The sequence below is a fragment of the Lontra canadensis genome, unplaced genomic scaffold (assembly GCF_010015895.1).
Source record: "Lontra canadensis isolate GAN:19392208 unplaced genomic scaffold, GSC_riverotter_1.0 scaffold71, whole genome shotgun sequence".
NCBI classification, from domain to species: Eukaryota; Metazoa; Chordata; class Mammalia; order Carnivora; family Mustelidae; genus Lontra; species Lontra canadensis.
In genome coordinates, this window is record NW_022631065.1 from 9,914,326 (window position 1) to 10,058,504 (window position 144,179).

Genomic DNA, 144,179 nt, shown 5'->3' on the forward strand with positions numbered 1-144,179 from the left:
CAGAGATCTCAAGTAGGCAGAGAGGCAGGCAGAGAGAGAGAGGAAGGGAAGCAGGCTCCCTGCTGAGCAGAGAGCCCGATGTGGGGCTCAATCCCAGGACCCTGAGATCATGATCTGAGCCAAAGGCAGAGGCTTTAACCCACTGAACCACCCAGGTGCCCCTCAAGTAAGTATTTTTAAACCAAGTGTTCCTTATGATGGACGTCAATGATGTCATGTGATTCTTGCGGGGGGGCTGCTAAATAAGATGCTGTATCACTTTTCAAAATTAAAGTTGTGGAAAAAAGTGGTTGCTTGATCTGTGTAGAATCCTTGAGGGGAAACTACTGTATTTGTATATCTTGATATTATTAGCAAAGATGCACATGTGGTGTTTAAAATGTAACAGAAAATGAATTGAGCAGAAAGTATACAAGAAAACATCCATATCTCTCTGGATAATCTTACAAAGGAAGAAAATATTCAGATTGAATCACTAAATAAATAAACCAAGACAGGATCTGAGAAGAAGACCACGACTTGGGTTGTGTTGTTTCCCTCTCACTTTCCCAAGGAAGAGAGTGGCCACTCACGGACAGCTCAGGCCAGCCCAGCTGTCTCAGTGTCTCCTCTCAGTCCTGGTACCCTGGGAGCTGGAGACCCAGAAATAGCAGTAGCACACATTATAAATAATTGCTCATGGGGTGGTCACGTCACTGTCCCCGACCTGGGTCACCTACTCTCCTAGCACACACTAACACTTTGAAACAAGATTTTTTTGTGTGTGTTTTTGTTTTCAAGAAAAAACTTCTTGGACTCTGTTGATTAGTATTTCTTTTTTCTTTTTTCTTTTTTTTTTTTTAAGATTTTATTTATTTATTTGACAGAGAGAGATCACAAGCAGGCAGAGAGGCAGGCAGAGAGAGAGGAGGAAGCAGGCTCCCTGTTGTGCAGAGAGCCCCATGCGGGGCTCGATCCCAGGACTCTGAGATCATGACCTGAGCCGAAGGCAGCGGCTTAACCCACTGAGCCACTCAGGCGCCCCTGATTAGTATTTCTTAATGAAAATTTTAATCTCCTAGTTCCTCATTAGCAAAATCCCATTTCATAGTCAATTACAAGCCATTAGGTTTAGCCTACAGCACTAATATTCCTTCGATTAATTTATCAAAAAAGACATGAAGCGCTTTTGTAGTGAATACCTCCATCTTTAAATGGGCAGAAATCTTATTAAATAGTAATTAATTAATGCCACTCCCAGCCCTTTCCTCTGATGGGCCTCAACATCAGTCAACCAAGGGAATGCCCTCAGGTCATGACCATACTTGCAAAAGCTGTGTGTTAGGGGTGACTGCTCCCTGTACAGGCAACGAACGCTGAGTTTAATGACTTGTTCAAATTCCCTGTTGCTCAGCAAAATGAGTGTAGGATTCAAGCCAGACTGTCAAATCCCCAAATCTGTGCTTGTTGGGACTGCAAGGAGAGAAAGTTTGCTGGACGTGTGAGAATCTGAGGGTGAACGCCAGCACTTACCCCTTCCCAACTCCAGGCATGGCCCCAACCAGTGATCCAGTCTACTGCATGTCTCGAGTATCTGACTGAGATTATATTCAAAGAAATGCATCTGTTGGTTAAAAAGAAAGAAAAGAAAAGAAAAACACCAGGCATTGCACTATTCAGAAAATTTTGAGGCTGAGTTAAATAAGACTGGATGATTTTTTATCAAAACTCTCAGCCTATAGCCATGGTTTTCAAGTCTGGGTATGTAAGCAGCAGCATAAGTGTTCATTCAGCCTGGAGATTTGTAAGTCCCAGCCTCAGAGATATGATTGAATGGTTTGGGGAGAAACACAGAAATTTGTGGTTTTAATGGGTGCTCCAGGAGAATTTGATGCAGGTGCCGAGAGAGATGCATTTTGAAAAACTAAGCAAAGATATTTTAAAATAAATACAAACTGTGAATGCAAGAAATTGTCCAATCTTCCCCATTTGATGGACATGCCACTCCCTTGGGAAATCCCTCTTTGAATTGAAGGTCCAGCAAAGACCTGTCTTACATCCTGGATGTCCAGTCTGATTTGAGGTTGGGGAGAGAATAGTAATGACAACGGGAGAGAGAAGATGGGTCTTAGAATCCAGTATCAACTCCTTCATGTAAGACTGGGAGGCTAATGAACAAGGGACAGGTAGAGGGAAACATCAGGGTGTTCAAAGCCAGCAGAAAGGAGACACCCCCCCATCAGAAGAACAAGTGAAAGAAACAAAGGAAATGAACAAAGAAATTATCCTCCTGAATACTGCTGAGTAGATTTCTTAGGAACTCAGAGTCGGACGTGTTTCTAATCTCAGCTCATGGCCATGACAGCTGGCTACAGGCCAGTCCTTCTCTGCTGGGAGCAACGTTCTGAGAAGGCTTTCTCCTTGGACTCGGCATTGCAGACACATCCCCGGAAGGATGAAGAACGAGAATGGGAGGTCGGCAAGCAGCTGTGATGGGATTAGTGGCAGCCCAGGGTTCAGTGGCAGGAGGAGTTCCATGCAGCCATGGGTAGGCTGGGGGAGCATGAAGCTGGGTTTGCTGAGGACTTTATGAGACATTGACAAAAACTGTAATCTGCATCATACGTATCTCCCAGGTAGAGATAAGTGAGAAGGGTTTGTATTTAAATGCCTCCCCCCAGCCACCCAACCACATGGGATATAACTTGATGATTAGTTGATTTTATTATCTTTCTTCCCCTTGCTGTTTTCTCCAGGAGAGACGGCACTATGAAGGTTCTAGAGTTATTAAACTTGCACTTGCCAAGGCTTGGTCCAGCTCACATCAGGAAGGGCGTGCTGTTTCTGGGGCAGCCCGGACTATCAGCCACAGACCATCCATCCAGTGGATCCACAAGGCCATACGCAAGCTTCAGTGGGGGAGGCATGACTGACCTAGAATGATCAGTGGTCCGTGTGTGCTGATGGGTTGTTACCCACAGATGCTACTAGTCCGTGAGTGCTACTAGTCCCTAAAGCTGGCTGTTCCCATTCAGTCTCTCGTGTGGGATTTTTCTCCATATGTTTCATACATGTCCAGAGACTCATGGCTGGCTGGGTGTCCCCATACAATCTCCCACAGGGACCTCAAATTCACCATGTTCCAAACTGAACTGATCATCTCCTACCTACCCAGATCCGCTTCTCTATTCTTATCTTGACAGATGAAATATTCAGCCACTCAGTGGCCCGAACTATAGTGTTTGGAATCCTCATTGCCTCCTCCCTCTTGCCTATCCTGGGTCAGCCAACCAAGACCTTGTCTTGCTGGTCTTACTTCATAGATATTCCTCATACCCACCCCCTCCTCTGGATCCTTAGCCGCTTCTCTGGCTTAGGTCTTCATCATTTCTTCAGTAGATGTGCATTTGCTTCCTTACTGAACACTCTTCAAAGGGTTTTCAAGGCAGGAGAGGCTATTGGCATTTGGGGGAAGGACAGCTGTGCATTTGTGAAAAGTGGTTCCAGCACTCTATGACTTTCAGCTTGTGACATGTCAGTGCCCCCTCGTTGTAAGAACCAATCTCTTCTCCCACACATGGCGCTAGAAAGGAATTTAATGCTGCCCAGAGACCCAGGGATAGCGAGGGGGAAAGTGGAACTGTAGGAACCAGCAGGGGTGACCTGAAAGAAATCTGGAGGTGAGATCCTGTGCCCTGATGAGGCTTTTAAGCTCTCCTAGGGTAGGAATATGGCTCCTCGGAGGGCCTTAGATGCAGCAGACATCACATCTCTGCCTGTCCTCCTTCAACTGTGTCTTCAGTGCCCTTCTTGACCTCTTGTGATTCTATATATTACCCTCCTGGAGACTGATTTTACTTGCAAGCCCCAGATGTCATGTAAATGTCGATCTCTCCCGCCTTTGCGTCTCTAGCCAAGCTATCTCTTTTGACTTCGGAATTGAGTACATGAAAAAGATGGCTATTCAAATCAACTTGAAAAGGTATGAACTACTCCACAATGAATTGTGTCTATTCATATGGGAAAAGGTTGAAATAGGTCCGTAACCAATCATGGACGTATGCTCCTGAGGTTAAAGAAATTAATAGAAAAATTACGAAGTCATAGAAGAAAATAGAAAAGGCATGCACCTTTTTTTTTTTCAGTATAACAGTATTCATTGTTTTTGCACCACACCCAGTGCTCCATGCAATCGGTGCCCTCTCTAATACCCACCACCTGGTTCCCCCAACCTCCCAACCCCCGCCGCTTCAAACCCCTCAGATTGTTTTTCAGAGTCCATAGTCTCTCATGGTTCACCTCCCCTTCCAATTTCCCCCAACTCCCTTCTCCTCTCCATCTCCCCTTGTCCTCCATGCTATTTGTTATGCTCCACAAATAAGTGAAACCATATGATAATTGACTCTCTCTGCTTGACTTACTTTACTCAGCATAATCTCTTCCAGTCCTGTCCATGTTGCTACAAAAGTTGGGTATTCATCCTTTCTGATGGAGGCATAATACTCCATAGTGTATACGGACCACATCTTCCTTATCCACTCGTCTGTTGAAGGGCATCTTGGTTCTTTCCACAGTTTTGCGACCATGGCCATTGCTGCTATAAACATTGGGGTACAGATGGCCCTTTTTTTCACTACATCTGTATCTTTGGGGTAAATACCCAGTAGAGGCACGCACCTTTTGATGGTTCAAGATGGCAACATAGGAAGATCCTGACTTCGCTTCCTCCCACAGACGTACCAAGTCCACGGCTGCGTTGGAAAAGAAACTCCTCTGAAAATAACCAGAAGGCTAACTGAACATGACTGTGCATTGGGCAAATGAGAAGAAAATCACCTCAAAGAGGGGAAGGGAGGGGGGACACAATCTTGACATAAACCTTACCCCCAGGGCAGCGACCAGCCACCGGCAGGGAACTCGAAATCTGGAGCTTCTCCTTGAGGAGAGAAGGGTTCCAACCCCACGTCAGCACCCTAAGTTTTAAGGCCTGCATCTGAGAGATGAGCCCCCAAACATCTAGCTTTGAAAACCAACGGAGTTTGCGCAGATTAGCAATCTGACACTGGGCTCTTAAAGGGCCTGTAGGCGGAGACTGACCACCTGTGCGCCCAAGGCAAAGCAGCGGTACGGCCCAGACTGTAAGCCAAAGAGGCCCGTTTGCTCATATTAAAGTGTCAGGTGGAGTACAGGCATTTAATCCAGCACACAGTAGAGCCTGTTGGAACACTCTCCCAGGCCAGAGGCTGGAAGGTGCCATCCTCCCGCTCTCCCTCTGACTTGCTCTAACCGAGTGGGGTGGCACAAATGGGTGAAGGGGGTCAGGAGGTTCAGATTTCCAGCGATATATGTATACATACATGCATATATATGGCATTTAAGGTATTAAGATATTATATATAAAAGTTATTTAAAATGCTCTTATAACAAAAATGAAAAAAGCATGAACGAGATGGAGAAACCTGATTATATCAATATTGATAACTTCTGGGGGGCCTGGGTGGCTCAGTCATTGGGCGTCTGCCTTGGGCTCAGGTCATGGTCCCAGGGTCCTGGGATTGAGCTCTGAAATGGGCTGCCTGCTCGGCGGGAAGCCTGCTTTCCCTCCTCCCACTCCCCCTGCTTGTGTTCCTTCTCTTGCTCTCTCTCTCTCTCTCTCTGTCAAATAAATAAATAAAATCTTAAAAAAAAAAACCTTCTGAAGAACCCAAGATGCCATAAACAAAATTAAAGATTGAGTAGGACTAATACCCAGAATATATAGAGAACTCCTAAATATGAAAAAGAAAAAACATACAATTGAATATTGAACTATATGAAGAACATTGATAGGCATTCATGGGAGAAAATAACATGAATGACTGTGAAACATGAAACCAATTTTCATCTAGTTGGTAATCGGGGAATTAAAATGAGAGCAATAGTAGGATTCTTTTCCTCTCTCGGGTTGCCCGGCTGGCTCAGTTGGTAGAGCTGGTGACTCTTGATCTCAGGAAAGTGAGTTCAAGCCTACACTGGGTGTGGAGCTTACTTGAAAATGAAAAACAAACAAACAAACAAAAAATCCCCATTATTTCCTCTCTAGATTGAAAGAGAGGGAGAAGATGAGTGAAGAAAAGATATTAACCCACACACTGCTAATGTTATACAATTTCAGTCTGAAATTGAAAGGAAATTTGGCAATATCTCAGAACTTAAAGTATATGTATTCTTTAACTCAGTAATTTCACTTCTTATTTACTCCCCGCAAAAAGTCACAGATAGACACAACACACAAGAATGTTCATTGCAGTGCAAATGAACTGCAAAGAACTGAAAGAAACCTCATGGCCAGATGTAATATGGCATATCAATGGTTAAATGTACTATGGTTCATTCTATCTTAGGATACTATCCATAGATTAAAAAATAATTACATAAATATGTACTCATGTGGACATTCAGTGAGAACATATAGATTCACAAACAAAACTATATCTATATCTTGTTATATAAAAATAAGCAGAAAAGCAGTGCCTTGCCTGATAAAGCAAATTTTTGGTATAGCATGAGTAGTTGTAAAGGAGTTAAGCCTTTAATTTACAGTTTTGAGAATTTTGCTACAAAAACACCCTTAGTGTTGCCACAAGAAAATTGGAATAAAAGAACCTACCAGATACTACGTTTTTCCTTTATTGAAAAGGGAAAGGAAGAAACCAAGAGAATGAAGAGCAAAAGGCAAAAAGTTCCATCAGGAAGGAATTCCATCAGCTTGGGTTCCCGCCCTCATCCCTCCTGAAGCTGGAAAAGAACAACCAGCAACAGTAAGCCCTAGCTCCACCAGGGGGCACCACTGGGCGGCTGCACACTCAAGACAGCAAGCATTGCAGCCCATTCTTGGGGTTTCGGATGCCCCACACTGTTCAGACACACATCTCTGATAACGTACTACATACATGGTGCCTGAACATGTAGTTCTGAGCATCTGCCACGTGCCTCTGTTGGGACTAGAAAGTCTATTCCTATGTTGTTGCTGGGGAGATTTTTTCCACTCCCTATCCCCAACGCCCCTTAGAAAAATATGTTTATTACAATTGCATTCTGCAAAAATTTTAAAAGATTTTATTTATTTATTTGACACAGAAGAGAGAGAGAGAGCACACAAGCAGGGGGAGCAGGAAAGGGAGAATCAGGCTCCCCATCAAGCAGGGAGCCTGACATGGGACTCAGTCCCAGGACCCAGAGACCATGACTTGAGCCAAAGGCAGATGCTTAACTGACTGAGCCACCCAGGCATCCTGCGTTCTGCAAATTTAACAAAGCACTTCGGACTCTATTATTTCTTAAAGAAACTTTAAGTCATAAAGTACCTAATTAGCATACTACTACCCAAGTACCAATCAGAAGCCATTATCATCCAACTGCTACCAGAACGCTAGCTCTGCAGCTCCTCCCCACACCAGAACCGGCTGCCCAGCTGCTGAGGGGCCTCCTCTCTGTGGTGAGGGGATACTAGAAAGTCCATGTTACCTCCACCAGACAAAATGAGGTATGGCTTATGTGTGGATTTGAGGTTATTTCTAACCCTCCTTTGTGGCAGGAGTTCAGTGTCAGTGGAGATTCTTAATGCTCAGAACAGCACAAAGTCCACAGTCTCATTGTGTGTCCTGGACATTCAAGGGGAGGTGGTGAGTTGGGGGTTGATAGGAGTCTCAGCTACAGTGAAATGATCTGAACTAAAGATAAGGTCCACTTCTGAGGAAATACAAATAAACATAAGTACTAGAATAATATTTTGAGATTTTTTTTTCCCTGCTTGCATATTTCCTTTTTAAATTGTCTGAAATTGTACCCCCAACCACCTTGGTCCAAGAAGTTGGGCCAGTTTCAGTTGATTGTTTCAGGGGCGAGAGCATTAGCGGAAAACAGCATGCCAGGCTCTATGAAGCCCAGACTCACTAAGGAGATTAAGTGAGATGCCTCTGAGTGTAAATATCACAACAGAGTCTGAAAGCGGAATGAAGAGTTCCCTTGGGTGGCAGGGGGAGCTAGGAAGAGGTCTGGTATTGGAGTCTGATGAGTGAAGAAGTTTCCAGAAAGGAATGGCCACAGTCTCCAAGTTGTTCCCGAGACTCAGGGGCTCAGAAGATCGGGTGGGTCCTGAAGAGAGTGCCTGTGCATGATGTTATCTGGGCGGAGTGCTTGGGTGTGTTGGGGGGAGTAAAGCGCGTTAGGACTCCAGAGAGATCTAAGGGGACTTGCGTGGCCAGTGAGCAGGCAGTGATCCCACAGCAGGGGAAATCTATGATGAATTCTCTCAACTGCCACAAGGAGGCAGACACGTGTAAGGAGGGGTGGGGAGGGACTGTAATATATTGGGGTTAAATTTCTGCTCTTCCTATGGAACAGCAGTGCTACTGGTGTTTCGGGGGCTCCAAAGAGAAACTGAGTTAAAGCTGGATGAAGCTTTATCTGTTTCACATGAATCCGAAGACTGGCACTCCTCCCTCACAGCTCTTGTTTTCTTACCAATGCTTCACCGTCATGCTGACTTCCCGGGAGACTCCTGGAAACATTCATGCTTATTCCATCACGAGATGGCCACATGGCTCCACTGTTTTCTGCATGAGGTCTGGAAGAAGAATTCTAGTTGTGGAAGGAAACAACACACTCGGTTTAAAACTATAGGTAGTAGGGGGGCAACACGGCATGGGGGCTGGCTGCAAGTAGAGAATGTAGGAGACTTCAATGAAGGGATCACACATCCACGCACTCTTTCTGCTTCAGTACCGTCCAGAGAACCCCCCAGCGCCCCCCAGAAGCCTTTCTCTTGCTTCTCTACAAGGATTTCCTGACCATGCTTCTAGACTAAATTCAAATCTCACTTGCCCTATGAAACCCTGCCCAGCAGCTCTAGGGAAAAAAAAAAAAAAGACTTTTTTTTTTCCTCTTTGTTTCTAGAGCATTCTTTTAAATTTATGTTATTTTTTTGGGCTTTATCACTATGATTTGCTTCTATATTTGTCTTCCTCTGCAGAGTGTGTATAAGAGAAATGCTTAGTGTTGTTTAGATTGGACTCCGTTAGATTCATGATGTTAATTAAACTGTGCACGTTGACTCCATGGGTAGGGTTTGAAAACAGTAGATTGTAAGTAGTATATTTTAAAAATGGAGAAGAAAACAGAAACCATCAAAGTGATCCAGCTATTATAAGGATGAATAATGCTTCATGTAATTTGTTTCTATTATCTATTTGGATGTTCTGAGTCGCAGTAAAATGTTCTTCTTATTGTGGATAATTTTTTAAAAAATCAAACATTGAAGGCTCAGGTATTTGGGGGTAGACTGAGGAAGAAAGCGATGGTCAGAGAGTCTGAATCTTTCAAACTATGAGGGGATCTACATCATACAGAAAACAATGGATCAATTGATACAAGTTCATAGCTTCAATGGGCAAATAAAATAGCTATGGGTCACGTTATGGAGGTCAACGAGCTATGTCTGTGAAGACAGTCAATATTTTAGGTTTTGTGGGCTATGAGGTGTCTGTCATAACTACTCCACTCTGCCATGTAGGACAAAAAACCAGCCACAGATCATATGTAAGTGAGTGTGGCTGGATTCCAATAAAATTTAAATTTCATATATATTCAGGTGTCATGAAATCTTCTTCTTCTTCTTCTGATTTCTTCAACTGTTTAGAATGTAAAAGCCATTCTTAGCTAATGGTGTTTTAAAAATATATCTTATTAATATAAAATTTGAGGTCTCGTAAGGCCTATACATCAGATGATTGCCATTAACAAGATAGTTTGTTACTCACAGTTCCCAAGAGGCAAGGGCCCACCATGCCATGGGCTGGGAGGGACACACAGGGAAGCATTACGATCACTCTGGAGGAATGCGGGAAATTGTAGGTAAAAGCATTTACTGTGGTTTCTGTGGGAAAGAATGAGTGAGTCAGAGTAAGCAGGCTTAGGACTCGCTAGTGTGAATAATTTCAGCAGGCTCGGGGGTATAGGGTCTGTCCTGGTTATTGAGTACTTGGTCCTGGGGTGATGAGGTCAGGTGGACTGTGGCCGGGAGTGTGAGAGCCCAGTAAAGGGGGTGGTTGGGGCTGTAGGCTCTGGACTGGTTGGTTTATATTTGAAAAGTATGCTCATTTGTTTACTGTCTCTAAGAATTAATATATAATTTTTATATATTATAATTCTTATAATACTAACTCAGGGAAGGCCAGGCCGCCAGGGTCAGAACATCAGAATACAGAACACAGAATATCGCAAATAAAAGCAAGAAATATAAATACAGCAAATAAAAGACATGGTTAATACCTATGGGCTGTGGAAAAACAGGGGTCAGGCCAGATTTGGCCCATGGGCTATGGACTGCCATCCCATGGGCTAAGAGCCCAAAGATAATGTCGAATGTCAAACATGCAGGTGTTATGAAAAATAAATACTTCATGACAAATTAACAAATGTAGGAAATCATGAAGCTTCTTGATTCTTGCCGGCGAACTTGAGAGAAAGAAATGATAATTTATGATAAGAAGCACCTGTATCCACTCACACTGAAGGAAGACCTTCTCCTCGTTGGCCCATGTACTCTGTTCATTCTGCTTCTGTCGTTGCCAGAACAGGAATATTCCCTGACCTGCTCTTTCTATCTTTACTGAGGAGAGCCACCGCCAGAGAATGGAACTCAGAATTCCCAAAGCAGTTGTCAACACGGTTGTATCTGCACAAGCCCTCCAGCAAAATATTAGTGAGATCTCTGTCATCTCATCATTCTCCCCAGACTGAATTAAAGTTTTTGAAGTTCATGATCTAATTACACCATTGCGAATTCCTTGAGGGCAAGGACGCTGTGTTCCTTCCCATTACTATCTTGCTCACGTCCTTTTGCTGGCTGCTCAGCGCAGTTGGGAGAAAATCCCAAGACCAGCCCGGAGCCAAACCTGTCCCCCTATCCCCCATCGATTGGACGGGAGCCTGCCCCAGCCCTTGCTGCCAGAAACATCTCTTGGCAAGTGTGCCCTAGTCAGTAGCCGGGAAGGTGGGGGCCCAAACCCCAAAGGTGTCCTGCCTTTTCTGCGCTCTTCCTTTTGTCTATGGTCCCTCCTCCCCTCTCCCCGGCTCATGCCCCATTCCAGAGGTCTCACCCTTCTCATCTCCATCGGGTGCTCTGGAGGGCGGAGGGCCTGGGACCCAGGAGCTACACCATAAACATTCACAGAGTGGATGCATGAAGGATGGAGCAAAAGCAAATCCATGGCAGCTTGAGGAAAAGGGAGAAGTTCTGAGTGCAGTGTTAGGAGTGACCACCGTGTTCCCCATATGGGCCCAGAGGGTTCCTTCCTAGTGGCTTTGTAAATCTTCGTTCACACTTGACAGCCTTGGGCAGCAGCTGCCTCTCAGCTAGAAGTGAGCCTCATGCAGAGACTGCGAGAGAATTCTCAGCATGCCCAGGGAGAGAGGGAATTAGAGGGAACTTTAGGACTTTTAAAGGATGATCATAAGCATGCCTGTGGGGGCAGCTGGGACCTCTCAGTGATGCTCCTACAGGGTGGAGGGGGGAGACACACAGCCCTTAGTGTAGTCTGGCTAGATTTTTACTACCCACTGGGGACATTTTCTTCAACAATAACCTTTTGCCCTATTTCCTTTGCTACCACAAGTTACACCAATGCATGGCTTTACTGGTATATGTAATTGTTCTATTACCTACCGGGTGTTATAAATAAATGAGAGTATTCACACTGGTTGGTGGATCTAGAATTCCTCCCCCCTCTCCTTTATTTTCCATGTGTTCTATAATATGTACATGTTCATTTCGTAATGGAAGAAGAAACGAAGGCCCAGTCCATACCCAGCTCTTCTCTCCACACATAAGGCATGTGGGTTCCAGAGCCACAGTCCTAGGGTTTATATGTTGTGCTGTGTGACTTTGGGCACCTCACTTAACCTCTCTGGGTCTCAGTTTCCTCCTATGGAAAATGGGGATAACGATAGCACTCATCTCCTATAATTGTTATGAAGATTCAATAAGCAAACGTAGGTACAATATTCAGAATGGTGTCTGCAACACATTAAGGCCAAAGTCAATATTAACTATCAAAATAGTGAGCCTAACAAAATGGGTATAAATATCTGTTTAGAGGGGCGCCTGGGTGGCTCAGTCGGTTGCGCGTGTGACTCTTGATTTTGGCTCAGGTCATGATCTCAACGTTGTGGGTCATCAAGCCCCGAGTTGGGCTCCATGATCAGTGGGGAGTCTGCTGGTCCCTCTTCCTCTGCCCCTCCCCCCAGTTTCTCTCTCAAATGAATACACAACTAAAATCTTAGAAAAGAAAGTCTGTTACAGTGTTATGTTGACTTACGGCACAGGTTAGAAGACTTTCCATTCAAAATCACGAAAATTAAATAGTTGTGTTGCTCTAAAACCCGAGGCTAGCTATGGGAACCCAGTTCTACAAATCGGGTCCTTCCAGGCTCTGGAAGGCCAAATTTGGCTCTGTTTAGACTGCCCTCTGGTGGAGACCTTGCAGAAGGGCTGAAAGCTAAAGGACCCTTACATTCTCAACACACGCGCACCTTCCCCTCCACGGCTTGGACAAAATGACTTTTGAATGGAACTCTCTGTCTCATTAGCCAACAGCCTACAGCGTGGGCTGGAAGCAGCTATGTTGTGGTGTGGACTCTGGGTTCTGGTTGTCCAATACGCTCTCCTTGTGCAGTCCCCTGATCTCTACCGTGCTCTTCGGTGCACAAAGTATTGGTTCAATCCTTACAGCAACTCTTGGGATGGACACAGTGATCCTCATTTTAATGATGAGGACACAGAGATTTATAGAAAAGCCATGACGTGCCCAACATCACACAATCAGTGCCCTGGGTCCTCCGTTATTTAATCCACCAGGAGCTGAATAATACCCTCACAAGGGCTCTGAGCGTGCTATGAGAAAACCATTAGGTATAGTGGTTGCTGGGGTGTAAGAGGGTGGCCCAGGGGACTGGGCCATGGACTGGGCCATAAATGCTCAAAAATGGCATTTATACAGAGTTAGGCAGGAAGAGTCCTCAGAAGTGGAGCAGTTGAGCTCAGTCTTAAAACAGGAGTGGCACCTTTCCAGGGGACAAAAGTTGGGGAATGTCAGCCTCCCAACCTTGTAAAATCTCCCCTGTAATACAATACCTTGTAATATACATACGACCCAGCATAAACTAACTTGAATCTATATTTAATCTTTTTTGCTTCAATTGTGAAGTTTAAATTTTTAAAATTATCACTTTTCCACAAGCCGTTTGACTTCATTATTACAATTCTGAACATTACAGAAACAAAAAAATAATAAATACTTTGTTTTTCAGATTTCAGATCTTTCTTTCTTTCTTTCTTTCTTTCTTTCTTTCTTTCTTTCTTTCTTTCTCCATAAAGAACCATGTATGCAGCAACCTGACAAGATGTCAGGAACACTCTCCTGGTCAACAAACATGGGCGTTCAACACAGTTTGAATGTTTGCAGAGTGTTAAGCCCTGTGGTTGCCCCACCATGTACTTGGCCAATAACCTGCTGGTGGACATCAGGGCCATTTACCCAACAACTCTGAAACTAAGCGGAGCTGAGCTGGAGAACGGGACCGAGCTACAAGCAGCTGGGGACAAACCAGGTAATAATTACTCAGCGACCCACCCTTGTCTTTCTTGAAAGTTATTTGCCTTAGACGGAGCTGCAATTTTGAAAGCTAATCTGGGTGTTTTGCAAGAAAAGCAAATAAGCAGAAGTACCCTTTGGAGCCTTAAAAGTTGACGTGGGTTGTGCGCAGTGAAATCTCAGAGCCAGGCTGAAGTGGCCTCTGGGAGCAGATGGACGTGGGAAAGCCACAGACTTTTTATCTTCCTGAGGATGTGTTGGTTATGGGCATAGCTCCTGAAATGCAGTAAAAACCTGTTTAAAAAAAAAAAAAGCATAGAAGATTCCCTTGTCACCTTATCTTGTTTTGAAAATGAAATTCATGTCCACAGAAGTGGGGTGTGTGCTTCTATCCTAATGAAACCTTACAAGATTCTCTGAGTTCCAACAGGCATGAGTATTTTAAATAATCCCCAGGGTGTGACCTTGAAATCGACATACCTTGGCTACTTCTTCCCTCTCTTCCCCTTTTCTTCACCCTCTCCTAGTTTTTCGAATACCAGCTTTGTGCCAGGTGTGTTGCAGGCACTGGGGATACATACAGGCGGTGGCCAGAGCTGACCTGTTAGGACCTTATTCACAGTCCCTGGGGCAGTCGACAAATCCACACATGCACATGTGAAGGCAACATGTGTGGGTCCAGGGAAGGATGGATGTGTGTGTCCATGAAGGTCAAATAGGTCCCCAGAGCAGCTGACATTTGAGCTGCATTTTGCTAGGAAACAAGGGGGAAATGCTGGTGCAAAGGCACCAAGGGTGAAATCATTAGTCCTCCTTGTGCAGAGAGAAGTGCAAGGCGCTGGGAGTGCTGGGAGCCCACTAGAGGCCGGAGAGGGATCAGGGCTTTCTACAGCGTGGAGGCGGACAGGGTTTCTGCCACACACTGTGAGGGGGCATCAAAGTCACCTAAAGTCTTAGTGAAGAAATTAGGGTAGGTGACTGAGCATGATCTTTCTTGGTTCCTTGCCTTCAAGCAGCCTCCACGCAGAAATGGCCTTCCCAATCCCATCTTCCTTTTATCTGGCTAACCCTGATCATCCTACACATTTTAGCTCAAATGTCCCAAAGACGTCCCTTCTAGTTCTGACACTGCTACTCAGTCTCCCCATCATGACCTGTCACGATGGGCCTCCGTCACCTGTAAAATGAGGATCAGAACACGGTCCCACTTCTAGCAGGGGCAGGATATAAGGAGGGAGGAGAGAGGGACTGCAGATGAGGGTCACTGCTGATTAATCTGTCTCTGGAAGCGGGAGAGGAGCAGGGAGGTGACTGTGGAGCCAGGTCAGGGTCCTGAGAAGACTGCATCCTGGATGGGGGATGGGACACTCATGGGCAGAGGCGGGGTGGGAACGGTAGGGGAGAGGCACTGGTACCATACAGATGGTCGGGGATGGCAGTGGGCAGGGATTGCTGAGAACAGCTGCCCAGAACTGCCACTTCCGCCTCCCCTCCTGAAAAGCATTACCAGGCTCAGGACAGCCCCCGGAGGGTGGTGTCCTCCCAGAGCTGGGAAGAGCTTCACAGGGCAGGCCATCACCATGGAGTCCTCAGTGAAGAGAGGAGGAGAGAGAGAGCGAGGGAGCCTCAAGGACCTCTGAACTCAAGGGCACCCAGGCTGTGGAGATGCCCACGCACTGGACGACTTCCTGTTCCTGTTCAGTGTCTCAGGGGAGGCACCAGACTCCCTCTAACAGGACGGGGTGGGGGGGGAGGGATGGCTCTCGAGGATAGAGGCTCTAGCTCCCCAGCAGGGCGTGGTGCAGAGAGAGGGCCCGGTAAAGATTTGCTGCATATCTTACAACCTCTATGTTGCACAAACCCAAGAGGACCATCATCAAAACACATTTTTTATTTTTGTTCTACCATCCTTTTAAAATGTGCCTAGGACCCTTGGCTTTTTTGTTCTCATTTAGGCAGTAACTGTCTTGCAGTCACTTGGGTTGTGAACATTCTTACTCAAACAGTTAGAAAGGTTAATTTGCGTAATAATAATAAAAAAATCAGACTGGAACTCGGCATTCAGTCTTATCCCCTCCTCCTAGTTGTAGCAGAAAGTTGGTGAAAACCTGCTGTGTCAGCCTCTCACTTTCTCAGCTCCTGTCCCCACAACTTGCAAGTGAAAGGTGGCAACTGGTTGGGGGTGAGATAATTAGGGGTCAAGACAGGGTCTCCTGTCATGGGACTGTGGCTGAGGGAAACTTGTCAGATATCCAAAGCTAAGGCTTTCACTCATCCTGCTTTCATGGACTCTGCAGAGACCCTCCCCCGCACCACCCCGGGACTCCCTATCACCACAGCCCCTGTGATGTGGGCAGTGTGTTCTCTTTGGATGTCTTTCCCCTGAGCCCCTGGTTCACTGGTGGCCCACTGTGCACAGAATCTCACTAACAGTGAGGGTCCCGTTAGGGTCCCCTCCGCCTCTGAGGCTCTGCTTTCCCGCAGAGTTAAACACCCCTCTGGCCAGGCTCTTTGGGTCCTCGGAAACACTTGCAGGTCCTCACAGACTAGTCCTAGGAAAGCAGCCCTGTCCTGTGCAGCGTCTCCTGTCCTGTCCTGCTGCCCAGGCTGCCTCAGCTCTCAGAGCACTTCCTGTGCCCCCCAGTCTGTGGGGACACAGTGGGGATGGCCTGTTGCAACCATGGAAGGCCCCTGGTCAGGCTTGAGTGGAGGAAGCTGTCCCCTCCAACACTCCTTGAAAAGGAAATGGGCACTTGGCCACAGTGCTCTGCAAAGAAATCTTTTCACAGCTCCCCACCGCCCCCCTCTCCTGACACGGCACAGACCCTTCTGTATTCTGAATTAGGGGACAGGGCTCAGGGATCAGAGAACCTGCTGGAGGAGATTTCCTCTGTGAATTCTAGATACAGAGAGCTGGCTCACACCCAACTCTGTGGGGCCCGGTGAGACAAGGTGACAAAAAGTCCCATCGGCGTGGTCTGTTACATTGCATCTGAAAGCACTGGCAGGTGGAATGTCAAGTTCAGACACTCTTGAGTTCTCTGCTCTTTTGCTCGGGCCCTCCTCCCTCAGTCAATGTCTGTTCTGAGAGTCAGAAACCTGCAGCCATGGGGAAACCGGACAGCCCTAACGTCTAAGCAGTCTTGATTCCCTTCAATTTGGATCACCTTTAAGTCATCAATTTTTAGGTGAGGCTATTGGCTGGGGCTAAAGCCAGTCGAGAATGGCAGTGGGTAAGACTGCGCCACAAACTTGCTGTGTAAATGTGGGCTTATCTCTCTCGTATTTCCACCGAATGGCAAGTAACCTGCACCTACTTAGCAGAAAATCAGCATCTCCTTGAGGTTCCCGGTCTCACCCGTCCCAGATGGCCAGAGAAGGTCGGTCTGGGTGAGCGCGGGACCGCCCTGGGATCCGCCGCGGCCGCCGCTGTCGCTGCCCGGCGCTGCCACACGGTGGCGCCGTCGAGGGACTCTCAGCCTCCACAAAGCGGCTTTTGTCCGCGTCCCGGTGCCGCCGCTCAGGTTCTCCCTGGAAGGATGACCCCATTCCCTTAGCCGTAACCTCAGCCAGGGGTGACCCCCGCTTGAGCTCACGCGGTTGCAGCTCAGCTGAGCTCTGCCTCCAGTGTTTTTTCACAGCCGCCGTCCAGGTGCCAGCTGGTCCCAGGAGCCCCAGGGCCGCACGGACTCCCGAGAATCCTAGCGAGCCTTTGTTTTCCATTCCCAGCACAAAGCGAGCTGTTATCACCTCCCCGTCTGGACAGGGGGCTACTGGCATCCATCTAGACTTCGGAGAAAAGTGCCCTCGGTGACTCGTTAGGGGAGTTCAGGATGCCCCAGCTCTCCCCGCCCCTCCCCTCCACCTGTGCTTAACAGCCCGTGAAGGCCGAGTGGGTTTTCCGTCTCAGTCTGTAGGCCAAAAAGAGAAGTTGGCGCTTTTCGCAGGAAAGCAAGGGACTACAAGTGTAATCTTTTAATCTTTCGCCGGCAGCCCTCTTGTAAGTCACTCTGCCTCAAAGTAAAACTGTGTCTAACATGCTTTAAGATCTAGAACAATCTGCAGCCCTGACCTTCAGAGCAAACCTTTGGATCTCATTTGAAATTGGTGCAGCAGTCCAACTTCTTGCCCTTAAGGAAGTGACTTGAAATTCCAAGGGCTTGCTCATGCAGGGCAATTCATGTTTAAAGCTTCCAAGAGCAAAGGGTAGACTCTGTGGAGATGCGGAGTGGGGAACCCGGTGTTGCAGAGATGGAAGTCCCAGAGTGCTGATGTCCCACCAGTGACTAAGCCACCTCTCAACTTTTCTGAGTAGGAGCTGGCACTCACGGGAGCAGGATGGGATGATACACCCCATAATCCAGGATAACAGCGGCTGCCATCTTTGAACATGGGCATAACTCAGAGCGCCTGTGGTGGCGGAAGAGGGGGAGGTGTTCTGCATATGTTATTTCTATCCTCATGACCAGTTTATTTGGTTAGTATTTATTAGCCCCCCCCAACAGATGAGGAAAGTGTGGCTCAGAGAAGTTAAGTAACCAATCCAGTGTCACACAGCTAGTAATTGGTGGAGTTGGGATTCAAACTCAGATCTTAGGACTCTACAGTTTATTTTCTCGTCCTAGCACACCATGCTGCCTCTCCAGAATGGTGTCTACCTTGGAAGAGGATGGCAAGGAGAAGATAGCTGGGAATGGATCTTGCCATGTTTCAGGTTCCTTGTGAAATTCCAAGTTTAGACAAATAATGGCTTGGCCTATGAGTCAGCCATGAAGATCATTCTGACTTACAGTCCCTGGCAGAAAGAGTGGGAGGGAACAAAGGGCACAGAATGAACGTGACCATTGCTTTTTCTTGGTAGCACTTGGGCTTCTCATTAATGTGCATCCCCTTTCGCATACCGGTCTTTGCCCCCGCTGCTCCTTTGCTTGGAGCTACTTGCACCCTCTACCCTGCTTCCCTGGGGGAAAGTCTGTCTCCTCTGCTGAAGAAGGCTTTCTTTCCCTGTGGTTCCCCTAACATCCAGGTGGAGTTAGGCACTCCCTCATCTATGTTCCCGTTGTTCTCGCCCAGGCCCCAGTGCCGAGGACATTATTCAAGATTGCTATGGTGGGAGGAGAATTCTCTTTTACGCAAGACAAAAGCAGATAGGGGGAATGAGCCCCAAACATTGAAGAATAAGGAGTCCATGGTCAAGGAGGGAGGGAACTGGGCCAGGAACCAGCACCTAGAGAGGGTGGTGGGAGCGAGCCCAAGTCAGGTCCCAAGGTGCACGTGGCACGGTGCCCGCACTCAGATGGCCTGTCCTCCGTCAGCTTGACGAACGTAGGGAAGGCTGAAGTGATGAGCAGCATTACTAAGCCAAACCTGAGGCCGTGTTGGTCATGGGCAGTGACCGCAGTCTGGCAGTCTGGGCCAAACTCGTCATGCTCCTGGAACTTCCCCCGGTGTTTCCCAACTGGCTTCTCCACTGGTGTGACCAAAGACCTGGACTGCTTGACTTGGTAAAACACCAACCATCCCAGCCGGCTGCATTCCGAGCCCTGCTTTCCTCTGCAGGCGCCTGTTTCCAGTCCTCCACGGAGGGCTCAACCCCCTCACTGGGGGTCCAGCCCCTACTCCTGGCTGTGAATCTAACTGTGCCCCACACCCCCTTGTTTTTCCAATTGGGTGTTGGGAATTTCCTCCGTTAAGCCTCCAGGTCTTCCTTCCTTCTGGATTTAATGAGCTCATTTATTTTTCTTTTTCACTTAGCAGGTTTTAGGGCTGGTTAATGAGTGGTGAGGTTCTCTTTAAGAGCCAAGTTGGGCCAAGCTCAGGGCACTTTTCTTGCCATTTCCAGTCCTCAAATCCCCAGTGTCTCTTGCAGTCTCTCCCTGGCTCTGGCGGTCACTCTCCACAGTGCAGTTCCCAACTGTGGAAATTTCTGGAATATAGTGACACATCAGCCTCAGAGTTTTATTTTGTTTTGTTTCTTCATATACCTTAGCTAGGGCAGTTGTTTCAAGATGATCTTGTGCTTTCTGAAAGGAAGAAGCTGTTGAAGCGCCAGGGAAAGAGATCCATTTTTAAATGCAGAGTTTCCTCGTTAGGTTTTGTCTGAAGCTTTTGGTAGATTTTTGGGGTGGGGGGGTGGCGGCTGTGAATTCCAGGGAGACTTGCCAGAGGCTATTTAAACCTCCTTTCTGTGAAGGGTTGTAAAGAGCTGTCAGGAGGGAGCGCTAATAGAAGGGAACTTGGAAGCCTTGCTGTGGTGATTGGCACTTGGGAGACTTTCAGCCCAGAGAGAATGAGAAAGAATGCAGGGTCCGTGTGGCAAGAACAGGGATCCGCAGGGACTCGATGGCTTACTCGGTTCCCAGAAGCAACTTGAGGTAATGACTTCACAGCTGCTTTGGTGAATCATGTACCACAGAAGATTTAGCCCAAGGGATCCCCTTGCCTGTTTTGTCCATTCATTTGTCCATCCATCTGTCCATCTGTCCATCTGTCCATCCATCTGTCCATCTGTCCATCCATCCATCCATCCATGCAATAAACAGAGATTAAGGATTTGCTGTGAGGCAGGGACTGGGTTAGGCCCTGGGATGGCAGGAGGAATAATTGGACACAGCCCTATCCCACAGGTCATCTCCACACATGTCAGAGAGTGAGGATCCTGTGCAGGAGAGTCAGAGAGACAGTGGGAAGGTTCCAGAGGATAAGCCCTGGAAGCCCCCGCATGCTGGGCTTAGGCAGTTTGCAGAACTGTTGTTAACTCCTAGTTTCCGGCTCCCGAAGCTTAGGCACCACGCTTCCCTCCTGAGCTCCACTGCTCCCCACCGCCCAAGGAGGTCACAGCCCTCATCCTGCCTCTGAGAAGGGTCTAGGCTGAGGGTGGCCATGGGCGGTCTGAGGGGCTTCCCTCACAGCTGAGAGCGAGGCTCTGGGGCCAGTGTCACTGTGGTACAAAACACATTTTTGAAGCTTGTTGGGATCGACCCCAGCAAAGATGGAGAGAGGGGAGGCAGGCTGCTGTCGGCTGTGTCTCTTGGGGGTATTAGTTTGCTAGGGCGGCTGTAACAAAGTCCCACAGAATAGGTAGCCTGAGGAACAGGAGTTTATTTTCTCACAGTTCTGAAAGCTAGAAATCCAAGATGGAGGTGTCGGCAGGGGGATTCCTTCTGAGGGCTGTGAGGGAGATTCCGGTCCCAGCTTCTCTCCTTGCTTCCGGTGCTTGCTGGCAGTCTCTGGCACGCCTTGGTTTTGAGCAAGACCACCCCAATCTCTGCCTTCATCCTCATAAGGTGTTCTCCCCGTGCTGTGCCTCTGAGCCTCAAATTTCCCCTTTTATAAGGATACCGGTCCTGTTGGATGAGGGCCCACTCTAATGACTTAACTAATTACATCTGCAATCACCCTATTTCCAAATCAGGTTACATTCCAAGGCCCTAGGGGTTAGACTTTAAGGTAGGAACTTTTGGGGAACATAGTTCCAACCATAACACATGTTCCTGACTTTATTGCCCTCCTGCTACCATCAGCAGTGCCTATGAGGAGGGGCCCAGCGTGACTGTACCTCAGGAAGGGTCAGGAGTGGTGCCCCAGGGAGAAATCAAAGGGAGGTCTGGAAGTAGGGAAACATCTGCTGGAAGGAGAGCGTTTGTGCTGAAAGCAGCATGGCCTGTGGAAACTTCCTGGGCAGCTGGGGGAGGGGCAGCTAGCTGTGCAGGGATTTGGTCCTCTGTGTCTGGAACTGGCAGGAATCTGAATGGAAGGAAAGCCCCCAGCAGGCAGCCCTTTGGCCTGGGACAGAGTTGCAAAGGGGAGCAGAGACAGGCTGCCCCTAGGATCTGGGTGAAGTGATTCCTGGAACCCGAGGAAAAGGGGAGAAAGGCAAGCAAGGTCCCGAGTTCTGAGGTACTCTCAGGTAGTCTGCTGGCAAGAGCTGGCCTGTGGGGCTGATCTCAAGGGTGTCTGCTGTGACTGAGGCTGCGTGAGTGACTGCGTGTTCCTTCGTGCAACCAGCCAGGATTTGCTGGGACTCTGTCAACCACATCCTCTTTGAAACACAGAGGAATTTAATTAAAAAGGCTAATTATGGCGTGTTATTGTAATAGAGCACTTGTGGACTTTGACAAGTAATTTTGAAAATTGGAAACATTTACCTCACCAAATAATAAAATTTGAGATAAAGTAATTGTCATTGAAAAGATCTATTTTGGCACATGAATAAATAGCTCAGGGAATGAGCTAGATGTCAGGAATGGACATAGGATGTGGACATATAGAAAATTTGATAAAGGAAACATTTCAATTCAGTGGGGAAAAAATGATGGATTCAAGAAATGGTGTTGACCTAATTGGGTCTCCATCTGGAGAAAAAACCAAGGTAGACACCACCTCCTATCTCTTGCTCCTATATATCGTAATAAATCTCAGATGGGTTTGGTTTAAAGATCTAACTGTAAGTAAACAAAGAAACATGTAACGTATTTGAGGAAAATCTAGTGGAAAATTCACTTTCCAAATTTCCAAACTGGTATAACTTTGGAGTGGAGGGGACATTTTTTTTTTTTTAAAGATTTTATTTATTTATTTGACAGAGAGAGATCACAAGTAGACAGAGAGGCAGGCAGAGAGAGAGAGAGGGAAGCAGGCTCCCCGCTGAGCAGAGAGCCCGATGCGGGACTCGATCCCAGGACCCTGAGATCATGACCTGAGCCGAAGGCAGCGGCTTAACCCACTGAGCCACCCAGGCGCCCTGGAGGGGACATTTTTAATAATTGTGGAAATCCACAAAACTGAAAGGGGAAAAAGAAGGGTGCGTGTCTATATGTTTTTTTTTTTTTCAAATTTTAAGAAGAGAACACCATAAGAAAGGTCAAATGGCAAACTGTAGTTTCAGCTACATGTGGGTAGAATATATGAAAAGATGTTATACTTATTTTACCCAAGGCTCATATAAACTGGTAATAAAATGGCAAAAGACAATAGGCACGTAAGGAAAAAACATGAACAGGCAATTCACAGAAGAGAAAATAAAGATTTAAGTGGATCCAGAAAGGATTGGTCAGAGAAAGTCAAAGGTGATGATTTATTGGTCAGATTGGCAAAAATTAAAAACACCAATAACATCTTGTGCCTGAGAGCACGTGGGAGGATGAACACTTTTAGACCTTGCTGATCATATGAACAGCTGAAACCTCCAGGAAAAAGAATCTGGCAATGCTTATCAAACTTCAAAATGCCACCATTGCTTCAGCAACCCCATTTTGGGCAGTTATTGCGGTAGATATAAAGACACTGGTACCCAAGAGCAGACGGACATGGAGGTTTACGGACCACTGTCTGGTGCGGCAGAGTATCAGGAGAGGCATGTCATCCATCAGCAACAAAGTAACGGAACAAAGACGGCGCCCGCGTGCTGCGGGACCGTATGTCCTGCCACAAAGAGATCTGTCAACATATTCATCTGGAGAGATGCTAATACATTGAGAGCAAAAGCAAGTTGTGAAAAGTGTGTACAGTATGATTGCTTTTTTGTAAAACAATTGACTGAAAGCGCATTAAACCTAGCACCCATGCTGGTGTGTTGCATGTATTTATTCCAGGGTCGAGAAGCGTGTTCACTGCGTGTGTTACCTCCAGGCCGGAATGTTTTTTAATTTCTTGTTTCTGTATCTTTGGCTGTTAAGCTAATTACAAGAATCATGTTTTTGCTTTTTTAATTAAAAGCAATTGGGTAAAGGCAATTTTAAAGGGGAGGGGGGGAAAGGGCAAAGTGTTTAAAACACGTCTATGACTCATGGGCCCTCAGGGTGAGTCGGCTCTCTTTAATGGACTTATGAGGCCCCTGGGATCTGGTGTCCATAGGCAGCCCCATCCTTTTTTCCCTCTGTTGTGCCTTTCCCCCTCTGTTTTCCGGCTGTGCAGACCCAGAAACATTCTTGACAGCACTCTGCTCTCACCACACACCTTGGACCTCCTTCCATGGGCTCAGCAAAATACCCACCTACCGATTCCTATAGCTCCTTGTACCCCTGTCCCTGGTGGTGTTGTGGGCTTTCCCCTTAGTCAACTGTTAACTTAGTTTTATCCCCAGTGGACGGTAATTCCTCAGAAGGCAGGAGTAGCATTTGTCATGGTGTCCCCAGGACCTTGTCTAGCTCATTGGAGGTACTAAATACAAGAGGAAAGCAGGATGGAACAAATGAACGGACACCAGGCATTAGAGACACAAAGGACAAAACATAGTCTGCGCCCTCAAGATTGCGCGGTGCCGAGACAGGCATGCAAACAGCCCAGTTATAATAGAAGAAGATAATTATCATCATACGACCGAGGGAACATAAGCTACCCAAAATTGCCCCAGGGGAAGTCTCAAAGGTTGCAGAAGTGAGAAAACATTTAATCAAAGATTTGAAGAACGAACATTCACCAGGAAATAAGGGGATGGGGTGAGGCTTCTGGCACAAGAACAAGCCCCTGCAAGGGCACGGAGGCATCAAAGAACACGAGAACCTGAAAACCTCAGCATGCATGAAGTTCAAGGTTGGGGAAGGGAGTAAATGAAAGAAGATAAATGGAGGCAGTTGTCCTGGAACAGATCATTCCCAAAGGTCCCCGCAGGCCAAGCCTGGGAGTTGAGGGTTCAGAGGGGGCAGTTCGGAGCAAGGCTGAAGCAGGGGTGTGACATGAGGGGGCTTAGATCACACCGGCAGGATGTGGAGCGGGGGCACAGGTGATGTCAGATGAAGGGCCACTGGCCCAGGGTGCACAGCAGGAGGGCGGTCACCGCAGTCTTCCCCTGGGGAAGGCTCCAGCTGAGCCAGCACGGGGACTGGTGCAGAAAAGGGGGTCGAGCTGACATGATGGGGCGCTTGATGGGCTGGCGTGAGGACGGGGAGGGAGTCAAATTTCTGACTTGGTAGCTTGTTTTCTTTATGAGGACACAGATGACCCAGAAGAGAAGCAAGCCTGAGAAAGGCAGGAAGCGGAGAACTGGGTGCGGGCCACGTTGAGAGGATTCCTTTCCTAGGGCCGCTGAGTGCCCTGAACTGTGTGGCTTCAAACAACAGACATGGCATTCTCTCAGGGCTCTAGGTGGCGGAAGCCCAGCCTTGAGGCATCGGCAGGACCGGCTCCCTCTGAGACTCTGGGGGGGCGTCCTTCCCTCCCTCTCCTCAGCTTTTGGCTGTGGCCCGCGATCCTTGGTGTCCTTGGCTTGCGGTGGTGTGGCTCTGGTCTCTGCGTCTGTCCTCACTTGGTCTTCTCCCTGTGTATCTTCCTGGGGCATTTTCCTCTTCTTTTGAGGACACCAGTCATAATGGATTAGGGCCCACTGCCATGACCTCATCTTAACCTGATTACATCAGCAAAGACCGATTCCCCTAGAAGGTCACATCCACAGGTACTGGGGTTAGGACTTCAACACAGTCTTCTGTGGTGGTGGTGTGGAGAGACTCGATTCAACACAGAGCACCGTGTTTGAAGGGCCATGGGACCTTGGGTGGAGACGTCCAGGAGGCCTCTGGAAACATGGGAGCAGGGGCTCTGGGGAGAAGCCTGGGCTGCATCTTTATTTAGGCTCTGCCGGCAAAGAGACAACAGCATGAGGTCATCACAGCAAGCAGGTGAGGGACCTGAGGAGAGACACCTCGAGGAAGCTCAAGGTCAAGGAAGTGTGCAGGGCAGAGACTCCCACAGGCGGGAGTGTGTTGTGTGTGTGCATGTGTGTGTGTGTGCGTGCATGTGTGAGGGACTCCGTGGGCATGGCCAACCCCGAGCTGGCCTGGGTCCTTCCTTTGCTGGGCGCTGGTCATCACGCACCAGTGTGCCAGTTCTTTCATGCTTGAATCTCCGCACCACATCTGACACAGCTTTTTCCCTTACTCAGGAAGCACTGGAGCCCTGCAGCCATCCCCCGTAGGAGTCCGCGGGGACGTTCCGAGATGCTGCTGGGGCAGCCGCCTCTCTAAGCTCAGCACACAGTGCAGCATTGATAAAGCAAACAAGGCCGGCTTGTTTGTGTTTTGTGTTTCTCCAGAAGTGAGCTGGCAGTTTTGTAATAACACTGAGGAATAACACTTTACTGCATCACCAAAATATTCCCATATGTCCATAAAAGTGTTGTCTAGAGCCTATGCAGTCTTGCCCCTCCCCTCGCGCACACCCACTCAGCCGTCGGAGAGGCTGCAAAGCCGCCTCTGGGGTGTCAGAGAAAGCTGCAGATTCTCGACTGTGAGACTGAAAGTCAGAGCAAGACCAGAGCGACTGAGCCCAGGGTCCGGAAGGTGTCCTTGCTTGTCCCTGCATTGGATAGGCCTATGGTAGACACCCAACAAACATCTCCAGGCTTGGGTGGCCCAGGACGTGAGGTGTGTGTGTCCACACTGGCATCAGTAAATGAGCAGGAGTGAGACGCTTGTGTGTCCCCTTATCTTTTTCCCTATGGGACTCAGGCCATCAGTGGCCAGGCCTACTGCAGATCGGTGGTCCTGGGCTAACACTGCTCATTCCAGCAAGACCTATGTCCTCTGGTTCTGCAAAATGCATGACAAATGATGGCCACAGTGACTATTTGCATTATGACTTCATAAAAACAATGGCTAATGTTTACCAAGTGCCCGCTATGGATGGGGTTCTGTGCTAAGGGTTTAATATGCATTATTTCAAGTAACTCTTGCAATAACTCTGCGAGACAGGTGCTATCTGTATCATTGCACTTTAAAACAAATATGGAATTTAAAATGATGACGTCACGTTCCCCAAGTCCTCGCAGCTAGAATGCGGCTTTGGGGGTGTTTGAACCCAGACCGCCTGGGACTAGAGCCCATCTACTGTTGTGCGTGTGAGCTTTGCCTCGATCCCGTTGAGATTCCTTGTTCAGTTCCTGCATGTTTAACTTAGGGATTATTGCCCAAGAGATGGGGCAAGAATGGTGTGCACAGTCAGGACGTCCTCAGGGCAGCTGCTGTCAGGTTTCAGGAATTAGGACACAAGTTTGGCTCTGGGAAGGAAAGCAGCAGTGGGTTTAGCGGGAAATGCAGAGGAGACTGAGTGCCCAGGGTCATGGGTGCCCTGGGAGCCTTGCCTGTCTGTCAGGCTCTGTTCAGCTGTCCCTGCGCGACAGTTTTCAAAGGGCACGGACTTGAAGCCTAGGCTTCTTTGTCTGTCAGTAAATTATGCATCAGGTCCAGTGACTCATAGCCTTTAGGGATTAGCAAGGCCCTCAAAGATAATCCGGTTTGACTATCTGATTTCACAGGTGAGAAGTCTGAGCCCAAAAGACAGTGCAAGGACAATGTCAGATTAAAGATGGCTGCAAATCCTTTGACACTTCTCCCACTGAGAGGAGGACTGTATCCCTGCCCTCGAATCTGGGCAGGCTCTGTGACCGCTTAGCTTATAGAAAGCTGCCCAGGTGACACCGTACCAGTTTCTGGACTCTGGCATTAAGAGACTGGAAGGTTCTACTTCCTGCTCTGTGAACATGGACTCTGGGGACCCAGATGCCATGCTGTGAGGAAGCCCAAGTAGCACCTTACAGGCACACATGGAGAGGAGCTGGGTCCCCAGTCAACAGCCCCTGCTGACACTCAACATTCTGGGCCCAACTTCAGGTCCAGCCAAGCACTCCTTCCTGGAAGCACATGGAACAGAAACAGCCATCTCTGCAGAACCCTGCCCAGATGTAGATTTTGAGCAGACGAAATGCTTGTTGCAATTTTAAGTCACTAAGTTTGGGACTGGCTTGCTATGCAGCAACAGAAAAAAAGAACGAGGACCAAGTAGTGGGTGTCATTCTGACCCTCTGCTGACCTTCCGCTCTATTGCTGTGCTGCTCACGGCTCTCTTTGGGTTGCCCTGGTCGCTCACCAGCCTGAATGGTCTGTGAGGTTGTGTTACCTTGCATGAGGACTGATGGATTTGAACGCCTTCAACAAAAGTTACCAAATCTAATGATCCTGAGAATCCTGGGGCCTGGGGTTAATGTATATAGATTCTTGGGGCACATTCCAGGATCTATTAAATTAGACTCCTTGGGTGTGAGACCCAGACATTGCCATTTTTATTTGTTTGTTTGTTACCAGGTGATTCTGAAGATCAGCCAGCTTTGGGGGTCACTGATCATGAATTGTTTGCAATTAGGAGAAATGTCCCAGCATCACCTACGTGCACAGATTATCCTAAACTAGATATTAGTGAAATGTTTCCATTTATGTTAAAATTCCTGGGTGCGATGAGTTATTTCTATTCTCCGGTTAAATGAACACGGGGATTCCAAATTCTTAAAATACTTACCCTTCATTTAACTTGGTGTTGGCCTGGATGTCTCTGATGCTGCTGGAGCGGGCTAATGTGTGCAAATAAAAGGAAGGAATCCATTAATCATTAATGTTGTTCACTAAATATTTATGACTTTCTGCTCTTGTAATATAGTAAGATTGCATTTCCTGGATCCCTGTGATGGAGTGGGACCATGTAAATAACTCTGGTTAATGAGCAGAAGTGATATGTGTCACTTCTGGGCCAGAGCATCTTATTACAAGTACAAAACCCTCCAGAATTCTCTTGCTTAACCTGTACTGTGAATGACAATGTCCTCGATGGTGGTTGTTATAGCAGCATCGTCCCCCGAGTGACAATGAATGTTTGGGGACTCCTTGCTGACCTACAATGGACATTTGATATCAGCAAGAAAAAATTTTTATTGTTTGAAGCTCCTGAAATTTGGGGAAAGACTAGTGTAAGATAATCTAGCTAGCCAAATGATAGAGCCAGAGATGGTAGGCGTATCATTCCGAAGCCTCTTCCCTTTGTGTCTACTGGGAAGATTCATGCCCCATAGCCAATTTGAATTTTCTCCTTTTTCTTCGTTAAAGACTTACTAATCCCAAAGATCTATTCCCATTCTTGTGTAAATGAACACTTTGCCCGCCAGTAAACTTGTCAGAGACCTGTCAGTATTCAGAACAGTGAGTAAGTGTTGAGAACAGGACAGTTGAAAGGTAATGGATTTTGTTTGCCTATCACATGGGACTCTGATAAGGATGAATCCTGGGGCATAAACCAATTTAATGAAAAATCTACTTAAATGTATAAAATACACTATATAATAGTATCTTTTCAAAGGGCTGTCTTACAAAAATAAAAAATTAAAAAAACAAAGGGCAGGGCACCTGGGTGGCTGAGCCCGTCGGGGTCGACTCTTGATTTTAGCTCAGGTCGGGGTCTCAGGGTGGTGAGACCAAGCCCCGGGTGGGGCTCGGTGCTGGGCGTGGAGCCTGCTTGGGATTCGGCCTTCCTCTTCCTCTGCCCCTCCCCCTGCCTCCTTCTCCAAAAAAAAAAAAGTAATTAAAGGCTGTCTTACCAGGCACGTTTCTTGACTTTTCTGAAAAGCCACTGGTGTGAGATATTTTTTTGTCAGTGAGATGAGTGTGGGTCTCCTACACTCAGTAAAGTTGTGCTCGAGGATAAGACTTTATTTTCAGAGATGATTTTTCTCTTACTTGTAGTAGAGAAGCTGAGAACGCCAGCATTCCAAGAGAGGCAGTGCTGCGTTGTCTCCTGAGCCTCCACACAGTCCCTCATGCAGCCTCAACGGGCCACCGATCCATATTCCTTCCCTTAGGAGGAGAACAGGAACCTGGGAGGAGCTTTCTTCTGTCTTATTGGCAGAGTCTCCAATGCTTCCTGGTATCCTGGGTAGTGGATTTATTTTACCGTTTAACAAATAATGAAGTATCTTCTTATTTGACCTATGTTTGAATTTGGTTTCTGAAGTTAGAAGCTTTAATGTTTTATTCAAGTCATATGCATATATATTGTTAATAGGTAATTCCATTATTGCAAATAATGCCGAAATCCCTCCTTGCTAACTCCCATTTCCCATTCTGCTTTCCAGGGTGGGTTGCTGCTATCAAAATTGTGATATGTGATATGTGTATCCCTTCAAGTTTTTATACACATGTTTACATCCATATATGTTTCTGTAACATTATATAGTATTTGAGGATTTTATTTTTTACATACATGGAATCTACCTACTGTCTGCAAATTCCTTTCTTCACTTAATAACATACTTAGAAAGTTTTCCATGTCAGTAAAAATAGAGAAATCTCATTGTTTTCTAGGATAGGGATGTGCCATAGTATATTTAATAATTTCTCTATTTAAAGACATTAAAGTCATTTCTAAGATTTTGTATCCAAATGGCGTGGCCACAAACATCTTTATATGTGATTTGTGTACATGTGTGAATGTTTCTTTAGAGTTTATACAGAAAAATGGAATGGTTTTGTCAAAAATTCTGGAAATTTCAATTTCTTTTTTGCCTGTTTAGTTAGTTAGTTAGTTAGTTTCAGAGGTAGAGTTTAGTGATTCATCATTGTGTGTAACACCCAGTGCTCATTCCATCAATTGTCTTCCTTAATGCCCATCACCCAGTTACCCCATCCCCTCACCCTCTTCCCCTTCAGCAACCCTCAGTTTGTTTCCTATAGTTAAGAGTCTCCTATGGTTTGTCTACCTCTCTGTTTTCAACTTATTTTTCCCTTCCCTTCCCCTATGATCCTCTGTTTTGTTTCTTAAATTCCACATATGCATGAAATCATAATTGTCTTTCTCTGACTGACTTATTTTGCTTAGCATAATACCCTCTAGTTCCATCTATAGCATTGCAAATGGCAAGAATTTCATTCTTTTTGATGGCTGCATAATATTCCTCCCATATATATATATATATATATATATATATATATGCACACACACACATACATACCTATATATATATATATATATATATATATCACATCTTCTTTATCCACTCATCCATCAATGGACATCTGGACATCTGGGGTCTTTCCATAGTTTGGCTACTGTGGACATCGCTGTTATAAACATTGGGGTACAGGTGCCCCTTCAAACCATTGTTTGTATCCTTTGGATAAATATCTAGAAGTACAATTCCTGGGGTATTGTACCCCATACAAAATCATAGGGTAGCTCTATTTTCAACTTTTTGAGGAATCTCCATACCATTTTCCAGAGTGGCTCCACCAGCTTGCATTCCCACCAACAGTGCAAGAGGGTTCCCCTTTCTCCGCATCCTCACCAACATCATGGAACTTTCATTTTAATAGATACTCTTTAATTTTTCTCCAAGTGACCAGATCATTACAGAAAAATGGCCATATCCCACTAATTTTGCCATCATTTATATTAAGGCACTTTTATTTCAAAGGTAGAAATGATATTTTATTTGCATTTACAATTAACGGTGAAATTAAACTGGTTTTGTATTTTTATTTCTATAAATCACCTCTTTAGAATCTTTTCTCATTTTCCTATTGGACAGCTTATCTTTTTCTTATTGATTTACTGACGTTCCTTATATTTTTTGCATACTCTTCCTTTATCTGTCATATTCATTGCAATGATATTGACTATTTCTTTCAACTTTGTTTGGGGGTGTTTTTTCTGGCTACCTCATTGCCTCTGTTATCCATTAGTCAAGTTCTTGTATTTCTTGAGTCTGGTAGCTCTTTTTGGAGGCACAGATGTTTTGTGACTGTGAGCAATTCTGTGTGTATGTTCTTGTCTGTTAATTCCGATGCATGTATTACCTGCTCACTGGCCTGCATAGGACAGGGTGAGAAGTAGGAGAGAGCGGCATCGCCGGCTGCTTGCTGTGTTTATACCCAAGTGGGCCTAAGGCATGCCTAGGTAGGAGCAAATTGCTGCTCTTAGGCAGAAGTGCTCCGCATACTGGCTGGGGGTTGTGAGTTGCCCGAGGCGAGAGTCTTCTTCTCTGCCCACACACATGCTCATGGCTCCTGGGTAAACACAGATAGCTCTGTTGTTTGCTGTCTGATCCCAAGGATCCATCCAAGTGGGAGGCATGGGCGGGAACAAGGGAAGATAGAGCAGAGGAGGAAGGGTTCCACATGCTTGTGGCTCTTAGTGTGAAAGCTTAAATAAGAACCCTTTTAGTTGGGGCACCTGGGTGGCTCAGTCAGTTAAGTGGCTGCTTCGGCTCAGGTCATGATCCCAGAATCCTGGGATCGAGCCCCACATTGCGCTCTTTGCTCAGCAGGGAGCCTACTTTTCTCTCTCCCTCTGCTTGCTGCTCCTCCTGCTTGTGTTCTCTGTCAAAAAAATAAATAAAATCTTAAAAAAAAAAAAAAAAAGCTCTGTTAGTGATTGTGGTACCCTCCTTCTCTACCCTCTTGGTAGGCTGTGCCCTATTTTGCTTCGCCTTTTGTAGGTGCCCTCTCCTGTGTGCACGTTGGTTGTTGTGGTTTTCTTCTTCAGTCCAATCCTATCGATGTTCCCTGTTTTAGCAACCTTTTCCTGGTTTCTGGCCTGCTAATGGTACATATTACTTTCCAGCTTGGACAAGACCTTCTGAGAATTCGGGGTGAAAGGTTGCCATGTGAAATCTGGGAGCTGTCTTGAATTAGACGATCAGAAGTCATCCTACCTGATTTACATGGCACTCTTCCATCACATTCTTCTGAAACAGTAAATGCTTCTCTTGAGCAAGAGAGAACAGGGTAAGATGGGAGGGTTTGTCTCGTTAATGTAAATATTCTCATCTAGCAGTAGTTACACCAGACTATTTACATAAACAAAACAGGGTAGATAGAAGGAAGGAACCCAGACAGTGTAAGAGAAAAAAAAAAATCCATCTTCGGATTTCTCTCTGACAGTATTGTCTACTGGAATTTACCCGAAGGCCCTATCCTGACTTATGAGTTGCATGTGCCCATTGTTTTTGGATGTAATTTACATATTCATATCCTAGTTAGTTTTCAAGTTGCAACATGTCTACAGCCCTCACGAGTAAGGCCCCTGGGAACAAAAGTGTCCTCCCACAAACCTGGCTGAGTGAAGTGGAAACAAACAGACCGTAAATCTCACAGAACAGCCTTGGCTTTGTGGCTTGTGGCTGGGGGCAATATTTTTGTAAGTTGCTCATGCCCGTGACAAATAGTGCCCTTGCAACTTATCCTTGACTGGGCCTTGCCTCCGGAGAACAGGGGAAATCCTGCTCACGGACAGTGGGCCCCGGCAAGCAGCCCTTCATTTCTTTTTTCCCTCTTCCTCCTTTTCCAAAGCCCGGGTCCTGTGTTCCTTCCTCCCGTCTATGAGTGAGGGACAAAATGAGAAAGGACCAACTCTGTTATCTCAGTGAGTTTCGATGTGCTATCTGATCCCGGGGTAACACTGGGTTTTGCCCCTCCCAAACTATATACACAATCCCTTGGAAAAATTTCGTTCCCGTGTCACAGATGGGCCACCACAAGGAAAAGTAGACCTGGCATCTGCAAGTATGTTAACAGAGAAGTAGGTGACTGTAAGATAGTTTCCATTAATCTCTCTGGAAGTTTTCTCCCGCTGAATGTTGGTATCTGTGTTCTTACATGATGAGAAAGTGAACGGGCTGACTTTTCTTTAGGACTGTAGTTTGAGAAATATTTGAATAAGTTAAAGCGGAGCATAAAAGTTTATTTTATTTAAAGTAGTCAGAAGAGGTTAACTGACTTTGTTCTCCTATCACCAATTTGAGGAAATCGAATATATCCCATTTATCAGGCTCTCAGCGACTCAGAGAATTTTACATCCTTGGTGAAATGACAAGACATGAACACACTAACCTTGAAACTGCAGGGGTAAAAAGCCAAGAGGACACCTACTTTATTGAAGGAAGTAAAGATATTCAGTTTCAAATTGTACATATTTTCCTTTATCAAACTGTGCTGAATTCAGAGGGAATATAGATTTGTGGAAATTGCAGATATTTGATGGAAATGAATTCACGGTATTAAAAGAAATGGTCAGATTTCTAGACTGCATCTGAATCATCTTTTATGTTTCTGTAGCTGCACTTGGGATGGAAACTTCAAGATATTCAGAATGGGGGCGCCTGGGTGGCTCAGTCGTTAAGCGTCTGCCTTTGGCTCATGCCCTGATCCCAGGGTCCCGGGATCGAGCCCGACACCGGGCTCCCTGCTCAGCGGGAAGCCTGCTTCTCTCTCTCCCACTCGCCCTGCTTGTGTTCCCTCTCTCGCTGTCTCTCTGTCAAATAAATAAATAAATCTTAAAAAAAAAAAAAAAATTCAGAAAGGCTGAACATTAGCGCCCAGCAGTCTGACTGTTTGGGTTACAAGTATATTGTATCCACCAGGAAGAAGTCCTAATCCTGAAGTTTGGAGATAGGGATATACATACTAAACTATACATATATTCCATATTCCATAGGTTTGATAACTCCTAGCCTGTTGATACCAGTTCTATAATTAACAGGGATGAAATTGAACTTACACTCTTTTTTTTTTTTTTTTAAAGATTTTATTTATTTATTTGTCAGAGAGAGAGAGGGAGAGAGAGCGAGCACAGACAGACAGAATGGCAGGCAGAGGGAGAAGCCGGCTCCCTGATGAGCAAGGAGCCTGATGTGGGACTCGATCCCAGGACGCTGGGATCATGACCTGAGCCGAAGGCAGCTGCTTAACCAACTGAGCCACCCAGGCGTCCCTTGAACTTACACTCTTAACAGGCCTTTAAATGTTTTATGGAAACAATTTATTAAAATATGTTTTAAGGGGCACCTGGGTGGCTCAGTCGGTTGTGCGACTGACCCTTGGTTCCAGCACAGGTCCTGGGCTCTGCCCTACGTTGGGCTCCTAGCTCAGTGGGGAGTCTGCTTGTCCCTTCCCCTCTGCCCTCCCCAACTCGTGCACGCTCTCTCTTTCAAATAAATAAATCTTTAAAAACTAAAACTAAACAAAATAAAACGTGTTTTCATTTGTTTTGGTATTAGAGCTAAAAAGCCCGTATTCCTGGCTAACAAATGGAAGATCAGTAAACCTTACCTGCCGCTCAAAACCATCTGTGGCCCAACATCGGGTAAATAAAGTGCCCAGCTAGACGAGGTCTCTCTGGAGGGATTCTGACTCATGACGGCTCTCCAGCACAGTTTCAGGACTTCTCGGTGCCCGAGGATGATTGTGCAAGATGGATTGTGCAGGTGCTTGTATCATTTGGCCAGGCTTTTCCCCCATATAAATGGGATGATGCTCTTTTTCATTTCTGTGCCTGAGGTTCTGTTTCCATCCGCCTTCCGTAAGGAGCCCTCAGCTGGGGAACGACCGGCCCATCCAAGCAAAGGCTGTCCACGATCCAGTGCAATCCCTCTGTGCTTGGTGTTTTGCCTGGGGCATTTCAGCTCCCTGATTGGGATTTTTCGTTGGTCTTTTTGGGACGGTTGCATGACGCGTTTTTGGTAATGAAACTTACATCTTCGTTCTGGATGAATGCCATCCTTAAATATACGTTTTCAGCTTGGATTATCGCCACACTTATTTTACAAAAATTTTTCTGCCCTAAAATGTAATTTTAGTTTTTTGTCCAAGATATGTGACAGATTCTAATCCCCCTCGCTCCTGGCTTTGTTTTTCATCTTTACATAAGGGACACTCCTCTCCAGTTGAGGTATCTTTGGCATCCTTTTCTATCTTGCTGGCCCTCTTGCCTCTAAGCCATTGTGATTGCAGACTTTTTTTTTTCCTCCCAGCTCTAATGGATTAAGCCATAGTTCAGGTTCTAAAAAAAAGTCCTTATGAGTGGTTTTATGCTGTGCAATCTTTAGACGTTAATTCGCAGCCCTTCAACATTCTCTCGTCAGGCAAAGCCTAAGGGAGAGGGGAGAGGTTGACTTCTAAACGGTTTACATAATGAAACTAGCTCAAATCTTTTTATGGAATTTTTTTTTATTATGGAAGTCATACAATACCTATTTGAGGAAAAACAAGAACTAGAGCAAAAGAAAAAGAACCCAGTATCCAGAGAAAATGAGTATTCATTCTGAGTGTCTTTTTTTCCTCTGCACTTAAATTGCCCAGCCGTTAGGGCTATTACTCAGATTGATGTCCAGCTTCTACATTTTGTATTACATCATAAACATTTCCTTATGGTAAAACTAACTTCATAAACATGTATAATGGCTTCAAGACGTGGAATCACAAAGACGGATCATCATTCAACAGTCCCATATTCTTGTTTCCAAATTTTAATGTGTATGCATAATGATATAATGGACATCTTTGTGCATATGGCTATTAAAGGTTATGTTTCCAGTCTGGTAGTTTGCTGCCTAGAACTAGACTCAAAACTCCAGAAAAAGTCTCCCCAGCATGAAATTCTAATATTTAAAAGAGAAAAAGAGGGAAATCTGAATTAACCTCTTACAGACCCAGGGTATATTGAGCGAAAGAAACTGATCTAGGTGCCGTACTCAGACTAAAGTATAGACTTTTTCCAGATGTCTTTTTTTCTGTTCTATGGTGCAATCCAGGATATAGCTTTTAAGATTCAACTTTTAAAACATGGTCATAGTAGTTTATTCAGAAAAAGAGCTGTGTTGTGTATTTTCTGGGTCATTTCATAGCTAATAATGTCTCCCTGACTCTGACTCGTAGACGGCAGTCTTGTGGGTAGGATTCTTGAGTCACAATCCCTCCCTTCCCATTTTTCTCCTTCACTATTATTTTTTAAAGATTTTATTTATTCATTTATTTGAGAGACAGAGAGCAGGAGCAGGGGAAGAGGGACAAGCAGACTTGGTGTTGAGCACGGAGCCCAACTCAGGGCTTGATCTCATGACCCTGAGATCATGACCTGAGGCAAAACCAAGAGATGGACCCTTAACCGACTGAGCCACCCAGGTGCCCCTGTTTTCTTCCTTTAAATATCTGAATGTAATTATCGTGTTCCTTTTACATTCCTTTTTCTTCAGTCTGGTCACTGGCTCCCTTGAGTTTTTCTCCTGTGATCTGGTTCCTCACATGATCTTGCTCCTTGTGTGATCTTTGGCAAGGCGTCAAGACTCTGATTGCATGCAGCTTGTCCGAATCTCACTGGTGGCTTGCTGTCTAGCACTGGATCAGAACTCGAGAAGTCTCACAGACACACAATACAGTAGAGTTGCTGTCTTCAGCACTTGGCTTTGGGACACACAGCCCATGGCCATGATCCCTCCTTTGGCAGCTAGATTGCTTTGTTGCCTCAGACTGAATGTCTGTTCACATAAAGTGTTAATACCAAATAAAAAGTTGGTAATAACATGAGGAAATGCTTATGATATCCTATGAGTTTGAATATTGCCTGTTCAAATAAAATAAATGCATGGGTTATTGATCTATCTTAACCCATGCATTCTCAATGGGAGTGATTAGTGGAAAAATCTCTATATGACAGTGGTTTGTGGTTCTCCAAAGCTCAGCCTCACCCAACAAAATCGTATTCCTTAGTATTTAATTTATTTTAGGGAGAGATTAAATCAAATTAAAATGTTTTCCTTAAGGGAGGTGATAATGAAAGCTCTACAGTTGTTATCTTCAACAAAATACGGATTGCCCCAATCTGGTAAATTAATTTCAAATCTAGGAAGGCCTAAATATATAAATATCTTTACTATGAATTGACCCAAACCATCAAAAAACAGTAAGCTATTCAATGAGGCAGCACCTTGGTCATAAACAAAATTGGTGTCTTGGTACGGTTATTAACAGACCAAAGATTCCTCCTCATAGGTAACATGATAAAATTTTGAATACAAACATATAGTATAATGAAAGACTCTGCTATAATAGAATGAAGACAGATTGGGGCTAGTGGTATTTACTTGGTTTATTTAACCTAAGTTAAACAGTAAAAGAAATCAGTCTGGAACAACTGCTAACATATCTTTCCCAGTCCTGCGTGATGTCTGCATTCTCTCTCAATGGCTCAAAATCACCACCACCACCACCAACATCATCATCACTAATTTTTATTGAGCAACTGGCAGGTGTAGGTGCCATGCTCACTGTCTTGCATTCATCACCACTTATAATCTTCACAAAAAACCCCGTGGAATAAGTATTAATGACCTCAGTTTACAGAAAAGAAAACTGAGGTTCAGGGAAGATAAGCAGATTTTCAACTTTGTATTTCTCTTAAAAGGTGAAGCTGGCCTTCAAGGCCTGCCTGATTCCCAAACTCACGTGAGCATTGCCTTTCATTCATATCATCATATTTTTATTTCATAGTCATGATAGACTCTAGACTCCATCTAATTGGTATCATTCCTGGGATCCACCTTTCCCCCTGTTTAAAACTTTGGATGTTACTTGGTCCATCTCCACTTTGATTTCTTGGGAACTACTAACCACTTCCTTGATCACGGTCTGCATGTTCCTTTGGCAAACTGGCACAGTAGAGATGTGGGCCTAGAGAATTAACTTAACTTCATGGGGACCAGCTTACCATTGCTAGCACAATTAGGATTAGAGTTTAGTATAGAATGAGTTTGGGAACCATCCAGATTAGGTAATGAAATCCCATGGGGCTGAGCCTTTGCTAAAGAAAAAAAGCACCCCTTACCAATCCTGGCTCTGAGGGAATTCTGCCGGGAGAATGCATGTTCTAAGTTTCAGAGTTAGTAAGGCTGCAAATTTTATGAATCACTTGGCTCTCTCCTATCTGAAGCTCTGGTCTGGTTTTCCTAAGTTTTGCCCAGGGATTGACATGGCCATGGTAGCATGGGAGGTAGAAAGATTCTGGGGACAAGAAGACCCCTTTAAGGCAGCCGAAGTTGACAGTTTGGTGGCATGCGGCATGGCCCTGACCACCTCTGGGTCGCAAACTCCATTATGGTGGTCTTCTCTTACAAACTCTGGGGCTTCTAGGTTAACCCAGCTTCAGTGCCATTCTGTTTGACTCTCAGTGCATCTTCAACATAGGAACACAGGAAAACGTTAAAACATTTTGATGGATTCACATGTTCTGATAGAAGGGCAACAGGTCTTTGATCTCTTAATTGGGGAAAAAATACAAAAGAACCACAGAGGATGAACATTAATGTGCTGAACTCCAAAAACAAATAAATGGAGCGCTTTTGTCCTATTTGCTTTAGTATCTTTTTCTTTGGAACGAAATAAAATGTTGCAATAAAGTTGAACTGTCTTTTGCTTTCATCTCCAGTTCCATTCACCTCCTTTCCTCCCCAGAAGCAAGGACTACCAAGAATCTGTCATGTGTAAATGTACATACATATATATATCCACAAATAATATATAATTATTTTTCATGAAGTGTGCAGAACTGGTCTCATATGACACACAGTGTTATGGAACTTTCCCCACCGAAATTCTGTTATTGAAATTTGTTTTTGCTGATATATAAAATATAATAATTCAGTCACTAATTTTCTTATTTTTTTTTCTTCCTGTCAGTATTTATCTATTTTCCTTCTGATGAGCATTTAGGATGTTTTCGATATTTTATGATTGCAAACAGAGCTCTTTTCTAGAACACAGGGGCAGGACTATACCTGAGGCACTAACTTACAGTTAGTATGACTGGGTTGTCAACTTCTGGGTTCCAGTTTTTTGGGAACAATTCTCCAAAGTGGTTGAATCAAATTGTACTTGCATTTGCAGTTTTGACAATTCCTGTTTTTCTTCATCCTAGCAGACAGGAATATGTCAGACTTTCAGCTTTTGTGCTGTTAAGAAGTGTTAAATGGAAGCTCAGTGTTATTTTGTTTCATTTTCCCTGTACTAGTATTTCATATGCTAATCATCCATTCATTTTATTCCCTGAATACAAGGAAGGAATGCTGGTCCCTCTCAAAAAAGTGGATTTATTATACTAAAGTTTTAGTTTTGATTTAATCAAATGAATTGTGCTTTTATGATTTTTGCTTTTTGTATTCTGTATAGGAGGTCCTTCCCTTTCCAAGGTCATATAGATCCTATGATTTTTCAGTCAATCTGGAATTTATTTTTTGAATGGCGTTAAATGGAGATTCAATGGTACTGTTCTAGCTATGAAAATTTCCATGTGGAAATTTAGTTGTCGCAGTTCGATTTATTAAAAAGTCTTTTCCCTCAATGATTTATAATGTCTCATCTACTTTATAGCAAGGAATTTATATATCTACTTTATACTGGGTCTATTTCTGCACTCTTTATTCTATTCTGTTGATCTGTTTGTCCATCTCTGGGCTGTTATTCTGGCTGTCTTACTTTATGGTGTGCATACATAGCTTATAAAGTAAGATCTTTGTTCCAGAATTATTTAGGCTGCAGCTTGGCTTTTTGTTTTTTTCATATGCAGTTTACAAATGGACAAATTGCAATGAAAATCCCTCGTGAGGTTTTGATTAGAATTGCATAGAATTTATAGGTTAAGTTGATAAGAATATTGTTCCAGATATCTTCAACTTCTTCCATCAAACCCACCCTTTTATTTTTTTTTTTAAGATTTTATTTATTTATTTGACAGACAGAGATCACAAGTAGGCAGAGAGGCAGGCAGAGAGAGAGGGGGAAGCAGGCTCCCCACTGCACAGAGAGCTTGATGCGGGGCTCAATCCCAGGATCCCGGGACCATGACTGGAGCCGAAAGCAAAGGCTTCAACCCACTGAGCCACCCAGGTGCCCCAAACTCACCCTTTTAAAATAAGTAAAACATTACAACAAATTTGAATTCCTTTCTCTCTTACTATTGTATGCTGGAAGGCTGACTTTTACTCAACTACCTTCCAAGGTATATATTTTATATATATACCTTGAAATAATACATGCTAGCTCTATATATGTTATTAAACAAATGAATACAATATCCAAAGAGTCAAGGAATTTGATAATACCGGTAAAGAAGAACAAGGGATTGTGAAACAAAAACATTTTAGATGTGAATCCTCAACATAAGAAAATCTTGACATAGAAAAAAAAAGGAATCAGAAATCCTGGAAATGTCAGGAAATTCTCTGAAATTTAAAATACAAATCAATACATAGAATAAGCTCTTGACTAGGAACTCTTTTGAGATAACTGGTGAATTGGGATATAGTATGGTAGAAATCACATGGAAAGCTATAGAGCTAAAGAGATAAAAAATATGAATGTGATGACATGGAAGGCAGGCAAAAAGGTTCCAACACAAATGCTGTAGAATATAAAGACATACAAAATAAAGAAAATGGCATACAGCAGAAAATCAGTATTAGAAGCAACAGAATTTTAGAATTATAGAAAAATATGAGTATTAAGACTGTAAGAGCAGACAAGGTTCTGAGCAGGATGAAATAAACTCACAACTAGATATATTAATGGAAACTCTAGAACATGAAGGATATAAAGAGAAACTGTTACCAATTAATAGAAAAGAAAAAACTAGTTAGACTGACAAAAGACATTTCATTAGCAGTTGTAGATGCCAGAAGATAATAACATCTTTCAAGTTATGAAGGAATATTTCTGCCAACCTAGAATTTTTACCTAATCAAATTATTGTACAAGAGGAGAGAAAATAAAGATATTTTCAGAAAACTAAAAAGCACTTACCATTCATAGACCCTTGGAGAAAGTTGCCAAAAGATGTACTTCAGCAAAAAGACAAGCAAATTCATACTGAAGACATGGGATGTAAAAAATGAGGCAAAGCTAGTAAAATTTATTGGTAAACCCAATGAAATAATTTGTGGGAATTAAGAAGATGGAACTAATATAAGAAAGCTGTGGATTTCAGTGAGGAGATAATAAAAGGAAGGCCTTTCTCTTCTTCAAAATATGGTTGGGTGACAATCACTTGGAACAAGGCCATAGATATTTCACTTGAACAAGCCACAATCCTAATTGTGGTCTCAGCTTCCAGTAGCCTTCTTCCTTGTCTTAGGTCAAACTGTGATGTCAATAGTCTAGATGGCTTAAACAATAGACATCTACTTCTCAGAGTTCTGGAGTCCAATATCAAGGAGCCGGCAGACTGGGCTCCTGGTGAAGGTTGGCTTTCCGACTTCAGATGGCTGCCATGTCATTGTTTGCTCACATGACCTCTTTGTGTGCTCCTGGAGAGACTGAGCATGGTTTTCTTCTTCGTCTAGTAAGGGCACAATCCCATTATGGGTACTCCGCCCTCCTGGCTTCAGCTAAACCTAATCACCTCTCAAAGATTCAATGCCTAATCCTATCACATGGGGATTAGGGTTTTAACACATGAATTTTGAGAGGATACAAACATTCAATCCATAACACCCATGAAGGGGTAGAATGCTAACCCTCTCTGTCCATTTCTGAATCCAGAGGTTTAGGGCTTCACCCCTGTTGCTTGTGCTCTCATTCATGGAAGTGTTTACCTTGTTGGTGAGCATACCTTGTCCTACTTAAAAAAATTTTTTTTTTAAGATTTTATTTATTTATTAGAGAGAGAGAGCATGAGAGGAGAGAGGTCAGTGGGAGAAAGAGACTCCCTGCCAAGCAGGGAGCCCAACGTGGGACTTGATCCCAGGACTCCAGGATCATGACCCGAGCCGAAGGTAGTCACTTAACCAACTGAGCCACCCAAGTGCCCCCCCACCCCAAATTTTAAACTGTTTTTACTGTCTTTGGAGCAGGAGGGAGCATCTCAAGCCAAAATGCATACAATTGTTATGCAAATTTCATTGGCTGAAAAGCCCCCAAAGTTTTGGCAGGACTATCTGTGGGCAGCGCAGCATTACTGTCACCAGCTTTCCCCCATGGATTGCCGGCATCAGGAAGGAGAGGCCAGAAATGACATTTCTTAGAGTTTCCTTCTCTCTGTGTTCCCAGGGTAATGTCAGTCAATGAAAGGCATTTGCATGAGATTGGAAGGCAGAGGAGTGGGAGAACCCACACCCACTGGAAACCCACCTGAGGTTCTCAGCAGCTCAGGGCTATTCACCCGTGAATGAACCTCTTGGAGACAGTAGTTTGCTAGAATGGCCAACAGTAGTCTCTAGACAATCTCTTGCTTCAGAGTTGCTGGCCAAGATGGATGGTAGGAATTTCTCAAAGGTTTCTCTTTTTTGAAGCAGCTACCAAGCAAGCTCTTCAGACCCTCTCATGGTGGTGATGCAGGCTGAGATCATCACAAATAGCCTCCTTGACCTTTGCTCCCTTGTCCTGCAAACAGATGTGAAAGCCTCGAATGTCCTTGTGTAAAGTCTTTCATACTTAGATTAGGTCAAGGAATGTGGTAGCCAGCCCCAGAGACAGCCCCAGTGATTGCTTTCTCCCGCTCTTCATGACTTGGTGCAGTCCTGGCCAGCCTGAGTCAGGGATGGGCCTGTCTAAGCCTTAGAGTAGGTGGGAGGGATGGTGTGTGACTTCTGAGACTAGGTCACAAAAGGCATTGTGGCTTCTGCCTTGGCCTACTGGAAGACTTGCTCTGAGGAAAGCTAGTTTCCAAGTCCAAAGGACACTCAAACAGCCTTCTGGAAAGGCCTGTTTGATGAGGAACTGAGACACTCCATCAACAACCAGCAGCAATCTGTCAGCCATGTGAGGAAGTTGCCTTGTCGGGGATCCCCCAGTTCTGGGTGAGTCTTCAGATGACTGAAACCCCAGTCAACTTCCTGAGAGGCCCTAAGCTGGTATTTCCCAGTTGAGCCACTTCCAAATTCCTGGCCCTTAGAAACTGTGACAAATAATAAACGGTTATTGTTATTATAAGCCTCTAAGATTTTTTTGTGGGGAGGAGTGTGGTTATGCAGATGGAGATAACTAATACAAGTGGCTTCTATTTTCCTGACCAACCCCTTATTTAAAAACTTTTCATTCTTATGCTTCCTAAATCATCGTAAGTGCCTATGCAGTCGCTGAATAATGGAGTTAGACTCATGGCCATTTTTTTGCCTGGATCTTGAGAAGCCCAGGCAGCTTGTGTGTTTGTGTGTATGTTTTTTAAGTAGGCTCCGTGCCCAGTGTGGGGCTTGAACGCATGACCCTGAGATCAAGAGCTACACGCTCTATGGACTGAGCCAGCCAGGTACCCCAGCTATGTTTTTCAAACTGGTTGCCAGTTTCCAGCTGCAAGGGTTGTTTGTGTCTCCCCAGATCATCAGCGTGCCCGTTGCCTTTTCTTCCTGCAGCAAGAAGACAGCAAGTTTGAGGGTGGTCAGATGTGACTGGTTGAATCCCATCATTACTATTCTATGGCTGTATAATCTTGAGCAAATTTCTAAAGTTTTCTAAATTTTCATTTGTTTGACTTTTAAATAAGAATAATAGTCCCTCCCACATAAATTTAAAAACCGGTTGCATTTTAAGGCTATATTAAGAATTTATAACATAGTGTCTGGCACATAGTGATCATTTACTAATAGTTTTGATGATGATGACGGTGGTGATGATGGTGATGAAGGATACATTTTGGTGTTTGGCAGTCAAGGCCTCCCATAAGTAGTTTCCTGTTTCCATGATCTCTTTTTTTTTTTTTTTTAAGTTTTTATTTATTTATTTGACAGACAGAGATCACAAGCAGGCAGAGAGGCAGGCGGGGTGGGGGTTGGGGGGGGTGGAAGCAGGCTCCCTGCTGAGCAGAGAGCCCGATGCAGGACTCGATCCCAGGACCCCGAGATCACGACCTGAGCTGAAGACAGAGGCTTTAACCCACTGAGCCACCCAGGCGCCCCTCCATGATCTCTTCTTATATAAAACATCAGTTCCAAATTTGTATCTAACAGCAAGGACCATTTTAGTGTCTCTTACTGTTCTGTGGGTTGACTGGGATTCCTTGAGTGGATCTTCTGCTCCATGTGGTATCAACCATAGTCATCTGGAGGCTTGACTGGGTTGGAATATGCGAGATGGCTTGTTCACATGGCTAGTCTTCATACTGTCTGTTGGCTGGGAGCTCAACTGGGGCTTTGATCAAAGAGCCTACACATGGCTTCTACAGATGGCTTGCGCTTCTCACAGCATGGTGTCTGGGTTCTAAGAAACAGTGTCTCAAGGACAAAAGTTCCAAGAAGCAGGAAGCAAAAGCTACTGATTGTCTTAAAGGCTAAGGCCCAAACTGGCACCCGATGTTTCTGTTATATTTTATTTGTTAATCAGTCATGGAACCAGCCCACATTTAAGAATAGGAGAAGTAAAGTCTACCTTTCCATAGCAATAGTGACAAAGAACTTGCCATGATCGTATTCCCCAATTTCCTGTCCAAATATCTCCCCAAATTCCCCTAAGGGGATCCTAAAGAGCCTAAGTCACTCGCATTGCCAAAATATATCTGGTTGTTCTTTGTCTCTCTGTTCAGAGCAAGCCTATTCCTCCCCATAAAGCTTTCCCTCAGATACCTCTACCCTCTGGGGGACGCTTGGAACAGACTGTCAGGATCAGCCTTTGAGTAGGGCCTCCTGCACAGTTTTGTGACAACACATGTACCCGTTACTCGACACTTCCAGACTTGAATATTAACGTTGTTTTTGGCTTCCCAGTGAGTGGGTGTTTCCACTTCTTGGCTTTCTGTGTCCACCTGGTACAGGTCTTACCATTAATCAGTGCTTAGGGAATAGTGTCTTATGTGAATGAGATACTGTGTGGAGACAGTGGTGAAGGGAAATGACATTTATTGACTACTTGGGGTCGAGCATGCGAAGTGCACATGCTATCACTTTATCGGTGCTCCCTGCCTACCCTATAACATGTGCATTATCATTCCCTTCCGACAGGTGCGGAAACCGAGTACCAGCCTCGCTCACAGGGAGTCGCCAGGCGAACCAGAACTGAACGCAGGTCTGTTTGACACCAGGGCCTGTCTTCATCTTTCATGGGTGTTGGCCTGCCTACAACTCCCTTGGAGTGAAGCTGTCTGGGAAAAGGGGAAAACTCTGTAACTGCGGACTGTGGTTTGTAGAGCATTTGAACCATAAACTCCTCATGGCGAGGGCCTGTTCTCGTCAGCCTCTCTGCGTGCAGGCATTTACCCTCGCCCGGGGCCAAAGCTAAACATTAACTCACGCCAGCCCTGCGTTTTCTCTCTGTTCCCAAACCCTCACGGCTCCCAGAGGCTTTGGTCCTAGACCCTCTCAGTTATTACTCCCTTTGAAACAGCTTCCGGGCATCATCATGACATGTTTGGAAACACCGTGGCATATTTGCGGTGATTTAGCCTCGTTGAAAACTCCCAGGTCCTTGGCTTCCACAGGCCTCCCGGCTCCAGCGGTACCTGGGGGCCCCTGCTCGTGCCTCTGTTTGAGGAAATCTCCAGAGAGTGCGTGTGGCTCCTTGTCCGCAGCCTCGCAGCCTCGCAGCCTCGCAGCCTCGGAGGGGAGAAAAAATGCTGGCCACGCATTTCCAGAGGGTTTCAGGGGATCAAAGAGAGAAAAGCAAACACTGAGGGAAAATGTGCTATTTATTCTTGGAACAAAGTAGCATTGGCAGCTTTCTCCTCACCAGTAATGCTTGTTTTCCTGAAAGGATTACACACGCGTTTGCTTCCTCCCATAGGATTTAACCACCACTCTGCTCCTGACCTGCAACTTCTCTCTCCCGGCCCCTCCCAGCCGAGCTTTCAGTTTTCTCCCAGGCTGGGCAAAAATTAAAGAGATTAAAATCATCCATGAGAGAAAGTGGGTTAGTGCAGGGGCTGTAAATGCCCGTGTCAGCAGTCCAAGTCAGCAGCTCCAATAAACGTGGCCATGTGAGTGGTGTCCTGGGCCGCAGACGGAAGGACCTCAGAGATTCTAGGCCTCCTTCTCTGGGGAAGGAAATGAATGAGGAGGGCTGCCCGGTGGAAGTGTCTTTCTTTGGGAGAGCAAGTTCATTCTTGTTGTTTTTCATGGACATTTCTACTTTTAATTAAGTGATGAAACAAATTCATTGAAGGTTGTGCGGCAGAATCATTTACTGAGATGTTCTTTCATGTCTTGTTCTTTTTGCGGGTCTCTCCTCTGCCTCAGGAAGGTGGGAAGAACCTGGTGTGCCCTTGTTTTGGGGGGCCTTTGTCTTTGAAAACAGGCTTTCTGATAAGAGAAGACATCCTTACTGCCTATGTTCACTGAGGTGCATTGCAGTGTTATTCTGTGCTGGGGCTGGGGGTGAGAAGTTGGGGGGTGGAAGGATAGGGAGTGTGGTGGGGGGAGGGGTGGCTGTGATTATCTGAGGGTTTTTATCCTGACTGGAAGCTAAGGGAGTCCCTGAGCAGGAAACTAAGGATGGGATCACTGGAGTGTTCATGACATCTGAACACCTGGACCCTGCTTTCCCACGGTACTGACAATGGGTACTGCTTGGGGCAGGAGGGATGGGGGGGCTGTCGAAATAACTAGACGTTCAGGGCTGTGGTCTTGGGAACCTCTGTGGAAAAAAATTCCAAGGCCCAGGCCTCAGCAGACAGAACCTGCCTCCAGGTTCCATGCAGGCTTGGACAATAAACCTAGATGCTGTGACGAGTATGGACCGTGTCTGGAGGACCCTCTTTGCATCTGCTTTAATGGTCTAAGTCACCAGGGACCTTCTCCGGGCACTGGGAAGCTGGCATGCCTCAGTAATGACTCAGGGCAAATCAAATTCAATGGGAAGAAATAAAACAAGCGTGGGCTGTCTCTTGCACCCTTATCATGCAGTAGCCCCTGCTAGGTGCTGGGCACGGTGCCAAACTCTGGAGCCAGAGGGACAAGCACATACAGTGCTGGTGGGACCGGGATCCCGGTGAGGCAACGGCACACAGCTCACGAGGGAGGCATGTCCCCGAGGCTGCAGATTCTCGGGAGGGACGCTGCCTCTACTGGGGGGCAGGGAAGCCTTCACAGAATGGCTCACCTTTGTTCTGAGTCTTAAAAGATGAGTTGGAATTCCTCAGGGGAAGATGGGGGTGGAGTCGAGAACATTTTGTACAAAGGTACAGGAGCGTGAAACAGCAATGACATGTTTGGGAGTCTGTGAAGAGGCTGATCCGGTGAAAGCGTGATAGGTTGTTACCAGATGAGTGGGAGAAGCAGGCAGAGGCTGCCCCAGAGGGCTTTGCATCCCAGCCTGAGGAATCTAGACTTCATCCTGGAAGAGATGGGAGACCCAGAAGGATTTCAGTGATGAGGTTAAGATGTGTTCGTTGAGGAAGCAGAACCAGCTAAGGAAGATCACAAAAGAGGAAGGATCACGAAGGTAGGAGGGGGTGTAGGAAAGGGACAAGTGTGGAAGTGGGGGGGGGAAGAGTGTGCAGAGGGAAGGGGCCAAGAGTGGGCAACCCTGCAGGGAGGTTAGCAACACCAGCTTGGGGGCAGCCCCTGGACTTGGACATTTGGGGTCTGTAGGTGACGTGTGTGGTGAGGACAGTTTCAGTGGAGGGCTGCGGACAGACCAGATGACAGTGAGTTGAGGATTGAATGGAGGTTAAGAAAGTAATGATAGTAAATACACCCGTTTGTTTGAGACATTTGGTTATGAAAAGAAATATATGGAAAAGTATCAATACATGGGGATATAATGTAGAAGTTTCCTTTAATAGTAATTTACTAATGTGCTTTAAATGATGGAGCAGGTTCAGGCACATTCGGGGTTGAAGGGAAGGAGTCAGTGGGAAGATCAAAGACCAGGGAAGAGGAAGTAGCGTGAGGAAGAAAGTTCTGGCGAGCAGGGGCTTGAAGCACGGCAAAGACCTGTGACCTGACCGAACTTCCCATGTGCCGGGGGGGTTCAAGCTCTGTCGCCCTGCCCATCTTATCACAAGTAAACCCTATGCTTCTGAGAAGTGCAGTAAACCATTCAAAATAAGGCAAATGGATCATATGTTAAATACATTACTCAAACTCGCTAATTTAAAGAATGCCAGGTGTGGGCATTTAAGTGAAGCAAATGAATCAAGCCTTTCATTTGTTATCTTTTCTTCTGTGAGGACCATAGTCTTACACTCCTTGTTCACACCCAAAGTAGATCCCAAACTCTATCCGCTGTGCCCAGATACAGAAGACTGATGGGTCACTGGTGGCAAGTATCAGTTTAATAATAGAAATCACTCCAACTTAAGCACCGGGGTAATGAACGGACTGCCATCCATTTGGTCTGATTGCATCTAACACACCTGTGCATAAGGACACAGTGGTCCAGAACTTGCTACCATGACATTTATGAACCAGAGAATGGATTAAATGGATGTGCTGGGGGGTGTGTAGAAGTTTGGGACCCCTTGACCATCCACCTGGCTAGTGCAATCTCTTCAGGGAAATGAAGAGCCAGTACGTCTTGTCGTCTGCCCTGTGTTTGCCCGTTTATCTTTCAGACCATCTCACTCTAATTTGTCTCTGAATTTCCCAAGCTCACACCTTTTGATCACCGGAAGCAAGTCTTGGAGGAATTTTGGAACCGCTGCAGGCAGTCTTGTAAGGGAGCACTGACAGACGACTCTGTGTCCAGTTCGGTGATGCTGGTAGGTTGAGCTGCTTTAATTTACAATTTTTAAACATTTACTTATTTATTTGAGAGAAAGAGAGCAAGAGCGAGCGCACAAACAAGCAGGGGAGGGAGAGGGAGAGAGAGACTCAAGCCGACTCCAAGCTGGCCGCAGAGCGTGATGCCGGGTTCGATCCCACGACCCTGAGACCATGACTGAGAGGAAACCAAGAGTCCAACACATAACTGACTGAGCCCCCCAGGTGCCCCTTTAATCTAAGCTTTATACTTTGTTCGGAACTCTAGTGTTTCTTATTCCTCTAAAAATGTGACTTTTTATTTGCCACAACTGAAGTATAATTTTTTAATAGGTCATGAGATTAAAATTATAGTAAGATGTCTCCATCACATAATGAGTCCGTGGTATTTTCAATAGAAAAGTAGAAAGATATATATTTTCTAGATAACTTTTTAGGGTCAAATAGAGAGTGGCCAAAAGATCTAACTTACCTTGTCTTCAAGATTAACTATTAGCAATTTCATTTAGACATGCTTCATAGTTCCATCTTTTCACATTTTTATAATCGAAACCTCTCACTTTTACAGTGGCTTCCTATTGGTTAGAGAGAGAGAGAGTTGGTACAGATGACTTATTAAAGTTCTGTTCATGTTTATTTGACCCTGTTGGCCGAGATGAAGAATGGAAAGGACGTGTCAGCCTGTGCATGAGAATCTCCCTATGGAAAACAGAGGGAGAAAAAGATGCAAAATTTATACTAGCTAGGTTTATGGTTTAACTGGTGGATATGTTTTGATTCAAGACCCATCATTTATCAGAGGTAAGATTGTATTGGGCAGCAACCACTGGCTAGAGAAATATTTTGATTTCTACTCCAGTACTCTGAATAAGATATAGTGGTTGAGCCAAGAGTATTTAGCCTTCAAATCTTCTGCCTGGGGCCCAGGAGGAAATAATTCAATGGGAGATAAGCGTCCATTTTGAAACAGAATAGACACCATGCTTCACTGATGCTCGCTTCTCATCCTCTCATCCCTTCTGAGAACAAAGCACTTGAAGAAAGGTGATCAGCACACTGTGGGCAGGAGTGAGGGGGACCCATGTGTACAGTTTATATTCCCTGGGGCTTTTTTCGTTCTATTAGAATTTCTTTGAAACTATGACTGGTGGGCCCATCATATCCTCATATGCCTGTGTACAGGTCAAACTTCACTTGGGGAAAAGGAAAAGGAAGGCCAGTTATGTGGATTTTTTAAAAAATATTTTATTTATTTATTTGACAGACAGAGATCACAAGTAGGCAGAGAGACAGGCAGAGAGAGAGAAGGAAGCAGGCTCCCCGCTGAGAAAAGAGCCCGATGCGGGGCTCGATCCCAGGACCCTGGGATCATGACCTGAGTCGAAGGCAGAGGCTTTAACCCACTGAGCCACCCAGGCACCCAGGACTGTGGATATTATAATTTGGTTGTCTGCATCTGGAAACTAGAATTTCAGAGGGAACATGAGCGTCAACATTGACTGATTTGGTGATTAAAGGCATCCATCAGACCTTGTACAAAGTTGGTGAAAGGTTGGCCTGGACGTGTTCAGTGTTGCATTCTCCGACATTCGGTGTCTGGGAGGTGTTAGTAGCTAATACTATCAAGGGAGTGGTTTCATCTCGACAGGCTGTTGTGGAATGGAATGAATGAATTGAAATGCCATCTGGTAAAACAACTATTCATGGGCCTGCTCAGATATCCCATTACTTTGTCAGGGAATGTAATGGCAAAAGTGAGACAGTAGGTTCAAAAAAAAAAAAAAAAAAAAAAAGAAGAAGAAGAAAGAAAGAAAGAAAGAAGAAATCATCCTGCTTCTCCAAACTATTATTGTACACATTTTCTTTTCATGCTCACTTTTGTAAGACGAGTAAACGTGAAATGACCATAGGGCAGAGCATTAAAAAAAAAAAGAATCTCGGCCTCCCGATTTTCCCAGAGTGACATCATTAGTGGTGACACATTGGTGTCTCTGTCTGCACATCCATTAGCCTCTCATTGGGCCATGAGGCAATTTCCTTTGTCTTTCATTGTTAGGTTTACTTGACTGCCTTGCTCTGACGCTCCTGGAGAACATTTACTACTTCTGGAATTCATAAGTGCTGGGCTTCTGAAGGCTTCTTGTAAATAGCAGTGCCACAGGAGAAGGGGCAAGGATTCTGGTTTCAATCATTTGTACTTTCTTGGGACAGAACCAGATTTCCTACCCTTGACCATGTGGGGATGACCTCACTCACTCAAGGCTGAGATAAATCTAGGGATTTTTGTCAGTTTGGCATTGTCTTAACATGCTTCAGACAAGGGAGTGATTTCAATATTTTCCTTTTCCTGATGACTTTTGGAAATCATCCACTACTCAACTGAGTTTCTTACTGTTTTGTAAACTTCTCATCTGTGAGGATCTAGATTTTGTCTCTGCATTTCCGACAAAAGTGGTTCTTAAAACTGACTGCATATTTTACTTACCTGTAGAAGTTAAAGAAAAAATAAAAACGCCCACCTCTCGAGATTCTGATTCAATTGGTCTGGTCTGAAGTCCAGCTTGTTATTTAAAAAAAATTTTTTTTTAAAGATTTTATTTATTTATTTGACAGACAGAGATCACAAGTAGGCAGAGAAGCAGGCAGAGAGAGAGGAGGAAGCAGGCTCCCTGCTGAGCAGAGATCCGGATGTGCGACTTGATCCCAGGACCCTGGGATCATGACCTGAGCCGAAGGGAGAGACTTTAACCCACTGAGCCACCCAGGTGCCCCAGCTTGTTATTTTAAAACACTCGCCAAGTGAGGTCTGAGTGTCAAGTGTAGGTTGTCTACAGTGTCTGGGCAATTTCCTGTGAAGGGCCGGTGGTCTCCAGGAACTTGAGTTAACTGAGCTCATGGATAGGTAAATGGGCTACATGGGGACACTGGTTTGGGGTGAGGACATATCTGGACATACCTCATTGCAGCTTGTTTTCAGGTAGAACCATAAGAGCCTGAGGGTCTCACCAGGTCAGCTGGTAGCTCAGCTTCATTCAGTGTCTGCCTTTAGGTGTTGGGCCTCAGTTTCCTTATCAATAAAATGAGGATAATCAAAGTCTGAGGTTGTATTTTTGTTTGAGGCAACACCAGTGGTGAAAATTTGTCACAGTGAACTTTGTGTAAAACGGTCATATTGCTGTTATAGAAACACGGATGGGAGTCTGGGAAGGGGCAGGAGCAGGATTGTGTCTGGGGACCTGGCCAAACAGAAACGAATGAATGGGGCTCAGTGAGGACCGAGACATAGGGATCCTCCTACCCAATCCTGGCATCATGATGTTGTCAAAGGAATGCCACAGCCCCCCTCGCTGATGGATGAAATGACCACATCCCCTCTGGGCTAACAGAAGGGACCTGGTCCTGAGTGGGGTGAGCTATAGCCCACAGCATCAGGGTGTGGGGTGGTGGAGCCCCGCTCTGAGCCCAGTGCCTTGGGGGCCCCGTGAACTCTCCAGGGAGGACAGGCCTGCTGGCAGCCACACCAGTGAGGCTGCTCACACTGGAGCCCGGCTCACAGCCCAGGGCTGGACCATGCCGTGGTTACTTTGGGTTCTGGTTTCCCGGGATGAACCTTTTTCTTTTCCTAACTCCCCACTACTGGCTGGAACTAGAGCTGACGCTGTACGTGTGCACGACACCCTCCTGTCTCAGCCTCTGCCCAGATAGTCCTCTGGATCTCAACCCTGTCTTGTGCTCTCATCCGCTTCCACCCTTCAGGCCAGTCCAGGACTCCTGGACTGCAAGCAGCTCTGCAAGGCGGCCACTGAGCGTCTGCCCTGGCCTAGCATGGGGGCTTCAGGCCCCTTCCTCATGTCTGACCTAAAGGCTGAAATGCTGCCTAATGCTATTCTCTTCCTCTTCCTCCTCCTCTTCCTCTTCTTCTTCTCTCTCTCTCTCTCTCTTTCAAAGATTTATATATTTGGGAGAGAGGGAGAAAGCAGGGGGGAGAGGCAGAGAGAGTTGAAGCAGGTTGCCGAGCAATGCGGGTCTCGATCCCAGGACCCTGGGATCATGACTGAGCTGAGGGCTGATGCTTTACCCACCGAGCCCCCCAGGAGCCCAGGTGTAATGCTATTCTTTCATTATGTCCTTCTAGAGATGGAAAACAGATCTCCTCCTTTATGATAGTCATGCTGTTACTGAAGTTCTGGATCTTCTCATCTTGGGACAGAAGCCCCACTTACTTTCAATTTCTCTTAGTCTACAGGTTATGTCCCCGCACCTGCCCTCAGGCTGTGGGATGTCAAGCCACACACAGGACCTTAGTAAAAAGGCAATCACGGACAACTATTTTATAGGTGGGAAAATGAGGCATAGAGGGTTTTGATGACGTGTCACCATACAAATGAATGGGACTTGAAGGACTCTCTTTTCCCTGGAAGGGGCAGAGTGGAGGGGGGACAGGGGTGGTGGGGGATGGGGACAGCAGTAGCAGCGGCAGTCGGGGAGCTGCGGGGACCAAGAGAGCTTCCCTTCATGATGCCTCAGTACTCTCATTTATAAAATAAGAAAACAGGAGCATTTCATCTGTCAAGACGCTGTGAGGATGAAAGGAAAAACAGGTGAAGAGGCCGGGTGCGGGGTCTGGCTGCTGAGACACTAGTCCGTGGAAAACCCACGCACACGCAAATGTGCGCATGTGGCCATGAAGCCAGCAACTTCCAGAAGTCTCAGGCCTGGCCCGTGGGCTGCCTGGGATAGCCTCTGGGTGCAACGACTTCTGTAGAACCCTGGGCCAGTCACTCCAAAGCTGCCCTCTACGTAAGGACGTATGTTCTGGAAAATCACCCATGGAAGACCCTCAAGAGGGCTCTGGAACCTCCTCTGTTGAGCTGCACAACCGGAGGCGGGGGGTGCCTCGGACAGCAGCTCTCGTCCCTCTATGTCTGTGGTGCCTACGACCAGCTGGGGTGCAGGGGCTCCCCAGTACCTTCCTCATTATCATGAAATGAGGTGATCCCCAAGCAGGGTATTTAGCCCAAGGCCTGGTGTGCACGAAGTAGTCAGCAAATGTTAGCAGTTCTTCATAGCCATAGTTTTAAATCCAAAGCTAGGTTCATGGGTCTGAGTATTTCCAAATGTCCTTCCTCCAGTTTAGGGGGACAAATGAATTAGGGACAAATGGATTAGGGCCAAATACGGTAAGTCTATACCATCTTTTGGCATCAGTGGACTTATTCATTTAATCGTATATTTGGCACACGTTACCAATTATGTGTGTGGCCCTGCGCTCAGCACACAGTCCTCGGATCCCCCGTGTTCGTGCATGGCTCTGCACGGGGCCGGTGTACATGAGATGAAAACCACGAAAACCCACTTGTCAACATCGCCTTTCATTTGCCTGCTGATAAAGCTGGAGAGTGAGGAGAAGCTCTGATTGTGGCTGGTCGCAAGCAGGGGATGGGGCGGGGGTGGAATCTTGAGTTAGTCAAGTGTTTCTTTTACAGATAGGGAGACTGAGGCCTGAGAGGGGGGTACATGCCCAAGTACAGAGAGTAATTTAGGGACCATCTGAGGCTAGAATCTGCTTTCCTGATTAAGTTTAGGGAACAAGGGCCCTTTCCAGCACACCAGTCGCCTCTGTGTGAGAGTGAGATACTTAGTCTTATATTTTCTTTTCTTTTTTTTTTTTTTAAGATTTTATTTTATTTATTTGACAGAGATCACAAGTAGGCAGAGAGAGAGAGGAGGAAGCAGGCTCCCCGCGGAGCAGAGAGCCTGATGCGGGGCTCGATCCCAGGACCCTGGAATCATGACCCGAGCCAAAGGCAGAGGCTATAACCCACTGAGCCACCCAGCTCCCCTTATATTTTCATTTATACATGGGTGTTCTTTTCCTTTCTGAAGAGGTGCATTTCAAGGTTAAATGAAGTAGCTCTTGAATGAGTCTAGAACAGTGGTTCTCAACTCTGACTGTATTAGACCATCTGGAAAGCATTCCAGAAATACTGATGTTGGAGCCGCACCTCGAACCAGTTAAATAAGCATTTGTGGGGGTGCGACAGGGGTCTCATACTGGTTTTTAAAGCTTTGCAGTCATTCCAGTATACGGACATTGGTATAGAGAGAGGTGCTTCCAAAATTCTGGTGCATATTTGAATCTCTGGAGATCTTGTGAAAATGCAGATTCTGATTCAGTAGGTCAAATGAGACTGGCAAGTTCTGATTTCTAATAAGCTCCCAATCGGTGTTAATACTGCCAGTCTGGGGACACCCTTGGGTATTAATTCCAGAGGGCATCCTGGATTCTGTTCATCCCGGATTCTGGTCATTGTTTACTCTAGCCTGAGGTCTGGAAGTTACCTCTTCCCTTCATCTTCTCCTCATTTGCCCCTGGCAGCTCTTGTCACCAGGTCCTGGCAGTTCCACCCCAGTGCTCCCTGCGGCTCTTACCCAGTCTTGATGGACTGATTCAACATTCTCTTTCCTGCTTCCCCACCACCGCTCCCCGCTTTGGCCACATTCTCTGCTATATGGCCTCCTCATAGGGCTTTCTCATTCCTTCTTTCCTCTGCCCATGTTGTTTTTATTCCACAGAACACTCTTTCTGTCCCTGACCTCTCTCGTAAGAGACCACGGCATCCCTGGACCTCGTCTGTGCTTCTACTCGTCACCAACGACGACTGTCTAGGAACAACATGCCCTTCTGGTTCAATTCTGCGTTTCCAGCGCCCAGCTCAATGTCGATCATGCTCTCAGTAAATACTTGCTGAATTTAACAAACAAAACCTCAACTTTGAATGAGCAAGGCCAAAAACCTCCGCAGCTTTCCTGATCAAAATGAACATTCCTTTCAGATTATGCATCAGATTTAAATACCCCACTGGAAAACAAAACAAAAAAAAAGTCGATCAAATTTAACAAAGTAAGTACTTATATCCTGTCTGGGTTGGGTGGTTTAATAGGGGCTCAAAGCAGGCGACGGGACAGGAATGAGAGGATGGATGCTGGCAAGAGCTCGGAGATCTGCTTTCAAATCTGGACTCGTCCCAGCAGGGGGAAAGGCTAGAGCTCCGGGACAGGGTGGAGACGGCCGGCCGACCCGGAACCTTCCGGGGCCCTGAAGAGGGTCTGAAGCGCGCGGAGGCAGGCATGAGTTGAGGAGCATAAACTAACTTGGCGTGGAGGGAGGCGCCGCACGCCGCCGCCGTTCAGGTTTCGCGTCTTTCCAGCGCCCACATGGGCCGCGCGGGCTTGGGGAAGGGGGCGGGGGAGAGGGAGGGCAGGTCCGGAGCCGAGGGGGTGGAGGAAGGGGGAGACCGAAGGAAATGAGACAACCTTTTCCTCCCACTGACTCGCGCTGCTCCAGCGTCTGCGGGGCTCGGTGCGACCGCCCGTGAGCGCCGAGGCCAGGACCCCGCGCCCGGCGCCAGCCCAAGCGGCTCCTCCACTGGGATTTCTCTCCGAGGCGTCAGTGCCGGCCCAAGTCCGGGGCGCCTCTTTGCTGCTTCCTCCCCTCGGCGATCGGCTCCGGGTCCCCCTGCTTGGCCCGGCGCGCCCAGAGCGCAGCCCCCGGAAGTGCGCGCCGGCGGCCCCGGCGAAGGTAAGCAGCGCTCGAGAGCGCGCCCAGGGCGCAGGGGACTCCAGGCATCCCCAGCCGACCTGGGTTTCCCCGGAGTGCCCCCTCTTCGGAAACACCCAGAGCACTTATGACCTGAAGCCGCTGCTTTGTTCCTGAACCCCCTGCCCAGGTGTTGTAGGCTGGGTCCCCCAGGGAACTCTGCTTCCCAGCTCTTTCTTTTTTGCCTCCTCTTCATCCTGTTTTCCTGTTGCTTCTCCACGCTCACCCGCCCCCCACTCCCCACCCCCCACCCCCGGGTTTCTTTTTCTCGATCCGCAAACTCTCAGCTCTCTGCCTTTGCAGCCTGGCTTCGGAGAGCGGGTCCTGCGCAAATCTCGGCGCTTCTCTCCTCCCCCGTCACGGGAGCCTGGGCTAAGCGGGTCGGCCCGTGGCAGTAACTGCCTTTGAGCCCAGGCCTGCCGGATGCGGACCTGCCCGAAATTTCTGTGGCGCGCGTTTAAACTCACGGATCTCGCTCCTTTTGGAGGCACCCAGCTCGCCGTGCGCTTTTGGCGACCCCCAGGACCCCGAAATCAGAGCGCACTGGGGAGTGGAAAGGCTGTTGGCGCCCCCTAAAGCCTCAGTGGGACGCTCTGCTGTTGGAGAGGGACGCAATCAGCTCCTTGCCGCTCTCTCCCTGTTCCCCAGGATTGGAAAGAGTTGGGGGAGCACTCGATCCCGGGCACGAGTGAGGCGGGGAGGTAATGATGATGCCTCTCTGAGGGAGAGGAGGGCCAACCGCGTCGTGCCAGCTTGCCATCTTGCTCTTATTATACCACCTGAGTTCTCACATCTAGCCTCTGAGTAGGGACTCCCCCTGTTCTACAGGCGGGCAAAATGAGACGCAGAGAAGGTAAGTAATGTGTCCAGGGCCACACAGTTGGGAAGGGGCCCAGCTGGGATCGGGTACCAGCTGGTTTATACCACACATCCCATGTCCAGCCGTATAGAGGGTTTTCTCTATCCAGAGTGAGCAGGAACCGGTCATCTCCCGCTGGCTCATACCATGGAGAAGCAGGCTTTTTCTTTTTTGAGCAAATGCATCTCTAGCTTATTCGCACCCAGATGATTTATTTAGTACCTACTGTCTTCACAGTTCAGCGGCAAGCACCGAGTTTTCACCTTTGAACCTCACTCTTTTATCCTCTTCTCATCAGCCAGTCTCTCAAAAAAATACACAGTTCTGCCCCAGAATTATTTCCGGACAGGGAGTTCGGCTCAGCGGCTAAAGCCCAGGCCCTGGAGCTGGACCACCAGCCTGGGAGTCTGGCTGAGGCCCTCCTGTACCTTTCTTTCTGCAGCCGGAGTTCCTCATCTGTAAAGTGGGGATGGGAGGATTTAAAGCAGTTGTTCTCAACCAGGGTTTCCATTTTTGCCTCCCAAGTGACATCTGGCAATGTCTGGAAGCATTTTTGGCTGTCGGCATGTAAGTGGGGGAGAATGCTGTTCAGCTGGTGGGCAGAGGCCAAGGATGCTGCTGAGTAGCCTGTAATGCACGGGACAGCCCCCCACAGCAAGAATTCTCCAGCCCCCCACATGTCAGTAGTGCTGAGGTGGAGAAACCCTGGCGTCATGTCTCGGTTCGTGAGGGGTGCTCTTATGCCCAGCTCTCAGCTTCTTCTCTGCTCCAGTTTGGTTGATTATACCAGCCCCGTCCCCAAATCTCCTCTCAGTCCACTGCCAGAATTCGGTTGCTCAAACTACGACTACATTGTCTTAATACTGTTGTTGGCCCCCCGGGGCTAACAGAGGGATGGGAAGCTGTGCATGTTTTGCAAGCACCAAAGCCAGCTCTCGTAAACACCCAGGCTTGAGAATCGCTGTCTTGCAGGGTCACATCTGACCTGCGACATTGGCTCACACGGCTGTTCATGGTAAGGCCTCACCTTACCTTCCCAGCCTTGCCTGAGTTCACATCTGGGGGTGCCTGCCATACCACCCAACTTAGGATTTTGGTATTCTGGGTCCTGACTTTCTCGAATTCCCTTCCTCCTCCTTGGCAAATTCCTTGTCGTTCTTTGAGGCTAGAGCTCCAGTCTCCTCCCGAGGGCAGCGTTCTCGCTCCCTGCTGCCCCAGCGCAGGCCCTCCTCTGCCTTTATCTTTCAATATTTCTTCCCTGTAGGGGTGACTGTATAGGGATCCCTTGCTCATCCCCATACTGGTCTCTGGGTGCCTCGAACCTAGCACAGGGCTGGACTTGTGGTGGTGGTTAAGCTTGTGGGCTGCCAGTGTTCAAATCCCAGCTCTGCCCCTTATTAATTCTGTGATCTTGAGCAAGCTGATTCAGTGTCTCAAAGCCTTCTTTGGTAAAATAGGAAGAAATCATCAGTCACATCCGCAGACTGGTGTGACGAACTAATGAGATAATACTGACTGCCGCTCCATGCCAGGACAGGGTTCGAGTTTAGCATTTTATGTTTTTACTCATTCAGTCCTCCCAGTGAGCCTTTAAAGTTCGAACTCATATTGCCCTGTTTTCCCGACAAAGAAACAGAGGCAGAGAGAGGCTCAGCAGTTGACACAAAGTCACACAGCTAATGAGTGGTAGGGCCAGAACTCACACAGACGTGAGGACTGTGGCACATAACACGCTTCACACTCTGTAGGTAGAGGCCTTAGCTTGGTCCTCCCCATAGAGTAAGTGCTCAATAAAGATGGGCTGAGGTTTGTGGTGCTTGTTAATTAAGAGCCGAAGTCTGTCGGATTTCCCACCCTTACCATACCTGTGATCTACGACTGTGCCATGATTTTCACGGCTCCTGTTCTTTTCCTCTCCTCCTTGCCTGGAGCCCAGCCTCAGAGAGACAGCACGTTGGGGTCAGTCCTCTGTCACAGTGCTGGGTTATCACCAACGAACTTGATGCTGAATGCAGTCGTAAGTGAGCCGTAGTAAGTCGTAAGTAAGTAGGTTAGGGTCAGAAGAGTACGAAGTCTTGGGGGAGGAGGGTGTGGAGTTCACCTGCCAGGGGGAGAGAGAGATTTAGACTTGGGGTCAGGAACTGACTCCAGCTTTGCCCTTCCCAAGACCGGGCCCCTAGCGGTGTGCAGCGAGTACATAAGTACTGGTGAAATCAATCCATCAACGAATGTGTGATGGGTGGGTCAATGGCGCCCTCTGGGTTCCCCACCTTATCCTGATCAGATGCAGAGTGCGCTTTCTCTCCAAGTTTTATAAGGACTGTTTATATAATAAAGGCAAAACCTGCTAAGAGAATGTAATGCCCCATACGGAGTTTTGGGGAACCTTCTATTTGTGCGGTGTGTGATACTGGATACCAGGTTTACAGGTGGTCGCTCCACCAACTTGGAATCTTTTATTTCCATGAATGCAGCACTGCCTTTGAAAGCTGAGCCCCTTTCTCACTGTTCCATAGACACTTGCTCTGTGGGCCAGACGGCCTTGCACAGATACCTGCATGTTTGTGTGTTCTGGCTTCTTCCACAGCTGACCCACATAGCTACGGCCCCCTGAGTTTGCTTGTTTTGGCAGGTTGCCCCCCAGACTTCAGTGGGATGAGGTTACCTGGTATGTGCAAGGCCTTGAGTTTTGTTAGGGGTCACAGAAATACTCTGATAAAGTTGCTTTTGAGGATAGAGCAGGGTGAGAAGTTTCCTGTCCATCAACCCGTTAGAGACCCCTCAGATTCTCCATAGCACTGCCTCCCCTCTTTCAGATACCACACTCTTACTGCCTCCTGGGATTAGCACCTCTCTCGGGCCAGCAGCTGGCTGATCTGAGAAACAGATTCCCCTGGGTGCTAAGGACTGTGGTAAGGTCAGACTCAACATCTTTGGGGCATCCCCTGCATTTTCACTGAGGCCCAGAACATTGCACCTTGGCTGCCGTCTTGAGTAGCCCTTTGTCACTGACCAGCAGGCAGATTCATGAAGCTCGTTCCTGCTTGGGTCTGGTTCTGGGGAAAGCTACCTCCCCTGTTTTGGTCTTGGGCTGTGTTCCCTGTGAAATCTACTTCCACTGTTGGCCTCTAGGTGAAAATCTGTTTGGTGCTGTAAGGGGCATTTGGTTTAGACTAAATTAGATGGGATCATAAGTGTCAGGGTGGGTTTGGACTACACGTGGGGTGAGTGGCTGGTGCTGGGTGCCAGAGACACAAACATGAAGAGGACATGGTCCTTATCATCACGGTCATAGTCCACGATGTGTGAGGGACACACGAACAGATCATCAGCGTTTGACAAGTGGAGAAGAGATAAGAGCTGAGAATTGGGGGCCAAAAGGCAACAACCACTGTGGAGTGAGGAGAGATTTCTGACAGAAGAGGATATTGGAGTTGGGTCTTAATGGAGAAGTAGGAACTTGTTCGGTTTGGGGGGACTAGTGAGCATGGGTGTGACAGACAGGAAACTGCATGTACGTGGTACAAAGCCAAGGAAGGTGCTGACAGAGACCAAGGTATGTGAAGATGGGAGGTGGTGATGGGGCCTTGGTCGGGGGGTAACTAACTTTTCAGCCGGGCAGGAGTCTGTTCCTCTTTGTTGGGAGACAGTGGAGGGGGAATTTTAAGCTCAGGTGTACTGAACTCTTTGAATGATGGCTCTCCCTCCAGTCTCTACTGGCCTGTTTCCTTCAGGGCAATGGGACCAGAGCCCAGGGGCTGTGGGAGGGACACTGTCTCCAGTAAGCGAAGAAACCTCAGTCATAAACAAAGCTACATTGGTGGTTGTGGGTTGTTTTGTTTTCTTTTCAAAGCTCTGGCTGATGAACTGTGTGGATGGCCCCTCCTGAGTCTGGGTTTTGAATGTTACCTTTAGAGCATCCAAAAGGCTGAAACAATTGCTGAACTTAGTGGGGGAGGGAGGAGGAAAGGAGAGAGAAGGGTGCTGGGGGTTGTCGATCAGCTCTGTTTTACATAAAATCCAGCATGTGACCTCCTAGATCAGACTCCAGGGCTGCCATGTTCCCTGGGTGGGAGCTGTCTTCACAGTTGCAGTGCTCTTGGACCCCAGAGCCTTTTGCAAGAGGCTCACCACAGGTGATGGGTACATATGCTTGCTGATGGGACCCTGGATGTAAGTGTTTCTGTAGGTCATCCCAAGACTTCCCTCATTTACTCGCCACTCAGTGACCACCCCCCCGGCATGTAGGAGGTGCTCAGTAAAAGAGAAACGAGTGGATGAATGCCCTAGCATGTAAGACTCATCCTGACCTGCAAGACGCCCTTGCCTGAATGGAGAGACAGACAAGGAACCCAGCCAACACAGCATAGTGTGCTAGTGCCACGACAGAGAAGGCACGGGGGCAGAAACAGGCTCCATCATAGGGTCAAGGACGGAGCCCAAGAGGCAGTGGTCGCTTCTGAGGAGCAGCGTCACCCCAGGGCAAGTGGCTGGTAGGTGATGACAATAGTAGTCTCTGGGGCAGGTGTCAGTACCCTTGATAAGGACTTGACTTGCTTTCCTGGCATTGCCCCTCACGACCACCTTCTGAGATGGGTGTTGGAGGAGGAACCGGGATCCCACCCACAGATGACAGGCAAACCTGGGATCCCATCAGGCCCCCAGACTCCAAGCCCTTCGCCACTGCCCCAGACAGTTTCGGGACGGTCATGTGATCCTTGAAGATGTGGTTAGGAAATCTAGTTTGCAAGAAGGCAAGACAAGGTTTGTGGGTTGTGCGGGGTGGGTTGGGGGTGGGAATGACCATGTCCTCCTTATTTATCCCCTTTCCTCTCCCCTGCCTGGTGTTTGAGGCCTTACCTTGTTGGGAGACTGAAGCAGTTGTAAGCTCTCTGCTCTGGGGATCAACACGGGTGTCCTCCTCCTCTTGCCTCGTCTTTGATCATCCAGGCAGCTTGCACTTTGTCCTCTAAGGTGAGAGGAGGCGGAAATGCTGCTCAGCAGAAAAGTAACCGTAAACTTGTATGGGAAAGAAGGCTTTTTACAAAACACCTGCTGTAACATAACCCTCTTCCCCTTTGCCCTGTGCCCTTCTGCCCATGTCATTCTGACCGTCAGTAAGTAGCCTCAGGGAACAGATGTCGGGGGATCTTGTTTCTGCGCAGGGACCCCTGATCAAAAGGGTCTGCCTAAAGCTGTCTTCCTCTGGCACCTCCACAAACACAGCTGACGAGTCCTTTTACTCGCTCACCTTGACAAGACAAGCCAAGGCAGCCCATGGGAAGGGATAGGAGGGGTCTCTTACGGGAAGACACATACAACATTTTCCGGAAGCTCCTATCCTTTGTGCACTTGGGTGAGCACGCTCTGACGGCAGCTCCTTTCCTTGCTCTAGTGAGATGTGCTGGTGAACCTGTGGGTGGACAGAATGAGCACTGGAAGGGGAATCAGTACTGACACTATTCTACTATGTGGACCTGGTCCCTTCCTCTCTCCATGGGTCCAGTTACGTGGGGGCAGGGATGGTCAGCCTGGAAGTTCTCCAGCATTAGACCCTGCTGTGTGTCAAAGCAGGGGGCACTGTGAGGGTGTTGCAGAGGTACTGAAAACAGTGACTTGGGCATTTAGAGTCTGGAAAAGATGCCCGTGAAAGTGAAGGTTGTCCCTGGGGATGTAGGCTTTCATGGTCACAGAGACAGCTTTGTGGCTTTGCTCTGTCTGCTCAGCTGAAGCTGTCAGTGTTTGCTGACACCCTTTGCACCAGTGTGAGGTCCTGGGGACACTGAGAACAACAAGATACTCTTTTTGCTCAAGAGCCTCAGCAGTCCAGCATGGACACAGGACACTCAGAGATAGGAATACAGTATTCTGCTATCCATCTCTCTCATTAAAGCAAGTTCTCTGAATGCAGGACTTATGTCTTGTTGATTCCCAAATCCCTGGAGGCTTCCATGAGCTCTGACATCTAGTAGGTGCTCGATCAATGACTGTTGTGCCACTAAAATTCTGTGTTAGACTCACTCACTGAGATAGCCATCAAGAAGAGGGGCACCTACACAGGGCTTGGATAGCAGCTGAGTCCAAGAGGACATGCATCCAGGAGGCTGAGACGGAGGGATCCAGGCTGATGAGAAAAGAAGGACATCATAGTCAGAGAGGCCAGGAAGAAGTACCGCCCTGCCAGGTGAGCAGGTAGGGTGTGCTCCAAGAGAGCAAGGGAGTGAGTGTGGATGGAGAGAAGGGAGGCAGATCTATAAACGGGCAAAGGGACCACATCAGGAAAAGTCTTGCTGAAGAATTGAGATTTTATTCTGTATGCACTGGGGAGCTACTATAGAATTTCACAGAGAGGAGAGAAGTCAGAGTTTCGTTGTAAAAATAGACCCCTCTGGCATAGAGTAGACATCAGAGAGGAATAAGATAGAGGGCAGGAAGACCAGTTAGGACACCATTCAGTTTTCAAGAGTGGGGAAAAGCCCGGGGTATGGAGTCAGACAGACCTCCGTCTGCATCCCCGCCCCATGACGTCTTTGCTTCTTTGTGTAACAGGCTATCTATTAAACCTCTCTGTGCCTCCGTCTTCTCATCTGAAGACAGGGACTCCCAAGTTCTCCATCATGGATGGGTGGTGTTCAGGATTATGTAGATGAAGTAGGTGAAGTGTCTATCTCCGTGACTGAGCCATAATCAGTATGTGATAATAGTGGTGAAAGTTATTTTTAACTATTGTTACTTATTGTCATCCAGGTGAGAAATAATGAGGCTCTAGAGGCATTGGCCATAAGGGTGGGGAATTGGGCACAGGCTCAAGAAATACTTTGGCAATGAAGTTGACAGAGTTTGGTGACTGATTGCGTGGGGGAGTAAGGGAAGGGCAGGAGTCTAGGATGACTCTGGGATTTTGACCTGGATAGCCAAGAGGAAAGATAGTGGGGCTGTTCATTAGGAGACTTTATGGTGAGGAGGCGGTGGGGGGGGCAGTGGGGGGCGGGGGCGGAGGAGAGGAGGGGGTGGAGCAGAAGGAGGTGGGCAGTGGACAGGGAGAGCAGCATTTGCAGGAAGGATGATGAGCTCAGTTTCAGACAAACTGAACTTGAAGCATTTTAGGGATGGCCAGGGAGACATGTCTAGTAGGCACATGGTTTGTAGGTTTGACGTTCAGGAGAGAAGTCTTTTTTTTTTTTTTTTTTTTAAGATTTTATTTATTTATTTGACAGATAGATCACAAGTAGGCAGAGAGGCAGGCAGAGAGAGGAAGGGAAGGAAGCAGGCTCCCTGCTGAGCAGAGAGCCCGACACGGGGCTTGATCCTAGGACCCTGGGATCACGACCTGAGCCGAAGGCAGAGGCTTTAACCCACTGAGCCACCCAGGTGGCCCCAGGAGAGAAGTCTTAAAGAAGGTTCAAGGGCAAACTTTTAACAAGAGGTGATGAAGTCATGGTATGGCTCAGTTACCCAAGGAGAGAGAGAGCAAGGGAAGAGGAATTATGATGGCTAATGCTTATTGAGTCTATACTGTGTGTTCTAAGTACTTCCTGTGCCTTAATCCTCTCAACAGCCATTGCCAGGGAAGGCCATTATTGTACCTGCTTTATAAATGAATAAGTGGAGGCACAGGGACAGTACGTCACTTGCCCGAGGTCATACAGCTGTAAGTCATAGACCTGGGATATTAGCCCAGGCAGTCAGATCCGGGCCTGTGCTATCTGTCTGTACCAGACTGCCTCCGAGAGTGGGTGGCCTCTGAGGGAGGGGAAAGGGAGGACCCAGTGCAGGCGACAGGGAGGGGCTGGGCAGAGAGGCAGGAGGAGATGGAAGACTGCCATGTGAAAGAGGAGAGTGTCCGGGAGGGAGGAATCTATAACATCAAGTGACGTGGAAATCCACTAAGAAGTGGAATAGCCATGGATCTGGGAATTAGGGAGCAATTGGTGATGGTGAGGGGAGTTTGAAAGATGAGGAGGCTTAAAGAACAAATGTGAGGTGAGGAGGTAGTGATACCAAGTACAGGCAATTCTTTCCAGAAGCTTGGCTTTGGAAGTAACAGGAGAGAGGGAGTGTTTCACAGATGGAAAGACCCATTACTATATATAGGGGGAGGGTCGGAGCCAGAGCGGGCCCCACAGAGTGGCTGTGAATGCACTGTACACACTGGGAGAAGTATCTCTATGTCATTTTTCTTTTTCACACAGATTTTTAATATTTCTCCCCATGTTCTGGAAAGCTTCCATGGGAATGGCTGGAAATCACTCATGAAGCTCCTGATAGGTGTTTCAGATCTTTAGCTTTTGGTAGGGGCAGTAGAGAAAATGTTTTTCACAGGGCCCAGCGTGAGTCATCACGTGTGGTCAGATCCAGATCATATCAAGATGCATGTGTAATACATCATCTACTGAATTTGTCTTTGAAATAGTCTGTGAGAGAGCACAGTGCACTGGGGCCCCATGTCACGCGTCTCTCGTCCATTTCAAAGCCAGTGCCCTTCCCCATTCCCACACTGCGCTGGAAAAGGAGATCAGGGCTGGAGGTGAATCTGCAGAAGGAGACAAAGAGTTGTTTGGGTCTTATAGAAATTGGAAGACACATTATCAGGTGATTTGCTGGGGTGACAGCTCTACACTTAGAATGACTGTAGGTGATTTGGCTACTGCCGCTAAAGTTCTTAGTAATAAACAAGACTGACATTTCCTTATAAATGCTTTTTACCAGGCTTAGAGGACACAGGTCCAACAGGCCCTGAGAAGATACATTTATCTAGAGCCAAAGACAATCTTTGTGTTTTAATACATAGGGTTCTTTTGTTGTTCAGACCAGAGGTAGATGCCACAGAAGGTTAAAAGCTTGACTTAAACAAGAAATTCAGCTCTGCCTTTGTTCACAGTGCTGACATCCCAGAGGCTCAAGGCTAGAATTAGGGTTCAGCTGCCAACTTCATAAATTTGCCTTGGTTGAAATGGCGTCTTTGCTCTTCTTGGATACATCTCAGAGAAATGCACTTACCTTCACAGAAGGCCTTTATGGATGGGGCTTTCAGAGAGATGCTGTCCAGAATGAGAAAGGCCACACAGGAAGTGACCTTGGGATATTTTTTTTTTCCCCACACGCAGCAGCAACTCAGCTGAATAACTTGCTTGAACTTGAACTTTGAAGTCAAGAAAAGTGAATAGTGTGTCTTTCAAGAGTCACATTTCAACTTTGATGGTTCCCTTGGTTCTAGAGGACGCGGTATGAGTGATCCAGGGAAGGATCATTCCAGCCTAATCCCCTCCCCATCCTGTCCCACCTGGGTCTCTCACATGTTGGCTGGGTATGAGTGTGAGGGACACATAGATCACTCTCCCTAGAGACAGAGGGAAAAAGCTCCTGGAGTCTTGCTGATCTTTCCTCAATAGACAAGGAGTAGAGGACGTTCTTCAGGAAGGAATGGCCAGGATACCGAATAGTTCAGTGCAAACGTGGACTCAGTCTATATCCTATATATGGCTTTCATCCAGTTGTGCAGAATCTGAATTTACTGATATGGGAAAGGGCCATGTACACATCGCATGCTGATTCCAAGAATGAGGGTTTGTATATGATCCAAACATCCACACAGCTACCAGTGCTGCTGTCGCCCATCCACCCTTCTGGGCCACGGGAGACCTGAAGGGTCTAAGAGGCAGGATCCTGCATGTTCAGAAAGTAACAGTTTTGATGTCTTCGGTTCTTTCGTTTTGCATTTGATTTATTAGCAAAATCATTTTTTTTAAATTTGTCCAGTCATTTGCTTATTCAACAAACTCAACAACCACTGTGTGGCTGGCTCCGGGACACACAATGGTAATGTGGTGTTGAATCCACCAAGTCCTGGTTGCCGCCTTCTTAGAGCTCGCAGTTGTTAGGGCACAGACATTAAAGCGATAAAGACACAAAGAAATGCATGATTACAGACTTTGGTAAATGCGGTGCTGGGAGAGAACAGAGTGCTCCAGGAGGGAGAGAGAGAGCGAAGACAGTTTAGCGTGGGGGTGACCAGTGAGGAAGACAGATAGGAAGACCCATAGTGTATACAACAGGCCATTTATCGGTGGGATATCATTTTCAAAGAAGGAGTGCCTTTGGACAGGGCTGAGGGGGCAATGCTAGAAGGCTTCATAAAGGAAGGAATATCGAAAAGTAGTTAGAAGTTTTCTAAATGGAAAGGGAACAGAGTTGTTCTGGGGGAAGGGACCTGGCGTGTTTGGAGGTTGCTCATTCAGTGAGGATGGAGATTAGGTTGCAGGGGGGAGTAGCAAGAGGTGAGCTGGGAGAATAGGGAAGGGTCAACTCACACAACATAGACTTTGTCTTGGAGGCAGTTGACTGGAGAGAGTGGTGAGTTACCCAGGGGAGTGTTCTAGAACAAGTTACCAAGGGTCTAGCAAAAATTTTCTGTAGAAGACCAGAGAATAAATATTTTAAACTTTGCAGGTAATACAGTCTGTGCTACAACTACTCAGCTCTGCCAACAGAGTGGCCAAAACAGCCATAGACAGACATAAACGAGCGAGTGTCACTCTGTTCCAGTAAAACTTTAAACACATAAACAGGCAGCAGGCTGGATTTGCCTGCAAGCTGTAGTTTACCAGTCCCTGCTCTAGAATGACATTCTGGTGGCCTGCTGGAGGTTGGACTGGAGGAGGGGGAGAGAATGGAGGTAGGGAGGCCGGTTAGGAGCCATTGCTTTAATTCAGGGTAACTAGACGAGAGATCCTGGGGAGAAATGGTTTGTGACGTGCTTCGAGGTAAAAGTGACAGGACTGCATAGCCCATTTGATGGGAACATGTCTCATTGTTTCTTTAATGCTCAGTGGACTAATTCTTCCAGTGAAGAAGAAAAAAAAATCTCAGACATTCTGTGTATGTGACTCAGAACCAGGCGTATGTCCTGGGAGGTCACCTGCTGGTCACAAGACACCATGCTGGGGGCATGACATAGATGACCTCGTTGTTAAGCATAATTCTTTAGAATATTAAGTTGTATTTCCTGTTTTCCAAACTGAAGCTTAGAAATCTGAAGTCATTTGCCCAGAGTCACAGAGCTGGTACATGGTGGAGCTGAGACTGAACCCAGGTCTACTGTCAGAGCCTGTGCCCTTCCAAAATGTAGTCTTGTCCCTTCCTTGCGGGGTGTGGCAAAAGCCCTGCTCCCTGAGTCTCCCAGCTCCCTCCTCTCCCTCTTTCTGTCCCTGTGAAGATCCATTCTGCTCTTTACGGTTTTCTATTAGCCTCTGGCGCAGTAAGGACTGGATGTATGTTTAAGCTGCAGAAACTTAGGGGTGAGCTTCTGTGTTCGACAAAGGCTGTGCAGCAAAACTCAAACCCAGACGTACAGGTCTAGCCGAATGATCTGTGCGTGTTACGGTGTGGAGAAGTCGGTGTGGCCTTAGGTTATGGATGAGGAAATCCCTGAAAGTAAGTGCCTGGATTAAAATACCGTCTGGTTCACTGGCTGATGTAGATACCAGGAGACGTTTGTCCCATTGAGGTAATAGTATCAGATAAGGGAAAACTTACAGGTTTAAACCCAAGAGGTCAAGGTTAGCCTCTGAAAGGACAAACCTGATAAGGTGTGGTCAAGGAAATCAATTCAGTTACCAGCTCCATCAGGTTGTCTAGAAGCCCCACTGATCATTAATTTAGTATCTGTCCAGATTCGGCTAGAGACCGTTTCTGCCTTGACTATTTTACTTTATTTTATTTTATTTTTTAAAGATTTTATTTGTTTATTTATTTGTGGGAGAGAGAGAGCGCACACAGACAGGCAGAGTGGCAGGCAGACGCAGAGACAGAAGCAAGCTCCCTGCCGAGCAAGGAGCAGAATGTCAGGACTCGATCCCAGGACCCTGGGATCATGACCTGAGCCGAAGGCAGCGGCCTAACAGACTGAGCCACCCTGGCGTCCCATTGCCTTGACTATTTTAAACAGGACCTTGGAGACAGATCCAAGAACAACTGAATTATGTCGTGGATACAGCAGTCCTTTTAGTGAGACCTAGTGACCAGAATTGGGTCACATGGTAAGTGGAATGGCAAGAGACCACCATGGTTGACGTGGGTCAATTACATGACCCAGGCCTTGGGCCCCGGTAGATGGACACAAACAAAAGTGGGGCTTCTGTAGCAAGGAGGAGAGGCAGATGCCTTCTGGGGATTAACACAGGTATCTGCCCCAAGTGTTGATGTGTTTTGACCACCAGCCTGTATTACTTTACTAGGGCGTCCATGACCAAGCACTACAAAGTGAATGGCTTAGAACAACAGAAACGTATTATCTCACAGTTCTAGAGGCCAGAAGGGTATCAGCAGTGCCATGCTCCTTCTGAAACCACAAGGGAAGCATTTGTTCTAGGTGTCTCCCTGGCTTCTTATAGCCAGGTAACTTCCTGTAGCATTTTTGTCTTCAACCTGTGTCTTCACATCGTCTTCCTTTGTGTGTGTCCCCTTTTTATGAGGACACCAGTCATACTGGATGAGGGCCTACCCTAATGGCCTCATCTAAACTTGGTTAAACCTGCAAAGACCCTATTTCCAAATAAGGTCCTATTCTGGAGTACTGAGGTTAAGACTTCATCATGTCATTTGTTTATTTATTTTCTGATGGGCACAATTCAACCCCTAACACAGCTCAGGAGTTCAGGACTGCTTCCCAACGCCAAGGTGACCGATCCTACTCCAAGGTGTCTTCACCTGTGGTCCGCTTTCTGTCTGCTTCCTCTGTGTGCTACTGGGGACATATGGATTTTGTCTCTAGTTACTCCTCATTTATCATATTTCAGATGGTTTCCCGTCCTGACGTCTCAGCCTTTGCCCTTGGCAGTGTTCTCAAGGCCATAGTCAACTGCACTTGTCCTCTTAGGCTCTGCTTTCCCTACTTTGCCGTTTGCTCATTCGCTTACTGGTTCATATGATGTACATGTTGAGTTCTTGTCACACTCAACTGTTGTCGTTCCAGGCATGACACTAGGTTCCGAGGATGTAAAGATGAAAAAGGTGACAAAGACCAGGTTCTGCTCTCAGGGAGTTCTTGTGGGAGGCCACACAAGCAAATGGGGTGAAATGATTGCGAAGGGCAGTGTGCGTGCAGATTCTGAATACTGTGCAGTCCCCAGCATAGCATCTCCTTTGGCTCCCTAGTGCCTATAGGGAAGAGTCCAAGCTCCCTCGCAGAGCACGCCGGGCCCCTTCAGTAGCATCATCTCTTGCTGTTCCTTTCCTTTCACTTTGTGATCCGCCTCTGTTCCCCAGCTACATAGATTTCCGTCTCAAATCCAGTCTTTCTACCTGAATGCCCTCTCTGTTGGAATATTCTCCCCCTTCCCCATCCACATTTATCTGCTTAACTCCTGTTTCTTCTTTGAGGCTCACGTCTGGGGCTGCCTCTTCACTGTGCCCCCCATCCTCTCTCTGCTCCCTCTGCTCCCCTTTGGGAACAATACTCCCCTCCCCCAGAGAGGCACTGACGGAGGCTTGTTTATCTGTGTAACCCCAGCCTCTAGTAGCTTGCTTGTGTTACTAGATGCTCAATCAATGAATGAGTGAGTGAATGAACCCGTGAATGACTCCTAGTCTGTGTCTTGCTTCTGCTCACTTCCAGCTGCCCTTTTTCTCTGGACTCCTTCCCCCCCAAGTCATATGTCTGACCACCTCGTCCACCACAAGTCCAGGGCTCCTGATGCTCTTTCCCTTACGCCGACATTTCAGCTCTGCTGGCCCTGTTGGTCAGTGGCCAAAAGTGGATACCCATTCACTATCTCATCTCTGGTCTGCCCTGCTTCCCACAAAGAAAGGCCTGTTTCCTTGGGAAGATGGATCTTCGAGAACAAGCAAAACTGCCTCCATGACCTTTTCTGGGTCTCCATTTCCAAAACGCCTCCCTTTCCCAGTATTAGGAGTGAGGGACATGCCATTTCTGCCACACTGATTAATTCAACAATCATCTTTTTGAGCCCCAAGTTTGTACCTGGGTTCTCTGCAGAAGCACACCAACTTGCTAGGTTCTGCCTTCTAATGAAGATCTGTTTCTTTAACCCCCTCCTGTTGAATATATTGGGTTTCTCCTACATATGGACTGACATAGTGACTTGAAAAATTTTTTTAGGGGCGCGTGGGTGGCTCAGTTGGTTAAGCGACTGCCTTTGGCTCAGGTCATGATCCCAGGGTCCTGGGGTTGAGCCCTGCATTGGGCTCCTTGCTCAGTGGGGAGCCTGCTTCTCCCTCTCCCTCTGCCTGCTACTCCCCCTGCTTGTGTTATCTCACTCTGTCAAATAAATCAATATAATCTTTAAAAAAATTCTAAAAAAAATCTTTAGCATTAAAACTCTTTAGATGAGATCTTACATGGCTTATCAATGAGTGAAACAAAAAAAAACAATATTTTGTTGTATATGTTATTTTATGTGATAAGTCTAGCTTATAATATACAGTTAATTAATGAAAGCAATGAGACCGTTATGATGGATGAACATAAAAATTTGAAATGGAAGGTTTGGGATGACGGTTGCAGCCTCAAAGCGTCCTCGCCATTATACATCATTGTGTTTTGTATTAGCTGTAAGGCCTTGAGAAAATTGTGACTGCCAGCATTGGAAGTAATAACACTTTTAAATAGGATACTTTACAGATTCAGGTTATTCTGATTAAGGTGACTCAGGACCTTGAAAGAGGAATATAGGAAAAATTGGTTTTAACATTGACTCAAACACTATGTGACAACTGTTTGCATTCCTTATAAGGATCTAATTGAAAGGAATAAACAGGTTCTTCAAACAATTTTTATCTTTGACAGAAAATACTTCCCCAAAACATACTGTATCATTATGAAATATTATGTTATTAAAATTATTTTCAATAGCTTCAGTGCCTGTTTCTCTCTAGTATCATTTAAAGCCTTTAACACAGCCAAAAAAAAAAAGAAAGAAAGAAAGAAAGAAAGAAAAAGATGCATTTGCCATGTTGAGCCCAAATTTCAATTATCACTTTCACTTTTTCACCTATAGGAGGAATGAATGGTAACAGCATGTCCCTGCATTACTGAGTTGGAATTTTTATTTCACTTTATTTTTATTTTTAAGATTTTATTTTTTTGAGATAGAGCAAGAAAGAAAGAGAGCACAAGCAGGGGGAATGGCAGGCAGAGGGAGAAGCAGGCTTCCCACTAAGCAAGGAGCCTGATGTGGGACTCCATCCCAGGACCCTGGAATCATGACCTGAGGCGAAGGCAGATGCTTAACTGACTGAGCCACCCAGGCACCCCTGAGTTAGAGCTTTAAAAGCCTGCCAAGCACTCTAAGAATAAAACAAGCACCAAAGCTACCACCGATCCCCGGTGCAGCGTGTTGTGCGATCACTCGTTACTGCACGGTGTACTATCATATCTTTATTGGAGCGTGCACTCTCTGCATACCCCTGAGGCTTGCCTGACATTTAATTGAGCACAGCCCACATGAGCCAGGGTGGTGGGAGCGTCCTTGCACACATGATTTTAAAGCATGAGAAGACTTGCTTGGGTCTGATTGTTAAAAGACATTTTTGGAACTGCAGCTTTCCTGATTAACTACATGTGTTCAAACATAGGCACGGTCTTGGCAGGAGAACCTTGTTTCTGAAGTGGGCATATCAACCTGCAGCTGCTGGGGTCTGTGATCTCTCACATTTGACCTATCACACACTTGATTGTATTTGCTTATGGTTTAAAAAACATTTTAAAAAATGTAGTTGGACTCAAACATTTGTAGAACCTTTGGAACTCCTCGGTCAAGCCTTAGCATCTTGGAGTGAGGTGGGAGACCGCTGGGGTATCAGGGAGGCTGTTGAGCTGGGACAGGCCTCCTTGTTGCAGTCAGATAGATGTCTGCCCAGCTCAGGAATTTTCACCTTCCAGATGCTCAGCGTTTGTCTGTGTGGAAATGAATTGTCACAGAGCAGGTCGCATGTGGCTGTGGGACCAGCTCCCACTGGCAAAGAGCCATTAGGAGGGTCTCAGGTGGAAGCTGCCCACGTCCCCAAGGATTGATGCAGGTCCTGCCAAGGAAGGCTGGCGTTGCCCCACCTCGGATTTCTCTTTCCCGCAGCTCCCTGAGGGACGGCACTGGACTTCCAGACTCCCGGCCGTCAGGGTGTTTGCTCTGCCCTTCTGACTTGATGCTCTGGTTTTAATAATTGTAGTGGACCGAGAACTCAGCTTGGGGCCAGGAGGCCCGCGGAGACCAGAGTCAGATGACTAGGAATGCCTCTTGTTCCCACTTGCGTGCTCCTTGGTGGGGCATGATTTCTGTGAGTCCCCACATTTCTGGATGCCTCAGAGAGACTGGGACTTGGGGGACCCTACCGGTGGCAGACCAAAGTCTCTGCTTGAGGAATACTGGTTAGGAATACAATGGCAAGTGGATTGCCTTCTTTCATGGGCTTAAGGAGCCACAAGTCTGCCAGCCTGTCCGGTCCTACTTGCCATTCTGAAAGAAAGCCACGCAGGATTTGGTCAGAATTACTCAAGCACATGCTGGTGTGGCCGACCCACAGGGTTGGAATTCTTTTCCTGCCCAGTGTGGTACGCAGTGTGATTCTTATGACTTCCTGACAGTCCCCGTGACCGTCTCTTCTCTTTCCAGCAGACACTGGCAGGCTCCTTTCCTCCAGAGTTGTCAATGACCCTTCTCCTCTCCATTTGGTCTACGCAGTCAGGGCACACATTAGCTGAGGACTCCCACACACCAGCAGTTAGTGCTCCAGGATCACGGCACGCCTCCAGCCTTCCTTTCCAGTGGGATTCCCCCAGATACCTTTGCATTTCATACCTTCTGGCCAAACTCAGTGTTCCTGGGTCTTCCTGTGCCTCCTCCATGAAGGAGAATATGACGTAAGGCCCCTCTTTTCAAAGAGCTTGTAACCTAGTGCAAAATATTAAGAGCTCACACTCTGCTATATGCAGAAGATTGGCATGCAGGTTTACAGGAGTCCCAAAGAAGGAGCAATTACATATGCAGGGGTGGGTCAGAGAACGTTCTCATGGGAGGTGATGTGACGTCGATCTTCAAGGATGGGTAGGACTCAGAAATGCAGTAAGTGGAGAAGTACATTCAGCACAGTGAAACCCAGAAGTAGAACCCATGGGGAAGTATATGAGGAGGGGAGTGACTCCCATTCGCTTGGACGTTGGGCTGTGTTGGAAGGAATGTGACTGTGTAGGTGGTGATTTTAGCACAGAGGAGCGGCATTACTAGAACACTGCTTCCAGGTGCTCAACCTGGCACCAGTGTATGATGTTGGGGTGGGGAGGGTGGAGGAAAGGGAGGTTTTTCTGAGTCAGGCAAGTGGCAGATGGCATGGAGAGTCAGAAGGGATAGGAGGTAGAATTTCCAGGACAAGGGAGAGGAAGGGCTCACCCTCACAATAACCCCCAAGTCTGATCCAGAGTGACTGGGAGGCTCAGGGGATTATGCAGACTGCAGAGAAAAGAGGAAATGTGTGGGCGGGGAGATGGATTTAGGACGCGCTGGGCTGGAGAGATATCTGGCAAATCCAAGTGGAGACTCCCATTTCCCCTTGTCCAGCCTTAGCTCTGGACTCCCCTTGGAGGTCAGGCTCCTCTCCCCTCTCCTCCTGGTGAGGATGACCAGCCCCACTTTGACACCAAATACTGACCCCCTGATGGACTGACCTCAGGCTGATGATGAGAAACTTGGTATCCATCCCTAGCCCCTCAAAGGACCAGCCTTTGCCCGTTTCCTTCTCAAATGCCTATCCCCTTTCTTATGTTCTTACTAACTAATGTTCTTACTAACAGAAACCCCTGCCGCTCCCCGCCACCCCCCTCCCCCCCCGCCCCTGGCTGGAGCCAGAGCTCTGGTGTCTGTGGATAGAACCCAGAGGCTGAAAGGCCGTCTCTAAAGATAACTTCCTGGGTTTTCTCTTTGTCCCACCAGCCTAGGGGACACCTTGTGGCTTCCACTTTTTTGGAATGGTTGGTGACCATTTTTAAGGCCCATATGACTGGCTCTCCTCTGCTGTCTGCAAAGCCCAGTCCTCAGGGCATGTATGGTCCTTAGAGCTGGGTCCTGGCCCTCTCTCCACTCCTAGGTGCTACTTCAAGTCCAACAGCACACCTCAGCAAGTGACTTCCAGGAAAAGGGAGGTGTCCAGCAGGCACACAGCACACTCGGCACCTGGCGCCCACCCGCGACCTTTGAGGAAAGCATCTTTCATACTGCGCCCTGGGATTTGAAAATTCCTTCTGGATTCTCACCCCTCCCTCTGTTCTACCCTGGTTATCCTCCCACAGCCAGACACCTGGCCTTCATGCTACGGGGAGGTCTCCGCCCTGTGGGTGCTGATGCTTCCTGTCTTGGTGGGTTTTGCTGCTGGCTGCATCCGGGTTCTGGCAGAGCCATCATCTGGTTTCTTGGGAGCCTCCCCTGTGTGTATGGTTTGGGGCCTGCAGAAATAAACTGAAACTGGGGAGGGAGCTGGGAGCATCCAGGGCCTCTGTGACTGATTTAGTCAAACATCTTCAGTCACTTTCTTCTCATTCTGAAGACTTCACATAATTAAAACCATTCCTGGCCAACACTAAATAAATTTTGCACATGCTGCTTGAATTACTGTGCAGTCTTACCCCAGTGTGGCTTTCTCAGAGATTAATATTTCACTGAAACGATTCCTCTGGGTAGGCTGAAGCCAGCAGCTGTGGAAATTCAACATTTGCTTTATACAATGAAACTTTAGGACAGGGCTGCTTTTTGCATTTCTCAGATATGTAGCTCATTTGGAGGCAAAAAGAAAAAAAAAAAAAAGCATTCTTTGTAGAGTGCATGTGGCATGAGCCAGATAACCCAGCTTGTGTTGCTATGTATTTGGATATAAAGTGATGAGAAAATGTGACTTTAAATGTTTATCATACAACATGGGTGCATAAAAGTTAGATATACCATTTATTAAGCACCTACTGTATGCCAGGCATTGACATGCTCTGTATTCTCACACACACCTCAGGAGTGGACCAGACCTGGGCCTTTTTGCCTTCCGATCCCTGTTCTGCCCTGAATAGCGGGGCCTGACCGGAAGGCTGCCTTTCTCAGAGTCCAGGGTGCTCTGGCTTCCTGCTGGGTTTGGCCTATGGAGGCACCACTGGGAGGTTAGAAGGTAGAAGAATGAAGGAAGCCAGAGTATTTCCTCCCTCTGTCTTCCTCAAGCATCTCTTCTAATAGTGCCCACATTTCTATGGTTCCAGATTCTTCCTGGTGACCCTGGCTCCTGGGTAACATGCCTCCTCCCTTTGTCCCTTCAACCATCTGCTGCCCATTGTTGCTGATCTCTTGATTGCTTCATGGTCCCATCCTTATGCCAACTAATTTCATCTTTTTAAAATGATGTCCATCTGAGAAGTTCTTTAACTCTTGACTTTGTCATCTATCATATCAGGCTTCATCCCTCAGCTTCTCCGTCACCTTCCACCTGTACATCTATCTTCATCATTGCAATCCATACCCTGCACTCGATTCCTTCTGTTGCAAATATTTGAAACAGTTTCTGTTTCTCTGCTTAGATGCTGATTGATTGACTGATTGAGGTAGGAATCGGCCTCATTTTAATGAGGAGGAAACAGAGGGTCAGGGAGGTCAGCTAACTTGCCCAGTCTTAAATATAGGGGCTGATGGAGCTTGGTTTTAAATTGAGGTCTGATCAGTCCTGAAGCTTGTGTGCCTTCTCTGACATTAGCCTGTGTTCTGTTTATTGGTGCCACATGAACCAAATCTAATTTCTCCTACATAATCCCTTCATATTCTAGAAGAAAACTCTCACCATCTTCTCTTTCCCTTCAACTGTTGCTCTTAAGAAAGAATTTTGAATTTCCCCTTATGTCCTGGTTGAGTCTTTTAGATTAGTTCTTCTTAAACTTTAATGTGAAGATTATGGTTCAGGATGACTCTGGAGACAATTTCAGATTTATATGCTATTGTTGGAAATCACAGGGAGAGCCTGTGTTCCATTTAACCAGTTTCCCTGATGATAACGCTTTGCAGGACTGTAGTACAATATCACAGCCGGGATGTTCACCGTGATAGAGTCAAGAAGCAGAACATTCCCCTCACCACCAGGATCCCTCTGTTGCCCTTGCATAGCTGCACTCACTTCTCTTCCGGCCCCATCCCCTCCTTAACCCCTGAAACCAATTTGTTCCCCACTTCCTAATTTGACATTTCAAGAATGTTATAAAAATGAAGTCATACAATACACAACCTCAATCAAAGATTGAGTTTTTTTTTTCCACTTGGCATAATTTTTTGAAGTTTCTTCCAGGTTGTTGCATGAGTTAAAAGTTGGTTTGTTTTCTTCTTGTTTTGATTAGTATTCCATGTCGTGGATGTACCACGGTTTGTTTAAACATTCACCCATCGAAGGAAATTTGGGTTGTTTCCAATTTGGGGCTATTACAAATAAAGCTGCTATAAATATCTGTATGGGTTTTGTGGGAACCTAAGTCTTCATGTCTCTGAGATAAGTGCCCAGGAGCAATGCAGTTGCTGGGTTGTATGATAATTGCATGTCTAGTTTTTGAAGAAATTGCCAAATTGTTTTTTCCATAGTGGCTGTTGCATTTTACATTCCCATGAGCAATGAATGAGTGATCCATTTTTCCACACCCTTGTCAACATTTGGTGCTCTCACTATTTTTGAAGTTTCTTTACATATTCTAGATACTATTCCTTTTGGTAGATAAATGATTTGCAAATGTTTTCCCCACCCCCACTTTTTTTTTTTTAAGATTTTATTTATTTATTTGAGATGGAGAGAGAGAGAAGGGGGAGGGTCCAAGGGAAAAACAGACTTCCTGCCAAGCAGGGAGCCTGATGCGGGACTCGATCCTGGGACTCCAGGATCATGACCTGAGCTGAAGGCAGTTGCTTAACCAATTGAGCCACCCAGGTCCCCCCCACCCCCACTTCTATAGTTTGTTTTTTTCATCCCCTTAACACAGAAGAAATTTTTTTTTATCTTGATTATATCCAGATTATCGATTTTCCTTGTTTTGGAATGTGATTTTGGTGTCAAGGCTAAAAATTCTTTGCCTAGTCCTAGATCCCAAAGATTTTCTTAATAAGAAGTCTGAGGTCTCAGAGAGGTTCTTTTGATTCCAGGGCTGAGAGAAGTAGAAGATAGAAGGTTCTGGTAGGAGACTGGGATTTCTGAGTGTGAGTCAGTCACCCACAGTCTCTCAACACTGGCTCTGTGATTTTAACTGTGGGAGTCCCTGGGAACAGAGAGCAGAAGGAAGACATGGTCCCTGCCCTTAAGGAGCTCGCACCCCCTATTCGATGTCAGAGGTCCAGGATGTGTCCCTGGAAATGGTTTGCTATATTGGAGGGGAAGTTTGAGGCAGCAAAGGAAGCAGAGTGGCTGGCAGGCTAGTATGTTGGATGTGTCACTCACCGGTGTTTATCAGTCCTGTGGAGAAAAGCCCGTTTCTTTCTACCACGTGTATCCTCTTCCCATCCTGTGGTCTGGAAGCTCTTTTTCCATTCAAGCCTTTGCCTCTCAGACGCCATGTGGCCACACTGGGGACAGTTCTTGCGTGGTTTTCGCTAGTGTAGAGGGGAGGGTGAGTGGGTCTCAAAGACCTGTTTCCACGCTTTGGTGCTCGAGTCTCTAAAGAACTATCGATCCTGTGCTTTAAGTTTCCTTTTCGTTCTTGCCCTTAATCTCGTCACCAGGAAAATGGAGATAGCAAGGTGCCACAATTCCTTTGTGAGGCTGAGGAAGCTTGGATACGTATCTGTTAAGACAGGGAGAAACAAGCAGAAGTCAGATGCTGCAGGAAGTCAGCAGGAAGTGTGTGCAAATGACCGCATGTGTATACGGGGAGCAGGGGGACTGCTCAGCGCCCCGGGAGCTCCGGGATGGATTTCATTCCTTCTATACAGTTTTCAGTGAAGCTGGCAACATCAAGAAGTTGTGCAGATCTAGTCGTTCAGAGGCCCCTGCTGGCCTCCCCAGCTGGGTTGAACATAGCTTGAGGCCTTGCGACTCTGGCTGTGGGATTCCACACATCAGCACTTCCAGGTTTTTTGTGCCTACACAGAGCTGCGTGAGGCTTCATTTCATGGCCATCCAGGCACTGCTATCTGGGGGCCAAATTCCCTCCCTTCCTGTTCCAAAGAGACTGGCCTGAAAACTTCACGGATGAGGGGCCACGTGGACACATCGCACTGTAGCTGTGGTTGTGGGCTTTGGCTGCAGAAGGGAAGAGGAAGCCTGCACCACTGGTCTTTTACCCCTTGCTTCCCTTTCTGCTATGAACTTGGGAGTTTGGTGTCTCTGGCTGTCTGGTTCAAACTCCGTATGAAACTCTGGCAGTGGGCTTTACCCTCTCAGGAGATGCTACTACATTTTCAGAGGTCCAGGTAAACCTTACCTGGGCCTCTCTGCTGGGTTCATGACGATGCTAGGTCTAAGGCATGATGTGATCGTCTGAGCACGTGATGGCTTTCTGATTTTTTTTTTTTTTTTTTTGGGTGCCATTTCTCTTTTCTTTCAGAGCCTGAGAAGCCAACTGGGGCCAACCAAGTTTCAGAACCTCTACTGCTTGGCACCAGAATCACCAGGGATGAACTGTATTTGCCAGATGATCCTCTGTTCCTGACAGCACATCCCTCCCCAGGTAGCTAAGGGGATAATGAGTTTTAACCCCCTTCTGCACGCTGCGTAATGAAATAGTCACTTGCACAGCGGCTTATGCACTAGGGCCTACTCACTGCTGCTACTGAAGTATAAGATGAAATCTGTCAAACTTGGGCACATTTCATTTTATACACTCAGTGATTACACGCAAGATAAATGAGTGGACTCAGAATTCCAGAGAATATGATTTTGCAGCACTAGGAGTGAGGTTACCTCTAAAATGGAAGCCGGTGAAAATAACGTCCAATGCGTATAATTAGCCATGCCGTCTAAGAGATGGTGCTCATAGGCTGTCATCTTCATCAAGAGACCAGCGTGTGTTTAGGGACACAAAATTATGGGATGTCAGTGATGGACCAAAGCTGTGTTTTTTCAGTTGTATTGCAGTTTGTCGGTAATTAGTTGAAGGAGCTTTGAGTCAGGAGTGAGAGAAGGCCACCGGAGAGCAAGATTTGTAAGAATTGGTGGGTTCTGTCCAAAGAGAGTGTGCTGTGATGTTGGTTGCCTGGCCCTGGAGTGTCCTCTAAGCACGACTTCCCCTAAGTAGTGTGGGGTTAATCCCATGGGTCATCACCAGGAGAAAGCCCCAGCTTTGAAACTACACAGCTCCATAGTTGTAGTTTTGTCCTTGCCAAGATAATCCCCAGGATCTGGTTGTCTACAAGAGGACCTGCTTTAGCTCTGGTGCTAGCTGACTCCCCAGTTATGAATTAACAAACTGTACTGGTAGATGTATTCTCTTGAGGGCTTCGTTACTGTGAGCTTTTCTTCTGGTCACTGGGAATATTGAGTTACTGGCCTAGAGCTTGGACTCCTGTCCTGATCAAGGCCTGCCAGCCCTCTCTCTGACACCGTCCCAACAGTACTGGTGATGCATACGCGCTTCACAAACACTGAGAATCACTTAGACCGGTAAATGAAGTAATGATGTTTGTTTTATTTTTTAAATTTTTTAAAGATTTTGTGTATTTATTTGACAGAGATCACAAGTAGGCAGAGAGGCAGGCAGAGAGAGAGAGAGAGAGAGAGAGAGGGAAACAGGCTCCCTGCCAAGCAGAGAGCCCGATGCGGGGCTAGATCCCAGGACCCTGAGATCATGACCTGAGCCGAAGGCAGAGGCTTTAATCCACTGAGCCACCCAGGCGCCCTATGATGTTTTTTAGAATAAGGTTTCTCCACCTTGATACATTCACATTTTGGACCAGATAGTTCTTTCTTGTGAGGGACTAGCCTGTATGCTGTAGGATGTTTTGCCTGTCCTTCCCTCCTACCCACTAGATGCCAGTATTAACACCCACTGCAGCTGTGAGAACAAAAATGTTACTGCATATAGCCACATGTCCCCTGTGGGGGGCTAACTGCCCGAAGTTGAGAATCACTGATTCTAGGAGCTAGGCAGTGTTAAGGACTTCCCTGAGGAACAAACCACAAAATTGTACTTGGGGGTGGATGAGTGCTTCATGCCCCTTACCTTCATATTGGTAGGTGAATTGGTGATTGTTCTCTAGAGAAACAGAAGCAGTAGGGAATATATGTCCTACCACTAGGAGATACATAAGAAGTCCCAGGGTCTGCCATCTGCAAGCTGGAGACACAGAAGAGCCTGTGGTATCATTCAGTTCAAGTGTGAAGGCCTGGGAATGAGGGGAGACGATGGTGACAGTCCATACTGAGGCTGGAGAAGAAGAGATGAGCTGTCTCAACTTAAGCAGTAAGATAGGAAAAAGGGGGCAAATTCCTCCTCCCTCCAGCTTTCTTTCCATTGGGCCCTGAGTGGCCTGGATAATGCCCACCCACGTTGGGGAGGGTGGTCTACTTTTGTGAGTCCACGGTTTCAAATGCTAACCTCATCTGGAAACACCCTCACAGACACACCCGGAAATAAAGTTTAATCTGGGCACCCCACGGCCTGTCAGATTGACTCATAAAATTCATCACCACAGTGAGAGATGCAGAAAGGTTTTAATGATAGGGCAGATCACCAGGGGGAGGTGTCCAGAGCTACTTGGACTGCTCATCTCTATTAAGGGAGAGTCAGGGAGAAGGTTTGGATTTAGAGTTTGGCTCTGGCGTTGATCACTTTTCTAACTTCTGAAGATCATGCTGTCCTGAGCAGAATCTCTTCTGCCGAGCCCTGCCCTCTGTCTTGGTCTCCTCACTAAGGTGTCCTGTAACCACCCGGAGAACCGCCTGTGTGGCAGGGCCGGTGAGGACTCGCCCTCGTACTCTAGGTCAGCTTTATAAAGGAGTCACTAAGTGCCTCCTGGGCTTGTGCTGTTACAGTATTTTCGTGCTCAGGCTGAAGGGGATCACAGAGGTCAAGTAGAGCACTTTGCAAAATTTACTGGGCATTTTCTAAAATGGGAATTTGATTCTAAAAGTCTCAGGTGGTGTCCAAAATTATGTAGGTCCAACAAGCTCCTGAGTGATGTCAATGATGCTGGTCCTTGAACCATACTTTAAGTAGTAAGACTTTAGACCAGAGGTCTGGGAACGATGGCCCATGGACCAAACTGGATCCACTACCTATTTTTGCAAATAAAGTTCTGTTGGAACATAGCCACACTTGTTCATGGACGTGTTGTCGTACCGCAATGGCCAAGCTGAGGAGTTGAGACAGAGACTCCATGGCCCATGAAGCCTGAAATAGGTACTCCCTGGCCCTTACAGTAGAGATGCTCTGACCTCTGCTCTAGGCTGACTTGTGCCACGTGGACCGACCATGGAGGAGCTTCCCGGTCGTTCCTTTGGATGGACCATCCAGAGGTTACCTTTCCTTACCCTTGGCCTGTCTTCTTCATCCCTCTTCTTCTTACCTCTAGCTCCTGCAGCCCTCTCCATTAGTGCCTGGCGCATGACTCAGAAGAATTTCTGTGCCACAGTGAACTTTCCATCTTGTATGTGATCTTCTCATTGTCCTGACAAAGTGTTCTGCCTGGCACCCCACTCAGAGCCAGTCAGCCCTGGTATTCTTTGGTCGTCTAGGTAAATCACACTCAGACCTGTTTAGAAACACCCTCAGAGACTTATGCATATAAAACTCATGCCTGAATGCTCTATTTGTTTCTCAGCCAACCAGCATTTCATCAGGCACCATGCTAGATTTTCAAGTGACAAGGATACATCAGATGCCTCTTCAGTCTAGGAGAAAACCTGTAAACTGATCATTCAATTATGGTGGGTGCTGTATTAGAAGAGTATTTGGATACCTTGATCGCCAAAGAAAAGGGTCTGAGTGATGTAAAGCTTCGCTGCAGTGGACCTTTCTTTTTTTCCCTCTCAATCATGAATTTTTATCAAATTTTAGACAAACACATTTTTGCATCTGATGGTGTGATATGTTTTTCCTCTTAATCTCTAAATGTGGTAGATTACAATTATTTACTCTCCAATTTTAAAAGTGAAATAACTTTTTAAACTTAAAATTAAACTACATTTATATGTAGATATACATTGGAATTTTATGTGCTTCAATTTTAATATCAGTATAAAATAATTCTACCGCCATTTCTGTTAACTTAAAACCAAAATTTGTTTGCAGGATTCCCTAAATGGAGCAACACTTTCAAAATTCACTGTTGTACCACATTAACACCTTATTTTTATTATTATTTTAAAATTGTGCTGAAATACACATAACACAAATTTACTAGCTTAACCATTTTAAACTTACAGTTCAGTGGCATTAAGTGAATTTACACTGTTGTGCAACCATCCATTTCCAGAATACTTTTCATCTTGCAAAACTGGAACTTTGTACCCTGTACCCACTAAACAATAACTTCTAAAGCCTCCTTTCCCCAGCCGCTGACAACCACCATTCTGCTGTCTCTGAATATGACTACTGTAGGTATTTCACATACGTGGAATCATACAGTGTTTCCATTCATTACAGTTCTCTTTTGTGACTGGCTTATTTCACTTAGCTTAATGTCCTTGAGGTTCATCTATGTTGTAGCATGTGCCACAAATTCCTTTCTTTTAAGGCTGTGAATAATACTCCATTGTGTGTGTGTGTGTGTGTGTGTGTGTGTGTGTTTGTGTATACATATACATATATATACCACATTTTGTTTATCCATTCATCTGTGGATGGAATGTCAATTTCTTCTACCATTGGGCTACTGTGAATAATACTTCATAATAATTGGTGCACAAATATCTGTTTGAGTCCCTGCTTTCCATTCTTTTGAATATGTACCAAGATATAGAATTGCTTGATCTTATGGTAATTTTAGGTTTCATTTTTTGAGGAACTGCCACCCTGTTTTCCATCGTGCCTCGACCATTTTACTCTCCCATCAAAAATAGGAGGGTTCCAATTCCTCTCAATCTTCTCCAACACTTGTTATTTCCTTTCCCTTTCTTTCTCTCCCTCCTTCCTTCTTTCCTTTTTTTTTTTTTTTTTTTTTTTTTTTTTTTTGGTACTAGCTATCCTAATGGGTGTGAGGAGGTATCTTGTTGTGGTTTTGATTTGCAGTTCCTTAGTGATTAGTAATGTTGGACATAAGCTTATTGATCATTTGTGTATCTTTTTTGGAGAAATGTCTTTTTAGGTCCGTTGCTTTTTTTTTTTTTTTTTTTAAGATTTATTTATTTGACAGATCACAAGTAGGCAGAGATGCAGGCAGAGAGAGAGGAGGAAGCAGGCTCCCTGCTAAGCAAAGAGCTGGATGTGGGGCTCAATCCCAGGACCCTGGGATCATGACCTGAGCCGAAGGCAGAGGCTTTATCCCACTGAGCCACCCAGGCACCCCGTGTTGCTTATTTTTTTAATCAGGTTGTTTTTTGTTGTTGAGATTCTAGGAGCTCTTTATATAATCTGGATATTAACCCCCAATCAGATATATGGTTTGCAAATATTTTCTTGCATTTTGTGGATTGCCTTTTCACTTTGTTAATTGTGTCCTTTGACGCATAGAAATTTTAAGTTTTGATGTAGTCCAGTTTATTTTAACATTTGTTGCCTGTGCTTTTGGTGTCATATCTAAGGAATCATTGTCAAATCCAATGTCATAAAGCTTTTCCCTTGTGTTTTCTTCTAAGAGTTTTATAATTTTAGCTCTTGCATTTAGAACTTTGATCCATTTCTAGTTAAGATTTTTTTTAAAGATTTTACTTATTTGACAGAGAGAGAGATTACAAGTAGGCAGAGAGGAAGGCGGAAAGAGAGGGGGAGGCAGGCTCCCCGCTGAGCAGAGAGCCTGATGCGGGCCTCCATCCCAGGACCCTGAGACCATGACCTGAGCTGAAGGCAGAGGCTTAACCCACTGAGCCACCCAGGCGCCCCTCTAGTTAAATTTTAATATGATATAAGGTAAGGGTTCAACTTCATTTTGCATGTGGAAGCTCAGTTTTCTCAACACCATTTGTTGAAGGGACTGGTCTTTCTCACTGAACGGTCTTGGCTCCCTTGTTGAAAATCATTTGACAAGGGGTAAGGGCTTATTTCTGAGTTCTTTTCCATTGGTCCATATGCCCGTCTTTATGCCAGTACCACACTGTTTTGCTTATTGGAGCTTTGTAATAAATTTTGAAATCAAAGTGTGAGACTTCCAACTTAGTTCTTTTTCAAGATTCTCCTGGGTATTTGAGATTCCTTGAGATTCCATATGAACTTTAGTATGGATTTTTCTATTTCTGAAAAAAAAAAAGTCATTGGGATTTGAGATGGCTATAGGACTTTTGAATTCCTTTTAAAGGAAATGTTGCCAAACCGATAAGGGGAGGAGGGGGCATTTTAAGCAAAAGGAAAAGCGTGATCAAATGCATGAAAAGATAAAAGAACTTGGTGTGTTTGGGGAACTAAAAGTAAGCTGGTAATGTTGGAGCACTAGGTGTGCCTACATTTCTGTGCATATGTGTATGGGTGTAGAATCGATTAGGAGATGAATTAGGAGCTAAGGTAGGGGTCAGATATTATGGAGGTGACTGTGTTTTGTGTTAAAAAGTATAATGGGGATTAGTTGAACGGTTGGGCTGTGGAGTGAAGTAATTAGGTTTGTACTTTATGGAGATGACCCTGTTGGTGAGAGTGTGTGCTAGATTGAGCAGGAAGGAGGCATTAACAGAAGGATTTGGCGTGCATTGTTGCAGACCTCCGAGAAATGGAATGGTGAGACTTATGCTATGGAAGTAGTGGGGAATAATAGAAGGGAGTGGATCTGCAGTAGCTTTGCACCACCACATCCTCAGACATTTTCCAATGACTTCACTCTCTTCCTTGGTCCTGAAGTCCTCGCATCTGCAGAATAGTGTCTGAACTCAGAGTGGCGGTTCCAACTCTTCACCTGCATCACAGAGTTGTGACCTTTTAAGAACTCATATGCTTGTTGAAGAAGGCCCGGGGCTCTGGCCCAGAGAAGCAGAGTCCCTCAGCAGCAGCGGGCCCCTTTTCAGAGCCCCTGAAGCTCCAGCTCTTCATCCTGCTACTCTCTCTCTCTCTCTCTTTTTTTTAAAGATTTTATTTATTTATTTGACAGACAGAGACCAGAAGTGGGCAGAGAGGCAGGCAGGGAGAGAGCGGGGGGGAAGCAGGCTCCCCGCGAGCAGAGAGCCCAATGCGGGGCTCGATCCCAGGACCCTGAGACCACGACCTGAGCCGAAGGCAGAAGCTTCAACCCACTGAGCCACCCAGGCGCCTCCATCCTGCTACTCTTGGGCCTCTAGCCACTCTGAGGACCTTGCCGTCATTCTTCTCTTTCCTTGCTGTGGTTTTCCCTGAGCCCATTGGAATCCACCAGAATGTGAGTTGTCTTCTCTGTTGTGACCCAGTCCCTTCACTTGCAGAATTGCAGTTCCCCAGGCCCTCTTGTGTGGTCCATGTTATTGAGACCGTGTCTCACCTGAGAACCTGTTTCTTCTCCAAGGACTGGAGCCTTCTGCTTCCTTAGCTTTCCGCATCCTGACAATCCATCCACTCACTGTGACTCAGTTCCCTGTCCTCAGCTTAGAGCAGCACTGAATAGGAGTTCTCGGGGTCTTTGCTGCTTCTTTTGAATTCCTCTTAAAGGAATTCAAAAGAATTCCCTCCATCTCAGTGAGAGGCTTACTGGGTGAACTGGGTAATGACAGTGCTGGGTCTGCCGCAGCAGCAGCTGGGGAGAGGATGTGCTCCATCAAGTACAGGCTGAGCCGCTTAACATGGAGCTCCCAAGTCCCTATTCTGAACCCTGTTGGGACGGTTCTGCTGAGCGGCAGGCTCTGTGTGTGTGTGTGTGTGTGTGTGTGTGTGATTGGCCCATCATGGTCACAGGTGGAGTCATGGAACTGGGGGCAGAGAGTGGGCTCAAGCTCCCAAGTTCCTGTGGGCATTTAAGAACCGGAACCACTTTGGTAGTGGAACAGCCAGCTCTGACCCACTGCCAAAGATACACATTTGGTGATCTGTGGGATGAGGCAAAGTGATCAAAGTACACCAGTGCTGTCAGTGCTGGAGAAAGCAGAGCCAGGAAAGGATTGCGCTGCCACTTGGGGTTACAGTGAGTGATTGAAGTGAATGATGGGCTGTGCCTAAGAGGCAAGCCAGACAGAACGCAGTAAGAAGTTCCAGGGAAGGTGAGGGCAAAGTGTTAAAGGGGAACTGGGGAGGAGATGGGGAAAAGAAAAGGGAAAGTCCGGGAAGAACATAAATGGAAGGAATTGCTCTTTCCTTGAAAGTCAAGAAGCAGGCTAGAACAAAAGGGACAAGCGCCCGGATCCCTGGCTGGAAAGGCTGGCTGGCATTTAGGAGACTTTGTCTTGAGTCAAGACTTTGTTCTTGAGTCCAGCGTACCTGGAACACAGCCTCAGGAAAGCAGAATGTGTTCTCATCACTCACTTTGTGTTCCCAAACAGAAGAGAAGAGAGGGAGGTGCCGCCTTGATCCAGCTCAAGCATTTCCAGGAGACTTCCTCTGGATGCCATATCGAGGCCGCCCTTCTGCCGCCGTAGCACGGAGCTGCTGATTACCGAGTGCATGGACATGGCTTTGCTCAGCAACATCCTAGCGGCCTATTCCTTTGTCTCAGGTAGTTGTCCAGTCTTAGCTGGGCCAGGGCTGAGGGCCGAGTCTATCTCCTGGGTGGCCATCAGTGGCCTTGTTCTCAGGAGAGAAATGCTACATGGTTGTAGCAGAGGGATTCTGCTGTGCCCAGTTTTGAGATGAAAGATCTTCTGGTCTGAAAGTTAAGCTTGGCATTCTCTAATTTGGCAGTGGGTGGTGGTTTGGGGTGTGGGGGGGACTCCAAAAACTTTATCTTGCTAAAGATGTTTGGTTTCCTTTGGGCTCAAGTGAGTGAATGAGGTAGCCTGGGGCTGACTTTTCTGTGTCATGCATTTGACTCCCTGTGAGAGAGGCTCTTGGGAGTAGCCTCCCCCTGCTCCTTTCCGTGAAGTGATTCTCTGTCCCACCCAGTGCGCACGTGCGTGCGCGCTCCCCTGCATGTGCGTGTGCGTGTTTGTGGTCTGTGTGTGGGGGGCTGTATGAGATGTGTGATAACCTCCCGGGAGACATGAAGACACAAAAACATGTGAGTCCGAGAGAGCCTGCTATTTGTCCCTTCCTTAATGCAGAGTTATATATGCTCTTAGGAAGATGGCTGATTGTCTCCTCAAGATCCTTTCTTGAGAACAGATGCTGTTTATATAAGAGGAGCCATTTAAAAATACCTGAAAATATCCTTCAATCAAGCTGAAATTTAAAAAATACATGAAAATTGTCAATGGTTTCAATGACAAACCCTCAGTTTGTTTTGTGAGATTAAGAGTCACTTATGGTTTGTCTCCCTCCCAATCCCATCTTGTTTCATTTATTCTTCTCCTACCCCCTTAACCCCCCATGTTGCATCTCCACTTCCTCATATCAGGGAGATCATATGATAGTTGTCTTTCTCCGAGTGACTTATTTCGCTAAGCATGATACCCTCTAGTTCCATCCACATCGTCACAAATGGCAAGATTTCATTTCTTTTGATGGCTGCATAGTATTCCACTGTGTATATATACCACATCTTCCTTATCCATTCATCTGTTGATGGACATCTAGGTTCTTTCCATAGTTTGGCTATTGTAGACACAGCTGCTATAAACATTTGGGTGCACGTGCCCCTTCATTCTTCAAGTTTTATCATTTATTTAAATGATATTCCTCAAAGATTGAGTTTTTGAATACATAGAAAATCAGAGTATGATGCAAATATACATTCAGATGACAGATTGACATATATTTTTAAAAATGGGTTTAGTTTTTGGGTCCCCACAGTATAAATCCATCTCCTGCAACCTTGATGTCAGGTTTATGACAAAACTGGGTGGAAATGTGGTGCTTATGTGGAAAATCCACATATAATTCTATGATGTCTTTTGGAGCTTACTACTTTTTTTTTTAAATAATTTTTTATATTTTTATTAACATATAATGTATTATTAGTCCCAGGGTTACAGGTCTGTGAATTGCCAGGTTTACACATGTGCTTGAATAACTTTTACAATTTTTTTTTTTATAGTTTGCTTTCTCTGTGTTTTGTTTTGCCTATTGTCTCAGGATGTTGTATAAAAAGGAAGAGGCTGAGGTTCTGATTAGAATTCCTCTAATCAGAGGACTGATTTTCTTTTCTGGTTCTCTAGCCAGGGTTGATACGTGGTGACCTCAGAGTTCAGATATAAAACCTGACATTTCTATTTACAGTGGCAAATCTGAGCCAGGGTTGAGGATAAAGGAAGCTAATGGCTTCTTTTTGAGAGAGGATCTTAGATGACATGCAACCTGATTTTAGAAAGGTCTTCTCAGGGGTGGCAAGATGCAGCAGGTCGTCTGCACAGACCTCAAGGCCCAGGGTTCACCCTTCCTGGGTCATCAAAGGCCGGGCCATCAGTCAACTCCTCACCTCCCTAGGAAGTCTGGTCTCTGGGGCCTCCTTCCCTGGGCACCACACATAAGAAGAATTTCAGCTTTGCGCCTTCTTCAAGGCTGTACTGGTATCATGTTTCACAAACAATTGGATGATGATCCTCTCAACTCTTTAGTGAACACATCCCTGAAATGAAGTGGTGGCAGGGAGGGCCTGGAGGTTCCAAAGCCTCCAAGGACACTTGCAAACCAGCTGTTGCAAGAACATATCTGGGTGAAAGCATACAGGCTCCTGGACTTTGGAGTTCTGCTTGGCACAGGAAGTACCTGGCAGTTTTCCATTTCAGCCAGCATGACCCTGAGTTGTGACCATTGAATGTGGTAATTCATTGAATGGTCTGGTGTTTACTGTGTGTCTTGTGATCTTGCTAGGGCTGAAAGAGTGCATGGCCCAGTTTCTCTGCCCCCTCCTCCAACCTTTCTCCTTCCCACCTCATATTCTAGAATTAAATAGTGGTTGGGACACAGGGAGATAATGCTCCTTTTAAGTAAATATGGGATGAAATAAAAAGAGAATTCAAGGAAATGGAAATGGAAAATAAAATGGGTTAGATCCAGTAAATAGACTTGCTGGCTAAAAATGAATTCTGAGTGTGATGGGCAACAATCCCTAGCTGTAAAGAAAATGAGTTAAGAGAATTTAAAATGTGAAGGTGAATATAATAGAAAAATAATTGTTTTAAAAGAAGAAGATAGAACAAATGGATTGAAGGCAATAATAAAAAATATGTTCGAAGAAAATTGTAAAAAATGTCCTGATCTTGTGGCTCTCTCATGTTCTCACTCAGCTGAATCTGGTCTTCAACTACACTGGGGCCCCTGATTCCTCCTAATTTCTCCCAGAGCATCAGTTGCCTCTTATTTTGTCCACGTGGTCCATCATTTCAGCAGCATATTTTTAATAAATGCATATTAATGCTTTATTACAGAACGTTTAGAACACAAACAAAAGTAGTTAGAAAGCATAATGAACCCCATGGACTCATCGATCCATCAATAGCCTTTCTCTTCCCTACTCGTTTTATTTTAAAGCAAATATCAGAAATTATATCGTCTTTTTTGTTTGTGTTTGTTTTTGTTTTTTTTTAAAGACTTATTTATTTATTTTAGTGGGGAGGGGCCGAGGGAGGGAGAGAGAGAATCTCAAGCAGTCTTCTGGAGTCTGCAGGGTGTTTGCTTAATGCACACAACTCCCTTCTTTGTCCAGTTCCTGATTAAAACAACAGGCAAAACACCACTCTAAGTACATCCCACTTTCTCCCCTTTTGCCCTCTGAGCTGAAGTAACCCAGTGCTGCTACAGCTCTGCAGATTGAAGCCATTAGAAATTCATGGCATCAAAGCTCAGCTGAGCCTTTCAAGTAGTACTTCAGTCTCTGATTGCCTTTGGAGACATCTTGTTCCCACTCTTTGCAACAGCCATTTCAAACCTTGACAATTCTAATAATTTTACATACCTGTCTATCCAAATGTACCCTATAATTAAATGGCGAATGCAAACTAAGAGAAAAATGCAGCATTAATGAAGAAGGGTTAACGTTTATAACATACAAAAAGCTTTTACCAATCAATAAAAGATCGGTGTCCCAAAGAATAGTAGAAAAGGCACAAGAATCAGCAGTTTGCCAAGGAGAAATTACAAATTGCTGATAAAACATACACCGCCCGAGTTCTAGCAATTAAACAAATGCCAAATAAAAGCAACAGCGAGGTTAACATTTTTATTTTATAAATTTTTTAAGACTTGAGTGCTTATGTATCTAATTCCAGTTTTACAGAAAGTGTGGGGAAATGAGTACTTGCACACAGTATTATGGGACTGCAAATTGCTACAGCCTCTCGAGAGAGTGATTTGGGAACATCTATCAAAAACCTTAAAAACATGTATACCGTTTAGCTGAAGTTCCACATTTAGGAATTTATCCTAAGGAAATAACTGGGGATATGGACAGAAATTTTACTATGAGGACAATTGATCTCAGAACTGTTTATATAATAAAAAATCAGAAAAATAGGTGAATACGAATTGAAGTAGAAAAATAGGTGAATATTAATTGAAGTAGAAAGATGTTTATGGTGTGTTTTTAAGTGAATAAAACCATATAGCCTGTGCAGTATAGGGCTATTTATGTTTGTATATTCACATGTATATGTAAGTACATTTTATTGCAAATTATATCTGGATGCTGGGATTTTATGAATGTGTCTGTATTTTTAAATTTCTTTTGCTTAGTTGTATGTTTAAATATTCTATACTTCATTGATACCACTTTTGTAATAAATAATGTTATTTTACTGAAATTTAAAATTTAGAATTAGGGCACCTGGATGGTTCAGTCGGTTAAGTGTCTGCCTTCGGCTCAGGCCATGATCCTGGGGTCCTGGATCAAGCCCTGCATTGGGATCCCTGCTCAGCGGGAAATCTGCTTCTCCCTCTCTTCTAGCCCTCCCCCCGCTTATTCTCTCAAATAAATAAGATCTTTTAAAAAATTAAATTTAGAATTATATCCTACATATAATTTACAAATTACCACTCCCTTATTCTTTCCTGACTTCTAGACCTGCGTATCTAAACACCCTGAATGTTACCACTTGTGTGTGCCATAAGCATTTCAGATTCAACCTGGCCTGCAATGGAATATGTCCTTCTCTGTCAGTTGCTCTTTCTCTTACGTACCATGTAGGGCATCACCCACGCCAGAAGTATGATGTATCGTACTCACTGTGTATATCTAGTTGCTTAGGGTCAGTCCGTTTTGCCTCTCAGTGTCTCTCAATGTGACCCCTCCATTTTATTCCCACCATCATTGAATTAATTGATCTGATCCAAGCCCCATTCTGCTTTTGCTTATCTTGCATAATAGCATTTTCCATGATCTATCTGCCTCCCATCTTGCTTCATAGCAAAGATTGTGTTTTGTGGCAAAATGATCTTTCCAAACTGTAGGTCTGATGATTTGATTCTTTTTTATTTTTTAGAATACTTTAGTGGATCCTCATTATCTCTGGGATGAAATCCAAATACTTTTGTATGGTTTAATAGTTAGGATTGCTTTCAGCTGCAAATAACAGAAAACCTCAACTTGGAGGCCTAAACACATAGAAGTTATCTTACCTTCATAACAAGAAGTCTGGAGGTACGTGGTGTGTTGGCTCAAAGATGTAGGGACCACCATCTTTGTGATTCTCATGTTCTTTCTGTTATGCTTATCATCTCATGGGTGCAAAGTGGCTGCTGTTGCTCTTGCTCTCATTCAAGATGGTTGAAAAAAGGAAGGACAATCCAGTAGATCTCATTTTTCATTGACCAAAACTGTGTTACATGACCATCTAGCTGAAAAAAAAAAAAATGACAAAGCTTGTTCAACCTTTAGACCAGTGCTTTGTAACCAGGGATGATTTTGCCCTATGGGGCATTGCAGGAAGTATCTGGAAAAACCTTTGGTTGTCACAACTGGGGTGGGGGGTGGGGTGCTGCTATTGGCATCTAGTGGTAGAGATACATCCTACAATGCACAAGACAACTCCCTACAACAAAGAATTAACTGGTCCAAGAGGTCAATAGTGCTGAGGTTGGAAAACACGCTGTAGAGGCAAGTAAGGGAGAAGAGATGTGGGGATTATGTGAGTTATCCAATCTGCAGTTTCTTATGTGGCTTCTCAGGGCTTTTAGTGTCTGAACTTGACTTCTTGGTGCTCTTATTTAGTTGTAAAGCTCCCTGATCAAGACCTCACTCCAATTATTTTAAACCACTTGCTGCGTCTTTTCTCATCTCTGCTTTTTGCAGCCATTTCCTTTTCCAAGTATTCTTCCCTTCAGTCTTGGACTGGCTATTGCCCTACAGTCTTCGGGGTCTGCCATCCTCTCTCCTCACTCCCCCACCTTGGCTTAGGTGTCACCCATGTACTCCTCACACACGTTTTGTTTCCCTGTATCTCAGTACAGGGATTGGAGGGGTTAACATTTCTTGTTTCAACTCTGTGCAGGCAACCCCTTGGGATCATAATATAATAATTTATGATGAGGATAATAATATCATTTATAGTAATAACCTCATAAATAACTTCTAATAGGGTTGTTAGAAAGATTAAATGGAATGATTGCTCTTTTATTTAATGTTTTGAATTGATAATTCATTCTCCTGGTCACTCTTCCATTTCCTTTCATTTCTTCCTTAAAAGTCACCTTCTTGGTTAGATTCCCTTTGGTCACTCCACCTGCCTGCTCCCCTCCAGCACACATCTGACACTTCGTATCCTCCTTCCTATTTTTATTGTTTTCTTCTCCTTATCACCTTATTGCCATTTAACATACACCCTGTTTTATTTGTTTATCTTGTTTATTTACTGTCTCTTCTAGTAGAATATAAGCTTCCAGGAACACTTAGATTTTTCTTTCTTTCCTCAGCCTCTAGAATAGTGTCTGGCACCTATTAGGTGCTCAATTAATCAGTGAATTAACATGGCTCAATGATCAAACAATATAAAGGGATATATAGTAAGAAGTCATAGAGCTGCCCCCTCCATCCAGTTGCCACGTTTGAGCCATCATCAGGCCTTTCTGCATCCTTCCAGAGTTCTTTGTGCACAGGTAAGAAAGATGAACATCTAATCTCATCCTCACCCCCTTTTTATCACAGCTAGCATTTTGTACTTTGTACTCTTTTTGTACTTTGCTTTCTTCACTGAAAACATTATCATAAAGATGTGTTATAGATGGTATTCAGTGTATAGAGGGCTTCCTCCTTTTAGATGACTATATTATAATATATTATACTATTCCCTTGTACAGATGAACCATAATTTTAAGCAGTCCTCTGTTGGCAAGAGGTAGTGGTTCAAATATTTTCCAACAGGCAACAGAGTTGCAATAAATCCTGTGGGCACACATAGGTGTTCATGTGCATTTGCAGAGTAGGTTCCTAAAAGTGAAACTGTTGGATCAAAGAGTGTATAAATTATGAGTTAAGGTCAATATCACCAAAGTGCCACTTAAGGAGTTTTACCCATTTACTCTTTTTAAGATGCATCAGAAGATCCTGCAACACTATTTTCAAACTGTTGGATTTTTGACAATCTGATAAATGAAAAATAACATCTAAATGCCATTTAATTTCTGTTCCTCTAGGTCACAGGTCAGCAAATGTTTTCTGTAAAGGGTCAGATAATAAATATTTTTGGCTTTGTGAGCCATACAGTCTCTGTTCTATTGAACTCCTGTGCTGTTAGCATGAAAGAAGACACAGACAGAGCGTATATGAATGGTACAGCTGTGTGCCAACAACAAAACACATGGTGGTCAGGTTTGGCCCCTGAGCCGTAGTGTGCCAAGTCCTACTTTGGGTGAGCAGCTTTTCATACATTGAAGGGCCACTTGTATTTCTTTTTCTGTGAACTGTCTATATCTTTTGTCCATTTTCTTTATTGGTTGTTGGCCTTTTTTCTTAATGCTCTTTCTAGGTGTTCTTTATATACTAGCTTTGTCTCTGTGGCATATTTCAAATATTTTTCATAATTTTGGCAAATGCCAAGAACTTTAACTTTGTTTACAGTAATTTTTTCCAGTGCAGGTATGCTGGGGGATCGTTTATTTTTTTCATTTAACCAATATTCCTTTTGTTTAAAATTTAAATTCAATTAGCCAACATAGAGTACATCATTAATTTCAAATGTAGTGTTCAATAATTCATAAGTTGCATATAACACCCAGTGCTAATCACGTCATGCACTCTCCTTAATGCCATCACCCAATATTCTTTGAATGTGTAACAGTAAGTACAGCGGTGTGAACTATGTAGTAGTCAGCTAGAATTTGAATCACTTTTCCTATGAGATTGGCTTGAGAGAGGTGGTCTCTTAGCAGTGAGGAAGCCTAACCCAGCATAACTCTATTGATAGTCACAAATTTGGGGTTTGGAGAAAGTACCACAGTTTCTGTTTCATGTTATTCCCCTTTATACTGGTAATCCTGTGAGAGTTGAGAACTTTTGTGTTTTTAGCCTCAGAGGCACTGTAGATGAACAGTAAATTTCTGTGGAATAAAGAAACCATTTATTGACCTATCATATTAGAACAAATTTTAGCAGTTGAACTATACTCTCCTGGAGAGGGTTTGATAAGAGTAGTACTTTCACATGCAGCTGATGGCAAGAAAGTATAATGTATGACTTTTGAAAAGCCACTGGCAGTATGTTTCAAGAGGTCTAAAAATATGTATGCCCTCTAACGTAAAGATTCCTTTTCTGAGAATGCACTACAAGGCAACCCATGAAACAAACAAGCAGAAAAGGAAGTAGCATTATACACAAAAGTACTCTGACTCTGCATTTGTCCAAACCCATACAATGTGCAACACCTAGAGTGAACCCTAATGTAAACTATGGATGTTGTGTGATTATGATGTGTCAGTTAGTTTCCTGAGTTATAACAAATATGTTGCTCTGGTGGGGGATGTTACTAAGGGGAGAGGCTATGGGTATGTGGGGGTGAGGGTTATGGGGAATCTCTGTACTTTCCTCTTAATATTGTTGTGAACCTAATACTGCTTTTAAACATAGTCTTTTTTTTTTATTTTATTTATTTATTTGACAGAGAGAGAGATCACAAGTAGACAGAGCAGCAGGTAGAGGGAGAGGAAGGGAAGCAGGCTCCCTGCTAAGCAGAGAGCCTAATGCGGGGCTTAATCCCAGGACCCTGAGACTATGAGCTGAAGGCAGAGGCCTAACACATTGGGTCACCCATGCACCCCATGCTTTTAAACATTGTCTTACAAACAAACAAAAAAGGTATGCAGATGAAAACATAAAATGCAACCAAGTAAATATAAATAAATATGTACATATTTATATGATAGGAAGAAAGAATAGAGGAAAATTCACTTCACTACACTGCACAGTGTGTAGTTATATTCAGGTTGTGGGCTTAAGGTGATTTTATAAATTTTTTTCATCCCTTACTCTTTTAATATTGTATCATTACACATACACACACACACACACATACATTTATATGTATACACACATATATACACATATATACATCTATATACATATTTATCCATATATGATAAGTTTATTAACTGGACTTTGAGAAATTGTATATTCATGATTTAATTCAGTAAATATTTGTGAGATACACACAATGAGCAAGGCAATGTGCTGGATGTTCTGGAAATCCAAAGTGAATCAGGTGGATTCTGCCCCCAAATTTCTCACTGTTGTGTGGGAAAGAGAGTCATTACATAACTAATTATCATGCAACTACATAAAGTGCTGCCCGGGTGAGAGGGGCTAATTAATCATATTCTTCCTCCCTTCCAGACTCAAGGAACCAGAAAAGCATCAGAATAGGGTATCAAGTGCAGCATTGGTTACACCAGGGCAGAGAATGTTCAGGGCCTTCTACAAGCTTCTAAGCTCCCCTTAGTCCTAGGGTCATAGGACCATAGGTCTTTCCTGCTGTAGATGAAGGAAGGTGAGCAGGGTGGTTTAGGATGATGGGTAAGGTAAAGGAAGCCCTCTTTTGGGGGTTCTTATGGCCTGGACAGGTGGTAAGGGAAGATGAAAGAGGCGGAAGCGAAAGAGTGTACTCCAGAGCCAGCCTAGTGGGGGAGCGATGCTCCCACACCCCCTCTTCCCGAGGAAGAACAAGCCAGGGATGGAAGAAGGAGGGCAGCTTTCTTCAGCATTTCTGTAGAGGACAGAAGTGATAGTGGAGGGTTTTGCTTCTTTATGGGGAGGGGCAGAATCCCATAAAGAGGAATTCTAACAATGCTTTAAGAGTTCAGAGAAGAGATTATGCTGAATGCTCCCTGATTTTACAAAAGCCCCAGTACTCTCTTTAAAACCTATTTGCAAAACATTTTTCTTTCCAATCAAGAGATTGCAAGTTTGGGGCACCTGGATGGCTCAGTTGGTTAAGTGTCTGCCTTTAGCTCAGGTCATGATCCCAGGGTCCTGGGATGGAGTCCCAAGTCAGGTTCCCTGCTCAGTGGGGAACTGAGCAGGGAACCTGACTTCTCCCTCTCCTTCTGCCTCTGCCTTGCCGCCTGCTCTTGCTCTCTCTTAAAATAAAATAAAAACAAATAAATAAATACAATCTTTAAAAAAAAGGGGGGGGGGTGGATTGCAAGCTTTGAGGTCAAGAGTCTAGGCAGGGGAACCAGTTACACATGGCCGGAGACCAGCTGATCTGGCCTAGACTGATGCTGCTGGGCATGATCTGACCTCCGAGGGTGCAAATGAAATTAGCTCAGGACCTCCACATAGAGCCTCTTCCTGCCCATGAAAACAATGACCCTGCAGGAAGCTAGATACAGCAATACATTTATTTTTATTTACTGAGGGAAAACAACTGACAATAGCCCTCCCCACTCTACTTCCTGGGCAATTAACAGCTGTCTGGATCTGGCCAAGACCAGGGTGGATCATTGGCCAAAAGGAAGTGACCTGGAGCAGAGACTAGAAAAAACAACCATGATAGAGCTACAGTTTCGATTTTTGCAGAAGCATGATGAAGAAAAACAAAATAAATTATATCAGCTGTGAAAATCAGCCCTGAGTCATCTCCTCAGGAACCAGTGAAGCCCAGTCAACTCCCTTGCCCTCTCATTGCTTTTACTGGGCGTTTCTGGGGATCCTTGTCGGAAAGCTGTAGGTAGAAGAGTATGTTTTCTGGTTGGAGTAGCAGGATGGGATGTATAGTTAAGCTAGAGGGAGAATAGTGATTCCCGGGATAAAGTTCAGTAACCATCTTCAAAGTTAACCTATATAATAGGGGGGGTGATGAGGGCAGGGTGCAGAAAACATGGAGACACACTCACAGGGAAGAAAGGGTGGGATGAGAAGAGAAGGAACTGAAGATGAGGAAAACAGATAGATTAGATGGATGAACGGATGGGTGGAAGGGAGGCAGAGAACGTGGAAGGAAGGAAGAAAGGGAGGAAGGGAGGAAGGAAGAAAAAAAATAAATAGAGTTATTTTTTATTGAATGCCTATCTTTGCCAAGATCTTGGATAATCTCTTTATGCTGGTCATCTGTAATACCTTTAACCTTTACCACAATTGAGCATGGTAGGTAAGTAGTGTTTAAAAGATGACTGAGATGAGGCTTCAAATTAATGCTGGTCTGCCCGGTGGTTTTCCATCCCGGTAAAAGCATGGATTGGGTTATCCTTTGGGGAAAGCCTTCTCAAATCCACATATCTGAACTTTAGCTTTTCCACTCACCTTTGTGTTTCTGGAGATCCCTCTTCAGGCTTCTATAGAAACTCTTCCTTTTAGTATAGGAATGGGTGGGTCTTCTTCCCTGCTGGGCTGTTAAGTTCCTCAAGGCAAGAGCTCCCTCAATCCTCTTCCTTTGCTGGGTATCAACTAGACAGAATTCAGTTTTATTCTCCTTCACTGATTGCTTGCTTATTTATTTATTTATTTATTTATATCAAGCAATCAATTTTTATTGAGATATAATTGGCCTATAACATTGCATAAATTTAAGGTGACAAAGTGTTGACTTGAAACCTTTATATATTGCAGTATGGTTACCATCGTATTATTAACTACTTTCATATCACCTAATTATCTTTCTTTTCATGGTGAGAACAATTAAGACCTAATGTCTTAGCACCTTGAGAGTCTATAATACAATATTGTTTTCTATATTCAGTAGGCTGTGCATTAAACCTCCAGGACTTATTTATCTACCGGTTGCAAATTTGTAGGCTTAAACAACACATACCCAATTCTCTCTCTCTCCAGACTTTATTAACCATCACTACACCTTGGTTTTAGGAGAAGGTCTTTTTTAGATCCCATGTGTTAGTGATATCATACAGTATTTGTCTTACTTTGACTTAATCTCAATTAGCATAATGTACTTAAGGGCATAACACATTTTCTTTATCCATTCATCTGTTAATGGACACTTAGGGTGTTTCCATGTCTTGGTTATTGTGAATAATGCTGCTGTGAATACGGGAGTGCAGCTATCTCTTAAAGACAGTGATTTCATCTCCCTATGTTTCCTTGATGATCTTAATAGATGAAAGAAAAACATTTGACAAAATACAACATCCTTTCATGATTAAATTCCTCATCAAATTGGGTATAAAATGAGCATATACCTCAATATAATAAAGACCATATATGACAAACCACAGCTAACATCATGCTCATTAGTAGAACATTGAAAGCTTCTCAACTGCATACAAAAGCTCCACACTTTTATTCCCCTCTTTAGTTCTGATGTCACCATTTACCTCTTTTTATACATTGTGTCATTAACAGATTGTAGCAGTTACTGTTACTTTTAGTACTATTTTCCTTTAACCTTTATTCTATAGTTTAGTGGTTAACATACCATTCTACTACACATTTAGAGTTTTCTAAATCTGACTGCATAATTAACTACAGTGTACACTTTACAGTTGTACACTTTCAGATGTTTTCACGGCACTAATTAGCATCTTTTCACTTCAGCTTGATGAACTCTTTTCAGCATTTCTTGTAAGGCAGGATACCTTCAGCTTTTGTTTCATGGAGAAAGTCTTTATTTCTCCTTCATATCTGAAGACTAACTGCCATATAGAGTGTTCTTGGCTGGTAATTTTTTCTTTTCATTTTTCTTTTCACATTTTCACTATGTCATTCCACTCTCTCCTGGCCTGTAGGGTTTCTGCTGAGAAATCCACTGATAGCCTAGTGGGGGCTCCTTTATAAGTTATAATTTTTTTTTTTCTCTAGATACATTTAGGACTGTTTTTCTTTGATGGTTGACAGTTTCATTATAATGTGGCTTTGAGGTCTTTTTGCATTACGGTAACAGGGTGATCTATTAGCTTTGCCAACTTTGATGTCAAAGTCTCTCCTCAGTTTGGGGATGTTCTCTGCTATTATATGTTAAACAAACTTTCTGGACCCTTCCTCCACTCTTCTCCTTCTGGAACCCTGATTATGCTAGTATTTGTACATTTGAATGAATCCCACTGCACTGGGTTATTTGAAAAGCACTCTCTTCTAGGTAACTTATTTTGTCTTCCATTTGTCCTACTCTGCTGCAGATTCTCTCTCTTGCATTTTTCATTTCAGTCATTGAATTCTTCAGCTCTAGAATTCTGTCTGGTTCTTTTTTATGGTTTCTATCTCATTGTTAAATTTCTCATTTTGTTCATGTATTTTTTTTTCCTGATTTCATTGAATTGTCTCCTATGTTTCTTTGTAGCTCATTGTTTCTTCAAAACAGTTACTTTGAATTCTTTATCTGCTAAATCATAAGATTTCATGTCTTTGAAATTTTTATTCAAGGATTTTCTTTTGATGATGACACTTTTTCTTTTTTTTTCTAATCAGAATTTTTTTTTATTAACATATATTATTTGCCTCAGGGGTACAGGTCTGTGAATCATCAGGCTTACACACTTCACAGCACTCACCATAGCACATACCCTCCCCAATGTCATAACCCAGACACCCTCTCCATACCCACCTCCCCCTGGCAACCCTCAGTTTTTTTTTGTGAGATTAAGAGTCTCTTATAGTTTGTCTCCCTCCCAATCCAATCTTGCTTCATTTTTTCCTTCCCTACCCCCCAAGCCCCCATTTTGCCTCTCAAATTCCTCATATCAGGGAGATCATATGATAGTTGTCTTTCTCTGATTGACTTATTTCTCTCAGCATAATACCCTCTAGTTCCATCCACATCATTGCAAATGGCAAGATTTCATTTATTTTGATGGCTGCATAGTATTCCATTGTATACATATACCACATCTTCTTTATCCATTCATCTGTTGATGGACATCTAGGTTCTTTTCATAGTTTGGCTATTGTGTGCATTGTTGCTATGAACAGTTGGGTGCATGTACCCCTTTGGATCACTACATTTGTAACTTTAGGGTAAATACCCATTGGTGTGATTGCTGGGTTGTAGGGCAGCTCTATTTTCAACTTTTTGAGGAACCTCCATGCTGTTTTCCAGAGTGGCTGCACCAGCTTGCATTCCTACCAACAGTGTAGGAGGGTTCCCCTTTCTCCACATCCTCACCAGCATCTGTTGTTTCCTGACTTGTTAATTTTAGCCATTCTGACTGGTGTGAGGTGGTATCTCATTGTGGTTTTGATTTGTGTTTCCCTGATGCCAAGTGATGCGGAGCACTTTTTCATGTGTCTGTTGGCCATCTGGATGTCTGCTTTGCAGAAATGTCTGTTCATGGATGACACATTTTCTTAATTCTTCATGTTCCTTGTAATTTTGTGTTGCTGCTTTACTTTTGAAGTAAAAGATACCTCCCTAACTCTTCACTAGTTGCTTTCGGATGGGGTATATTGTTTGTTGGTCCTATTGTATATGGGGTTCTCTCAGACCTTGTTTTTATACACCTGCTCCACATTTCTTGCTCCCTCTTGTGGCAGAATTCTTAAGCTTTTATGTCTTCTCTGGATCTTACAGCTCACCTGGCTGGCTCCTGGAAACCTCTCTTTTGTTTTTCCAGAAGGTGGTGCTACAGTTCAAGTTTGTGGTTTCTCTCTTGCCCACAGAGCCAGGTCTGTTTTTCTGATAGCATTCCAGTTTACCAGACTTTTGAAGCCAACCTTGGAGATGGAGTAAGGGAAGTGAGGGAAGGTATGGGTTTAGCACTTGGGGTATTAAGGATGTCTGCCTGGTAGGAAGATCCTTGGCTGAGGTTCTCCCAGAGGCTTGTGGGACTTTGTCCAGACATCCTGAGCTCAGTCAGCACGAACCATGCCCCTTTATAATCCTTTGATATTCTTACTTATCACTTTCCCAATTTCTTCCCTCCCCTCAGTCATGGAGGTCCCGCTTTAGTACTCTGTGTGTTGCTGGAGAGAAATGGGTTTCCCATGCAGCATCCAGCAGAGCTAGGGTAGCCAGGCACTCACATACTGCTCTCCTTTCCCCCCACAGTGTGGGGCCATGGGATAGTTCAGTTCTGTGCTATATCAATTTGGCGGGGAGGGACACTGTTGGAAAAGTTCCTTCAAACTTGTTTTGTTTGTTTGTTTCCTTCAGTGATGTGCTGGAATTCTGTTTCATCCATGGGTATTTGCCCAGGTCAACACTTAGCAAGATTTTCTCCAAACACAGCTGGGAAGGATCAGAGTTGTGGTTGCTAGTTTCACAGTCCTAACTGAAGTCTGTCTGCGGTCTGTCTATTACTGGATGACCTGGTAGGCGGTTGGGTGAGACTCCTCCTGAGCTTCTTGGCTTATGCTTTTGGATCAGAAGACTCCCACAGAGACACATTTTTTTGGTAGATGGATGCTTAATTAGCTGAAAAAAAAAAAAGGAACACCAAAGGTTGGGATATCTTACACCACCATGATATTGATGTCACCCCGCTTTCACCACATTTACATTGTTTATTGACTACTCATATCTGCTATTAGTGTCTTCTATTTTCTTCTTGCCTCTCCTCTTTGTACCTATAATTTATGTCTGTTGTATTCATATCACTGTCATTTTGGTAGGAGTTTCATTTTTTTTTTAAGGTTTTATTTATTTATTTGACAGAGATCACAAGCAGGCAGAGAAGCAGGTAGAGAGAGAGAGAGGGAAGCAGGCTCCCCGCCGAGCAGAGAGCCCGATGCGGGGCTCGATCCCCGGACCCTGAGATCACGACCTGAGCCGAAGGCAGAGGCCCCAACCCACTGAGCCACCCAGGCGCCCCTTGGTAGGAGTTTCAGAGGGAAGGAGGTATCATAAACACATGCATTCAGTATGCTGTGTTTAGATTGATAGAACCTTTTTGGGGTACAATTTAGAATGCATAAAACTTCAAAATGCCTACTATGCTCTTTGATGCAGTTGCCCTATTTCTAGATAACTAATCTGAAGAAATAATTCTACATGTATATAAAGAGATGTGTACAAGGATACAATCATCTTGACGTTAGCATTGCTCATCATATTGAAAAATTATAAACCATTTATGTGATAGTAATAAGGAAATAGTTAAGTAAACTTTGATATGTCTATACTACAGAAGACTATGCAACAGTCAAAAAGAGTGCTGTTGGCATATCTGGAAACCTCTCTAAGAAATATTCTTACATTTTAAAAAGGATTATTATATATAATCCCACTTATATTCTTTAAAAACCCACAAAACAATATATGTTTTGAGTCATACTAACCAGTGAATAGAGAGTATGGAAAACTAATATGCTGAAAAACTAATTTGAGTCCTGTCAGATTGACCATGCGCTGGGACCCACGGCCAGGCATGCCCCTATATTCTTAAACTTACCCACAAAGGGAAGGCTGTTCACCCAAAGGCTCTTATCCTGTGGAGCACATCAGAGAGGGATCCTCACTGGGCCCATGAAGCATACTGCACATTAACAGAATGATTAATTTCTTACCAAAGAAAACCACAGATTTCTCCCCCACAAAGTCACCAGATGAGGCCATCACAAAATACCAACACTGGTTTTCCAACTGTGATCGTATAAGTTATCAATTGCTGCACAGCAGATTACCTCAAAACGTAGTGACTCAAAACAACACACATTTCTTATCTTGTTTGTGTGGGTCAGGCCAGGCCTGCACCAGGAGGGCACGCTTCCCTCCTGCACATGGCTGTTGAAATGGTCCGTTTCTTTGCAGGCAGTTAGCCAGAGGCTACTTTTTGTTCCTTGCCATGTGGGCCCCTCTGTAGAACAGCTCAGAACATGGCAGCTGGCCTCATCAGAACCAGGGAGTGAGAAAAGCCAGAGAGAACGCATAAGCAAGTTGGAAGTCAGTCTTATGTAATGTAATCTTAGACTCATCCAACAATTTTGTCATATTCTGTTTTTTAGAAATAGATCATGAGGTCCAGCCCACTAGGTCCAGCCCTCAAAGGAAGGGCTTGGGTAAGAGTTGGAATACTAAGAAGTGGGGGGCATCTCAGGAGCTAACTACATGTGTTGACTTGGGCCTGTGATGGTATAGTTACAATAAAGGAAGCATTGATCCTTGATTTTACCCATAAATTTTTTGCCCCCCCCCCCCAAAGCTGCTTACATCTGTGATTAAAAGGTTCTTCAGGAGTTGCAGGAGCAAATTCAGAAGCCAAGGATCTTTCCCTATAGGCAAAAATAGGTTTTAAACACCTAAACACCTCCTAAGCAAATGACATCTAAGGACTGGTGCTTGCTGATACTACATCCTAAATAATACTTTTCTTTCTTTTATCTTTTCATTCTGAAATTATTTCAAATTTAAAGTTGCAAGAATATAGGAGAATGATTCCACACGCCCTATACCATTTGTTGATAATTATGTTTTGAACCCATTATATAGTTTGTCCCATGGGAAGGCAGTATTTGTAACCATCCGAGCTTTGAGGTGTGATAAGAGCTGTGCAAGGCGGCCGGGAGCGCTGGGTGCTCTCCGCATCTAGAGTCGTCATCTCTCAAATGCCTCTTCTTCCTCCTTCTGCAGAAAATCCCGAGCGAGCAGCTCTGTACTTTGTCTCAGGCGTGTGCATCGGGCTGGTGCTCACCCTGGCCGCCTTGGTGATGAGGATCTCTTGCCACACGGACTGCCGGCAGCGTCCCCGGAAGAAGTTCCTGCAGGACCGAGAGAGCAGCAGCGACAGCAGCGACAGCGAGGATGGCAGCTCGGACACGGCGTCTGACATCTCGGTCAGGAGACACCGCCGCTTCGAAAGGACTTTGAACAAGAACGTGTTCACTTCGGCGGAGGAGCTGGAGCGCGCGCAGAGGTTGGAGGAGCGGGAGCGCATCATCAGGGAGATCTGGATGAACGGCCAGCCCGAGGTTCCGGGGACCAGGAGCTTGAACCGCTACTATTAGTGGTGGGAGCCGAAGCCCGCGCGGGGCAGGAGCCGCCGGCGAGGGCCAGAGTCCGCAGGGAGGGTGGGCACAGAGCCGAACGCAGTTCTGCTGAAGTCCTGGGGGGGCAGAGATAAGCAGGACATGCCCGTTTTCTAGCCAGGAGACCTGAGCTTTCCTTTTCGACTAAATTAACGGAGAAGTAGAAAAACCGAGTCAGTTTATCAACCTTTCCAGGTCGTGGAATGGTGCTGAAAAACCCTCTCCAGAAATGTGGATGGAGATTAGAGAAACGGGACTGTGGTTACTCTTGATTTCTGAGGATCTCAGAAGTTTCTGTGGACTTCAGTGCTATGTGTTACTCCTTTACAAAAGGAAGATTATCATGGCATGAAGGCTAGGAAAAGCAGGGTGAACTTAACCCAGTAAATGCAATTTTTAAAAGGACCCCATGCTATGGAGGTGGTACTCATCCAGAGAGCTGATTTATGATTATTATTTAAGGCTGATTTTTAAATCTCGTGTTGCAATGGCAACCTTGTCCATTTTAACTGGCACCTCAGGGATTAAAATCCTATTTTTTAGTATAGTTCCCACCTCATTCATGAAAATGGGAAGAATTAATGTATTATGGGAGATGTGTCAGTGTGCTAGAAAATATCAATAACCTCAAAGGATGAAGGGTTTTATTTTAAATAGTTTATAAAATATATATTAACGCGCATATTTGAAGATGCTGCATAAGAATACGAGCTGTGTTTTCCCCCATTTGGAGAGAAGAAATTTTGTTATGACTCTAGATGATGATGATTTTAAACATTTTGTTAAGAAAACAAACAAACAAGTCTGGATTTCCAAGAAAAGAATGAGAGTGGGAGATGAGGAATAAAGCCAAAATTAGGATGAGATTAAAAAAATAAATAAATGTTACATAAAGTCTTTTTTGTTTGTGTCATGTCCATCTCTGTGTTATACTTACTTTAAGTGGCAGCCCTTTTTCATAGGTGGCTATGGTCTTTTGCCAGGCCCTTTCAACAACTGGAGAACTGGGAGAAATGGAAAAACTGGAGAATAAAGAAATGGCCCCTGTGTGACTAACTAGGGACCCGTCGTTTGCTGTGTGTTGTGTGTTACAGTTACAATGTGGCTGAGTGGTTGTTAAGCATGGGATAGACGTGCCCAAGGCTAGAAATAAGATGGTGGCCTCTTTGTGACTTACTTCACTAAGCATGATCTTCAGAGGAAGTCAATTAGCATATGGTTTCACTTATTTGTGGAACAGAAGGAATAGCGTGGAGGACATTAGGTGAACGGAAAAGTGAAGGGGAAGAAGTCAGAGTGGGAGAAAAACCATAGGAGACTATGGACTCTGGGAGACTAATAGAGGGTTTCAGAAGGGAGGGGAGGGGCGATGGATTAGCCTGGTGATGGGTATTAAGGAGAGTACGGATTGCGTGGAGCACTGGGTATTATATGCAAACAATGAATCATGAAACACTACATCAAAAACTAATGATGTACTGTATGGTGACTAACATAGCACAATTAAAAATAAATAATAAATGTGACAAACTTAAATAAATGATGATCACCTCTTACGGAGAAGGGAGGTCAGTAGGGAAAAAAGAGAGCGAGGCTGAACCACTTAGAAATGGGTTACAGAGAAGGAAGCAACATCCTCCAGCCTTCTATCTCTGTCAGCTCCCTTCTCTTGACATGCAGTGGGTTCCTTATTCAGCCTGTCTGGACGCTCCTGAGCCTTCTTACTGGGAGTATTTCCATTGGTGTCCATCGGTGTCATCATGGTACCTGAAATGTTGGTCAGGAGACTTCATCTGATGGGGTCTCTATTGCTTTAGCAACCCACTGTCTGCCCTAAGGGCTTGGAAGGCTGTCTTAAGAAATGAACAATCACAAATCTGTGTGCCCAGGGGGCAATACACTTGGCTTGAAACCTTGGTGGCTGGTCTGATTCTATCAATTTGGGTTGCCTCACTGGGTAGTAACAACGGCCAAAAATCTTGTTAAATCAGTATCTTTGAATTTGGGTTTCCACCCTTGTGATTTCCATCCTAGGCAATAATTGCCTGGGCTTCAGATTAACATCATCTTGGTCTCTGTCTCTTAGAAAAGTGAAAGAATGAGGTGTTGCCTTCATCCCCAGGATTCATCCAAAGCTGGTAACAGGGAAGGATATGACCCTTGTTAGGATGGAGGTGTTTGGGAAGGTTCTGGGTCATCTGGCTTTCTCACCCCAATATCCTGATGCCTTTACCAAGTCTATGAAGTTCCTATTTTTAGGGTGGTGTGGATTTCCCTAAGTCACAAAATACTAGATAACAGTTTGGCCTACTGCTTCACTTCCATATAGCAAGGATTTCAGCTTTTCAGCCAAAGATAGGGAGACTTCCACTGTTACCTTCCTTATCTTGACCCAACCAGCTCTACATTTAGGTCTGTCCCTCCTGGTTCCAGTTTCTGCATTGGGTCACTTTCATTTGCAACAGAATAATATCCAACTTAAGAGCATTTATTGGTTCATATAACTGGGGAAAGTAGGGTTGGATCAGGCATCATGGATGACAGGGTCCAGATGCTGAAATGCTACCAAAAGTTCTTTCTTTCTCAGCTCTCATCTCTGCTTCTCTCTGTTGCTGGTCTCATTTTTTTTCTGTTTCAGGTGATGTTATGTCCTGTGTGTACCACTACAGTGTATTGGATTCATTGCTACTCACCGAGCTTCCATACAGCTCACAGGTTGTGTGTGTGTGTGGGTGGGGGAGGGCAGTTTCACTGTTTACTTAGCTCAGAGGACAGCATGCAAAGGATGCTTCTGTCTAGCTTCCCTGGTCTTCCATGGTTCCTCAGAGAAGCACTGGCTGACAGTCAAACATCTGAGAAGTTGTTAGAAGTACAGTTACCCTAGGAGCTCCCACCAACTTCCTTTGAGGGCCTCTTCCTGCACTGTGAGGCACAGGTGGTCACCATCCACTCATGGCATATCTGAACCCTCTCAGCTGAACCTTCAATACTGGCAGGGAGTGCACCTTAGGCACTTTTGGACTTAACATCATTCCAAAATAAGGACACAAAAGGAAAGAAACACCTTGCTTCAAGGTTGAAAATTAAAATCACAGGTAAGGAAATCTAACAACAAGAACAAAAAAAATGGGACACCTGGGTGGCTCAGTGGGTTAAGCCACTGCCTTCAGCTCGGGTCATGATCCCGGAGACCTGGAATCGAGTCCCCACATCAGGCTTCCAGCTCTGCGGAGAGTCTGCTTCTTGCTCTGACCTTCTCCCCTCTCATGCTCTCTCTCTCAAAGAAATAAACAAAATCTAAAAAATCAAATCTTATCAAATCAAGTCAAATCACAGGGAAGGACTCCTTGGCCTGGCTTGTATAGTGTGCCCTTCTAGGAGTTTCACCATTTCAGATATTTTATTTAAGTCCTTTTAGAAAGGATTTGTTTACCTACTTGAGAGAGGAAGAGAGAGAGGAGTGGAGGGAGAGGGACAAAGAAGTCCAAGCAGACTCTGTGATAAGCGCAGAACCAATGCAGGGCCAATCCCGTGACCCTGAGATCACTAGCAGAGCTGAAACCAAGAGTTGGATGCTCAACCAACCATGCCACTCAGGCACCTCTACATTTAAGTCATTAACCCATTTGGAGTTAATTTTTGTGAGTGGTGTATGATGGGGTTCAATTTCATTTTTTGCATGTAAATTCCCAATTTCCCAGCACTATTTATTGAAGAAACAATCCTTTTCCTATTGAGTATTCTTGGCTCCCTTGTCAAATATTACTTACCTATATATGTGTGGGTTTATTTCTAGACTCTGTTCTGTTCCATTGGTCTTTGTGCCAATACCAGACTGTCTTGATTACTACTAGATTACTGGATTTGTTATATATTTTTTCTTTTTTATTAACATATAATATATTATTAGCCCCAGGGGTACAGGCCTGTGAATTGCCAGGTTTACACACTTCACAGCACTCACCATAGCACATACCTTCCCCAATGTCCATAACCCAACCACCCTCTCCCTAGCCCCCTCCACCCGGCCACCCTCAGTTTGTTTTGTGAGATTGAGAGTCTCTTGTGGTTTGTCTCCTTCCCTATCCCATCTTGTTTCATTTATTCCTTTCCTACTCCCCAAACCCCCCCCCCCATGTTGCCTCCCAACTTCCTCATATCAGAGAGATCATATGATAATTGTCTTTAAATTAAAAGATTTGTAAGATAATTTGAAACCAGGAAGTGTGATGCTTTCAGCTTTCTACTTCTTGCTCAAGCCTAATTTGACTATTTGGGGTCTTTTGTGGCTCCATATGAATTTTGAGACTATTTTTTTCCTATTCTATTCTATAAAAAATGCCTTTGGAATTTTGATAGGGATTGCACTAAATCTACAGATGGCTTTGGGTAGTACAGACATTTTAATAATATTTATTTTTCCAATCCACAAATATGGGATATCTTTCCATTTACTTGTGTCTTTTTCAATATCTTTCATTGAAGTCTTATAGTTTTCTAGGAATAGATCTTTCACCAACCTGGTTAAGTTTATTCCTAAGTTTTTAATGTATTCAATGTTATTGTAAATGGGATTGTTTCCTTTATTTCTTTTTCAGATGGTTCATTATTAATGTAGAGAAATACAACAGATTTTTGTATTTTGAATCCTACAACTTTGCTGAATCTGTTTATTAGTTTTTTTTAAAGACTTTATTTATTTGATAGAGATTACACGTAGTCAGAGAGGCAGGCAGAGAGAGAGAGAGAGAGGAGGAAGCAGTCTCCCCGCTGAGCAGAGAGCCCGATGCGGGGCTCGATCTCAGGACCCTGAGATCAAGAACTGAGCTAAAGGCAGAGGCTTTAACCCACTGAGCCACCCAGGAACTCTCTGTTTATTAGTTTTAAGAGCTTTTTGGTGGAGTCTTCTAGGTGTTCAATATATAAGATCATGCAACCTACAACAAAAACAAGTATACTTCTTCCTTTCTTATTTGGATGCCTTTTATTTCTTTTTCTTTCCTAATTTTTCTGGCTAGGACTTCTAGTACTATGTTGAATAGGAGTGGTGAGAATTGGCACCCTTGTCTTGTTCCTGATCTCAGAGGAAGAGTTTTTGACCTTTCACTGTTGAGTATATTATTAGCTGTGGGCTTGTCATATGTGGCCTTTATAAAGTATTTATTGAGAATTGTTACCATAAAAGGATACTTTTAAGGTCTTATGCTTTAATTAGACCTACTTTATATTCATTGAGTATTTTCATCCATCTCCCTTTGTAATAATTCATGTTAGAGTCAAAGTTAACTTGTTCCTGCCTTTCCTTTCTTGATGCTAAATATTTTCACCTTTATTTATATTTCTTATGGTACTTTTCCCCTTTTGTCCTAATATTTTATTTACATGTATACATTCTAGTATTCACTGTGTTGAAATAAAATGGCAGCACTTCCTGCCTGTTGCCATGGCTTTCACAGTTCCAACATCATTCTTATCAGAGTGGCTTTTCTGATAAAAACAGCTATACTTACTCTTCTAATCAGCTTTGGGCAGAGCAAAATGAGGCTCATTTATTATGTCTTTTCTCATCTTCTCAACCTATACTTCAATAGCACACATTGACAAATGGACTCCTCTTAAAAATTGTGGTTGAAAAAAAATTGTGGTCAGAAAGGGGTGTCAATCTTCTAATTGTCTACCATCCCAAATCAGTTTTTATAGATCAGGGTATATTCTTTCTTTGCCCTAAATATTGGATTTAATATTTAACAAATTTAGTACTGGTAAGTATTAGGCTTCAGTGTAAGAGTCTCCCTAGGTCTTGCTTGGGAATCTGCATCATGACCTCACTTTAGCCTCATTGTAGACTTGAAAATTCATGAATTTTTCTTTAAGTATTAAATATATGAATTGCTCTTTCACCATGAGATAAGAATATCTTCTTTACATTTTCCAGCTGGAATCAGACCTTCCCTTGTGTCCCCTGTGTTGCTTGCACACTCACACTTTATGTGATTTTTCTGCACCTGCCAATGTGCCCTAGCCTTTAAGCCTCTGGACACTGTACAATAACCTTACTCACCTCTGTACTCTCAGTGTGCATGCAGGCTTTGGATCACAGTAGCTTCTCATTAGATAGTTTTGAATAATAAAATAACACAAAACCTCAGAGCATGGGAAATAGGGCTGATTGCAGCATCCTGTTCTACAGAGCTTCAAAGCCTTAACTGGTTGCAACAAAGATGATTTCTCTTAAGTTTATGAAGGTTTACTTTATCTGCCTTCTTTATTCCTTCCTCTACAGGTAAACATTTTCATGTCTCTTTCCAATTTAGAATCTCTCCTTTCTTCTTCTATATTAACTTAGATGTGACCAGGTGGGAGGGCTCTCAGGGCACTTTCCACACTTAATCCAGCACTGAGAGTCATACACAATTTTTACAGGTTCATAAGAAAGGGGTATTCCTTCTTGAAATTGCAATAGCTATTTTTAACCTCACTGATGGCCAATTTTCCAGTCCCTCAGTCTTGAGCCAAATAAAGAGAAACTTTTATATTAGGTCTAAGCACTGGGAGTGTGCTTCTTGTGCCTCCAAAGTCATTTGATCATCTATCCTTTAATTATTCCTACTTTCAAGATCATCTTGGCCTCGCTTGATCTGAGGCACTTAACCCTCAGATGCGTTTTAAAATCTCCTTTCCATAGGAAAAACCACTGTTCAGTCCCTGAGAGAGGGAACTGTCATATGAAAGTCTCTTTCTCTAGCTTCTCTTCCTTTTTGTTTTCTTCCTTTTAGCAGTAGGCAGAGATCAGGGCCTAAGAGTGGCATCAATGAAATAAAAAATGACCTTCCCTTCTGACTCCCATCTGAAGAATACAAGGAACTTCTGAGACTCTAAGAAGAAATATTTCTCTGGGCTCAAGACCAGGCCCCATATCTGGGAATCTGTTCAGATTCAGAATTGTGCAACCAGCTCCACATAGTCAAAAAGACCAGGTGATGGGGGCGCCTGGGTGGCTCGGTGGGTTAGAGCCTCTACCTTCAGCTCAGGTCATGATCTCAGGGTCCTGGGATCGAGCCCCACATTGGGATCTCTGCTCAGCAGGGAGCCTGCTTCCCTCTCTCTCTCTGCCTGCCTCTCTGCCTACTTGTGATCTCTGTCTGTCAAATAAATAAATAAAATCTTAAAAAAAAAAAAAAGGCCAGGTGATGAACCAAAATCTGTCCTTTGTACTCCCCCAAATTTGTGTTTTCATCCATAGTCTCTGGTCTTTTCACGGAGAATATTTGATTCCTTAGACTGTGTTATAACACCAAGGCTCATATATGTCCTCAGAATGGAAAAACTGTTATCACTCAGGATGATATGTGGATAAATATATATCTTGAATGGGAAGAATGCATTTCTGCACCAGGAACTTTTGATAGGAAGGAGAGATATATAAACAGAAAGATGTTTTCTCTTTAGGATATTACTGTTATTTTGCAGAATTAGACTTATCCAGGACTCAAGTGGCTCTTCCTACCTTTTTGAATACTTCTCCAGGTGGGCAATTCCTCAGTGGTATTGAAGAGTGACCAGGATATCTGTAAGTGACAGAGGCAAGATAAAGTAGAAGTGATTTAACTGAATGGCATGGGCCTCTAAGGAAGTACTTCCTGAGAGCTTATAAAGCAGAATTTTGCAAATTTCAGCTCATGGGCGAAGTCCAGCATACCACCTGTTTTTGTACCACTTGCAAGTTAAGAATGGTTTTTACATGTTATAATAGTTACATTTTAAATGGTTAGTTACATAAGTACTACATAATAGCCTCAATGTTGCCTTGACCCACAAAGTCTAAAATATTTACCATTTGGCTTTTTATGGAAAAAGTTTGCGGACACTGTTGTAGAAGAATGGTCTGGAAATATTGATAAGGAATAGGATAAATGCAGAATTCTAGCCCCATCTGGACTGTGGCAGGCTGAATAATGACTCCTGAAAGATATCCATGTCCAAATCCTTGGAATCCATGAGTATGTTACCTTACATAATGAAAGGGACTTTATAAATGCGATTAAATTAAGGAGATAACTGAGATAGGAGATTATTCTGTATTATCTGTGTAAGCCTGATGTCACAGGGTCCTTGTAAGAGGGGGACAAGCAGGGTTTGAGTCAGAGAGGTATGATGACAGAAGCAGAGTTTTCAGTGATGTGACCATGAACCAATAAACACCAGCAGCCTCTAGACGCTGGGAAAAGAACAGATTCTCCACGGGACTCTCCAGATGGAACCAGCCCTGCCAACACCTTGATTTTAGCCCTAAAACCCATTTTGGACTTCTGAACTTCAGAACATATGATAATAAATGTGTGTCATTTTAAGCTACTACATTTGTGGTGGTTTGTTACAGCACCAATAGGAACAATAGGAAACAATATGTTTATCAACCCTGTGCTCCTTGGGCTGTAGAAGAATCATAGGCTTCACCGTAGAGTCTCAGAAAATGATAGGAAATTCCTATAGACAAGCTGGGTAAGAGAGAGATGTGAAGTTGAAGAAGTTTAGGGTGTAGAATGTGTAGCTGATTGCAGACTGATGGTTTGGGAGAACATTTGGCAAAGGCGCTCAAGGAAGAGCTCAATTATAATCAGTTAGGGAAGGAAGAGCTGCCTAAGGGAATGTGACTAAAGTCGAGGGAGATAAATGATTGGCAGGCCTGAGAGATGAGACGTAGCTGCATTAGCTAGCCTCAGGTTTCAAATAGCCTCCACCCAGGTGCCTATCTGAAGGCTAATGACGTCTCCATTGGCAGAAGAAGATAAAGGTTGGCGGCTCTTAAAATGATGAGGATGTGTTTTTATGTCAGCCACATAAACTCTGTGACTTCTTTTCCAATCAGAGTATTTATCTCCACCTGCCTCTTACATTCAGATCAATTCTCCTCCCTCCAAGAATCCATCTGTTCATTATGTTTTCTGTAATTTGCACACAGTGGTATCCTTGGCAATCAGTCATTTGTTGCAGATACAGCCCTTAGAGTTCAAAATTAGGTCCTTATTTCAAATACTATTCACTAAACAAAATACTATTCACGAAACACACCAATATCTGTTAAGATAACTGTTCTCAAATTATGTTCTGCAGTTCACTAATTATCAGTCCTTGGACCTCAGGGTCCGTACAACTCACTTTGGGAGGCACCTTCTTTAAATCAATAAAACTGGATGCAAAGCACAGATTAAAACTGAAATTTGGAGTGAGCTCCTGCTTGTATTCCAGGCCTTCTAAAAGCCACTAGTACATAGAATTTCTGAAGCTTTCTCAGAAGTTTGGGTCCACACTGAAATCGACCCTAGTATTCAAAATTTTTTGTGAACCATATGAAAATAAAAGCATGAAAATTCAAAGCTACTTTTGGAGGGTCTCCCCAAATATCTAAGTAGTTTTAAAACTTTTCGAAACCAACTTGCATGTGAGTGCAGTGACCCACAATGTCTCCTTTTCCAAGATGCCTGGAACCCACAACCACCAGTTCCTCCTAGGTGAAGGGGACAATTGGCAAGATTTCTCTAGGGACCAGGAAGGCAGCACGTGTTGCTAAAGGTGGCCTTGACATGCAGGATGCCCAGCTTTACCCTTTTGCCTAACCTTAAAGTGTGGAAAATTTTAAGAATGCTGATGTTCCCTGGCCGGATTTGAAACAGAGCCCCAAGGATCAACCTTGACAGATAGCAAATAAAGAGGCAGGCAGATTGTTCATTGAGTTTAACAGCTCTAACATACTCAGTGCTTAAACTGTATCTGGCAAGTAATTTCTTGTTTAATTATCTCTCTGGATTTCTGGGTTTTATGAGGTCAGTTAAATCTGTCTTTACAGTATTCCTAGTACAATGCTATGCCTTAGTCTGTGGTCAGTAAGTATGCATTGAATGAATAACTCAATGTTAAGTTTTTAGCATCCAAAAGCTCTTTTGTAGTTCAGAGGCAATTGGTGTTACTGCTGTTGCTATACCAGGAGGCAATACTAATTGTGTTGTTATTTTCTGCCAGGCTCTTTGAACTGCCAATAGGGGAAAATTTGTTCTTTGGCAAGAATGAACAAATAAATAAAATAACCTCTGATTATATCTGAAGATTTTATTAATATGAGGAAAACCTATGAAAGAGGAGGATGTTTATAAAGCAATTTTATTTATTTATTTATTTATTTATTACCTCTGAGATTCCTTGGCATAGATTCTGGACTTTCCACTGGTATCATTTCAGCCAAGTGTTTACTGGTACTTACTATGTTCAAGATACCAAGAGAATTGTGTCCTCTACCTAGTCTGCAGAAGAGGTGAGAAAGTATATAAAGGCTGCTTTGCAAAGCACAATATGATAGAAATAAGACTGAAAGACAAAGTGCTAGAACATTCTAGCAGCTGGGGAAGATAGCCGTGGAGCTGCCCCTGTTTCTCTGAAGCATTCAGTCTGAGGGAGAATGAAGACTCAGTGACACAAGGAGAACTGAATACACATTTAAAGTAGATACTTTGTTGGACATATTCATTAGCCATTTTTCCTTAAAGCAGAACACCTAGCTTTAGGGAAACAACATATACACATAGTGTTTGCCTTCTTCCGTAGGAAGGGAAGCCTTATCCTTACATCCCATTTAGCAGTAATGCTTATCCCCACATCTTGTTGGTGCCTCATGCACCAGGGTTCTGCGTTATTTCTTATTTAACAAAGACTTTTGAGGATACATGAGGTGTTCTCATATATGAGAGAAACTTATAGGTCAGAAATCAATCATCCAAGATTAGCAGAAACTGCCCATCTAATCCAGGCTTCTGTCTATTCAAAATCATTTAAAATGACTACATAACAATTCCTTTCTGAACACCCACAGAGGTCCTGGAGTTGGGCCTGAAAAATGGTGAGGACACTGACAAAAGAGAGGGAGGACAGCATCCTGGTTACAGGAAACAGCCAGAGAGAGCTTGAGGCAGAATGAGGGACAGTGAGAGGCTGCAATTAGCTAGAGGCATGACACATACTTAGGGAAGTGGAGGGGATTCAGTCCTAAAAGGTAGGTTAGATCTAGTTTCTGGAGGGTTGGGCTTTGAGAGCTGGCTAATAAGACTGGCCGTTTGTCTTTGGGCAATGGAAGGCAAGGAAAGATTTATGAACCAGAGGTTATATGATCAGCACATACTTAAAAAAATTGAATTTGTATTGGAGAAGGCAGAGTCTTGTGGAAAGGGGTTTAGGGAGAAGGCTAATAATTTGGTTACAGAATCAAGAAGATCTGACGACTGACTGTTGATGGGAGACGAGAGAGAAAAAGATGAAGTCCAAGGGGGCCTGAAGCTGAAATGTGAATGATATAAACTTGCAATACCAATAAAATAGTAAGATTAATAGCATTTAAGGAGTACAGTTTAGTTTAAATAACGTTTTTACATAATTATATGTTTTAAAAGAAAAAGTGGGTCAGTGGAAAAACTTGTTTTTGAGGGGAGTAGGTTATAGATGACATCTGTTGCTTTTACCTATCCAGCATACTTTCTTCTTTTTCTCACTTTTTCTATAAAAGACTACAGTTCATGTGATTGAAGCCAATCCCCTGCTTGCAAGGACTTAGATCAATAGTGAACATAACTGTATATTTCAGTCATGTGAGTGCTTACAGGATGGTCAATGTCCCAAGTTAGCCCAGTGAAATTCAATTTTAGGACTTTTGATGGAATTATTGGGAAAGAGAAGTTCTTTCTTTCTCTAGGTTTACTAAAGCAGTGAAAGTAAGTCTGGTGCTTATGGTAACTAAAATGAACATATTCTAATAGAGAGACCCTGACTTAGAAAGAAGGGAGTGAACACAGACATAAACAAGAGAGAGACAAGTACAGAGAGACAGAGACAGAGAGAGGGAAGGGAAGGGAATGGAGTGGAAGGGAAGGGAAGGGAAAGAAAAGACAAGAGGATGAAATTCAATTTTTGACAACACTGAGTTCCTGGATCTAGCTCAGGACTCTTATGGCTACATAGAGAAATACATTCCTCTTTCCCCCATTTCAGCTACTTTAAGTTGGATTTCTGTCATTTGCAGCACACAAGACCCTGGTGAATGCAGCAATGATGTGTTTGACTTCAAACATATAGAATCTCAGTTTCCAGAATGGTGTCTTAGTGGACTGTAATTCCGAAGAGAAGGCGTAACCAGGGATACATATTTGAAACTTACCTGCGTGAAAGCAATGTTAAATCTCTGGGAGGGACTGAGGTCCCCAAGAGAAAGAATGTAGAGAAAGATGGGAGGGAACAGAGGGCAGAACAATGCTTAGTCATGGGAACTGAGAGACACAATTGGAGAGAAAAAAAAGAAATGGTCCTCAGGGTTAAGAAGAGATTAAATAGAATGAAGATTGTCACTGGGCTGGCAACTAGCAGTCATTGGCTCTCATTAGGAAGTGATCTATATGGTCATGGGTGTTAAAAATTATGAGATGAGATGAGAGGATTTATAGGTTTTGAGAGGATAAGATTTGGATTTCCCCCTAAGGAGGCCTTGACTTTATCCTCCATTGGTGTCTGTAGAAGATTTCAGTAAGACGTTACGTGTCTTACCCACCTTTAACACTCTGTGCCTGACACCCAGTAGGTGCTCGATAAGTGAATGAACAAGAAGAAAATTGGCCAATGTATGTATAGAGTGTTTTTATTTAGGAAATGGATTTCTGTCAGGGAAAACATGTTATTCACAATGTACTTCAAGTTGAAGTCTAAAAATGTGCCTCTAGCACAACAGCATCCGCAATTTAAGGCTGGAACATAGGATCAACAGGCCTAAGTAGCTGCAGAGCCCTTGACTGTAAATGGGTCACAAAATACCACAGTCTTGAGTTATAAACTCAAACATACAAAGTAAGCATTGCAAAAGGATAGAAACATCTTCTATTCATGACAAGAAAATGGAGGAAGGTAATCGATCTTACATCATTAGGCTCATAATGATGGGCAAAACCTGTCGCCAGATTCATTCTTTATTTTACATTTTTCCTCCTTGCTCAAGAAAAGGAAGAGATTTTGGAACAGTATGGAAAACAGGCCTAATCATGTATGTTAACACCAACCAAATGGCACTGATAGTTTGGATTGCTAAGAGGATTGTATGGCTCCAGGGAAAAGAGTTGATGGCTCTGATTGATTATTGATGTCTGCATGGGCAAGGGAAGCAGGGGTGGGGGGGGCGGAATCTCTGTTTTATTCAGATCTCTGCTCAAATGATACCTCAGAGGGACCTTCCTTGATTATTCTATCTAAAATTATCTTCTAAAAAAATTATCTTCTCATTTTTCTTTATAACACTTAGCACAATCCAATATTATATCATTTTTACCTATTGTATTGTCTATTTTCTCCTCACTGAATTACAAGGTCTATAAGTATCTCACTGCTATATTCCCAGCTCCCAAAACAGTCTCCTCAACAAGTATTTACTGAGTGAATGAATGGTTTTCATGCTCTGTGTTAGTCAAACTGGACTAAGATAAAGTTCATTTTGGGGACTGGAGGACTCAGAAAGACTATCACATACAGACAGTTGTAACCCTTTCAAATTTTTTACAGTCTCCTGGTGAAAGGAAAGGAGAGTAGAATCCTTATAACCCATGTGTACAAGCACAGACATCCACTAAAAGTTGAGTTTTCAGAAAAGATAAATAAGCGTAACCTTCCTTTCCTCCCCTTCTCAGAGCTATATCTGGAACACAAGGCTGGGACCACCCACAGAGCTGGGGATTTACGCTGACATATGCGTGTGTTCTAGGGGGGCTCTTCCACTTTAATGGAAGAGCCGCTTGGAAGAAACAGTCACAACCTTGAGCGAGAGTTAGAGCAATGAATCATAACATTGTAGTGACACTAATTTAAGATTCAAAGGGTTTGGGAAACACAGCTGTCAAACAGTGGGATGAGCGTGCTGGGCTTGAAAGCCTTGGTTGCGAATGAGTGAGCAGGCATTTACCAAACAGCAGGATGGAAATACACAAAGGGAGACCTTGCTTAAGTTATTTCATTGCTTGGGATTTGGGGCCAGAGCTTTAGAATCCCTGAACCAAGTCCCACTTAGGTCCCTCAAGTGAATGCTCGATTTCCCTGGGGGAATCCTTTGTGGAAAGAAAAGTGGCTCTGATCCCTCTCCAGCCATTGGTGTGGTGAGGATCCGGGAGGCAGAGTGAGGCATCGGAGCCAGGGAAGAGCAATGAACGCTAACCTTAGGGGTCAGGGCAGAGGTGGAAGCCAGAAGCAAGACCAGCAAGTGGAAATCAAGGCGAATATGAAGAGAATGAGAGGTTCCAGGGGCATGTGGGGGCTGCAGTGACTAGTAACTAAGGATTATTATGAAGACTGGGGAAAGGTCGGAGAAGAGGCAATGAATGTAGTCGGAGTGAATGTTAAGGGATTGCTGTGTGGGAGAAAATGGACACATGTGCTTGATTTATTCATAATTTATGACTGCATAAAACTTCCAAAAATTTTAAGACAGCCTTCAAGAATAGAAACAATTGCAGTGCAGCTGTTAGAATAGAGAAATATTTTTTGGAAAGGAGAAGTAACAGGAAACAAATTTACTAAATGCTGAGGACAAATCTGGTTGTTTTAATTGGACTTTGACTTTAGCTCTGAATTTCCTACTCACCAAGGAAAAGAAGACAAAAATTTTTATAACTGGCAGTCAAAGACAAAAAAGCAGGATTAAATTCCAGTTTTCTTTTTTATTCACAATGAAGACAACAGAACCTGCCTGTAGGAAGAGATGGCGTACCAAATAAAAGGCAGAGGGAAAAACTGAGGACGAGGTGGATGGGACCACACCACGTCTGTCGCTTGCGGCTTGAGTCCCTTTTCCCTCTCATGCTGGCTCCATACCCCCGCTGACTTCTGGCCTTAAGCTTCTCACCCACCGTCTGTCTGCTTTCTACCTGTTTAGCTGCTTGTGGCACGAGGGAATGAATGTAAGCTTCTCACCCCGTCTTTGCCATGCTCTGAACAAGCCCACCCCCTTTCACCTTCTGTCATTTACTATGACCCAAATACTATTACTCACCCAAAGGTGAGGCTTCAGATGCCACAGAGACTGGGACAGTCTCCCACCTCCTGCTGCCATTGAAACAGACTTCTGCCCTCACCAATACATTCCCTGGACCAGGTAGAGCCCTTCCATACCCTACTGGATCCTTCTTTTATTCCCACAGGGGGCACCCCGCCCACCTGCCTCCCACCATCCCTGTCCTCTGAGTCCCTTCAGGTCTTCTGGGCTTCGTGAGGTCTCAGGCATCTGTGCTGGGGAGAGGGAGGGAGCCATGTGCGCCTGAAGGATAAAGAAGGGGTGTTGACCTTGCCCTCCTTTCTGTGGCTTCCTGAGTCATATCCACAAAGTCTGGTATTATTCTCGCCACCCCTGATCTTAATACTCCTTACACTTTATTGTAATCGCTTGTTTAGTCCCCAATCTGTTTGTTGCTTGACACAAAGTGAATGTTCAAAAAACATTTTATTTATTCAACAAATATTTATTAAGCAACTACTACGCAAGTGGCACTCTTCTAATAATCTGGGATATGCCAGTAAACAGAGAGACAAATCCCCTCTCCTTATGGATCTTACATTCTCATGGGTTTTGGTAAATAAATGACTTATGTTATGGAGGAAATAAGGAGCCGTCATTTAAGAGCCAGGAAAGGGGTCAGGATAGTGGTTCTCAAACTGGAATGTGCCTGAGAGTACACTGATAAACATGGAGATTCCCAGCCCAGCTCTAGGGAGTGGGAGGCTGGCGTGGAGCAGGGGTTCTTTCCTGTGGGTGGTCCTCAGACCACACTTGGAGCCATCTTGCCCGGCCTTCTGGTGGCGGAAACTTAAGAGCAGAATATTGATGAATGGGGTCAGGTTCCATGGTGGTCCGGTCAAAAGTGACATTCTCAACAGAGCACCAAGTTGTGGAACCATTTAAAAAAAATAACAAAAGCAGGTGAGGCTGTCTTTTATCACAGGTGAAACATTGGCTGACTTCTTCCCTAGATGAGTACAGTTATGTTCCTCCTGCTCTGAGGCACTAATTAAAGCCCGGCCTGCACAGCCCCTTTTGCAGGCCCAAAGAACCCAGTACCAGAGAAGACTCTGGGAGGACATGGAAAGAGGCCTGTGCCATATTTTACTGAGAGGCAAGGGTGTCCCTACAAGCTTCTGGCTCAGATTGTCAGCTTTTTACTCATATATGTGGCAGTGAGTAGAGGGCAAATCTGTTTTCTTGCTGTTCACATTCTTTGGGATTGAGGCCTGTGGGTAGGCAGCCCAAAGGCACCATTCTCCCCTGGGCTTGCTTGCTTTCTTTCTTTCTTTCTTTCTTTTTAAATTTTATTTATTTATTTGACAGACAGAGATCACAAGTAGGCAGAGAGGCAGGCAGAGAGAGAGAGGAGGAGGCAGGCTCCCTGCTGAGCAGAGAGCCGGATGCGGGGCTCGATCCCAGGACCCTGAGATCATATCTGAGCCGAAGGCAGAGGCTTAACCCACTGAGCCACCCAGGCACCCAGCCCCTGGGCTTTCTCTGCCTCCCACAATTTCCCTGTCTCACCCTCATCCTTCCTGCAGTTCTTGGGAAGAAGGCACATTGGCAATGAGGGACAGAAGTGTCCCCTGAGGCCCCGCTCAGTCCCCACCTCAGCTTTTGCAGGCCAATGCCAGCACCTGGAACTTCAGTCTAAGCTGGTCAGGACAAAACCGTGCTCCAGAGTCCCAGGGCATCTGTAGGGCACCAGATGCTCTCAAGCTTGTGAGGCAAGCCCTTGGGTGGGCTGCCCTCTCCTGGCCTCTGGATCCTGCACACTCCTTGCTTTCTTTACTCTCACTTCCAAACCTTTCTACGCTGCCCTGTGGATACCTCATTATAAGGTTTAAAAAAAAAAAAAAAGATTATCCTATATTATCCATTTCTTTCCTGAGGGTTTTCTTCACACCTTGTTTTAATGGAAACCTGACTTCTATCTATGTGTTGAGACTGCAAGCCTCTGGGATAGAGGCTGTTTGTTCCCCCAAGTTCCATGAAGTGCTGGACAGGAAAGAAGAAGTCGTATCACCTTCCAGGTATATGCCGTCTGCTGTGTACCAGTGTGAAGAAACCCAGCTGTCTGTCTTACTGTTCTAACATATGGGCCCCGAGGAAAATGAAAATCATCCAAGTGTGCAGAATGGTGCTTGTGCTAAGCGTTGTTCCCTAGTGCTGCCCTGAGATTGCCACTAGCTCTCTCTCTCTCAGTTCTCCAAGTTCAACATTTCAGACATTTACTAGCCTGGGCAACCTGCCTCCCTTCACTCCCAGCAGTTGAGTTTGTGCTGCGTGTGAGGTAGGGCCCTGGAATCTAGCAGGAGCCAGCAGAGATCAGAAGTAGGAGATGCCTGGCTCTGAACCTGGGCCCTTCTGCTTCTTGGCTATTTAGCACCAAACCAAACCAAACCAAACCAAACAAACAAACAAAAATTCTTCTCTGTGCTTCAGCTTCCTTCGTAAAATGAGGGTGGTACCATTTACTTTGTAGGGTTATTATGAGAGTCAAGTAAGTTAATGCATAGGAAAATAAAAAGAGCTAGAATACGATACAAACTCAAGAAATATTGTGGATCATCTCCTTTAGTTCCAGGACTCCTCCTTTCACTAAGAGTGTAGGAGTGTAGGCTTCCAGACACAGAACCTTCAAGGTGGAGGGCAGAGATGGGCCATGTTCACAGAACAAGAGGAAGCTTTAAGGATGCCTGCACTTATCCTAAGAGCAAGCAATGTGATGTCTCAAGCCCAGATCAAAGGACATTTGCACAGTACTTTGTGTAATTTATCACCTCCCTCCCCATTGCCCAATCCCCTCCCAGTTTAATCTTTGCCTATCACTAATAACTTGCATCCCTTTTTTTTAAAGTCTCCTTTGTTTTTAATTTTAATTCCAGTATGGTTAACAACTCATATCCCTTAATAAGAGGAAGAGGCATTTTCAGGAAAAGCTGGAGTTGTGTCTATAAATGCAGTCTTTGTCCTGATTCAGAATTGCTTGCCCTCAGGGGTGTAATTCTGGTTTTCTGCGGCATAGAAAACCTGCTCAGGACCCCTGGGAAATCCATGAGGTGGATCCAGGGGATTCTAATGTCTCGGTACCAAGGAGATTGCTTTCCCAGTGCCTAGCTAATAGCAGTATTAGAAAAATCTATCTACGTCGCAAGAGCAGCACATGGCGCTTGGCAAACCAGCCATCAGGAAGGAAGGCTCTGTTCTGAGCGGTGGAGGGATGCAGTCCCCGCCGGCGTTAGCTGTCGGGGGCAGAAGCTTCGGGCCTCGATGCACATACCTAATCTAGCTCACCTTCATCCCAAGTGCGTTTGCATTTTCTATAAATCTACCTAACATTCAGTTTTTTTTTCGTAATAAAAGATTTAGGCTTCCTCTTCTACATGTCCAGATGCCCTTTACAACAAAGTGCAATGAATTCCAAACACTCTGACTGGGCTTCAGGGAAGACCACAGTGAACCACAGTTAGGCACAGATCGTGGATGTGACAATGGCGCGGGCTCTACCACACACACAAGCTGATGTTCACACAGAACACATGAAAAAAAAAACACACCCGACTCTCCCAAGATGGGAAACAGCCCAAAATATCAGATCTTTGAAGGGGGTCCCTAATCTCTTCATAAAAAGCAATTAGAAAAAAAAAGAAGAAGGAAAAAATATTATTTGAAAAGTCCCTCCTTACCACTTTTCTTTTCACATAATCTCAGATAATTTGCCACTCCTCTGTCTCAGGCAGTGTAGACCCACTTTCTTTTCTCCATCTCCTTAGGCCAGCTTTACTCCCTCTTCCAACATCTTGTTCTCATCTAGGTTACAGTTAACAGCATCAGAAGGTGCCAGGTCCTAATCTCCATCCCCTGGAGCTCTGAATCCCATTAGTGAGAAAGATCTGAAAGGTCTGTCTTGGGTACAGCAGGACAGATACTGAGAACCTACGGTCATGTGGCAGTTTTAGTTTCACTGAGGTGACTTTCATCAGGGTTTGCCCAGGACTACCTTGGACTTAATACTGAAACCCCTCAATCTCAGGCATATCAGGACAGTTAGTCACCCCATGGTACTTGGGAACTTTATAAAAAACAAACAAACAAACAAACAAAAAACAACAAAACAACAACAACAACAAAAACCAAACAACAGCAACACTGAGGTTGAAGGCCCCTCTGCAGACAATATCTTTTAATTGGGCTGGGGTGGGGCTGGCATCACTGTTGTTCAAATGTTCCACAAGGTGGTTCTGATGCTCAGTAAAGGTTGAAAACCATATCTCTAAGAGATTATCAGTCAGTTTGGATCAGGCCAGTGAAAAAAGGCTTCTCTTAGGACATGATGTGTCCTCTAATAGGCTTCTCACCTGACACAAGTGAGGAACAAGGCACTCATGGTTTAGCATCCTCCTGATCTTCAAACAATAAAAAGGTGCCAAACAGGGAAATGAGACTATCCAACAAAGCCAAATATCTAAAATCATCATAGGAATACACCTGACATTGCTCTTCAATTCCCCAGACAGTTAGATAAGAACAAGTTCTAAGAGTCCAGGTATCTTACACCATATCATCTAGCTCCTGAAGAATCCAATGCCAATGAATTAAAAATTCAAACTGAAAAGGCCACCACTCAGGCTCAGCTGATGCCCCAGGGGTGTGCACCTTCCATTGCTGACTGTAGCACATCCAACTAATGACCACATTCTTCTTATTTTCAGATAGCCTTCAATATATGCAAAAGGGAACCTGGAAACCCTTGGCAAAATCCAAGGATGCTTTTCAAAGAGAAAAATCAAACTGAATTTAAAAAAAAATGAAACCAAACCAAACAAAAAAATCAAAAGCAAAAAAATATTAAAAATTATTTAGTACTTCTTAATAAGTTTTGCTACAGTGTAGGTGAATTTTCTCTCTGTAATTTTTGGCTTACCCTCTTAGAAACCCAGTTAAGAACTGACATGAGGCCTTGGGAAAGGAGTCCATTTTGGCCCGCCTCATACAGACAGCAGGATATCTCTACCCAATGACCAAGGCTGGAGTTTGACATGAGGGTTTGGACTCCAGTAATGAGGAGGTTCCTTGACCTGGCATTGTCCTCAAGGCACTCTTGCACGCCTCCTCGTCAAGGCTAGGAGAGATCATGGCCACCATGTTCCTGACCCTGGGTCCCAGCCCTTTTTAATTCTGAATGGTGCCATCCACAAGAAGGCACCAATTGTGAGCCGTATATAACGAAATGGGAAAATCATTACATTGAGGCAAGAGATGAGGATGGATTATGACAGATACCTGCAGATTTAAATTGATAAGACTAGTTATCAGTAATAAGTTACTATTTAAAGTAGCACAACTGTTAGAGCTCTGGTATCCATGACAAAATTCTATGGATCTGTGTACCAGAATTACCCGAAGAGTGGAGAAAATATGGACTCTGTGGCCATAACTATATAGATCTCAAATCAGTAATGTGGTGTTGGAACCAAGGAATCTTTGTTTTTCAAAACTATTCAGATAATTTTGCTCATGCCTGGTCTGTGAGCTAACTCTATAGGCCTTTTTACTCTATCAGCTATGTCTCTGAGATTAGAAGACTGAAGACCAATGTTCTAATCTAACATGATTCTAAAGAAAAAGGAGTAAACCTTGGAGTCTTCAGTTTTCAGATAAAAGATCCATTGAAGACTGGCTACTACTATTGTTCTTTTGAACTTCTCTTCTGTCCAGCTCTTCGTTCATCTAATGAGCCCCTCTGGCCTTACCAGGTAAGTCCCATATCCGGTACCCGTCTGCCAGGCACAGCAGCTGAAAGTGCTTTATTATTAGGTGACCATATCAGTGATCTTTTGAAAGTGAAATGGGGAACTATTAATAATCACTCTAGACAATGGGCATAAAGTGGGACTGTCTGAGATACACCCTGACATGGGTCAAGACTTATTTTTCACTAAGCTCCTACCATTGATCCTTGAATCTGCTGATTCATGACAAAAACCATCTGGAACTTCTTTTTCCTTCAACCTCTACAAAAACTTTGGACCTTTTGGTATTTGATTGAAGGTTTGCAGCCTTACATCAAACCCTAGTCTTCTTTTAAATCCTTTTCATTACAACATATTTCTCTTACACACAGAAGTACATAGAATTACATGATAAATAGCACCCAACCTTATCAGACGTCCAACAGAAAGAGGTAGGACTCCTCGTATTCCCTTCCCCTTGCCATCCTTCCTTCCTTCACCAGGAAAACAACCATCTTGAATTGGCATTCCTGAATTTATTATTCATCTGTATGTTTTTTCACTTTACTACATAAGATGACCCCACAAATAATGTCTGGCATTGTTCTCCCTATTTTATTTATTTTTTGAGAGAGAGAGAGAGAGAGAGAGTGCACTCGTGCAAGCAGGGGTTGGGGAGAAGCAGAGGGAGAGGAAGAGAGAGAATCTTGAGCAGACCGCATGCGCAGTACAGAGCCTGACGTGGGGCTCATTCTCAGGACTCTGAGATCATAGTCTGAGCCCAAATCAAGAGTTTGGGCCGACTGAGCCAGCCAGACATCCCTGTTCTATTTTAAAACTGTGTTATTCCACAAGTTGCCTGTTCTCACTAACATTACGTTTTAGAGACATCTCACTCTACTTCATTCACTTTAAACACTGTGTAAAAAGTCCATTCTATCAGACCATGATTTAGGTATCCATTCTTCTATTCATGTACATTTATGTACATGCAAATTTTTTGCTGTTACAAACAATACTGTTATAAAAATTCTCCTATATATTTTCTTTTGGAACATGTATGAGAGTTTTTCTAGGGTATATTCCTAGAGGTTGAATTTGGGGTCATAGTTTTGTACCTCTTCAACTTTAGCAGATATTGCTAAATATTTTTCTAAAGTGATTGTACCAGCTTAGACTCTCTGAATCTTCCCAGAAAAGCTCCGCTTTTGCCCCAACCTTGCCAATATCACATGATATTATCAACTGTATTGATGTTATCACTTTGGCATTTGAAATAGTACTTGGTTATTTTAAATTACATGTCCCTGATAATTAGTGATTCACATATCTATTAACCATTTAGGGTTTCTCTACTGTGAAACACTTAGTCATATTCCTTACCCTTCCCCCCCACTGGGTTATTTTACTTTTGCTGAGTTGTGGTAGTTCTTTATAAATTCTGGATATAATCCTTCATTGGTTATATGCTTTGTAAATCTCCTTGTCTGTGGCTTGAATTTTAATTTTGTTGGTGTCTCTTGTTGCATGTAAATTTTTATTTTACTGGAGTCAGTTTTATCAGTCTTTCCCCTTATGATTTGTGTTTTATTCGTGTCTTATTTAAGATTCCTTTCCTACTTTGAGAACAAAAAGATTTTCTCCTACATTTTCTTCTAAAAGTTGAAAAATTTTGTTCTTCATGCTTTCCTTATGTTAGAATTGATTTTTATTGTTGAGATGAGTTAGAGATCTAACTTCATTTTTCCCCCCCAGGGACAACCAGTTGTCCTGGTATCACTTATTAACTAGTTCATTTTTTCTCCCCCTGCTCTGCAAAGCCATCTATGTTACTTTTCAGGAATGTCTTTTCCTCTTATTTTATCCCATTGATCTATTTGTCTATCCTACACCATTACCACAGTCTTAATTAACATAGCTTTATAATCAGTTTTGAGGTCTGGTAGATAAATATCTTCAGGTTTTTCCTCTTCAGAATTGTCTCTGCCTTTCTTGTTAGAGACCCGAAAATTTGCTGTCTGGCCCTTTGCAGAAATAATTTGTCAATCCTTAGTTTAGGGTGAACAGCAAGGCTGTTACTGGGCCAGGGAGCAGAGGCCCCGAGTGTGGGCAGTGAGTTCTGTCCCGTGACTCTCTGCCACTTTATTCTCCAGGGCTCCACTGCGGCTGGTGGGGCTTTGAGACCTGGGGTCAGAGCCCTTTTAAGACCTGTGAAGGTTTTAGCCCCTCCTTCTCTACTACATCAAACTTTACTAAAATGTACTTCAGTTGACTCTTGAACAATGCAGGGGATACGGGTGCTGACTCTCCACACAGTAGAAAATCCACATACAAATTCTGACTCCACGAAAACCTAACTGCAGATTAGCCTACTGCTGACCAGAAGCCTTACTGATAACATAGTCAAGTAACACATATTTTGTATGTTATATAGATTATATGCTGTATTCTTCCAATAAAGTAAGCTAGAGGAAAGAAAATGTTAAGAAAATCATAGAGAAAAGAAAATACATTTACAGTACTGTACTACAAAAAACCCAAGTGTAAGTGGACCTGTGCCGTTCAAATCTGTGTTGTTCAAGAGTCACCTGTACAACCCTCAATAACAGTACTTTATATACAATTATAGAGTTGGAAAGCAATTTTCTAGTTGACAGGATGATACAGTTTGTAGATATTAAAATTAAAGATGCATTCTTTAGAGAGGTGTCCTGGCTTAGAGACCCAGAATCAAGGGCTCAGGAACAGATGCTTGGGTTCAAATCCTGGCCCTACTACTCACTAGCAGAGTGACCACTATGTGCCTCAGTCTCCTCAGCTGTTGCGTGGAATAGAAATAGTACCACAGGGGTGCTGGGCAACACACTAGTTAACATGAGAGAAGTGCTCAGAACAGAGCCTGGGGCATAGCAAGTACTAGATAGGTGTTTGTTGATATTGCTGTTTTATTTTGTAGTTTTCTTTTCATACTTCATAGGCTGTATCATTTTAAGTTGATTCTCAAGCACTTTTAAAAGGAATAAGCACTTGGACATCCATCAGGCCCCAGGCACTATCCCTATAGCTCCTAATGATTTAGACAAGCCACGCCCATCTTTAGGGGACAGCCAGTCCCTGCTATTTCTGGGTGTGCCTTTTCCTTGGGCTTACCTTTTGTCTGGCCTATCTTTATTTGCCATTAGAGAAGCAAGGCCTAGAAGGCTAAACTTAGGGCTGAGCCCTTTGGCTGAAAGGACCAGGAAAACCACGAAGCCTGTTTTGGTTCTAAACCTCAGTTTGGGACTTCACGAAGTTAGCTTAACTCATCAGCAGACAGTATTAAAGGGGTCAGCTGATGAGGGTAGAGGAGAACCTGCCTTTGTCGGACCTCTTTTTTGTACTGGATGTGGTGTGCTGTAGGTTGCATGGGTTCAAAATCCTAGGTGCTAGCCAAGACATCATTACTCAAAACTTTATTCACAAGATATATTCTATATTAAAATAATAGGATTGGCCACACCAACCCTGAAGGTAAGAAATCCTCTACAAGTAACTAGCCTGAACTTCTTAGGGTAGATTCCCTGAGTCCTTTGCTAACCATTCAACTCTCAGACGGGCTATGTGTTAACATCTTTCTACAATCCAGACAGCCTGGACTGAAGAGAACTTTGTAAGAATCTTCAGGAGATTAGTTGCTCTGTTGCTCTGGTTCCCTTTTTCTGTCTGTTATATTTAGGCAGACTTCAAACCACCCATAACCCTGGTTGGCATGATTTTATATCAAACCATTTTATAAGTTCTTATTCTCATTCCCCGCCCCCCTCCTCCCCCCGTAAATCTGAGCATTACTATGTAATGAATATTGTCTTCGTAAACTGGTGAGAGACCTCCCTCTACTGGGCAGATGCACAACTACTGCCCAGACTTAGGATGAGAAATAACTAATCTTCACATTATATACTGAAAAAGAAAATAATTTTTATCTTTGGTTTAAAAAAAAAAAGTTTAATAATGCAGTTGATCTTGACCTAGTTTGACCTAAGATGAATTGTCACCAAGTCTCTGCCCCTTCCGCTTTCCTCTGCCCTTTACGCAAAGCAGCTGAATGTGTGTTGCTGTGACCTGTCATGGTAATGACTGAAACACCACCAAGCTGTTTGTCGGCTTTTTCACTGCATTAATGTGAAAAACTGATGTGAAGCCAGCAGGCAAAACCAAAGTACTTTTAACTTGGTCCTGTATTGGAGAAGTTTATTTTAAAGCCAATTCTATGGTAGACTCAGGCTATACACAGATTGGTATCTGTGTATACACAGGTTTGACACAGATAGGCACTAAGTTCCGAGGCTTCTTAATGCAGGCTAGTGTTTCTAATGTCTTGTCTGGGGAGAAATTCTGCAGCCTTTCTGCAATGGGTTCTCAGAGCTTCTTCCCCCAACCCTGCTCTCGCAAATCCTTTGTTCATTCTTTTTTCCTTTCTTTACGATTTTATTTATTTATTATTTATTTGGAGCAAATGAGTTCAGGGGGAGGGGCAGGAGGGCTGGGGACAGAATCCTAAGCAAACCCTCTGCCATTTGTGGAGCTTGATGCGGGGCTCAATCCCACAACCCTGGGATCATGATCTGAGCCAAAACCAAGAGTCAGATGCTCAACTGACTGAGCCACCCAGGCCCCCGCTTGTTCATTCATTTTTTTTTCTAAGATTTTATTTATTTATTTGACAGATAGAGATCACAAGTAGGCAGAGAGGCAGGCAGAGAGAGAGAGGGAGAAGCAGCACCCCCACCACCACTGAGCAGCAAGCCCAATGTGGGGCTCGATCCCAGAACTCTGAGATCATGAACTGAGCGGAAGGCAGAGGCTTAACGCACTGAGCCATGCGGGTGGCAGCAGGTGGGGCAGCGTGTTCATGGGTTGAGAGATAGGAGTAAGCAGGGTCTATTGTGGCTATTTTCTATGAACTCAGAGAAACTAGAACCACTGGGATGCAGATGTAATGTTGCTGAAGCGGTGAGCTGGGGAGAGGTTGAATAGGTCTGTGATGTCAACTTTAGATTTTATCCTGAGACAAAGGGTCATAATCTTAAAAACCTTCAGGGAATAGGTAGATCTGAAAGTCACTGAAACAGCTGAGTGGGAACAGGAAAGAAATTGATGCATTCAGAGAAGACAACTACAATTTTTCTAGCCAATGGTGGCCATGTTCAAGTGATCCCCACCCCCTCACCCCCGCCCCGCCCAAGTTAATCTGTACTTGAAAAGTTTGGCAGTTGGCGCCTGGGTAGCTCAGTTGGTTGGGCAACTGCCTTCAGCTCAGGTCATTATCCCCAAATCCCGGGATAATGAAAAATAGAAAAGTTTGGCAACTAATTTTTAAAAACCCTTAATTTAGGCTGTCTTGTTAAACCAGTTAGTAAGATCATGGAACAGAGAAGTGATGATAGTCTGGACAAGATTAGGTCAGCGAGAACAAACCCATCTCTGTGGTTTTGTACCTGGAGTCATCATTATCTGGCTAGTTCTCTTTACAGCAAATTCTCAGAATGATGCGGGTTGAGTTCCTACCCTGGCAAAAAGCTATTCGGCTTTCCACAATATGCCTTGTCTAACTCATAGAAGTAAGTTTATTGTTTATGACAGACCCATTTATTAGATGACTGGATCAGTGACTGTGCATACAGTAGGTGTTTAGTTCACACTAAATAAATAAATGCATGCAAGAATGTTTCAGTTCCTCTCACAGAAAATATAGTTCCCTAGATTAGAAGAAATCCTATGCCCTCCATAGGCCAATTGATGGCCGACAGCTTTATTATAGGGTTATAAAATAAAAACTTGTCATTTCCAGCTCATGGCTGACTTGGTTATATACCAAAAGAGGGTGCTGAAGCCTATTATTTTTATGGGAGAAAAATGGTAAATGATGAGGGTAAATTTCAGGATATGTTGCTTTTGTAGGCTGTTGGGAATAGATTTTCAGTACTAGAGTACTAAGTACTAGAGTCATAAGTATTAACATCACTAAAGAAAGTAAAGCTTCCAAGGAAAGTGAGGGAGATTATCCTCCAAAAATGGAGGTTCCACTGTTAGTCCAGGGCCGCTTTTCTTCAATCATTCATTCAACATCCTTTATGGAGAAAGTACTCTTTAATGGGTGCTGGGAGTAGAGTGTGTAAAAGACATCACTCTGGCTCTCATAAGCAGATAATCACAACACAGAGTGACAAGTGCATGGGAGGGAAGGTGCAGGGTGTTTGAGGAACTCTTAGGAACACGGGATGGGGGTCCTGAGGGTGTTTTGTGGACGTGATGCCTGTGTGGATAATTAGTAGATGAGTAAAAATAATCCAGGAGAAGATATTTCTTTGGGGGCTGGGGTGGGATGGGCAGGGGAGAGTTCCAAGAAGAGTTTACTCAAATCCCAGGAGGAGAAAGCAAGCTTAGTATGTCCCTAGAAAGGAAAGAAGTTTATTCTAGCTGGAGTTTCAAGTAGAAAGTGAAGGGTAATATCTCATTCTGTAGCCATAATTAGAGGAGAGACCCCACAGGGCCTTGTAACCAGGGTAAGGAGTTTGGACTTTCACATAAGAACAAAGGGAAACCATAGATATTTAATCAAGAAACTCATCAAGGGATTCACATGATCACACTTAGATTTTAGAAAGGTTACTTTGAGGGAAAGGGAAGTATTGAACTGGAGCAGACTTGAAGCAGAGGGATCAATTAGGAGCCTGTTGCTGTAATCCAGGAGAGAGCTGACAGTGGCCCGGAGTGGGAAAAGGGCAGTGCGGCTAGAGAAAAATGACGTAGATGTGAGGGGTTCTTTTTTTTTTTTTAAGATTTTATTTATTTGACAGAGAGAAATCACAAGTAGGCAGAGAGGCAGGCAAAGAGAGAGAGGAGGAAGCAGGCTCCCTGCCAAGCAGAGAGCCCAATGTGGTACTCGATTCCAGGACCCTGAGATCATGATCTGATAGCCGAAGGCAGAGGCTTAACCCACTGAGCCACCCAGGCACCTGATGAGGGGTTCTTAAGAGTCTTCTGTCTCTCATACATGAACACGTCCCTGAATAATTGATTAATGATGGAGGCCTAAGAAGAAATCGGGGTTGAAGTCTGCTGTGTTGGGCCCACTGAGATAAGAGAAATAAGAGGGGATAGGCTGGAGGTGGTTAGCAGGAGGTGAATGTGGTTTGGGATATCGAGTTTAGTTTTTGTCCACCCCAGTGGAAATATCCACTAAAAACTCTCTTAAATAGGTCTTAAAGTAGGAGATTTGGGAGACGTCAACATTTTGATGATAACAGAAGCTATTTAAGGGGATGCTCTCACTGGTTGTCATGGGGACCAGCTTGTGGACAGGTATTCAAAATTTTGGTTAAGGTAAAGGACTAAAAGGTCACACTTGTGTGTAAAATGCTCAAACATTTTAGGTTAACTTAAAATGTAAAAATATTCACATGGCAATATTCGATATAATATTATGGCTTTTAGGGGCTCTTGGCTCAGTCTGTGGAGCATGTGACTCTTGATCTCAGGGTGGTGAGTTCAAGCCCCATGTTGGGTGTGGAGCTCACTTAAAAAAAAATAATAAATGATGGCTTTAAAAAAACTTGGGTCCAGTGATTAGAATTCTACCTGGTCTTTTTGCTTAGATCACACTTCGAATGAACCACCTGGCATTTCCAGTTTCAGTTTCTACAGAGGGGAATGAAAACCAAGAGATGCTTGCAAAAAAACCTGTGTATGCATTCTCTCTAGATGTTCACTTTTCCTTATGGTTATTTACAGTTGTCTCAGTCAACCTAGTTCATTTTTTTAAAGCCATTTTTCTTTATTGAATCTTTCTAAAGCATTCAGCTTTTTCTTTTTGCAATGACATTTTATCAGATTATGGAATATTTCATTACAGTGGATATAAAATAACAAGTAGAGGTAGGTGAGGAATAAAGATGCATGGTAAGTTCAAAACTCAATGGGTGGGGGGCATTTTACAAAGTAATGGGGCAGTCTGAGCATGGGTCAGATTATTTTACAAAGAGAATGGGGAATATTGGTCGAGCTATTGATTCGTTGAGATTGTTTAAGAGAGCTTCTACTGTAATATAAATCTTATGAATATAAATATTCCCACAATGACAGACCTCCCTACTGATTTATTTCTTTTGTCTCCACAGAGGAGAGAAACAGTTTCCCTTCTGAATTCAATATTTCTCATCCCCACTTGACCTTACCCAAACTTGTTCCTCTTCCTGTCTTCCCTCTTGCTCGTTGACACATCATACCCCATCCACCTGTGATCCCAAATCATAAAGGGGAGCAGCATCCTGGTCTCTTCTTTAAAACACAGACCCTATCGGTGACCACCTATTCAATTTTCTCTTCCAAATATGTCTTTCCAACTTGGCCCTTCCTTGTTCTTTCACCTGGTTTACAGCCGGGCTCCTAGTAGACCTTCTTCCTGTTAGATTCAGCCCATCTTTCATCAGTCATCGACATTGGCGCCAGTGGGAGATTTCTAAAACTGCAAAAGTGTGTATATTATCTCTGTGTGTAAAACTCCACTTGGCTGTGCATTCCCAGCAGGACAAAGTTCCAGCTCCTGCTGGGACTCCTGCCTCTCCTGCACCCCTTGCGTGTCCCAGATTCCGTGAGTTTCCCAACACCACTGAGGTGTGTGTCCCCTTGGTCTAGAGAGCCCTTCCCCACTTGGAAGCATGCCAAACTCCTACTCATCCTTTAAAACCCATTTCTCCTTTGTATTACTGCAGTCCTGAATAAGGGATAGTTCACCGCATCTGACTCCAGTGGAATTGGAGGCAGGATAGAATAGATCTCCATGAGGAATAACATAAGCTAATTGGGTACCCCAGATCTCTGTCACTTCTGGGTATCAGAAAAGAAAAACAGTTGGTCTGTATGTACACTGGGCTTCCCTCACCCCACAATCTCCCTGGAAGGAAACTCCATCAGCAGGCTAGTGACATGGGACTTTTTCTGGCATGCTTGGTGGAAACTACCCCCTGTAAGGTCAGCTAAGCTGTGTATAACAGTAAACGTCATTTAAAAACATCTCAGATTTAATGAGCACTCACAGCATTATGTGGTAACCTTAGGGAGAGAGGCTTTTGGGCAAGGGTTAGGGCTTCATGAGTCAGCAATTTGGAATGTGGGTTTTATGATCCATGTAGTAAAACCTATTCTCTGAGGTGACATTCTCTGTAAGGCAGGCATCCGTTTACTGTGACGTTTGTAGAGACTGACGCTAACCTCCAGCTCTAGAACAACGAGTGCGACATGGAACCAGTGAGCCTGACTAAATTAGTTAGGATTCCGGGTTACTAATGGAACAGTCTAGCTCAACGAGCTGAAGTACAAAAGAATTTATGATAAGCATGGAAGTGTGTCTCATGGAAGCCAAGAAAAAGAATAAGCCAGAAGAACTGGACCCGAAAGGACTCTGGTTTCTTTCTTCTACCTTTTTGCCTCTGAGCTGTTTTAATGTTTTCTACTTTCTACCTTTGGTGAATCAGCCATCTCTCCTTGCAAACGAGAAAGTTTGTCTTTTTAGTGGTTAAAATTTTTATTGTAGGGGCGCCTGGGTGGCTCAGTGGGTTAAGCCTCTGCCTTCAGCTCAGGTCATGATCTCAGGGTCCTGGGACCGAGTCCTGCATCGGGGTCTCTGTTCAGCGGGAAGTCTGCTTCCCCCTCTCTCTCTGCCTGTCTCTCTGCCTAGTTGTGATCTCTGTCTGTCAAATAAATAAAAATAATAAAATCTTTAAAAAATTTTTATTTTAAAAAGTACCATACAGACTCACTTTTTTCTTTTTGAATTTTGCAAGTTTCAGTACACGTATAAATTTGTGTAACCACGAGCACAATCAGAACACAAGCGTCTTCCTAGCCCTCGCAACTGCCTTGTGCTATTGCTTTGTAGCCGTCCCTCTCTCCACCCCCAAGAACCCCCGGCAACCTCCATCACTGTAGTTTGTCTTTTTGAGAACATTGTATAAATAGAATCCTACAGTATGCAACTTTCTGGGCCTGGCTTCCCTCCATCGGCATGATGTCTTTGAGATGAATTTGAGTGAATGTGCTCATCAGTAGTTTCTTCCTTTTTATAGCTGTACGACAACATCCATAGCATGGATGTACCAGGATTTGTTTATCCATCCATCTACTGAAGAGCGAGAGAAAGTCTCAACACTCACCTCTTTAGCTGCCTGGAAAAGATTAGCTGATGTTCGTGGTTTCAAGTCCAGAAACCCCTGTGAGGCACTCGGAGGCCCGGCACCTGTTAGATTGCCATTTCTGGAGACATGAGCCCGTGTGAGGGGTAAGATGTTAGGATCGGCCAGCCGCTTGGGTCTGTGCTCAGCCTCCCTGGGGAATCATCATCTCTGGCCAGGAGTAGGACAGCCCCCACGGACACCCTGGGATGGAGGGAGAGGAGTGAGTGGTAGAGAAGCAAGACATTCCTAACTTGTTCTCGCACGAACTTGTTCTTCCCCTTGTCCCTGATACATTGGTCTAAAAGGTATGGTTCCCCAGTCGTACTTCATAAACTCTCAGAGTGAGCCGCAAACTCCATGTGGTGGGAAAAACTATGTCCCTTCATCGTCTGGGTGGTGACAGACGGGTAGTGATTCCCCACGGGGTGCGTGGCTCAGCCCATTCACATTCTCTGCACCGGCCCTCGTCTCTCAGCGCCGTGATTTGTTGGGTGTCCTTAGCAACGGTAAGGATTCAAGCAGAAGATGAAAGAAAAAGAGTTTAAGCCCAGCCTGAGGCAGACGTTCTGCTTGCAAGTCATGTTCTCATCTCTCATTTGTCTTTGCTGTCTTTGAAAGATGAAAGTTTTCTCGTTCTTTCCCATTTACGGCATCTTTCTAACCAGTGTTGAACGGCCTTCAAGATAACATTTATTCTAGCCGGTGCACAATATGGCTGTTGTGATCGGCTCTGGGCTGAAGCCCGCGGCCACTCAGCCTTGTCTGTCACCTCGTATCACATGCATCAAACAGAGCTGCCTCCGCTTAAATCCCTAAAGCCAAGGAAATGAAAAGAAAAAGCCAAATAGTAGTGGCTCTCACTCTCAGAGGTGCCTTGGCCTTTGTTCCCGAGGAGGGGGAGAGATAAGGACGAGGGACCTCAGGCGTAAATGCTCAGGACCTCCTATCCCTTCAATCAAGAGCAATGCTCCTGTGATCTCTGTTATATACGAGGCCTCTGTGTAGACTTTCTGAGAAGAAAGGATTCTAATGCTGGAAAAAAAAAAAATGTGACAACCACTCCCCAGCCAAACACAGAGACACCAAGAGTCCTACCACGTGTGCGTGCCAGCAGTCTTATTCCGGTTTCATCTGTTTTGCTTTTCTCTTGAGGACTTTTCTTATTTGGAAGTTAATTCTCCAGAAGCTACCTAGTACATCATCTAGTTATTGCTTTTTAGTGGATTCAGGAAGATTTTCTTTTCTTTCTCTTTTTAGTTTTTTACAAGTTATTGGAATAATCAATGTTTTCTGTAAAAAATGATAAAATTTATAAAAAGAAAAAAAGAGGTGACTAACAATTATCCTTCAGTTCCACAACCTGGAGACAGCTGCTTTTACCGTCCGTTCCAACAACAAATCCTATCATTGTGCCTTTAAAGCATTTGGAAAATCTTATCCCTTTATGCCATTTCTACTGCCACCATTCGAGTTCAGTTCTTTAACCAGTCTCTTAATCTCTGAAGAACAGGAACCCAATTTATCGCTTTTTTGGTTAAAGCCTTTCAGCGGCCTCCATGGACAAATGAAACACTCTTCTTATGAGCTGCTTGCTCAGTTCCTGAGGGAACTGCACCACATTTTGCTCTGAGGGCCTCATGTCAGTCCCCAAGGACTCATCCTGCAGGGTAAGTCTGAGTAAGTACTTCAGGTGTCTAGCCTTGTGGACACACACCGTTGGGCTTCAGCGCTGAACCAGATGATTTCCTCCCTTATTACTTCATTGAGAATGTGACAGAGAAGAGATTAGGTGCATGGAATCATGTTGCCATCTTGCCTCCTTAAGAAAAAACTCATTCTCAATTAACAGTCAGCTGTGCCTTTTTATGTAGTGCCAAGTGCATCCCTAAGACATGGTAATGAAGATCAGAATAAACAGATTTGGCTGTGGATCACCAGAGAGAGCTGCTTTCAACATTGACAAAGCAACATTGTCACTCTCTTTGGCCTCAACCACATGATCTGTAGCTCTTGTATGCATGCAAATTCAATGGCATTGTCTAAGCGGGGACTGGGAAGCTGGTGATCAATGGGAAGTATGCCTCCACCTTATAATATCAAATGGGGATGATGCTGGTGCTAAATAGTTTTAGGGGTCCGCTAGTGTCTTTACTACCTTATAGAAAGCTGGGGCTCACCTCAGGGATAGACTCCAAAGGGCTATCATCTCTGCCCCTTCTGTTGATGTTGCCGTGCTTGTGCTGGCAATGAACCATGAGAGGTATGACCCCTCCCTCAAGGTTGTCAGCAATACCTCCTGTATCAACTCTCGGCCTCCCTGGCCAGGTGATCATGACAACATCGGCTTTGTGGGAGGATGGTAACCATATTCATGCTATTACTGCCATATAGAAAGCTTTAGATACCTCCTTTGGAAAATTAGCCTGATGGCTGGGATACTGCCTGGGATACCATCCTTACATCCATTGGCCCTGCCAAGGCTGTGGGAAGGACCTCACTATGTTGAACAGGAAACACTGGCATGATCTTTCAAGTTCCTACCCCTTGACTGTCATGGATCTGACCTGACCTCTGCAGAAAGCTGCAAAATATGACAACATTAAGAAAGTGCTAAAGCAAGCGTCAGAGGGGTGTTCCAGGTGACAATGAAGTTTTATAGTGATGCTTACTCTTCCACCTCTGGTGTTGGGTCTGTAATTGCCCTCACAACCACCTTATAAGCTTATTTTCTAATATAATGGTGAATTTGTTTATAGCGTCTCTGTGATAGACTCACAGCCCAGATGACCTCTATATAATAAGCACCCTGAACCATCAACCACAGCAGCAGCATGAGAAGAGTGGCCTTCGGTGAAGGGTTTTACTGGCTGCTATGGACTGAATTATGTCCCTCCCACCCGCAAATTCATACACTGAAGCTTTAGCCCCAACGTGGTGGTATTTGGAGATGGGGCCTTTGGAGGTGGTTAGGGTCAAATGAGGTCATAAGGGTGAGGCTCCCATGATGAGATCAGTGTCCTTATAGGAAGACACAAAGGAGAAGGCTGCTGTTTACAAGCCAGGAAGAGAGCTCTCACTAGAAATCAACCAAGATGACACCTTGATCCTGGGCTTCCAGCCTCCAGAATGATAAAAAAAAAAAATAAATAAATTTCTATTGTTTAAGCCATCTAGTCTATGGTATTTTGTTTTGGTAGCCCAAAGTGACAAAGACACTGGCCCAGCTCTATTCCTTAATCACTGAGAATCTCTCCTCCTTGAAACATTTCCATCCCAAGTCTCCTGAAGAAGAGGAAGGGCTTATAGTCCTGGATCATCAGTCACATTAATCAAGTCTATACACTGTCTCCTCACAAAGAAAAAAAAGGTTAAAAGAAGCAAGCTAAGACAAAACAAAACAAAGGCAAGAAAGAAATAAAACAAAGTATCCCCAAAAGTTCTAATCAGAAAACAGAATATAAATAAGAAAAAAGAAAAAGAAAGAATCGTAGATGGTTAGGAGCATAAATACCTTGGCTGAAGTCTCTTACTTGGGAGCAAATGAGATTTTCTGGGCAGTTAGTGCTATGACTTGGGACCCTCAATGGAAGACTTCTGTGATAATTAATTAAAGAACCAAAAGTCATACCTGAAGCTTCTTCTCTTTCTGACAACGTATACTGGCAACTCCTGCTTCTGTAAGTTCATGGTTCTAAACTGCCTCACAAGGAACAGATGAACACTTTAGCAAGTAACTTGTCTCGGGACAAACCTTCCCTCACACATCACACATCACTCTGCTTTTATATGAATATGTAACCACCTAAATGTTTGTGTAGCATGATTTTCACATGCATTACATAATTTCAATTCCTAAATTCAAGTGCAAAGTAGCCACATCTCAGGAATCTCCTGTCTTGAGTCTCTAATCTCAATATTTTTAATAATTTGAATTTAAATGCTGAAGTGGGTCATCTTTGAGCATCCTATGTTCTCTTCCTGTGTTAAAAGACTCCATTCTCCCCTCTCCTGACCTGAGGTGTTTATTTGACAAAATGCTCAGTATGAGCACAGTGGGTTGATAAATATTTGTTGTGTGAATAAGTGAATGAATAAACACATGACTATTTCTATATTTATTTTATTTTATTTTTACAGAGAGCAAGAGAGCATGCACACATCCATGTGCAGGGGCATGGTAGAGGCAGAGGGAGAGAGAGAGAAGAGAGAGAGAGAGTGCATATCTTAAGCAGACTCCATGCCCAATTTGGAGCCCGAGACAAAGCTTGATCTCAGGATCCTGAGATCATGACCTAAGCTGAAGTCAAGAGTCAGACACTTAACTGACTGAGCCAGCTGGGTGCCCCCAGATAAGTCCACCTTTAAAGTAATAGCTTAATGCATTTTCCTTTCTATGTGCGACTTCTCAGTTAATTCTCCCTTAGTTTCATGCCCTCTGTCTGTATCTCCACCATACCCTACTTGTCTGTGTTGAAATCACAGCAAGCAATGAATTGCCCATTGATGCAAGTATTTTCCCTTTTTAGCATTCGCACTCAAGCTTTTCCCTCTGTCTGGAATGCCCTTCTCTCCCAAACCCTTTGTCTGCCAATGAACTCTACTTATCCATCACTGCCCAGTTTAAATACTGTGTCTAACCTATGGATTTCTCACTCACCCTCCCATTCAGTATTAATTGCTCGCCTCTGCTGCACTTTATAGATGCTTCTACTGTAGAATTCACAACACTGAATTATTACTTCATTTATGGATGTTTATCTTTTTCCTAGACTAGTGAATCCCAACTCAGACTACATGACAAAATCTCCTGGAGAACTTTTATTGAATCAGAATCTCTGGGATGGAGCCTGGGGACTTTTATTTTTATTTAATAAGGACCAGAGTTGCAATTGTTTGCAATCCTTTGGGCTGGCTTTAAGACATCTTTGCTTAGGCTATATGGTCTTAAATAAAGGAATGTATTTTACTCAGCTTTATATACTAAGCTTAGCATAGTGTTGGTCTACAGGAGTCACTCAATACATGTTTATTGACCCAAAATGAGTTGATTGTAATTTTCTGCCTGCAGCTCTCACATTCCTGAATTTAACAGAAGGGGAAAGATGTAAAGGGGGAAAAATTGCTAATAGTGAAATTTCCAGCAGCTGTTCAGAAGATATTTGAGAGCAAAGCAGTCTTCTTAATGATTGTCTCTAAGACTCATAAATAAGGTCCTTACATAAATGAGGGTATCTCTTCCCACTGCTTAAACTTAGTAGAAGCTCACCCTGACTTTGGTTACAGATTGTATGAACTAGCTAGGGGAATCATCTCCATCGTGATGTGCACATCAGCTTCCTCTCTCTCTTTTTCTTTTTTTTTTTTTTTTTTTGGTTACCATATAGATCTCACCAAGTATTAAAATTGATCACCAGAGGGCAAGATGGATTATTGTTGCTGATTAGGTTATAAAAAGCAGTAAGACAACAGAAAGTGAGTTCTGTCTTGCCATACTTCAAAGAATTTAAACTAAGAGCTTTCAATAGTTCTTTGCTGCCTTCTTTGTTCAAGAGCAACTATGTTTCAAGACCAATAGCAGAGAACTTATTGCTCTAATAAAATGAAACAGTAAAAAACAGCTGGAGAATATTGGCAATTCTTAAGATCCACTTATCAGAATAGCTTAAAAGCACTTCGAGAATATTAGTATTAGGACCTCAAATAACCTTCAAATCTTCATATCTACTCAGATTATTTAATTGCTTCTTTGGACAAAATATTGAGTTTTTGCTTCATCACACATTGTAAATATTATCAAGTTCCTTAAAGGAAGAATATACGTCTCATTTCCATTTCTATCTATCTTACAGCTTTGCCCAATGCAGCTGACCAACAGATGGTGAACTTGCTAATTAATATCCTTTGCTTTTATTTTTCATTTTATTGTTTTAATTTTAAAGGTAATACAAACTTCTAAAAAAAATCCTCAAATGTGTAGAAATAATATCAAGTAAAAATTTTAAGTCCACAAACAAAGAGAGAAGCCTGGAGCAAGCCCTGTGGTGTCATTTAAAAAAGGATTTTGTAGTCATGAGACTTTTGCCATGATTAGCATGCCATTCACAGCTATGTTATATATTAGCTACCAGTTCAAAACAAATAAAATGAACAAACAATCCCCCCAACCCCCTTTAGCTTAGGAGGAGATATACAACCTTTTTCTGCCATAGATTCTTCCCTTCAGAAGTTAGTCCTTCTTTACTATTGTCCGACTTCTGACTTTTGGGAAAGGTTCGAGTCTCACCTTCAACACTGACTGGTAAATTTGAACGTTACGTGGTTGGAGGAATGTAAATAGGAAATCCAGGAACGGGGAGCTGAAGTCAGTGTGAGGCTGGGTAGGCAACTCCTACCTGTACAGATTACACCCTCACTCTGATTCTCCCCTTTCTGCAGAATTTGTGCTCTGCCCTTTCCAAAACTGACTCCCACCATTTGTACCTTGTATGTTTGATGCTTTCTCCATCTATATGCCTTAAAACATACTGCAGAGCCATTCATTTTTGTTGTTGTTGTTGTTTGTTTGTTTCATTCCATTTTGAGCCATCTCCTTAAAACAGAGCTATGATTCTGGAGCCTGCTGGACCTAGAGTCTCTATTCTAACTTTGTGATTTGGGCCATGTTACCTAACTTTTCTGGGTCTTACCGATTATATCTATATAATGATGGTAATACCTACCTCATGAAGTTGTCATGATGGTTATTAAATGAGATAAGGTGCTTGTAAAAGGCTCTGCTTAGCATAGAACCAGTGTTCAATAAATCATAGCAACAACGACTTGTGGTCTCAGCATTGCCTGCCACATCTGGTACCAATCCACTGAGCTGTGTGATCAGCAAGTCTATATACACGTTGGGCACATCGTGACATGTATTGAATGCAGGCCGGCAGCCTGAGTTGCTGGCCAGGTTGACATGCATCCCTGCTCCAGAGACTTCTTTGTCAGGCTATGTTTGGAGATATAGCTGTTTTCTGACTTCAGCCCCTCTTTGAGAGTCAGGCAGAACATTTCGGCTTCTCAAGCTTTTTAGCTTGTGTTTTCTGTATTAAACTGATCCCTTCAGAACGGAAGGTAATGGTGGAGTGGTGCTGTCATTTAATACAAAGTTGATTATGCTATCACCAATTTCCGACATGGGTGGGATCGCCTCCCAATCAGAAGCTATTGTCCCCCACAAGCCCCGATTGAATGTGCACCTGCATGCTTCTCATGGGCTGCGTCTCAAGGCTGAGAGACTTCAAAGCTGTGGGTGAGGGCACGGTCGGGGAGCCTAATGCCAGTCGGCTTGGAGGCGTTCACTACTATGTACTGAAGCATCTCTCTGTGTCAAAGGAAGGTGCCACTCAAAAAACCACTCCTTGTTGTGATCCAGGGCACCATGAATAGTCGGTGATTGCATTCTCCTGGAGGTTCTTGCTGGGTGG

At 44.5% G+C, this 144,179-nt stretch overlaps 1 protein-coding gene across 1 annotated transcript; it reads left to right on the forward strand.

Moving 5' to 3' along the window:
• The first annotated feature begins 55,753 nt into the window (after window positions 1-55,753).
• EVA1A (eva-1 homolog A, regulator of programmed cell death) lies at window positions 55,754-106,593 on the forward strand. Its single transcript, XM_032880696.1, is given in 3 exon segments — window positions 55,754-55,941; window positions 56,165-56,398; window positions 105,300-106,593. Coding segments are annotated over 3 exon segments (762 nt in total). The 5' UTR covers window positions 55,754-55,787; the 3' UTR covers window positions 105,674-106,593.
• The last annotated feature ends 37,586 nt before the right edge of the window (window positions 106,594-144,179 follow it).